General features: G+C 39.5%; 1 protein-coding gene across 2 annotated transcripts; it reads left to right on the top strand.

Annotated features, from left to right (window-relative positions):
- The first annotated feature begins 32277 nt into the window (after window positions 1–32277).
- On the top strand, window positions 32278–108473 carry LOC149255563 (WAT1-related protein At4g19185-like). 2 transcript variants are annotated; one of them, XM_089460523.1, is made up of 7 exons: window positions 32278–32426; window positions 32534–32650; window positions 32754–33039; window positions 33239–33394; window positions 33558–33709; window positions 106247–106462; window positions 107976–108473. In XM_089460523.1, coding segments are annotated over exons 2-7 (900 nt in total). In that variant the 5' UTR covers window positions 32278–32426; window positions 32534–32561; the 3' UTR covers window positions 107977–108473. The 2 variants fall into 2 exon arrangements, with proteins under 2 accessions (XP_089316649.1, XP_089316648.1); XM_089460522.1 differs by lacking the exon at window positions 107976–108473 and having other exon boundaries at window positions 106247–106709.
- The last annotated feature ends 35706 nt before the right edge of the window (window positions 108474–144179 follow it).

The following is a 144179-nucleotide window of genomic DNA, read 5'->3' as shown; positions in this document are numbered from 1 at the left end:
GATGCTCTGAACGTCCATGATTGTCTGTTTCGATCAATGTTATTTAGGATATCTATTCAATCTGTGTGCCTCATGCCTTTTGCCAAAGAAGTACATAGAGAATATAAGTTTTGATTCATCTGCATTGATCTTTAAGCTATGGATATCATGTTTTATAGTGTTGATGAGTATTGATTAGAGATTAAAAAGGCTAGCTTATTGAGAAGCTATAAGAGATTAAAAGTGCATGAGTTCAAATATCTGATATTCTCGTCACCTTAAAGACTAACATAAATAAGTAAACATAATATAGGTTTGATAAATATGCACTACTCTTTATTGCTCTGGATATCATGGTTTATAATTTTGATGAGCATTGATTAGAGATTAAATATGCATCAGTTTAAATGTCAAATATTTTCATTGCTTAGAAGACTGATATAAGTATGTGTATTTGAAACCTTTGGATCATAAAAAGTATTAGCATGAATTGGATGAGCACTTAAATGGTTTACAAAATGCACATATGTTTTTCTGCTTGGACTTGGTTGCCTATTTTTGGTTGCATGTATGATGTAACAGTCCGAAGAGCACCTGGTAGGTGTGTGCAACTGTTTTATTTTGTTTACAGCTTCAGTTTGGACAATGTGGTTGTCAAGTAAGCATATTTTGGCCAAATGAGGCAACTCACACATGTTGTCATCCATGGAAAATTAGCAACTAATTGTGGCATTCTGAGTTTCTAATTCATGGTTATAAATATGCAAAGAATGGCCATGACTGTGAATGAGTGCTATAATTATATATTGGGCCTATTACTAGTTTAGATTCCTTCTGCTACTTATTTCTTTTCTTATAAAGAAATCGGCCTTGCTCTCAACCTGAAGGCAAGAGTGAGGTTGTTGGTACCAGGCCAGCCTACAGAGTCACCGACTGTACATGTCTTGCCAATAACATTAGCATCCAATTTCCCCAAGACCTCTATTCATCACGCTATCATGCATGGATAAAGAAATGGTGCAACAATTTGAATGGTTTAATATTGAAATTTAAAAGCAACACATATCAAGGCCCAAACTAGGATTAAAAAAAAAACAAGTCAGGCGCCTAGGCAGTGATATGACCATATATTCTATTTGGAATACAAACATTGTAAGCATAAAGTGATAGAGCACATAAACAGGTAATAAAATACTTGAAAGATGGATGATGCAAAAGATTCGTTAAATACAAATTTAGGATGACTTGAATTCCATACTGCTCAGAGAGGCTGAAAGAAGTGTCAAACATAAAAGACATCGTAACATAGGGTTTTAGTATTCACAGAATACCTTAGCAAATAGAAAACAAAAGGGAGAGGTCAGATGGAATGTAGGAAAGGAGAAATGAAAGATACACATCTCAAAATACCATACATAGGTAGCAGTTGAATTTATTCTTATCATCTCCAACAACAATTTTATAAATTTTGTCAAAGACTCTATTTTCCTTCAAAGCTCTTGTAAATACTTGATTATGATTGATAAGATATTAATAAATCATGCTTTCAACATTGTTGTGCTTTGATCTAACTTCCTCGAAAACACTTTGATTTTGGAATTCATAAAAAACTGCTTCAAGTGTGGCTTCATTTGGAACCTCTCTACATCATCGCATTTCTTCAGTACCTGATCTAACTATAGTAGTACAAGCCTTTATCTGCATATGGTGGTACGACTCATCAAAGTTTCCTTCCAGCTTGTTTACAACTTGCTATGGTTGAACCCTAGAGTCAACTGGAAATGACATTTTTTTTGCATTCCATTCGATTTGCCATTATTTAGTCCATGCTTATTTGGATTTTATACCAATGCATGCATTATTACTTCGAGGGGTGTTTATGACTTCCTTGAATCCCCTGGTTTCTTTATGCCTATCTTTATATTTTTGGCTCTCAGTTTTAACTTCCCATCACTCTAAGCATGAGATTTTTCTTTCTAATGGGGCACCAAGAGAAATTCCAGTTCTAATAAGTATGGTATCACTATCTACAGACCCAAACCATAACCCAGTGTGCAGTGTGATGTTGTTCACACAATATTTGAGCCCTGTAATAATGGTCCTATTTCAAAAACCATGAATAAAATCATGATCCAAAGAAATAACAAAGACACATTTAAATACACATATAAGGAAAGAATTTTCATGTTGATGTCACATTTGGTCATCAACTTATTTTATTTTAAACTAGTATAACACATTACCTATATTTGGAAATGTCAGGCAAACTTGTGATTGACATTGTCAAACAACATACCTTTGTTGGGAGAGTATCACGAAGACTGTTACAAGTGCTTAAGCCCTCTCCTCCAGAGGAAATACAACTTAAATACTATTACTAAATAAGGATGTGAAGCATTACAACAAATAAAGAGAAACAAAGCTCACTTCGTGAAAAAAAATCTACAGTCATATGGAAAGCTACATGCTAACTTTTGTAGAGGGCAGAAATGGGTACACACTTTAGGTGGAGAGAATAGAAAGCAACACATTAGAAAATGCTCAGAATGTTCGAGAACATTAATTAAAGATAGACGGGAGTTATTATTAGAGAAGGCAAGATAAGAAGTAAACAAAAATGTAAAAGATACAAGTATAGTAACAACACTAGAACAAAGATAAAAATTTTAGGAAAATTTAGGCACATATCCTTTTTAAAATGCATATCATTTACTGAAATTTACAAATTATTTATTAGTTCTCTTCATTCTTTTCTCTGAGTTTGCCTTACACCTGCACGTTGTTTCCCTTCTTGAAAACATACTTCCAACCTTCTTTTTTATCTCCTCCCTTTCTCTAGAGTCTAAACTCTGCTTGCATAATCATGTGTCCACATTATCCCTATCTTATGCCTTTTCAGGTTTACAACCAATCTTTAATTTTTAGCAAGGGTAGAGTGAGAGATCAACAACCTTGTGTTCTTAATAATGTAGCGATTTAGAGAAGGATGGGTGCCCATAGGCTCGACGTTTATCAAGTGCAAACTATAGGCCCAGTAGCCACCAAAAAGAAACAATAATTCAGGTGACAAACACAAAAAAGGGAGATTTGATATTCTTCAAAACCGTTCATTTAGTCATTTCTCACAATACCTACATATAATAGAATCCAACCATTTCACCTTTATTGAAAGTGGCTTATTTCTATGGAAACACGAGAAAGGCCCAAGAATCATACTGTGCACCTTTCTATTAAAATGCCATTATTTTAGTCTTCTAAGTACAACAATTTGCACCAGTTCTGGTGTGTGTGACATATGAATTAAAGCATCTCTAAACATTTCCTAATGCACTGGTATTCCTATTCCTTAATGTTGTTTCTGCATTATGAAATCATCTTCTAGAGTCATTTTCCTAACGAAATGAACAATTTATTTTATTTTCTAAGCTTTTAAGAATCCAACTTAAGTGACTTCAACTTGTTCCCAATCCAAGATTCTTTAGCCCAAAAGTTAAACCTTTTAGAGTTCAATGTTAGAAATGTTGAAATCCTTCTCTCAAATCATTCTCATAACAAAATGAACAACTTAGTACTCTGTTTTGAAGAATAGTGCCACAATAAAGAATAGGTACCCAATACCTAGAATAGATGACCTATTTGATCAAATGAAGGGAGAAATGGTTTTCTCAAAGATCGATCTACGATCTGGATACCACCAATTGAGGATTAAGGAAGGTGACATCTCAAAAACTGCATTTCGAACTCGGTTGGGCACTACGAGTTCGTAGTTGTTCCATTTGGTTTGACCAATGCACCAGCAGTATTCATGAGCCTCATGAATGGTGTGTTCAGGAAGTATTTGGACCAATTTGTGCAAGTCTTTCTAGATGACATTCTTGTGTATTCCAAGAATGAAAAGGAGCATGAAAAGCACTTAAGGGTTGTATTGACTTGCTGAACGGAAATCAATTGTATGGAAAATTGTCAAAATGTTCCTTCTTTTAGAAGAAAGTTCATTACCTTGGGCACATCATTTTAGGAGAAGGGATTTCAGTTGACCTGGAAAAGGTAAAGGCCATAATGGATTGGCCAGTACCGAAAAATGCTCATGAGGTGCGTAGTTTTATGGGGCTAGCGGGTTATTATCACAGGTTTGTGGAAGGGTTTTCGAGGATTGCAAAACCCATCACCACATTACAGCGAAAAGGGGTCAGGTATGAATGGACATATGAATGTGACACTGCATTCACTAAACTAAAGAGGTTATTAACTAGTGCACCGATCCTTATCTATATATATTTTGTTGTTATATATATGCATGAATGAGAACTAACCTATAGATTGGAAAGAACTATATGATAACCAAGATCTACTCTTCCATTGGGGAAGGTTGAGACATCTAACGAGGAAAGGTATGATGTACATTATTCTATTACATTTTGTATCTACTTGATATGCACTCTTATGACATGGGTAAAATGTAAATGGCAGGTGACAAGACTACCTGACTGGATTATTCGATGACAAGTATCCAACCAGCACTGTAGTGTGGTCCATATTAGGGTGTTGACCCTAGTTGTAAGGAGGGGTGGAGGTATTTCCCACCGTGTAACCTCCAAACCTGGAATCGTGGGAGGGCAGTGATGGACACGCTCCCCTAGACGTGTGATGATGATTACTAGTTGCCTGCTGGGGAGTTAGGTCGATATAGTCGACGCTTCCACCATATTGGTTTTATCAGTGGTTAGATTGGTATAGCCGATGCCATAGTATATAACAGCAGAGGATGGATAGGGTGGGAACGGAAGTAGGTTAGGAAGGATAGGAGGATATAGATTAGTTGGAGACTCTTGATGGGAAGTGGTATTATTGCCTGACTTATTAAATTTTACTACTATAACTCTTTCTCTATTTTGCTATGCTTTATTATCAAACTGCTTTCGAACTCCTTGTATCTTTTTCACTCTAACTTCGGGACGAAGTTTTCTGAAAGAGGGGTGTATGTAATGCCCTACTTAATCTTATCATGCAAATTTTATTAATGTTTAAATTATCTATAAATATTGACTTATAATTATCAAGAAATATTGGTATATACCTACATTTGTGAAACTGTAATTTTTATTTACTGATATAAATTTTATTATTGTTATTATTCAATTCTCAACTTGTCTTCTCAAATTTAATTTTGGATAGGATATGGTCTCCTTCCATTTATTCCAAAGTAAATATCCATATCCCAAAGTGTATTCTCAAAATCTACTTGGGAGAAGATATGTTTTTTTCCAATTAATTTCCAAATTAAATATTCATATCTTATCCCCAAAATGTTTTCTCAAATCTACTTGAACAAGATATGGTAAGAAAAGTTAAGAATACTAAATGAAAAGATGAGGGGGTAGTAATGACATTAATGATAGGTGGTTGAGGTGGATGGGAGGAAGAGACATAAAATGGGAAGGAAGATGAGAGGAGAGAGGGGAGATCCTTGGTCTTGATTTTGTTTTGGAGGATTGTGTTTGGGGGAGGAATGTGGAGAAAGAGAAGGGAGAGAATGGAGAGATAAATGAGGGAATATAAACTTCGATCTGGAGAGTGTTTGTTAAACTTGGACACACCACATCTGGTTGGACTTGGGCTCGGAGGGCTAGGGAACCTATGGAGGTTCCTTGTGCTAGGAAATGCTTCCTAGTTGGCTGGGAGGCAAATCTAGTCGGGTAGTGAAAATGAGCATCTCAACAGAGTCAGGAGCTCAGGAGCATCTCAACTAAGCTATTGAAACATGTATTCCTCCGTTTATTGATTACTTATGTAAATGGTTGCAATGAAATTTTTACTTATTTAATTTGTGTTAAATAAATTTTAATGGTATATTATCATCAAATAAATGTTTAGATATAAATAAGTTATTTCCCACCTTATTGTGTTTAAAACTAAAGAAATTTAGTTTTTAGTTAGAGGACCCTAGGACGGAGCCTCACACTTCATCATTATGAGCAACAAATACCGAGGGAAGAGTTGATGACCCAAAGTTGTTAAACTTATACAACCTTGTAGAATCATCAACAATGCCAATAGCTAAAATCTATTTAGGATCTCTTAGGTCCTTAATTACAACATCGTGAGTTGAAAATTCAATGGTTTTACCTTCACCTGAATGAGTTATCTGATATACAGATAGAAGGTTGCAGGATAAGGTTGGAACACATAATACATCATTAAATTGACCATTGTCTAGATGAACAGTTCCAATCCCTACAACACTAAGAGATCTATCATCACCAATATATATATTTTTGGTGTTACAATCATTTAAAGAAGAAAACATGGCTTTATTTTTGGCCATGTGATAAGAAGCTCCAGAATCAATGAGCCACTCATGAGAATGAGAAGAAGAAGACACATTTAGTGCATAACCAGACCGAGATGCTTGACAACCACATGCAGAAAGTGCTATTCCTGAAGATGAAGTTGAAGTTGAAGAGTGCTCCAAATGGATGTTATGCTTCTTCATTGCTGCTTCCAAGGCTTCCATCTTCTTAAAGCATTTGGATTCTAAGTGGCCATCTCGATTACAAAAGTGGCAATGTCTATCAGTCTTCTTCCCTTTGTTTTTATTTGCCTTATCATTTTGTTGAAATGATTTTTCATTTTGAGACTGAAATTGCTTAGGACCCTTGTTTGGTTTAGGACCATTCTTTTTAGGATACTGCTTCTTAGGATTCTTTGAATTTGGTTGTTGCTGGGTGGCTAAGGCTTTCTTAGAAGAGTTTCCAAGATTAAGAAGACCAAGATGTAAGAGTTTTTCTTGTTCTCTTATTAAAGAATCACAAAAGGCATCAAAAGAGGGGGACTTGTAGTCTTGTCCTTGAGAAATAAAGGCTTCTCTAGTAGAATGGAAGGTGGAAACAAACACAGAGTAGGCTGGTCCCAACTTAGTAAGAATGGGGTCAAACATAAGCAACTCATTTTCGAGTTGATGGGCTCTAATTTCTTTTTTAATTCCAAAACTTTAGTGAGTTGTTTCATGGCTTCATTAGGGGTATCAAGTTCTGCGATATGGAATCTAAAGTTGGGGAAATAGACATCCCTATCAACCCACGTGCTTGATCTTGCCTATTTTCCAATTTGGCTGCCTTATCTTTATCTTTAGGTTTAGTTTCTTGGCCTGAGGCTATTCTGTAAAGACCTTTACTTCTAAGTAAATCCAAGATGTAGGACCACCATTGGATGTAGTTGGTGCTGTCAAGAATAACTTGGCATGGAATTTCCATTTTAACAGAAACTGAAGCTGTAGATGTTGAAACTAAGTGTTCCAATGGAAAGATCTCGAAAAATTAGGTTGATTAAAAAAAAACAGCTTTGAAAACGGCTTCCGGATGAAGAAGTTATGGCTTTTTGAAGAAAAGTTGTTGAAGATGCCGACGAAGTGCGTGAATGTGCGGAAGTGAATGATAATGTTACATATTTTAAACTCCCCCCACCCCTTTCAAGCTTAATCTAATTAGCTCACTTTAAAAAAAAATTATGTGACCCACTTTTATAAATAAGTGAAAGTCATTTTTACAATAGTATTTTATGAGCTACCCACTAAATTGTAACTTAAATAAAAAATAAAGAGACTTTAGAATTATAAGTGACTGAGTTTTTATAATGGGTGAGAACATTTTTACATAAAGTAACTTTAAAACATAAGTTACATGTGCTTTTTGAAAAAGTAACTCAACAAAAAGAAAGACTTGAACTCAAGACCTCTATTCTCATAAAGTAACTTTGGACCAAGTGAGCTAGTTTAAAAGGTTAGTAATTTTTGGAAAAGAGGAAGGGTTGGGTCACTGAAGCTTTGGGGTGCGTGCTTACTTGAAAAAGCTCTTTTTGCCTACAAAACAAAAAACCACACAACCCAACACGGACATACAAAAAAAACCAAACCTTATCTCTTGAAGTTAGCTTTCGTCAGAACCTATATATTTTCCTCAATGTTTCTGATTTTCCGAGATCACACTAAGGCGTAGCGGAAAAGAGCATATGCATGAGAAAAATTCTTCCTTTCTGTTTCTGATTTGCCCAGATCGCACAGAGTCGCATGGCAAAGAGCATACGCAGAAATGAAAGGTATAGATAAGGTAATAAAAAACAGAGAGCTAAATAAATTGAAATAAACAGAGAGATGAATAACTAAAACTGCAAATAAACACTGTATACCTCTCGATCTTAAAAATGACGTAGCTAGGGCTACCGAAAACCTTTTCCTGTGAAACGAAAGGGGTTCCTTACTAGAATAGATGCTCCTAACACAATGGAGCAGTTCTCTTGGCCCGAAAGCGGTCAGAAACAGTAGATCTAGGACACGATAGTCAGATGCAGTTGTACCGACTTTAGATTTGGATCACCAACAGATGCAGCTGTCAAATAGCTCTGCTACCATTTAGGAATTTACAGGGTAAGTTCCTCAGATAGAACACTAGAGGACACCGCTCATAAACATATCATAGATCAATACACTAGTATTTTTGACGTGGTTAAAACCCTCAAAGAGGGAAATAGTCCACGACCTGAGCCAACGTGACACTTCAGGCAATGTATTAATAAAAGAATGAAAATTTACATAAGCTTCTCTCATGAACGGTCACCTTACAAATGACCCTCCATGCCCTTTAAATAGAGATCATGGACCAATCGGGTATTAAGCCACGGATCAAGTGTTGGTAATACCGAGGAGAGAATGAATCGTCGGATCACTTCATGTCTAGAACATATCGTGATCGTCGGATTGTAAGTTACAAAAGTACATAGTAAAGAAACACACTTTACCTAATTCTGTACTAGACCAAGTTATACTTAACTATTTCCTATGTGTCGGAATATCCTAACAAAACAATGGTAGCTAAGTGTAACTCCATAATTCCTCATTTTCGGTCCGTTAGAAAGGATCTAGCACCCATGTATGATGTAAACGCCTAAGCATTAAGTGCCTAGTTTGTGCACTTATGAAGCTACCCACTGTCACCACAATAGCTCTTCACACTTTGGTTGGCTTTTCTCTAACTGAAGGGGGGCTTCCCTAAGGATAACATTAAGGCTATGGAATGCAGGTTTAAGGTGAAAAATGAAGAGTAAGCTTTGATAAAACAATGTAGTTGTAGTAATGCTATGTGGCAGTGGAAATGGAAAAGGGGGTGTGGAAGGGAAATGAAAGGGGGATGAAGGAAAAAAACAAGAATGGGATGATGTAAGACTAGTGCCTATCAATCTAAGGGCTAATGGAGTCATGGAACATTTGATAAATGAATGAACTAATATGTTACAATCAACTATATGGCTGAAAAGGGCTAGTTTACCACACTCAACTTCATGGATGAAATAACTTATTTGTTGCATTCATCACTCATTGTGTATATAAGATAAAAGGAATCAATCTAATACAATTTACCCCAATGTGTTTGCTGAAAATAAGCCATAGAATCAACTCTTACAGGGCTAAGTTCGCCACTCATCAATAAAATGTGAAGGAGATGTTTTATGGTTGAAATGTACTTCCAAATCTGCAACATGGATAGAAAAATGGAAAACAAGTGCAGATGTTAAATAACAAATCAGCAAGGGGGGGAACCTCCTCACATTTCACATTCTTAAATGAATATTGAATTCGTTACTAGGCCTTCATATAAGTATAATAACAAGAGAATTTTATAGCATATAAACAACAATTGGAAAACCTAACATAACCATACAACGATGTAGATCAATACCTCAATTCTTCATTAGTCTCCAAAGGCTTTGTTTCTGCCAAATCTAGCAAGCCTTGGAGAGGGGTACCCTACAAGGCTATTACTAGACCAAGAGACAACAACGGGGTAGTGGCCCACTATCACCACAGCCAAAACCCCCTGCTCTTTATGGACTTTAACCAATGGGAGGAGTCTTGGTATGAAGTCACCTATGATGGATATTCTAAGGGGAAGGGTACAAGGTGACTATAAGGCTTTCTAGGAAACGGCACAACTTAAGTACAATGCTCTAATCAATTAAATAAGGTAATTCGTTTTTCCAAAGGAGGTTGAATTTGAGGCACAAGACGTAGGGTTTGATTAGTAAATTGAGTGTTGGAATGGCCAAAGGTCAAGGTAAAGAGAAAGGGTTTCCAACAATTTGTTTTTAGCAAGGACAAAGCACATGAAACTCTCAGAAAAGCCCCCAAGTCGAAGCTAAAACCTAGCTAGGGTTCACCTTATGGAAAAAACTAGGGCAAGGTAATTTATGGATAAAATTGGAATGAATACCTACGAAAGTTGGTGATTTTGTGGCAATCATCCTACCCTTGATATTAGACTTTCCAACAACCAAAATTCCTCCTGCTTAGGAATTCGCACCAAGCCCTAGCTTGGACGCTTGGTGTTATGGGGGATGAATTAGGGTGAGAAGGAGAAAGAGTAAATTTATGGATAAAAAGTTAAATTGATCAGATACAAGGAAGGCAAGTGCCTAGCCCTAAGGTCAATGGAGTCTTTAGGTCCTTAAAATTGATTTTTCTTACAAAGGAGTAAGGATATTTTGATGCCCTAACATCAAAACCCTAACTATCACCTTTGTGTGGGATCAAACTTCACTTGGGAGAGCTAACATGAGTTCACCAAGGGGATTGTCATTCACATATCAATGCATGCAATAATTTGACCCAGGTTTTTTAGTTGTTATTCAACAAATTAGGGCATAAACTTAAACTAGATCAACACTTTATTCCATACATTATAGATGAAAAATCAGAAATTTTCAATAAACATGGCAATTACAAGACAATATGCATGTACAATCCAATTTTGATCCAAAGTGACTTCTCCAAAGACAGAAACAAATGCTCCAAGACAATTTCTCGCTAATAGATCACATATTTCCCATTAGACAAGAGGCCGAAAATCTCAAGAGAGGCCGAAATTCCAAATCCAAGTGATGATGAGAATTCAAGTGTCCTCTCCTCTATTTATATGAGGAGGAATAAATACAATTTAGCCTAAAATCCCCTAATCAACAAGTAAAATCACAATGATAAGGTGGGTTACAAGCCAACCCACTAGCCAAGACATAAAATATAAAGATTTTCCCACATTTGTGAGCTGTATGGTCGATGTCATCCATATGTAGGGCTATATGAGCCATGCGTTGAGGCTTCCTGGTGCCAAGATAGGTGTAGAAGCCCCTAAAATCATCCTTTGAGGGTTGACCCTCAAACCTCTATCACTATCCCTCCATGGACCCCAAATTTCATCTTGGGGCACAAAGGTGGTCTCATGGGAATCCAAATGCCATAGAGTCAATCTCTGCTCCAACGATTAAGGCTTCCAAGGTGGTACTAGCCCTTAAATGTCTCGAGGGGTGAGACCAACATCATCTGGGCCTTGGATCAACTGCCATCCCTCATGAAGTGCTAAGTCGGCTGGGGGCTTGTTGGGCCCAGGTGCATCATTATGAAAATTCATCAAACGTTAGGCAAAGTTCTAGAATGCTATGGGTGCTGGAGGTGCCCAAGGGTGTGTGTGATGCTTTGCTGCTGCTTGGAGTCCCATGGATCTCAATGCTTCACCTGTGGGTGCCAATATGCTTCTCTGGAGACCTGGGCCCCAGTTAAGGTGCTCGGGTCATGGCTGTCGAACCACCTAACAATTACATCACAAAGTCTAGCAAGCAACAAATCGTTAGGTACAATAATCATTTTTGCATCTAAGTGGACCAAGCTTGAATGTAAAGGGCTATTTAATACTTCATACAAGGCTTCCCTTCCAAATTCAGGGTCTTGAACTTGCAAAGGTTTTTCCTCCTTAGATAGGATTGGCTAAAGGACCACCCAATTAGGTATTTCCAACCCCAAAGGGGAAGTAACATTTCCTTAATCCACTCTTCAATCGATAGGTGTTAGTGAATAATAATGATGGAATAGAGGGGAGAAAACTTCATGGCCAAGTGCAATGATCAAAGAGACCAACATGATGGGGGTCCTCATCCTGAGTGTATATATGCAAGGAGAGATCAATCGTGGATGCATGAGTTACCAACTCGACCTTTGTTTTTCTACCACTTTTTTATGATTGTTCTTTGTATTAATGCTCGTAGCTCAAAGGGTTAGAGCTTGCTATGTATGATGTATATCGGTTGTATTACTACTTAATGATGAGGGAGCTCATTTCCCATCAGGGTTGGGACATGGAAGGCTTCCATGGGTGGTGGCCATAATGAGTGATGTAGAGCTCATGCTAGGCTTTTGCTCATGTGCTAATGTGAATGTCCTGGCCATCTTTTGCATTTTGATATTCTTTTTGATTTTTCTTTGTTTGGCCATTGTTTGCTCTTTCCTTTTCTTTTAGTTGCATCAACCTCCCAGAGCCAAGTTCCAGGCCCTACTCAGTTATTTGGATATATGGGTGCCAAATCCCAGAGAACCAATGGTTAGTTGAACCCGAAGAATGGAGGTGGAAAATTGTTCTTGTAATGTAAGATGGAAAGTGGTAGGTATGGAATCGGGATAGATGGAACACATTATCTCAATTGGTGCTTCCCAAGTAGTGCCCCTCTTGTATCCATTGGGCCATTAGGGGAGATCCCATTGTACTAGGGTTGAAGATTTTCCCCGCATTTAAGGTGAGGGAACAATATCATGGTCAAAACTCCTCCTTCTTCTAGGTCATCCCATTATTCATATCAAAATCCTGAAGTACAAACAAGCATAAGCACCTCATTGCAAAATGAATGAAGTACCTTTTGACCGGAAGCCCACCTTCGTTCATGGGCTCTTGTGAGATGGGTGAGAGGCACAATGGCTGATGTAGGTGGCAGAGATGAATAGTGGCACGTCATCGACTAGTGTTGGCTTTCAGGGGCTACTCGCTGGTCGACTGAACATAGAAGAATAGAAGAAAACTTTCTCCTATAGGGCTACCCATTTTCTAGTGGGTAAGAAGCTTGATACACAAGAGAAGCTCAACGTCATCTCCAAACGCATACAATTTCTTTCATTCTTTTCACTTCTTCATAATTCTCTAATTGCCAAATCCTATGTCGCAAGGATTGTCGAACTTCAACCTTGAGGTTCAAATTTTGGCGAACCTTGAAAATATTTTGAGGTTCTGTGAACCTCATCGAACCTCGTGGCCATTAACCAAGTCCATAGATCAAAACTCATAACCTCATGTCACAACTCAAGCTTGTAATTTATCCTTGCAGTTTCTATGTTCGTGATAGCATTTGTTTTATTGATGTTGATTTCTGACATTTTTATCCTATATTTCATTTTCAAGTTAATATGTCTATGCATATAGAAAATGTATATAGACGAACCTAATGGTGAACCTTATTCGAACCCCATCAAAAAAATCAAACTCGAACCAAATCAAATCATTGCCGAACCTGAACCATGTGACATTGGCCAAATCCCACATGAAATGGAGGGAAGATCCTCTTTATATTGAGGGAAATTCATCTATTTTACAATAAAATACAACATTTTCTAGCTCCATTACAAGTCAAACAATAATAAAATAATGGAGTCAAAAAATAGCACAAGAAGGTGGGGTGCCTCCTCTAAATGAGTGGTTGTTGATATCAAGTGTTCCATCAAATGGTAAAATAATGCCTCAATAGTGCACCCTTCAAAATGCATGCATGCAAATATAGTAAAATATTCTTGACATGGGGAGTGCTCCATAACCACCATTCCAAAATAACAAATGGTCCGCACGATGCATGAGCAAGTGTGCAAGATACCAACTAGATGTAGTGATCCACAAGAAAGGCTTTATCAAATAGAAGGATTACCCATGGGTATGTGCAACTACCTGAAATAAATAAATAAATAAATAAATATATAGTACATGAGGAGATGTCTTGAACACATGTGCTAATTAGGGTGAATGCTCCATCATAAATCTTGGTCCACATCATAACTACTCCATGTAGGACAAAAGCCAAATAAGCCAAAGCGCTCGTCGCTCAAGTAATAAGCCTCCAATCAAATCAAAGGTAGGTCAAACTAGCTGTTGAAGGGGCAAGACTCATTGCAATATGTGTGAACAAGAGGAATGCTCCACCAAGGTAGATAATCCATGTCATAATAAAGTGATATATGTATAAAAAACCATCGAATATGCTAGGGCATTCATACTAGGAAGCTCAAACGACGTCAAATATACCATTGAAATGCGTGGAACCATCTGAAAAGGGGCACATATGCCAAGCACTCTCTAGAAGTGTGATGTGAATCATAACAAGGTGTAATCCATATGTGAAATAGGGACTAAACTGTGAAGGTACTCATCACCTAGGGATCACATGTCACCAACAATGTCTAAAGCATGTCCCACCATTGAGGCATGTGATAACCCTTCGAATCTGTCCAATAATTCATCAGTGTCATCTTGCAAGTCTTTGTCATGTGTGGTGAAAATCACAATGTGACACCCCATGCAATTTGAGGTGTAACAAGTAACAACTGAGACCACGTGGTGACATGCTCTTTGGAACAAAGTGCATGAGAACTCCAGAATCTGTCAATACTTTACATAGCTCAACATGAAAGTGATACGATCCTATGTTAGGTTGGGAGTTTCACCCCAATACACCACATAATAAAATTTTAACTCCAATATCTAAGTATAATAAGTTTTAACTCCATAAATGCGGCTGGATTCTACATAATATCTCCATCCTTTTGTTCGATTATTTGATAATACTGAGCCACATTTAGTTTTTATCATTGCTTGCTACCATAGTTGTACAAATCCCTGCTTTAGAAGTAAAAAAGTATATTCTAATGTATTTGCTTGGAGCTGATTATACTCCCAAGAAAATAGTTGCCACTGATGATGAACTTTCTAGATTTTAGCTTGATTTTCCCTATGTTTTGGGTGTTCACTCTCCAATTATGGCATCCAGGCATGTCACATTCATTGAAATTTCTAATTTTTACACTATATTTTAAGCATAAAATCTTGAGGTCTTCCAACTCTATTTGAACCTATGAGATAAGATCATTTTATTAATGACCAAAAATGCACAGGAAATGGTCAATGGTACTAGAGTACAATCAGTGGATAATAGATAATGACGGTGTTTTACTCCTACGTGCTAAAATATTATGAAAAGGAAGATATGTAAGTGACAATTAAATAGAGAGGAGGATCTAGATAAATTAGAGGGGGGAAGCCCTAATAGGATGACTTTGGAAATGTAATCACAAGTCATTTTTGACAATAATGAATTATGGTTGATTATCTTGAATCTTATAGCATATTCCACTTTCCACTTTGGACAACACATTTGATGGAGATATTTATTGCATTGAATTCCTCTTTCACGAGGACCAAAATTGACCTAAAGATCACTAAATTTGGACGAGGAGTGAAGCCCACACATATGCAACAGTGCAAATTATCAAATTCAGCCACATCATCATGTAGGCTCATGAAGCCCAACAGACATGCCTTTTGACCCTCATCGATTCATATAAATAAGAGCCTCATCGATTCATATAAATAAGAGAGATATCCCATCCCATTTGGCACCTCACAAACTCACACATTCTTCTCTCTCCTCATCTGGTTGGTTCAACTGTTTTTCTTCACACATGTGGCAAAAAAGAGGACGAATTTTAGATATGTTGCAGGGTCTGACTAGCGTTGACCAAGGGCTATTTGACCTCCTTTGACTGCGATTTTTGTGGGAGATTTTCTATTTGGGAGAATTTCTGGGCACTTTGACCTAGGTTGACTGTAGGCTTGTTTGACCACAGGGTTGACTTCAGGTTGATAGAGTTTGACTGTTGATCCGTTGACTATTTTGGGCTGACTTTTACCAACAAGAGAGGCCAAGTTCCTCTCTCTTTTGACCGAGCTCTTTTGGAGAAGTTTGACCAGACTTTGACTGTCGCTGACTTTTTGGTTAACGCTGATTTGATTGCTGTTGACTAAGGGTAGAATTGCAGACTTGTCAGGGGGGTTTTGGATAGTGGTATTGAGTCGTCATTTGGCAAGTCAATTTTAACTTTGACTTTGTATTATTGTACTCTCTGTGTGCTGAATATTTGATATTTATAATAAGAAGAATTGATCAAGGATTTTTCCCATCTTGGGGTTTTTCCCTGGCATTAGCTGAATTCTGGTGTTCTCTTGTATTGGTTTGTCTTCTCCATTTATTGTTTATGTTCTATCTACAGTTATTGTCAATGTGATTAATGGTTAATGTGATTTCTACTGGTAATTAAGTGGAAATTTTGATTGGGCTGATAAAATGACATTGAAGTAATTGTTGCAAGCATAGAACATACCATTGTTATCTAAAATTAACATGGTATCAGAGCCCAAGTGAAGACAAATCCCAAGCAAGAGAGAAATGCAATCACTAAGAGCTCTGTTGGACAAAGATCATTGGATAAGTCTCAATGGCTTGTACATCTTACTTAAAGACTGAGGACAAGCTCAATGACAAATATGACTATCATGCATGGAATATGATTTTGGAGGAGCATGAAGTATTGGACTATGTGCAGGGAAAAGTGGTGGAATCTCCTTCAAATGCATCGGTTGTTGCTAAGACGAAGTATAGAAAAGGTGAGGTCAAAGCAAAGAAAATTTTGATTAACTCCTTTCAGAAGCATTTTTTTGCCTATATTTATGATTTGGTAACTTCTAAGGATATATATGATAAGTTGGTTGGATTGTTCAAAGTGAACAATGCAAGTCAAATTCTCTTTCTCAAGAACAAGTTGAAGGATATCAAGATGGATAAAGGGGAGTATATCCAATCCTACTTCATGAGAATAACTCAAATCAAGAATGACCTACTATCTATTGGAGAAGTTATTACTGACGGGAAGCTCACTCTCACTTGGAGGATGATGGAGACAGATAAGTCCTCAAATGGAAATGAACCTATTGCCTTCTCTGTTCATGCGAAAAGGAAGAATAATGTTGGTCCAAGGAGACAAGGTCAAGGATCTAAGAAGGGATTCAAAGAAGGAAGAAAAGGAAGTTGTTATAATTGCAACAGGTTCGGCCACTATGCTAGAAAATGTTCTTATAGGAAGAATCCTCAAGGGATGACGACAACAACAATAATTTCAAAGGAAATGGAAATCAAAGGAACAATAGGTTCAACAACAAAGGAAAGAGGAATGCTCTAGCTGCTTGAAATGGAAATGGTCAACCTCCCAAAAGGACAAGAAATGCCAGGTATGATGAAAGTAATGTTGTAGAAAAACAAGATGAGTTTTATCTTATTTCCGCTCTATCTACTGCCTCTCCTCCGGATACTTTGGATCATTGGTTGATTGATAATGGAGCCTCAAGGCACTTCACTGGATACAAGGAGGCCCTCTCAAATTTGGTTGAAAAGAAAACTAATTTAAAGATCATACTTGGAGATAATGCCACCTACCCCATGAAAGGGATAGGTATTGTCACTCTTCACTTGAATTCAGGTCAAACCATACATCTACAAGAAATGTTGTATGTGACCGATTTAAAGAACTTGGTGTTTATTTTTGCGATGGAAGATAAAGGCTTCAAGGTAACATTCATTGATGGAAAGGTACATATTTGGCATAGAAACCCTAAAGATGCATTTACTCTTGGATTTAGGGTTGATGATCTCTATCAAGTTGGTGGAAGTCCTTTGGGAGCTTTGGTGAGTGATACTTCTCTTCAATGTGAATTATGGCACTAGATATTTGGCCACTTACATTACAATGCCTTACCTGGGGTAAGGAAGATGGTCATAGGTATGCTCGAGTTTAACATAAATCATGAAGGAGTTTGTCAGGGTTGTGTAGCTTGGAAACATACAAAGGGACCATTCCCTTCTAGTGAAAGCAAGACTATCGATATTCTTCAATTGGTCCATTTTGACTTGTTTGGTATCTTGCCTGTAACATCATTAGGAGGATACTCATATTATGCAATTTTTGTGGATGACTACTCACGCAAAACATGGATCTATTTCTTGAGGAGAAAGGATGAAGTGTTCAAATGGTTTCGTTCTTTCAAGGCATTGGTGGAGAATCAATTAAGGAAAAAGATCAAGATGTTCAAGACCGACAATGGAACCAAATATGAATCAAATGAATTTAATGAATTTTGTAGAGGGGCTAGCTTTAAGAGGGAGACAATTGTTCCATACACTCTTGAGCAGAATAGCGTTATTGAAAGGAAGAATCGAACAATTATGGAAGCTACCCATGCCATGATCTATGATCAAGGTCTACTGAAGTTCTTATGGGGAGAAGCTGCCAACACTGCCGTATATGTTCAAAATAGGAGCCCGCATTAAGCTTTGGATTTCAAGACACTCGAGGAATTCTTTACTGATAAGAAACCTGATTTTTCTCATTTTAGAATCTTTGGTTGTCTAGTATATTTTCATGTGTCTAAAGAGAAAAGGAATAAGTTGGAAGCCTCTGGGAAGCAAGGTATATTCGTTGGCTATAGTAAAATTTTAAAGGCATATAGAATCTATGTACCTAGTTAAAGAGATGTGGAAGTAAGTTGAGATGTTATCTTTGATGAAGACACTACCCTTGGGAAAGCCAGAGATCTCCCCATCTCAAGGGACGATGATGATGCTGCGGAAAAACAAGATGAACCTCCGATTGATGAGCCTATGCCCGATGTTGATGTCCAATGGATCCTATTGATCCACCTCTGAGTGATCCCTCTACCTCAAGGAAAAGATCGTTGTGGCTCAAAGATACTCTCGAAGATGCTGAAAGACATACTGCTTCAAGAGGAACATTTCACGAAAGTAAGAAGCCGAATAGGTATCAAGGGTACTTGGCTGCCATGAGTACTATTGTTCAAGCTGAACCATGCACGTTTGAAGAAGCCGTAAAACACAAAGTATGGAAAGATGCGATGAATCATCATGAATGAGGAATACGAATCCATCATGAAGAATGATGTTTGGGACATGGTGCCTGTTACCCACCACTTCGTGGGTGATATTCCCATGAGAAATTTTTCTCCATGACAAGCCTCAGCAGGCAGCCAACAACCCCTTGATGACTCCTACTAGCTCGTTGTGTCATTTGTCTGCCACCTGAGCCAACCATGTGGTACCTCACCCACCTGTATTGATCGTATGTTTGAAGGTGGACCTCTCGAATCTAGAGGTATGTCTTGTCATTTGCTAATTGAGTATTGGGTTTACTTATCAAGGATACTTCTGGGTATGGATTGATGGGGGGATTTGGCGGAAAGAGTGGGCTTAGTTTGTGCTCCTGTCCCCTTGATCTCTTTTGGTTGTTACCCTTGGATCTTAGTCCTGTGGGATCTCCTTTATTGACCATTTGGTTCTAGGGTGCGTGGTCCCGCTCCTTTATCCACACATATCACTTCCTTTCTACTCACTATACCCCCATTCATCTTTTCTCCCACTTGGGTCTACATTCCCATTTTGGGTCCACATAGGGCTAGCCTCCCTATAACCTTGGCCCCACCTTGGGTCAGGCCTAGAATGATGCCCGAGAGGTTGTAACAATTAAAAGAAAAAGTGAAAAGCATAAATGGCCACATTCAACAGGAAATTGTACCACAAAATGCAAAAGATGGCCGAGACAAAAATAATTAGCACATGGGCAAAAGTCGACACATAAGCTCTACCCCATCCATGGCCATCACCCTGGTTCCGTAGGCCTTAGATGAGCCTCCTCTATCATTCAGGAACCCGTGATTGTCCCAACCCCTAGAGGGTAATGAACCGCCTTACTTCAAAAGGGGTAATCACTGTTATATTATACACATCATGTTCTTGTCCTTTGAGCCCCAAGCAGTTAATTAAAGAAAATTCATAAAAGGCAAAAGACATATAAATAAGGGTGGAAAAATCAAGGTCGGGGCACCTCATGTACCACGACGGTTCCCTCCTATACATTATATAACTAGGTGTGGGCTTCCCCTTATCTAGCTACCCCTAAGTTCCATTATGTGGCCCAGGGCTGCCCCCCCCATTCCCTATTCCATATCATCTATTTGTCACTTGCCACTCCCATTAGAAGGGTGTACCTTGGACATACTATCCCCTCTAGGGGATGAAACCACCTAATGAGGTACTTGGCTAACCCCCTTTGGAGTTTGGAGACACTAGCACATGCCAAAGCCCACTACGGAAGGGCATGCCATTATGAAGTGCCCACTTTGTTATCCATGGTTTGTAAGCTCCTTTACTCGATTATTCTAATGATTGATTGTACTGGAAGCCTAGGGGACACATTGGATCTTATGCAGAATTGTAGGTGGTTTCCATTTGGGATTGGCTTCCCTATATGGGATCCTGACCCCTAGAGGTCCACATTGGCACATGTAGGGTGTGCATAGAGAGCCATGTGCCTCCACAACAGTAGACAACACTCCACAGATCTTCATGGATGTTCAGAGACTAATAGCGATCCACTTTTGGGGCGATGGTGACATGATTGGTACATTATGATCAGCAGGCCCCCACAGGAGCCCCACACTCTTGGAAAGCGTCCCAACACTTGTAAGATGTCATGGCAACATTCATTCCACCACCTGGACCATTGCAGAGGATCTACAGACATCTTCGATTCATATGGAGACCCATGGGGTCAATGATGTGCCCTTAGACCCACTGAGAGCACCACATGTTTACCACTTGGAGAACAAGGGGCCACCCCCTTGTCCATCATATTCCGGGGAATTTATTCCTCAACATGACACTTCATGTCATTGAGCCTTTGGAGGGTCCTACAACATGCATACATCATTATTTGGCCCCTTGTGAGGCTTGTTTTTACATTATGAGCTAGTATGGTGGGCTTGTCACCATTAGGAGTTATTATTTGCACATTATTTTATCTTAGGGGCCCATAGGCTAATTCGAACTCCTTAGGAGGCTATATATTGGTCTTAGATACATTCATTTGTATCATCACTTGACTTGAGATCTCTATAGTCTTAGAGAATTTTCGCACTTTTTCCTTTGAGGATATTTTTGGAAATGGATGAATTTTGATGTATGGATTTGGGCTATTTCTCTTATCTTGGAGTTTTGTTATGCAAACGAATTGTTGGTTGGATATACTCTATAACGTTGTAAGTGCTTTGGATCGTTGTTATTCTTGTTGTTGCATACTGCTAAAATTATGTAATATTCCTAATTAGCCATGGCTAATTGGAATATTCGATTTTGCTCAATTTTTGCCTTCTATAGTTAGTTATAAGTAAAAACAAGTGAGGAAAGGGGACATAACTCACTTTTAGAATAAAAGTCACTTCCTAGTAGCACAATGTTGTGACTTAAAGGGGAGCCAAGGGGGCCAAAGGGGGACGCAGAGATGGAGCCCACACAGACACTTGGAGGGACTGCGCAGAAGGGAAGAAACACGTGGCAAAAAAGGAATTACGTTGGAGGAGGTGAGCCTTGGGATTGAGAGAGGCAAAGGCTATAAAAGAGAGAGAAGCCCTCTCATTTTGATCATTCAGTTATGTGCATTTGAGCTAGTCACTTCGACTTAGAGCATGCTGGCTGTTTAGCTAGTCTGCAACAGTGTTTAGTGCATTGAGTGTCTCCGTTCGGAGATCTCACCCTTAGCCCCGGGGGACTTCGAGTGCCTACTCGGGCAAGGTACTTCCATCAGCATTTTGGCAGTAGTTCCATTAGCATTTCTGGCAGGAGGATTGAGCATCTTGGGGGATTGCGCAACACTGGGAGGGATGATGTAGTTCTTTCTGGCAGGAGTTCTGGCTTGAGGGTTTGCAGTAGGATTTGTGCTGGGAGATTGAGCAGGGGATCAACCCTTGCATATTGGAGGGATTTGGTAGAGGTTTCAGGCAGATTTCTGGAGGGTTTCATTTAGTGGCAGTGCAGAGCCTTGAGAGACTGCGCAGAACCCCAAGGGGGTGATTTTCGGGGGTCGGCCATTCTAGGAAAGCTTTCTGGGTTTTTCTGGGTTTCTTGAGTAGAGTCCGATTCCAGAGTTTCAGCCTTTTCTGAGGAGGGGAGCAGCCCCAAATCCTCATTCGATTTCCAGCAGCAGCAGGACAGTTTTCCAGCAGTTGGGACGCAGATCAGTGTGAGGCCATTCCTTTGTTATTCTGAGTGTATTTCTTCACTTGCCTTGTGCAAGTCGAGGTGCCATCTTTCTGATCACCTCCTGTACTCATTCTATTGCTCAGTATAATAAAATGGCTTAGCATTTCTTGCTGCATTTCTTGAGTATTTGTTTACGTTTCATGTATACATTGTTGTTTGCTGCACTATCGTTATTTCATCTCTGTGAGTTTTCCGGCTATTATACCACTTGTACGTTTTTCTGGTTGGGGTTTGCTGGTATTTGAGAAATATTCCAGGAAAGGGATATTACAGTGGTATTAGAGCATAGATCTGGCTCAGCCTATGGAGCTAGCAATCTATGACACCGGGGGAAAAACCCTACATCTGTTTCACAGGGAGGAGATACAGAGACAATGGGCGTAGGTTGGAGAATACCTACAGAGAGGGAGACTATGTTCCGGTGGTGGACGCAGAACAAGAGGAGCCTATGGTGGACGCAAAGCAGAGGGATTTGATGGCAGATGAGGACGTGAAGAGATTTGCGGATATGCTCCTCAAATCAGTGCAAGATCTGTTGAGGCAGATCGAGGTGATGGGGCAGAGATTCATGGCAGTAGAGACCAGACAACGTGAGAGCCCACGGGTATTTCAGATTAGTGAGGGATCGGGTGCATCCCATCATTTACCTGAGTAGCGTGGAACTGCGTAGTAGGTAGCCTCGCATGCCCCTACACGCTCTACCATGCCTACGTTCTTAGGAGCAGACACAGGGATCGGAGCCCAGCAGGAGGCAGAGCCCGGCCATATGGGCGATTATTTTGCAGAATACCAGGTCTATGGGCAGGAGTTCAGGGATGCCCTTTCATTCAGAAACTTTGTTCAACTCCAGCGGGACAGTAGACCCCGTGACCATCACAGAGAGAACCGACATTACCATGATGGTGACATCCACCGTACAACGAGTAGATTCCACTTGCCTACGTTTGATGGTTCATCAAATAGTTCGGCGAAGTCTTTGGTGGAGAAGTTGGACATTTATTTCCAACTTAACCAAATGTCGGAGACCGAGGCCATCAAGGTGGCAACATTGCATTTGGATGGTGAGGCTCAGGATTGGTGGTTTCATGGGATGGTTACACTCGGACACTCCACAGTGACGACATATGCTGAGTTCACCAGGAGATTGATGGAGCGATTTGATCGGAGGGATCCAGAGCAGCATTTTGTCGAGCTAACGAGGCTCAAACAGATAGGGAGCCCAGAGACCTACATTGCAGATTTCTTGAGGGTCTCAGTGATGGTGCCAGATCTATCCACGGCACGGAGGATCTATATGTATGTTGAGGGGTTAGCAGAGCCACTCCGGGGTTTAGTCCGATCCACTAGACCAGCCACACTCTAGGACGCCATTAGCAGGACCTGGGACTTACAGGATGTCTTACCCAGGACCCAGACACCTTACCCCCATAGACAGACTTTCCAGTCTAAGGGGAAGGATGTGAGGATTCCACCTCCAAAGGGGAATCCAGGATGAGCACAGATTGACGATGATGCCAAGAGGGAGCTGAAGAAGAAGTGGTTGTGCTTCACCTGTCAGGAGCTGTGGGCACCAGGACATAGATGTGCTGCTGGTAGAGCACATTTTATTGAGGTCTTCTCTGAGAGCAGTGGGGAAGAGGATGATGAGGATGATGTGGAGGCAGGAGATAGTCAGGCCGTGCAGGGATCTTTGTCACCTCCACCGCCAACAGCAGGTCGTGCATCTTCTACACCTACCGGAGGGGCCCTTGCAGCATTGCGAGGAGTTCCCAAGTATCTGACGCTACGTGTACGGGGGACAGTACGTGGCCAACGAGTATCGGTTTTGGTTGACAGTGGGGCAACCCACAACTTCGTCAATGCACAGATGGTTGATCAGAGAGGTATACAGACAGAGCTTCGGTGGGTTTTCAGTTTTGGTCCCAGGAGATCAGACCATGATGTGTGCTCGTTATGTTCTAGAGCTATCAGTGATGATGGGCACCTATACACTGACTGACCACTTTTTCGTGGTCGATATTCCGGACACCAACATGATACTGGGTGTTCAGTGGCTCATCACTCTAGGGAAGGTCACGACAGATTGGAAGACCCTAGAGATGGAGTGGGATGATGAGAAGACAGGGAGGCATGAGAAGATACGGGGACACACATATCCGCCTCAGACTGTTTTGGCTCATCGGATGGAGGCAGTCTTCCGGAAGGGAGACGTAGAGTGGGCAGTAAAGCTGCGTGCATCAGAGGCAGGGATTATAGGGCGGATGGTACATCTGGAGATACAGTCCATCCTTGACCAGTATGCCATAGTGTTTGGGGAGATTCCGCCAGGACAACCACTGGACCGGGGGTTTGAGCACACCATTGAGCTTGAGCAGGGTATTCAGGCAGTGATTACTACCCCCTATAGGCATCCCAAGGCCTATCGGGATGAGATTGAGCGGGCCATTCAGGAGTTGCTGGCTGTTGGGCACATTCGACTGAGCACAAGTCCTTTTGCTTCTTCCGTGGTGTTGGTGAAGAAGAAGGACGACACATTGAGGATGTGCATTGATTATAGGGCCCTGAACAAGAAGACACTGAAGAACAGGTATCCCATACCTAGGATCGACGAGTTGATGGATGAGTTGAGAGGAGCACGGTTCTTCTCAAAGATTGATTTGAGGTCTGGGTACCATCAGATTCGCGTGAGGGAGCAGGGCATTCCCAAGACCACCTTCAGGTGTCACTATGGGCACTTTGAGTTCTTGGTGATGCCCTTTGGGCTAACCAACACCTCCACTACATTTCAGTCCTGCATGAATCACATCTTCCGTAGTCACTTGAGGAAGTTTGTGTTGGTATTCTTTGATGATATCCTCATTTACAACAGAACTTGGGAGGAACATCTCGAGCATATAGAGACAGTGTTGCGTATCTTGCAGGAGCAGTAGTTCTATGCCAAACTCTCCAAGTGTGAGTTTGGGTTGACGGGGATGTTGTACTTGGGACACATCATAGGAGTGGATGGAGTGAGAGTCCACGAGGAGAAGATCAGGGCCATCAGGGAATTTCCAGAGCCGAGGAACGTGACTGAACTTTGAGGATTCATTGGCATTTGCACCTACTACCGAAAGTTCATCAAGAGTTTCTCACAACTTGTTGCAACCCTGACAGATTTGACGAGGAAGGGGGCATTCAATTGGACAGATACAACGCAGCGAGCCTTTGATAGGCTCAAGGAGGTTATGAGCACTGCCAGATTTTACGCAGCCATTTGTTTTGGAGTGTGATTCATTGGGAGAGGGGATTAGCGCAGTATTGATGCAGGGACGACACCCTATAGCCTTTGAGAGCTGGAAACTCCTTCCGCATGAGAGGTTGTATTCCATATACGACAAGGAGATGCTGGCCATCATGCATGCATTGGCCAAGTACCGACAGTATTTGGTAGGTAACAAGTTCAGGGTAAGGACTGATCACAATAGCCTCAGGTTCTTTTTGGAGCAGAAGTAGCTACAGGAGAGGCAGCAGAAGTGGATCAGTAAGACCCAAGCATATGACTTTGACATTGAGTATGTCAAGGGTAAGAACAACGTGGTAGTAGATGCCCTTTCACGTAGACCAGCCACGTTGTCTCTTATGAGCTTGGATACAGACTGGAGGGCTCGACTCTTAGTAGAGTACTCCAAGGACAGGTTTGCGTGTGAGGTTCTGGATGGGCAGGTGGCAGATGACAGGTATAGGGTGGTCGATGAGATCATCTATTACAGGGATCGGATCTTCTTGACTGAGGGGTCTCAGCTCAAGAAGAAGATACTATAGGCATCACATGATTCACCTTTGGCAGGCCATCAGGGGTTTACCAAAACCTACAGGGCCATTAGAGAGAGGTTCTCATGGAAGGGCCTCAAGGAGGACGTACTCCAGCATATCCGGGAGTGCGATGTTTGCCAGAGGAACAAGGGAGAGATGAGCCATCCCGCGGGATTATTGCAGCCTCTTCCCATTCCGGAGGGGAAATGGGAGAGTATTTCGATGGATTTCATCACAGGGTTGCTTATGGTACAGGGCAAGGATTGTATCTTTGTCGTCGTTGATCGACTGACAAAGTACGCACATTTTTCGCCATATCTGCACACAATACAGCAGAACAGGTGGCCGAGCTGTTTTTCATAGAGATCTTCAGGCTACATGGTCTTCCTAAGACCATCGTCAGTGACAGGGACAGCCGTTTCATGGGCGGGTTTTGGCAGGAGCTCTTCCAGTTGGTGGGGACGGAGTTGACACTGAGTACCAGGTATCACCCATAGACGGACGGGCAGACAGAGATAGTTAACAAGTGGCTGGAGGGCTACTTGCGTAACTATGTCAGTGGGCAGGAGCGAGCGTGGCTGAAGTGGCTACATTTGGGGAGTACTGCTACAACATTATACATCACATGTCCATTGGTATGTCACCATTCTATGCCTTATATGGGTATCATCCTTTATCTTTTGCTGATGTGATGTTTGGTGATAGCAAGGCTCCTAGAGCCAAGATTTGGATCCAAGAGAGTCAGGATATCCTCCGAGCTCTCAAGGATAACATGGCTACAATGCAGAACCAGCAGAAGCTGTATGCCGACAGGGGTCGGGTGGAGAGACAGTTTGAGGTAAGGGACATGGTCTACCTACGATTATAGCCATACGGATAGTCGTCACTGAAGCAGAAGGGGGCTGAGAAGCTCAAGCCCCGCTTTTATGGGCCATACAAGGTGATACGCAGGATTGGACAGGTTGCATATGAGTTGGAGCTGCCCCAAGGCAGCAAGATTCATAATGTTTTTCATGTATCATGCCTGAAGAAGGCATTGGGGCAGCAGGTGACAGTGACAGATGAGCTACCACTTAGGGATGATGAGGGGCATTTGGTGTTGCAGCTGGAGGCTATTATTGATACCAGGGAGAGGCAGCTGCGGAGTAGGACGGTTCGAGAATTCTTGGTGAGGTGGAAGAATTTGATGGATGAGGATGCCACTTGGGAGAGTGAGAAAATCTTGCAGCATCCATCACTTCAGTTGCTTGAGGACAAGCAACATTTTGCCGGGGAGACTGTAATATTCCTAATTAGCCATGGCTAATTGGAATATTCGATTTTGCTCAATTTTTGCCTTCTATAGTTAGTTATAAATTAAAAAAGGTGAGGAAAGGGGACATAACTCACTTTTAGAATAAAAGTCACTTCCTAGTAGCACAACGTTGTGACTTAAAAGGGAGCCAAGGGGGCCAAAGGGATATTACAAATTAGGGCTAGTTGTTGCATTATTGTAATGTGGAATTGAGCAATGTTTTAGTTATTAAATGTATGGGCAAATGTTATATGAATGAAATGTCAGAGAGATTATTTATCTCGAGAAGCTTGCATCATTTGCTTTAAAGTATAAATGCTTGAAAGCCACTTTTCTTTCCTTACTATCTACGTTGGATGAAGTTGACTTTCCAGGCCTCCTTGATCAAGAATCCAAGTTCTTACTCATTACCATCCTTGACTCCATATCCCCAAGTGAATTAGGCACTGGTTCCATAAAAAGGGTGATCACATTAACCTTCTTTTCACCATTTTCCCCCTTTTTCCCGAGTCTAGCCCCAGTGGGTCACCTAGGGCATCAATTTCCCGGCAATTGGCCCAAGGAAAAAATTTGATCTTCTCTAGGCTACTGTACTGGTGGGTCCCCTCCCTCTCCAAATTTGAGGCCATTTTGATGGTGGAATCTTCGGGAATCACAAGCCCTAGCTCTAGGACCAAATTTTGCCTAGGCATCCCCAAGGCTAGACACTAATAGGATCAATTCAACCTTTTGAAGTAAATATTCTTGTTTGGTCCTTTCCCCTCACCTTGTCCAAGATAGGAACATCATTGGTTGCTACATTCCATCCCCGAACCTGGGTTGGGTCCACTTGGCCCCGTGTGGTCTCACTTCTCAATAAAGACTACCTGTCAAGGACCATTTGGGAATCCAAGTTTCCCAAGGATTATAGGGATTGAGAAACTTGTTCTTAAACCTATCCTTTCTCCCTCAACCCTCCAATCCTCACCCCTTACCCCTGGTGGACCAATTCCCTTGCTTAAAAAGCAAGCAAGCTCCATTCTTCACTCCATCCTTGGGAAAGGGTGTTCAAGGTCACTTCTCACCTACCTATCGACATATAGTTTACAAGTGAATCCCTACACTACTGGGACTCCTCCCATCGGTGAAAGTCCGTAAAGAGCAGGGAGACTTAGCTGTGGTGACAGTGGGCTAAGCCTCCACAATTGCCCTTAACCTAGCATTTGCCCTCTTAGGAACCCATTTAGGTCCCCTGCTGGTTTGAGTGGTAATAGTGCCTTGATCTAAGGGCAAGTTTTGGTCACCTCAAAATGGCTTTACAAAACTAAAGGTGGAGTCGATGGAAGTGCTGAGAAATACAAGGCCAGGTTTGTTGCTCGTGGCTTCTTTCAAAAGAAAGGAGTGGACTATGAAGAAATATTTGCACTGGTTGCTCGATATACCACTATCTGATTTATTATTGCTCTTGCTGCCAATCAAGGTTGGAGCCTACATTAGATGGAAGTCAACATTGCCTTCTTGCATGACTTACTTAAGGATGAAGTCTACTTGGAACAACCTCAGGGGTTTGGAGTATAAGATCAAAGGACACATGTATGTAGGTTGAAGAAATCCCTATATGGGTTGAAGCAAGCCCCTAGGGCTTGGTACGAAAGGATTGACACTTATCTTATGAAGTTGGGATTTACAAAGAGCTCTGCTGATCCTAACCTATACTTCGAGGTTGAAAAGGACAATCCTCTTATTTTGGTCCTTTATGTTGATGATCTCTTTCTGATCGATGCAAACCCTCTCATTTATCAATGCAAGAGGGGGTTAACTTCCGAGTTCGAGATGAAGGACCTAGGACTGATGCATTACATCGTAGACTTGAAGGTCTTGCAAAAGCCAAGCGAGATTTTCCCTTTTTAAGGAAAATACATTGTGAAGCTACTAGAGAGATGTGGGATGGTGGAATGCAAGTCCCTGTCTACCCCGATGGAACTCAACCTCAAAAAGCTATGTGGAAGTGTCATTGGGTCCGAATTGGCAAACCCTTATGAATATAGAAAACTTGTGGGGGCCTTGATGTTCTTGGTAAACTGCAGACCAGACATATGCTTCATTGTAAATAGTTTGAGTCAATTTATGTTTGAGCCTCATCACATACATTGGATTGGTGCTAAGAATTTCTTGAAATATCTCCGTGGCACAATCAACTGTGGGCTGAGATACACTGGTAGTAATATGAAGCTACATGGATATTTTGATGCTGATTGGGCTGGTAGTGTGGTGGATAGAAAGAGCCCGTTATGATGGTTCTTCTCATTGGGATCTACTTCGATTTCTTGGATGAGCAGGAAGCAGAAATCGGCTGCTCTAGGCATCGCCGAGGCCAAATATATTGCTACTAGTATGGCCTATTGTGAAGCTCTTTGATTGAGGAAGCTTTTCATTGAGCTATTTGAGCACGTGCTAGATATCACCATTATCTATTGCGATAACTAGAGTGGAATTCGCCTTTTAGAGAATCCTCTGTGTTCCATGACCGCTCCAAGCATATTGATATCAAGTAGCACTTTATTCGGGATATGGTACAATAGGGAGCAATAAGGCTCCAACACATCAAGATTGATAAGAAGGTTGCTAAAATTGTCACAAAGCCCTTAGGGAAGGTCAAGTTCTTAACCTTTTGAGAGAGACTTGGAGTCGTGGAAGGACCCTCCCATGAGGGCCCTGCTTGAGTTGGACATTGAGCTCTGGGAGCTCCTGGGGGCTTGGGGTACTTCTTGGAGTTATGTGCAACCATAGAGTGAGTGGTTCACCTTCCCCTATAGGTACACTGTGTACAAGGTGAGTGGTTCACCTTTTCCTGTGATACCCCATGTTGATATATGAGAGCATAGGGTGAGTGGTTCACCTTCCCCTATAGCTGATGATATATGCATAGGATGAGTGGTTCACCTTCTCCTATGGCATATGAGCAAGATGAGTGGTTCACCTTCTCCTGCAGATGCCCCAACATACATCCTACCCATGTAGTCCGAGACTCTTGGGAAGTACCTCTCATTTGGCCAATGAGTTGGGACAAGAGGATAGGGACCACAACACTATAGATGGACGCATCGTGTATTGCAGTACTCCCTATGTCTAGGATGCATGATGTTCAACCACTTGATCTGGGATCAAGTCTGATTGGGGTTCTACCCTTGGTTATGTGAACTAACTTTTGTCAGTGGAGAGTGGCAAGGTCTTGTGACTCACTTTCGATTGATTCTTCTTCATTATCTATATTTGTGTTCAGCAAAGTTGAGACGAGATGCATAGATGGTACATGATGACAAGATGGCATGATGATCGATGGTCTAATATTGGCAGGTGGAATTCTCCCTAGTTGAAAGTGAGTGTTAAAGTTGGCAACTAGGGCCAAATTCCACGTTGGACAGTGCATTTGATGGAGATATTTATTGCATTGAATTTTTCTTTTCGAGAGGACCAAAATCAACCTAAAGATCACTAAATTTGGACAAGGAGAAATATGTTTTTGAAGTGAAGCCCACACATGTGCAAATTATCAAGGTCGGGCCACATCATCATGTAGGCTTATGAAGCCCAACGAACATGTCTTTTGACCCTCATCGATTCATATAAATAAGAGAGACCTCCCACCTCATTTGGCACCTCATCAACTGACACATTCTTCTCTCTCCTCATCTGATTGGTTCAGCTGTTTTTCTTGACATATGTGGCAGAAAAGAGGGCGAATTTTAGTAGGCTGAATTTCAGATCTGTTGCAGGGTTTGACCAGCATTGACCAAGGGTTATCTGACCTCCTTTGACTACGATTTTTGTGGGAGATTTTCTGTTTGGGCAGGCCGTACTATTTGGCATAAAAACCGAGAATTTCTGGCACTTTGACCTGCATTGACTGCAGGGTTGACTTCAGGTTGACCGAGTTTGACTGTTGATCTGTTGACTGTTTTGGGCTGACTTTGACCAGCAAGGAGGCCACATTCCTCTCTCTTTTGTACGAACTCTTTTGGAGAAGTTTGACCAGACTTTGACTGCCGTTGACTTTCTGGTTAGGGCTGATTTGACTGCTGTTGACTAAGGGCAGAATTGCAGATTTGTCAGGGCTGTTTTGGATAGTGGTATTGAATCATCATTTGGCAAGTCAATTTTGACTTTGACTTTGTATTATTGTACTCTCTCTCTCTGCTGAACATTTGATATTTATAATAAGAAGAATTGATCAAGGATTTTTCCAATCTTGGGGTCTTTCGCTGGCATTAGCCGAATTCTGGCGTTCTCTTGTCTTGGTTTGTTTTCTCCATTTATTGTCTATGTTCTATCTACAGTTACTCTCAATGTGATTAATGGTTAATGTGATTTCTATTGGTAATTAAGTGGAAATTGTTGTTGGGCTAAAAAAATGACATTGAAGTAATTGTTGCAAGCATTGAACATACCATTGTTATCTAAAATTAGCAGTAGTTACAGGTTTCTTGAGATGTTGGAAATTTAAATTATGGGTCAATGCGAACATTTTTTGAAGGACAATTAAATACATTTATGTTAAGATCTTATGTCATAGAATTTAGCAAATGCATATATTCTATGGCTGCTAAACCTTGTATGTAATTTATTTAAATATTTTATCAACCACCTATTTTGTGACCTAGTTTTTGTCTACATGGCTTTTAAAAGAAACCATTGCTAGCAGTTATGCTGCTGGCCAATAGAGATTGAAGGTAATTGCATTGTTATTGAATTTTCTTCCGTTTTCATTTCTCAACCTGCAGAATTATTAAAAGAATGTTTGCAATCTACATTTAGAATTGTTAGGTCTCTTAAAACCTTCTTCCGTGCCTGTGTTTTCCTGCTGCGGAATTATAATTGTTAGTAAGGAAAGTGGATAAAAACTTTTTGAGCAATGCCTTTTGGTTCTTGACCAAACTTAAGTGGAGGCAGTCGAAGGGCAAAGATTTTTCATGAACTTCCCAAAACTGCATCTTGATCTTATATTTATATCATATCTACTGTGCAATAACAATTGTTAGGTTTCTAAATCATGCATCCATTCTTGCTGACATTCAGTGAATTTATATAACTTTTTTCAGTGCATATTGTTGCACTCCTCTCTGATCCCCAGATGTGTATTGAGTTTGTCATAACAAGAAAGAGTATATTCTCACTATAACACTGTTTTTGGAACCAAGAATTAACGACTGATCGATGTCTAACTGAAAGGATATTACCATTTCTACAGAAGAATACGCCCGCCTATTACTCGTCGTCTGCTTCAATCCTTCTTCTTTCTTGGTTTAACTGGGTAAGGTTAACGGCCAAAATATTCTCATTAGGTATACCTTCATAGTAGTATTTTGATTTTGCATTGGAGAGGTTCATAAAGCTTCTAATGGCTATTTGCTTGAGCAGGATATTTGGAAATCAGCTTCTATTTATTATGGGACTTGATTACACTAGTCCAACATATGCAGCAGCTATACAGCCTGCAATTCCTGTTTTTACGTTTATGTTAGCTGCCATAATGGGGTAAGAATGTCTGACCTTGTAACACTTGTGCAGTAATACGATTGAACTTCTTTTGGGATTGTATCACATTCCAATAACTGATATTGTTAATTGTTTTGAGCAGCACAGAGTCTGTGAACTTGAATACACTTGACGGCAAGGTAAAGGTTGGAGGCACACTGCTTTGCATATTTGGAGCTTTATTTATGGCCATTTTCAGAGGCCCAGCTGTATTTGGGCATGCATACATGGATCTCCTAGCACAAGGTGAAACAACTGCCAAGCCTCAGCCAGAGCCTGTTGGTTGGTTGGCAACAGGGTTAATGGAGATGGGCCTTGAGACATGGCACGTTGGTATTATTTGTTTGATAGGGAATTGTATGTGCATGGCAACTTACCTAGCATTACAGGTTGGTAGGTATATATATTACCTTTCAGTGTCATGTCTATTGAGCATTGCTTTACTGGAGTCTGGAAAAAATTCTTCATGATTAGTATGACAACAGATGGATTCAGCATTTCTTTATCGGAAGAATAATATGAAAATGTATGTTTAGCAATAAAAATTTGTGTTTGCAAGGAGAACCTTTTTATTCTCTGCTTTTGCAGGCACCAGTTCTAGTCCGCTATCCGGCCAGCTTGTCACTAACTGCATATTCATACCTGTTTGGCACTTGCTTGATGGTCCTGACTGGAGTTGTTGCAGCTAATGATTATTCAGACTGGGTTTTGGCTCGTTCAGAAATAACCTCTGTTGTATATGCTGTAAGCATGGATATGCTTTTCTTTATGTCTTTTATTTCATGTCTTCTTCCATTCTTACTTAATGAAAGAGAGTTGTCACTTAGGTTGATGGTCTTTATTGTGACTATAATTGCATTAGTAAAGTAGCCCTTTTTTGTTAACTGAATTCCGTTGTTGGTTGCAGGGTGTTGTGGCATCAGCGATAAATTATGGCCTACTAACTTGGTCTAACAAAGTTTTGGGACCTGCATTGGTTGCTCTTTACAATCCACTTCAACCTCTTGCATCAGCTATTCTCTCACGTATTTTTCTTGGCAGTCCAATATACCTTGGAAGGTTGCACTCAGAGCCCTTGGCATCCTTGACTTTTCTTGAATTAAAGCAAAAAATTAAATGTCTATTATTTGCACTATGAAGCTATTGGACTATAAAAATGTGTTTCAAATAAAATCCTAACAAAAATGTCTACAATTAATTATCAGGGTTAAGATGAGAATTTTGAAAGCTTGATTCATGACCAAGTTGCATGAACTGACATGGATTTCTATGGGAAGAATATCGTTGTGTCAAATCTAGTGCTGCTGGGGAGCGCCCTCCCCCGCTCTCACTCCCGAAGGGCACTCTGGATGGAAGCACTCAGGGAACGACCCTGGGAGCACGCTTCTACAAAAAAAATTCGTTCCCTAGCATTTCTTCGCAATTTTTTTCGTAAAGACGTTCCAAACACAAACTTTTTTCAAAGAAACAAGAAGCTTTGAGTGGGGCAGCCTAATATTCAAGCATATGACCCTAGTATTGATATGCAATTCATGGTAATGTTTAAGAATTCCCTTTATCTTTTGTTTTCATCCTTTTACTTAAATTTTTAACATTACCATGAAATGACTCTGGATGTTTGAGAGTGGTTCTGAGCTCATTGGATTTCATATGGAGAACGTATAATTTTAGATCTCACTCAAAATCCAATAGCCCTTAGTTTTCAGGATTTTAGGATTGGGGGGATTGCAATGATTCGATTTTGTCATGTACTAGGGTATGGAACTCATATTTAATCAAGAGTACCAAGCCCTCAATGTACCTTGATGTTAGTGACCTTGGTTGTCAAACACCTCTATCATGACCCTATTAAAAATGTGTCCATCACTAAAACAAAATCTTGACTTGACTTGCTATGCTTTTTCTATCTTATGTTAACGCGTAGTGGGTGATATTAATGACAAAGATCCCAAGATAGGCAATGATTATGATGATATGTAGGTATTTGTTGTAGCATGATTTTTTTAGATGCTAGAGGCCATCTAGACCCTGTTTCTTGATGTATTTTCGGTTCAGAGATGGTTTGCACTCGATGCTATTTTGGTTATGTGCACCCTTGCTTGCTATATAAATGGTAACTTGTAATTGTTGACGAAGGTTGTAACTACTAGATGGTTGATATTATATGGTTTAATCCATGTTTTTATACATTTTATAACTGATTCATCATTCTACATGCTTTTGTTGACAAATATGCATCAAAATATATAAAAATCTATGTTGCATGAGTTTCTAGAATGTGGGAATGTTGGGAACTTGGGTACAGGTTTCCGGAACAGCTAGAGGTTTCCCCAAAATTTATAGGAAACGGCTAATCGGGAGCGGTAATTTAATTCTAATAAAAAAATGAAAAATATAAAAATAATTATTTATTTATTATATAATTTAAATAATAATTAAAATTATATTGAATCAAAATACTCAAATACTCAAATCAATTTAAATATATAAATAATAAATATATAATCTCTCTTATATATAAATATATTCTCCGGGTGTCTCTCTCCCTTATATATATATAAAATGTCAAGTTTATTATCAGTTCTTTGACACATGACCAAACTTTCAAATAGTCTGGCTTAAAAATACAAAGGAACAATTTAACATATGTTTCTCTAGTTATTCTTAAGAAAAAATGCAACTCTAATGTTTAAGAATTGACTGCCAGATACAATATGCACACAATCTTCTATGATATATATATACATAAACAAAAAAAGAAATACTCATCAACATGACATCCCAGATATCGCCCTTACATTGAGGTGTCACACGCTTCCTTAACCCTTCAAGAGATTGCTCCAGTTTCTCAATTAAGGATATCAGTGTTAAAGATGTCTTTGGGCCTTCTTCCTACGAAGGTTTCAACATAGGCTCATGTTTTGTGGGCAGTTCAACATATTTCTCTACAGGCTTTGTATTCCCCAACCCCAGGGAATGCTGAAACTCCAAGAAAAACAATCTTCAAAGCTCTCGGAACTATCCTCAACTCCCATTACAGCTCCCGCTAAAAAGGTAATGTTCCCATACAGTTCCAAAGCTCTCGGGAGTGCGAGAACCATTGGAATGAGTTTCCCACCTCTCGGGAGCGGTTCCAGTGTAACAAAGATAAAAATATATATTATATAAAATTCGCTCCTGATTCACTCTTGAGACGAGCTTTTGAAAATGTAGCTCCCCGCTCCCAAGTAACCTTGGTACTTGCTGTTGCAGATTTGCAGGTATATAATCTTCAAGATGTTGAAAATGTTCATAATTGAAGGTGACTTGATAATAATGATGAGCATCATGGATAAAGGGAGTTGTAAGAATGATGGTGATGAATAGATGACCTCGTTGAAAGAATGATGTTCCTGAAGAAATGAAGCTTCTGAAAACTGTCAACTAAAGCATGTAGAATGAAATCTTTTGAAAATTGTCGCTCCTCGCTCTTGCTTTTGCTTCCGCTCTCTCTTCCGAGCAGTCTTGGTCAAATCTCTGTTATTAATATGATTTAGTCATTGATGGTTTACTAGGTCAGTGAAAGTGGGGCATTGTTAAATACCCCACCAAGGTTCAATTCTCACCTAGGAGATGCTCATTCTTGTGTTTGTTGTGCACTAGTGCTTGCAACAATGGTTGGGGCTAGGTGTAAGTTTATGGTGAATTTGGAATTATAAAGAGAACGTAAAGGAGAGGATGTAGAGACATTATTTTAATGAGGAAGTGATTTTCTCATGAGTGAGGCTCAAGTGACTTAGGAGGAGGAAAACTGTGTAGCTAATTTTCGGAAGGAGAATTTCTTTGATGGCCAAGATTTTTGAAGCGGCCTGAGAATGTGGGGGGGTATGATGGTGCAAGTGATGGTGGGGATAGGGCAATGGGAGGAGGCAGGGAGGGGGGGTCGCTGGTATATGCATTGAAGTAAACATAACATCTGAAATAAACACAGAGGTTATGGGAATAGATTCATTACCTAGAGGGGGAGTGTTGGCATTATGTCACAGGATTGGAACAGGTTTGGCTCTATGACATAAGTGTTGTCCTTGATGGCAACTTACTCAAATGGCAGATCACAGTTCAAGCTCTCAGAATGAAAGAAAATGAGGTATACGCAGGTTCCTCGTAACAAAGTCGCGTATGCACGCGGGTGTACTGGTCAGAAGGCGCGTATACATATGCACACACTTTCATGCAAATAAAGCGCATACATGTGGGAAATCTTATGGTTTGTCCATGGTATTTAGTCCGACATAATTAAACCTATGGTTTTGGTCCTTGGTATTGCATTCCAAGTATTGAAACTAGGTATTGGGTCCCTAATATTGGATCTCTATGGTTTTGGACCATGGTTTGAGTAAGGCCTAGACTATAAAAAGGGGAGGAGATCTTTTGGAAAAGGTATCGACTAATATATTGAATATCTTAAGAGGAGCAAGATCTGGAATACTGGTGATTGGTTGGGGCAATACAGTGGGATTTGGATCTGAATGAAGGAGGAGCCTGAGCATTACACGATGGTTAAGATCTATTGATGGGTCGAGATTTCAAGGCTTGAATAATAGTATCATTGTGTGATTTTGATCTATTATATTTGGCGTATGATTAGATCTATAAATCTGATAATCTGGGTATAACTAATGTCTGATTAAGTAAAAGAATAAATTATCTTTTATAGATCTGTACGCAGGTTCGACACAGCAGAGGCGCGTATACACGCAGGTTAAGAAAGTGAAGACTGCGTATACGCTGGTTGGTTTTGGCATATCTACGTATGTCCGCAGGTTTATATTAGTGCAATAGCGTACGTCTCTTGAAATATGTTTTAGTTGCCTCTGTTTATTGCTGTAGTGTTCTGGGTTTAGAATTGGTGTTTGGTTACTGGTACTGTTTTCTGGTTACAGTGTTTTGAGAAGTTATTAGTTGATTCAGTATTTGTGCAAAGGAGATTGGTTGTTGCAGATCTATTTGATGTTTGATTGATATTTATGGATCCAGTCTGAAAATTTATGAAACGTGATCCCTGGAAGAAAAGAAAGACGGTTGAAGCCTTTTGTAGGTCAACACCTACGTACTAGTACCTCAGCTAGTATAAGAGCTAAGGGGGTTGTAACTCCCTTCCAGGAGAAGCTGGAGAACGAGAGAAGGTTGTAGCCTTCTGTAGGTTGAAGCCTGCGTGTTGGTATAAGACTGCACCAGTACAGAATCATTGTAAAAAGAAGTTTCTAATTGAAAGAAAGTTAGAGACATATTGCAGCAGGTGGTTTTCACCCACATTGGGTTTCCACCTTATATCTTGTGTTCCTTTGTGTGACTGTCTGCTCTAATTTTCTATTCCTACTTATTGTTATATGGTTCTGACACACAGATTAATGATCAACATCTGAAGAATAAATTAAATTGCAAGTCTGGAAGTTATACGTGAGTTTCATTAGTCAGAGTTGCGTATACACGCTGTTTTCATTAACTGAAGTAGCGTATACAAATCTTTGTATAAATTGAAAAAAGAATTTAACTTAATAATACTGATTCACCCCCCCTCTCAGTATTATTTTCAACAATTGGTATCAGAGCAGGTCCTTCAGGAGAAGCTTGATCGCTTGAAGGAAGATCTATCATCATGAGCAACTACGAAAAGGAAGCATCAATCAGGCCACCAATTTTTGATGGGAGCAATTTCGTCTATTGGAAGGTAAGAATCACTGCCTATCTCCAATCCCTTGGTACAAAATTCTGGGATATTGTGGAAACAGGATAAACATTTCCTTCAGCAACTCCTACAGATACGGCTGGTAAGAAGCAGTATGAAACAAATGCAAAGGCTGTCAATACCCTTTTAGGGAGTCTACCTCAATCGGAATTCGTCAAGGTTATGCAGCTCAAAACCACAAAAGAAATATGGGACAAGATCGTTCTGAGCTATGAAGGAGACGATCAGGTAAAACGAGCAAAACTTCAAACTCTCAGAATTCAGTATGAAAATCTCAGAATGTACAATGATGAAAGCGTGGCTAACTATTTCCTTCGTATAGATGAGATTGTCAATTGTATGAAAAACTTGGGTGAAGAAATAAAAGAAGTTGTTCTGGTTGAAAAGGTTCTAAGATCTTTATCTCCTAAGTTTGATTCAAAAGTTTCTGCCATAGAAGAGAAGCAAAATCTACTGAGCCTTACCATGTCACAGCTGCACGGAATCCTAACTGCTTACGAAATGAGAAAAGGTGGACCATTAGAGAGGAGAGAAGCTGCATTCAAGGCCTCAGGAAAAGGAGATTACTATGACTCAGGACATATGTCGGAATAAGAGGAAGAGTCAAACTTTGTTAAGAATCTTCAACGAGGTTCTGGAAGATTCAGAGGTAAGCTCCCTTTCAAATGTTTTGCTTGTGGAAGAGTCGGCCACTATGCTGCCAAGTGTCCTCATAAAGATAAGCTTGACAAAGGTAAGGAACCAGTTAGATGGAATAGAAGACAAAATGTAAGTAAGAAGAGCTATTACACACATGAAGACAGTGATGGACTTTCAAATAGCGATGAAGATGAACAAGGTAATGATTATAGGCTTTTGATGGCTTTTGAAGATGATGATTTCTTGGATGCTATAGATGAAGAAAGTCTTTATGAAGAAATTTCTAAACTCAAAATTTGCTTAGAAAAGAAAAATATGATTATAGATACTCTAACATCCCAACTTGCTGAAATGGAGAAACACAATGAAAAGTTAGAATGTGAAATTGTGGGACTTAGAAAAGACATTGAGGAAACGAAAGCTCTTAATCTTAGATTTGCTAAAGGATCTGAAACTATAGATGAGATTATCAAAGTGCAGCATTCTCCTCTAATCAAGACAGGTCTTGGGTATACCAAAGAAACATCTCAAGCACAGATGCCATCTACCTCTAAAAGTTATCTTGAAGCTGCAAGGAGAAGTGAGCAGGCTGACAATCAACAACAAAAGCCCAATGAAGATCACCAGGTAAATCAGAGACAATTTACCTCAAGAATGAACAAATACTACCGGGTAAATCGGGGGCAATTTATTTCAAGGATGAACAGAAGCTACAACCAACCACAGGTAAATCATTCTCAATTTGCCTCAAGAATGGATATCAATAGAAACTACAATCATTTGGTTGGTAGATTTGATAATCGCAATAGCTTCTTCAATGGCCAATGTTTCTCTTGTCATAACTTTGGTCACAAAGCAGCTCAATGTGTTGCCTACAAGAAAATCATGACTAGAGAAGCTCAAAAACAAAGGAATATGACTGGGATCATGAAAAAAACCTACAATAACTTTTCTGCTCTTGAGAATGAAGTAGAATGTTCTATTTGTAACAACTTCGGTCATGAAGATTTTGAATGTAGGAGCAGGTTTCGGCAAACAACTCAGAAGGAGCAAGTTTCATTAAGTCCCAAAACATAGAAAAAGAAAGAATCACAACCAGAAAGATGTGGGATAGCCTTATATGCAGAAGGACAGGAAAATCAGTGGTACATCGATAGTGGATGCTCAAAACATATGATAGGTGATAAAGATAAACTTCAGTCATATAGTGCCTTAGAAAAGGAAAAGAAAGTTTCATTTGGAAATGACACCCCTGCACTTATTAAAGGTAAATGTTCTGTTCTTTTGAAAGAAAAGGTCAAGGCTGGAAATGTTATGTATGTTGATGGCTTAAAGCATAATTTATTAAGTGTCAGTCAAATGTGTGATCAAGGAAATGAAGTAATATTTCGATCAAATGGATGCATTGTTCGTGAGCTTGATACAGGAGAAACAGTGATCAAAGGCATAAGAACTCCAAATAATTTATATATACTCAAAGGAGGACAACAACAATGCTATCTAAGCAAAAATGATGAACACTGGCTATGGCACAGAAGATTGGGGCCTCTAAGCTTCTCACAGATAAGGAAATCATGCAAATATCAGGCGGTTCGTGATCTACCCGACCTCAGAATTCCAGACAATACAATATGCAAATCATGTCAATTTGGTAAGCAAACTAGAACTAATTTCCCTGAGAAGGAAGGATCAACTAGCAGGCCACTTGAACTTGTTCATATTGATGTATGTGGTCCATCTAGGAAAAGGTCACCTCGAGGAGAAGAATACTTTCTATTGTTCATTGACGACTTTTCCAGGATGTGTTGGATAGGACTTATGAAGCATAAAGATGAAGCTTTCGAAAAATTCAAATCATTCAAAGCCTTGGTGGAAAATGAATCAGATCGCAGAATCAAATGCCTCAGGTCTGATCGAGGAGGGGAGTTTACCTCGAATGAGTTTTTCGTTTTTGTGAAGAACATGGAATAAGAAGGAAATTCTCTACCGCAAGGACTCCTTAGCAAAATGTAGTGGAAAGGATGAACAGAACGATTCAACAAATGGCTCGTGCTATGCTTGATGAGTATGGAATTCCCGCAACTTTCTGGGGTGAAGCCACATTTGCTGTAGTTACTATTCTCAACAAGACAAACGTCCGGGTAAACAACACTCAGACTCCTCACGAACTATGGTATGGTAAGACTCCCACGGTAAAATACTTCAAAATTTTTGGGAGCAAATGCTACATCAAGAAGACTGATGAAAATCTTGGCAAGTTTGAACCTAGAGCAGATGAAGGCATTCTCCTTGGTTACTCTCCCCACAGCAAAGCATACAAGTGTTACAATAAAAGACTTGGAAAAATTGTTGAAAGTATTGATGTAGTGGTTGATGAAGAAGGAAACACTCCTAGACAGGTAAAATCTGAAGATTTAGAAGATGATGAAGACTATCCATCAACATCTAATCAAATTCTTGATGAAGAAGAAACCCATGAGGCACCAGAAGAACAGCCAAGGATAGAAGAAAAGACTCCATCCAAGTACGTTCAGAAGAATCATCCAGAATCTCAAATTTTGGGGCAGAAAGAGGCAGGTGTACAGACAAGAAGAACCATTTCAGAAGCTTCAAGCTATCTAGCATTGCTCTCCTTCGCTGAACCACAAAATGTAAGAGAGGCATACAAAGATGAATGCTGGGTCAAGGCCATGGAGGAAGAACTTGAGTAGATTGAAAAGAATAACACTTGGGAATTGGTTCCTAGACCAAAAGATAAGAATGTCATAGGAACAAAATGGACATTTAAAAATAAGCTGAATGAAAATGGAGATGTGATTAGAAACAAGGCCAGACTTGTTTGCAAAGGGTATGCTCAAGAAGAAGGGATAGACTTTGAAGAAACTTTTGCACCAGTTGCTAGACTTGAGGCCATAAGAATGTTCCTTGCTCTTTCTATCTTTCAGAAGTTCAAAGTATTTCAAATGGACGTAAAGTCTGCCTTCCTGAATGGAGACTTGGATGAAGAAGTATATATTGAACAACCAGATGAGTTTATTCTTGGAAATGATCCAAAACTTGTATGCAGACTCAAAAAGGCTCTCTATGGCCTTAAACAGGCTCCAAGGGCGTGGTATTATCGGTTGGATAAGTATCTCCATCAGCAAGGTTTTATAAAAGGATCAACTGATAGCAATCTATATATAAAAAATGACAATGATAAGTTGCTAATACATGTTGTGTATGTTGATGATATCATCTTTGGAAGCAACGAAGAAGACATGAGTCAAAATTTTGCCTTGGTGATGCAGAAAGAGTTTGAAATGTCCATGCTTGGTGAGCTCACATATTTTCTTGGTTTACAAATCCAACAAAACAAAGACGACATTTTTCTATCACAAACCAAGTATCTCAAGCAGATCTTGAAGAAATATGGGATGGAGGATTTGAAACCAGTATGTACCCCTATGGTGACAGGATGCAGCCTTAGTGAAAATGATGAATCGGCAGCAGTGCATCAACCAACCTATAGATCCATGATTGGTAGTCTGCTCTATCTAACAGGTACCCGACCAGACATTATGCATGTAGGAGGAATAGTTCGAAGGTTTCAGGCAAATCCAAAGGAAACTCATCTTCAGTGAGTTAAGAGAATTTTCAAGTATCTTCAAGGAATTCAAAACTTTGGCTTATGGTATCCTAGAGGTACAGATCTCACGCTTCATGCATATACAGATGCAGATTGGGCAGGAAGTGTGGATGACAGAAAAGGCACTAGTGGTGGTGCATTCTTCATGGGTCTTAGATTAGTATCTTGGTTCAGCAAGAAACAAAGTTCTATTGCATTATCTACAGCGGAAGCAGAATATGTAGCTGCTGCAAATTGCTGCACTCAACTCCTTTGGATGATGCAAACAATGCATGATATGCAAATCACTTGTACTCCACCTATCTCCATTTTCTGTGATAATACAAGTGCAATCAATATTTCAAAGAATCCTGTCATGCATTCAAAGACTAAGCACATACCGATCAAGTATCATTTTCTCTGGGAACAAGTGCTTGAACAAAAGGTCAAATTGGAGTATGTTCCCTCTAAGGAACAAGTTGCTAATATCCTCACCAAACCACTGCCCAGGGAGACATTTGAATACCTCAGACAGAAGCTGGGGGTAGTTGATGCATCATCTTGCTGTTGAATCTTGTCTGTTTCAGAGAAAAGTGGTTGTATGCGAGTTGAATAAGGAGGATCCGCGTACATACGCCAGTTTATTAAGGTATAGTCGCGTATGTGTTGGTTTGAAGAAAAACAGTGGGGCTAGGCTCAGGATGAAAAAAGTCTGATATGGGTCTGATAGAGACCATATGGCACAGGTTCAGGGGGAGCATATATTCTTCTAATAATGCATTGTTGGCATTATCTTAGAAGATCTTGGTTCAAATTCACTGTTGGTTTGATTTCAGGTGGAACAGGTGCAGAAGGAGAACATAGGCGCTCGTCTGAATAATGATTAACTAATGCTGTTGATGTTTGTTGTTGATGACTGTCAGAGTCTTGCTGTAAATATTGTGTCTCTATGTCTTATATTTCTTTTATCAAGGTCATGTAACGGCCTATTTTGGTTTCCCCACTATGCCTGGGATGAATGATGTAATGTACTTATTTGTCACGTGTAAACTTCTGATGAATCCCCACTTGGTTGGGTGGATGAGTCATTCCTGGTATATCCCCACTTGGTTGGGAGATGGATGTATGTATGAGTCTTTGGTGATAGGAAGGTCTTTTATAATGTATAAAGTCATGTTTCTTGTGTAGATCATATTCTTGCAGACCTTGCCGACAGTCAGGGGGAGCTTGGAGAGCACAACAGAGCAGAGAATTCAGCATATATTCAGGGGGAGCATAACCCTTTGCCCTTGATGTCAAAGGGGGAGAATGTTTTTGAGTAACTTGGGGTTGCCATCAAGTCCAAAGGGGGATATTGTTGGCATTATGTCACAGGATTGGAACAGGTTTGGCTCTATGACATAAGTGTTGTCCTTGATGGCAACTCACTCAAATGATAGATCATAGTTCAGGCTCTTAGAATGAAAGAAAATGAGGTATATGCAGGTTCCTCGTAACGAAGTCGCGTATGCACGCGAGTGTACCGATTAGAAGGCACGTATATGTATGCACACACTTTCATGCAAATAAAAGCGCGTACATGTGGGAAATCTTATGGTTGGTCCATGGTATTTAGTCCGACATAATTAAACCTATGGTTTTGGTCCTTGGTATTGCATTCCAAGTATTGAAGGCAGGGATTGGATTCCTAGTATTGGATCTCTATGGTTTTGGACCATGGTTTGAGTAAGGCCTAGACTATAAAAAGGGGAGGAGATCTTTTGGCAAAGTTATCGACTGATGTATTGAATATCTTAAGAGGAGCAAGATCTGGAATATTGGTGATTGGTTGGGGCAATACAGCTGGATCTGGATCTGAATCAAGGAGGAACCTGAGCATTACACGGTGGTTAAGATCTATTGATGGGTCGAGATCTCAAGGCTTGAATAATAGTATCATTGTGTGATTTTGATTTATTATATTTGGCGTATGATTAGATCTATAAATCTGATAATCTGGGTATAACTGATGTCTGATTAAGTAAAAGAATAAATTATCTTTTATAGATCTGTACGCAGGTTCGACACAGCAGAGGCGCGTATACACGCAGGTTAAGCAAGTGAAGACTGCGTATACACTGGTTGGTTTTGACATATCTGCATATGTCTGCAGGTTTATATTAGTGAAGTAGCGTGCATCTCTTGAAATATGTTTTAGCTGCCTCTGTTTATTGCTGTAGTGTTCTGGGTTTAGAATTGGTGTCTGGTTACTGGTACTGTTTTCTGGTTACAACATTATGAGAAGTTATTGGTTGATTCAGTATTTGTGCAAAGGAGATTGGTTGTTGCATATCTATTTGATGTTTGATTGATATTCATGGATCCAGTCTGAAAATTTATGAAACGTGATCCCTGGAAGAAAAGAAAGAAGGTTGAAGCCTTTTGTAGGTCAGCACCTACGTACTAGTACCTCAGCTAGTACAAGAGCTAAGGGGGTTGTAACTCCCTTCCAGGAGAAGCTGGAGAACGAAAGAAGGTTGTAGCCTTCTTCAGGTTGAAGCCTGCATGCTGGTATAAGACTGCACTAGTACAAAATCATTGTAAAAAGTAGTTTCTAATTGAAAGAAGATAGAGACATTGCAGTAGGTGGTTTTCACCCACATTGGGTTTCCACCTTCTATCTTGTGTTCCTTTGTGTGACTGTCTACTCTACTTTTCTGTTCCTGCTTACTATTATATGGTTCTGACACACAGATTAATGATCAACATCTGAAGAATAAATTAAATTATAAGTCTGGAAGTTATACGCGAGTTTCATTAGTCAGAGTTGCGTATACACCCTGTTTTCATTAACTGAAGTAGCGTATACACATCTTTGTATAAATTGAAAAAAGAATTTAACTTAATAATACTGATTCACCCCCCCTCTCAGTATTATTTTCAACAGGGAGCCGATCCCGTAGCTGATTTGGAGCGCGTACAAGGTGGTGAGGGAGGAGTCTTCCGCAGATTCTTTGCCTTCTGTGTCACCCCTTCCGCAACCTCTGGTGGGGCAAGTCCTTGTTGCTGGTCACTCGTGTTCCGCTCCTTCGAGAGATGATGTTTTACCCCTCGAGAGGTCTCCGATGCCGACGATGAAAGTAGCGGACAATCCTTGTACAGGTGACCCACTTTGTGGCACCTTCTACAACGGAAAGGGACTCCTTCATAGTCAAGGAGCTGTCTACGAGAGAAATGCCGCCTGTGTAATGTGATTTTCTCTTCAAGTCCCTCCCTGGTATCAAGGTGGACCAGAATCCTTGCCATGGTCATGATTCCGGTTTTCTCATAGGACTGGTCGTGCTCAAGGTAAGTCCCCAGTGCATCGCTGATACGTTTGAATACCTGGGGGGTCCAGAACTGCTTGGGTAACCCAGGTAGTCTGAACCAAATTGGTCCTGTTCCTAACAATTCGTGTTCCGGGTCAAATAGGGGATCCCATCTCTTGAGTAGCACAGGAGCTAACTCAACATGCCAGTAGCGGGAAAGAATCCAGTCCGTGTACTCCTCCCTATGAAAATGGAGGGCAAACCAACCTTGGGCCAAAACCCTAATAACAGGGTGTTCCTTCAACAGAGAGCCCCAAACTTCCATGGTCCATTGTCGGAGCCGCTCTACTGAATAGTTCCTGCTGCGTACTCGCCCAACAAGAACCTTCCTCGCTGTGTCCACTGCATCGCCCATAAGAACGTCTTCACCGAAGGTCAGGTTTATGTCTGAGTCCACTACTTTGAGGCACCTACCCTTTTTGGGCTTGTCCGTGCGTCGACCTGTGGGGTGCTCCCTTAGTAAACTTCTGCATGCTTCCGAGGAACTGTGAGGAGTAGACAATGCGGGTCTAGGGTTTGGGATGGGCGAGCTAAAACATCCAGATCGAATCGGTGAGTTAGGGTTTACACTGCTGGATCCAGGATGAGCAAAAGATTGTGTGGGGTGTGTAGGGTTTGAAGGGCCAGCCGGAGCGAAAGAGTAAGAAGGTGCGTTCAATGGCATGGAAGGATGCAGAGACGGGGCCAGGGGAGAGTCGAAGGTGGGAGAGGCCTGTAAGCTGGTGCTGAGCAGGTTTAGGGTAGCCGGAGAGAGTGGAGGGCATTCCAAGCCAGGGAGGTCTTCAATGTTGATAGTAGTCGGGAGCCGTTTTCTGGTGGAGGGCGTGTGTTGCGGTGTCGGTTGTGCATTTGTCACCTGATGTGCTTTTGTATGCTTGGGACCAGTGTCGGGTCCAACTTGATGAGCCCAGATCTCTTGTTCGGGCATCGGGTCCTCCTCGTAGTCCACGAGGTCCTCTTCAACCATCGCTGACCGACAGTAAACAAACCTCTGTGATACCAGGGGAGGGTAAAAACAAAAATATAGAAATGGAGTTCGCAAAAATCGGGCAGAAACCGAACTGCAGCAGATAGCCCAGTATGGGTCATGAGGTCAAAACAAATTTTTTAGTCAGTAACGCCTGGGGTGAATGCATATGTAAATGATGAAAAGTATAAAAGTGCAATTATCAATAGCAAAGAACAATATAGCCCTAAGAAAATTTACATGGTATCAGAGCTGGGCTAAAGAAAAGTCATTGAGATCATCCCTGTGAAGAGACCGATGATGAAAGCAAGTGAAGATGGCGGAGACCTAAAAGGATGCTAGGGTTTGTAGGAAACCCTTGGGAAGCTTTGCTCTGACAAGAGAGGGTTAGGGTTTGGGAGAAACCCTTGAAGTAGCTTTAGATTTGTCCTGGACATTGGAACACTAGTATGATTCATATATCATCAGTGAGAAGCCCACAAAGAAACCCTAGGAGGAAGGTATGTTGCAATTGTAATGGTCATCGTACACATTGATGGTTGATCATCACTGCTGATGAAAGACGATAAGGGATTTAGGTGGTGCTCCAAAAGATGCATCCCTTGTCCCGATAGCATATGATTGATGGACAGTGGAGACTCTTAGAGGTTAGATCCAGAGGGAGCAATTAGCTTCCTACACACCTTGTTAAAGTAACTTCTTGAATGAGGAAGTTGATCCTTCTTAAAGATCATCATGATGTGGAGCATTGTAGGAAGAATTAGCTCTCAGAGAAGATAAGAACTTTCAAGTCATATGTGATTTCCTTGTGTATTTATTCCTTTCGATTAGTGGTGATTCTTCCTGCATGAACATTTAATCTGTTTCACTAATTTCTTGGATGAAGATGTGATCCATCTTGAGGATCATCAAGATCAAGACTAGTGCAGGAAGAGCAAGCTCCAAAAAGAGCTGGTGCGAGAAACATTAAGAGGGAGTTGGAGCAAGATAATGCAGGAGCCACTTTTGCATCTAAAGAAGAATGATAAGTACACTTTTATTATGTTATTAATTCTGTTTCTCTTGTCTTGGGATCAACAAGTACTTCAACAGGAAGTAAGGACCAAGTCCTCTATGTCAAGATTGATAAGGACGCAGAGCCATGACCATCCCATGACTTGGATAACACATGAAATGGACAAGAGCCCTAGACCTTAGATAAACGATTACAATCCCCTTGGTCGATATCTATTCAGAGGGAGTAGATTAATTGAAACAATCTGATATGATATGTCTTTCATGAAAGGACTATTCTTGATATCTGATATATAGCAGTGTCTAATGCTTCTGCAGTATGGTTCAAATTGTGATATGCTTTCAAAGAAAGAAGGCTATCCTAGGTCCTGTTTCCTGATGACTTAGATATATGTGAAGAGAACTTCCCCTTTATGATGTACTTGCAGAACCTTATAAAAGATTGATGATTGTGGATTGAAGAAGGCTCCATATTAATTCTAGCAAGTCCCTCGAGCTTGGCATGTATGAAATGATGGATATCTGATGCGACCTCTGATCTCTTTTCATGATTAAAGGTATGCTTTTGATATTTGGTTTTATAAACTAACACAATACTTCTGATAGGATTAAGAGCATTTCGACATTGTTTCAGAGGGAGTTAATCCTTGATGATCCACTACTTGAGATTAGAAATGTAACAAAGGAAGATAAGGATTTGTTTGTGTTAAAATTGGCAACTAGGGCCAAGCTCCATGTGGGTCATCTTATTTATGGCAGCTGATATTTTTCTTGGATCCCTCTTATCGAGAGGTGTAGGATTGATCTAAAGATCATCTGATTCCGATAAGTGTTTATGAAGATATGAATTTATTTTGATTATGGACAAATTGTCAAGTCGGCCAGCAACTTATGTAGGCTCAAAAGCCCAACAGTCATGTCTATTCAACCTCTACGTTTTAGTATAAATAGAAGAGGACTTGAGTCATTTATCACACACACACTCACTCATGTGATCTCACTTCATCTTGTTTTGGGTTTGATGAAGATGAGAGCTAGAGGGAGTGCCCTAGGGTATATGCTGCCCTAGATCTAAATGCAGTCATGGGAGAATAAGCTCTACGTTGCTCAAAAAGCTGGAACTACTAGAAAAGCCGGAACTGCTGGAAAATCCGGAAAAGCTAGAACTGTCGGAACTACCGGAAAAACTGGAGTTGTCGGAATTGCTGGAAAAGCTAGAAAAGCCGGAACTCCTGGAAAAGTCGGAATTGCCGGAAAAGCCGAAACTGTTGGAAAAGCAAGAACTACCGGAAGCTGGAACTGTCGGAAAAGCCAGAATTGCCAGAAAGCCGGAACTGTCAGAAACGCCGAAACTACCTAAAAAGTTGGAAAAGCCGGAACTGCCAGAAAAGTCGGAACTACCGGAACTGCCGGAACTACCGAGACAGTTGGAGCATCTGTCTTCGAAGGAGGGCAGCATGCAAGGGATATCTAACTAACATTGGGGCAGTTGTATCGTACTTAGCCGCAAATACACTAAGCATGCAATGTTACAGCTAGCATGCAAGGTACAACTAGCATGCAACAACAAGCATGCTAAGGACAACAAGCAAGAAAGGGACAACAAGCAAACAAGGTGCAACCAACACATAGGTCAGGATGGAAACATGGTGCAGCAATGGAACATAATGCAGTACAGTGATGGGTACAGTCATGATTAATGAAGCGTGATGAGATGCAACATAGTGATGATGGGTGCAACACGGTGAGGTGCAACATGATGACGAAATGCAGCACAACGATAGGTGAAGGAGTCACCTTGGAGATTTAGTTGAAGCAGCATGTCTTCAATTGGTTGTTGGCATTATGACTCAGGTTTGGCACAGGTTTGGCTCGATGACATAAGTGTTGTCCTTGATGGCAACTCACTCAAATAGCAGATCACAGTTCAGGCTCTCAGAAAGGTAGAAAATGAGATACCCGCAGGTTCCCTTTCACAAAGCCGCGTACATATGCAGGTGCATTGAACAAAAGGTGCGAACATATACGCAGGCGTGCAAAACAAAAGGTGCATACGTACAATACACTCACTTTCATGCAGAGAAAAGCACGCACACGTGGGAAATCTTATGGTTGGTCCATGGTATTTAGTCCAACATTTTTGAACCTATGGTTTTGGTCCGTGGTTTTGCATCTAAAGTATTGAACCCAGGTATTGGGTCCCTAGTATTGGATCTCTATGGTTTTGGACCATGGTTTGAGTAAGGCCTAGACTATAAAAAGGAAAGGAGATCATTTAGCTGGGGTAGACTGTTGTGTTGAATATCTTGAGAAGAGCAATATCTGAAATACTGGTGATCGGTTGGGAGTTATAGCTGGACCTGAATCAAGGAGGAACCTGAGCACTACAAGATGGATCTACTGATGGGTTGAGATCTCTTTGGCGCATGATCAGATCTGTAAATATGATAATTTGGGGTATAATTGAAGTCTGATTAAAAAAAGGGATAAATTATCTATACCCGCAGGTCCGACACAGTGGAGGCGCATATACCCGCAGGATCGACACAACGGAGGCGCGTATTTCGCAGGTTCGATACAGCGCAGGCGCGTATTCCGCAGGTTCGACACAGCAGAGGCGCGAATACCCGCAGGTTCGACACAACGGAGGCGCGGATACCCGCAGGTTAAGCAAGTGAATACTGCGTATACACGTAGGTTCGCTTTGACATATCTGCGTATGTACGCAGGTTTCTATTGGTGAAGTAGCGGACTTTTCTTGAAATATGTTTTAGCTGCTTTTGTTTATTACTGCAGTGTTTCGGGTTCTGAATTGGTGTCTGGTTACTGGTACTGTGTTCTGAGAAGTTATTGATTCAGTATTTGTACAAGGAAGTTGGTTGATTGCAGATCTATTTGATGTTTGATTGATATTCATGGATCCAGTCTGAAAATTTATGAAACGTGGTCCCTAGAAGAAAAGAGAAGTCTTCTGTAGGTCAGCACCTACGTACTAGTACCTCAGCTAGTACAAGAGCTAAGGGGGTTGTAGCTCCCTTCCAGGAGAGTCTGGAGAATGAGAGAAGGTTGTAGCCTTCTGCAGGTTGAAGCCTGCGTGCTGGTATAAAACTGCACCAGTACAGAATCATTGTAAAAAAAGTTTCTAATTGAAAGAAGATAGAGACATATTGCAGCAGGTGGTTTTCACCCACATTGGGTTTCCACGTTATATCTTGTGTTCTTTTGTTCCTGCTTACTATTATATGGTTCTGACACACAGATTAATGATCAACCTCTGAAGAATAAATTAAATTATAAGTCTGGAAGGTATACACAAGTTTCATTAGTCACATCTGCAAATCTTTGTATAAATTGAAAAAGAATTTGATAATACTAATTCACCCCCCCCTCTCAGTATTATTTTCAACAATTGGTATCAGAGCAGGTCCTTCAGGAGAAGCTTGATCGCTTGAAGGAAGATGTATCATCATGAGCAACTACGAAAAGGAAGCATCAATCAGGCGACCAATTTTCGATGGGAGCAACTTTGTCTATTGGAAGGTAAGAATCACTGCCTATCTTCAATCTCTGGGTACAGAAGTTTGGGATATTGTGGAAACAAGATACACATTTCCTTCAGCAACTCCTACAGATACGGCTGGTAAAAGGCAGTATGAAACAAATGCAAAGGCTGTCAATACCCTATTAGGGAGTCTATCTCAATCAGAATTCGTCAAGGTTATGCAGCTCAAAACCGCAAAAGAAATATGGGACAAGATCATTCTGAGCTATGAAGGAGATGATCAGGTAAAACGAGCAAAACTTCAAACTCTTAGAATTCAATATGAAAATCTCAGAATGTACGATGATGAAAGCGTGGCTAACTATTTCCTTCGCATAGATGAGATTGTTAATTGTATGAAAAACTTGGGTGAAGAAATAAAAGTTGTTTTGGTTGAAAAAGTTCTAAGATCTTTGTCTCCTAAGTTTGATTCAAAAGTTTCTGCGATAGAAGAAAAGTAGAATCTACAGAGCCTTACCATGTCACAGCTGCACGGAATCCTAACTGCTTACGAAATGAGAAAAGGTGGACCATCAGACAGGAGAGAAGCTGCATTCAAAGCCTCAGGAAAAGGAGATTACAATGACTCAGGACAGATGTTGGAAGAAGAGGAAGAGCCAAATTTTGTCAAGAACCTTCAACGGGGTTCTGGAAGATTCAGAGGTAAGCTCCCTTTCAAATGTTTTGCTTGTGGAAGAGTCGGTCACTATGCTGCCAAGTGTCCTCATAAAGATAAGCTTGACAAAGGTAAGGAACCAGTTAGATGGAACAGAAAACAGAATGTAAGTAAGAAAAGTTATTACACACATGAAGACAGTGATGGTCTTTCAAATAGCGATGAAGATGAACAAGGTAATGATTATAGACTTTTGATGGCTTTTGAAGATGATGATTTCTTGGATGCTATAAATGAAGAAAGTCTTTATGAAGAAATTTCTAAACTCAAAATTTTCTTAGAAGAGAAAAATATGATTATAGATACTCTGACTTCCCAACTTGTTGAAATGGAGAAACACAATGAAAAGTTAGAATGTGAAATTGTGGGGCTTAGAAAGGACATTGAGAAAACAAAAGCTCTTAATCTTAGATTTGCTAAAGGATCTGAAACTTTAGATGAGATTATCAAAGTGCAGCATTCTCCTCTAATCAAGACAGGTCTTGGGTATACCAAAGAAACATCTCAAGCACAGAAGCCATCTACTTCCAAAAGTTATCTTGAAGCTGCAAGGAGAAGTGAACAGGTTAACAATCCTCAGCGAAAGCATAATGCTGATCACCACGTAAGTCAAGGACAATTTACCGCAAGAATGAACAAAGACTACGAGGTAAATCGGGGGCAATCTACTTCAAGGATGAACATAAGCTACAACCAACCATAGGTAAATCATTCTCAATTTGCCTCAAGAATGGATAGAAACTACAATCATTTGGTTGGTAGATTTGATAATCGTAGGAGGTTCTTCAATGGCCAATGTTTCTCTTGTCATAACTTTGGTCACAAAGCAGCTCAATGTGTTGCCTACAAGACAATCATGACTAGAGAAGCTCAAAAACAAAGGAGTATGACTGGGACCATGAACAGGACCTACAATAACTTTGCTGCTCTTGAGAATGAAGTAGAATGTTCTATTTGTAACAATTTTGGTCATGAAGATTCTGAATGCAGGAGCAGGTTTCGGCAAACAACTCAGAAGGAGCAAGTTTCATTGGTTCCCAAAACATGGAAAAAGAAAGAATTGCAACCAGAAAGATGTGGGATAGCCTTATATGCAGAAGGACAGGAAAATCAGTGGTACATCGATAGTGGATGCTCAAAATATATGACAGGTGACAAAGATAAACTTCAATCATATAGTGCCTTAGAAAAGGAAAAGAAAGTCTCATTTGGAAATGACACCCCTGCACTCATAAAAGGGAAAGGTTCTGTTCTTTTGAAAGAAAAGGTCAAGGCTGGAAATGTTATGTATGTTGATGGCTCGAAGCATAATTTATTAAGTGTCAGTCAAATGTGTGATCAAGGAAATGAAGTAATATTTCGATCAAATGGATGCATTGTTCGTGAGCTTGATACAGGAGAAATAGTGATCAAAGGCATAAGAACTCCAAATAATTTATATATACTCAAGGGAGGACAACAACAATGCTATCTAAGCAAGAATGATGAAAACTGGCTATGGCACAGAAGATTGGGGCATCTAATCTTCTCACAGATAAGGAAAGCATGCAAATATTAGGCGGTTCGTGATCTACCTGACATCAGAATTCCAGACAATACAATATGCAAATCATGTCAATTTGGTAAGCAAACCAGAACTAATTTCCCTGAGAAGGAAGGATCAGCTAGCAGGCCACTTGAACTTGTCCATACTGATGTATGTGGTCCATCTAGGAAAAGATCACCTCGAGGAGAAGAATATTTTATATTATTCATTGACGACTTTTCCAGGATGTGTTGGATAGGACTTATGAAGCATAAAGATGAGGCTTTCGAAAAATTCAAATCATTCAAAGCCTTGGTGGAGAACGAATCAAATCGCAGAATCAAATGCCTCAGGTCTGATCGAGGAGGAGAATTTACCTCAAATGAATTTTTCGATTTTTGTGAAGAACATGGAATAAGAAGGGAATTCTCTACTGCTAGGACTCCTCAGCAAAATGGAGTAGTGGAAAGGATGAACAAAACGGTTCAACAAATGGCTCGTGCTATGCTTGATGAGTTTAGAACTCCCGCAACCTTCTGGGGTGAAGCCGCATTTGCTGCAGTCACTATTCTCAACAAGACAAATGTCCGGGTAAATAGCACTCAGACTCTTCATGAACTTTGGTATGGTAAGACTCCCACGGTAAACTACTTCAGATTTTTGGAAGCAAATGCTACATCAAGAACACTGATGAAAATCTTGGCAAGTTTGAACCTAGAGCAGATGAAGGCATTCTCCTTGGTTACTCTCCCCACATCAAAGCATACAAGTGTTACAATAAAAGACTTGGAAAAATTGTTGAAAGTATTGATGTAGTGGTTGATGAAGAAGGAAACACTCCTAGGCAAGTAAAATTTGAAGATTTCGAAGATGATGAGGACTATCCATCAACATCAAATCAGATTGATGATGAAGAAGAAACCCATGAGGCACCAGAAGAACAGATAATGATAGAAGAAAAGACTCCATCCAGGTACGTTCAAAAGAATCATCCAGAATCTCAAATTTTGGGGCAAAAAGAGGCAGGTGTACAAACAAGAAGAACCATTTCAGAAGCTTCAAGCTATCTAGCATTGCTCTCCTCCACTGAACCACAAAATGTAAGAGAGGCATGCAAAGATGAATGTTGGGTAAAAGCCATGGAGGAAGAACTTGAGTAGATCGAAAAGAATAACACTTGGGAGTTGGTTCCTAGACCAAAAGATAAGAATGTCATAGGAACAAAATGGATATTCAAAAATAAGCTAAATGAAAATGGAGATGTGATTAGAAACAAGGCCAGACTTGTTTGCAAAGGGTATGCTCAACAGGAAGGCATAGACTTTGAAGAAACTTTTGCACTAGTTTCCAGACTAGAGGCCATAAAGATGTTCCTTGCCCTTTCTAGCTTTCAGAAGTTCAAAGTATTTCAAATGGACGTGAAGTCTGCTTTCCTGAATGGAGACTTGGATGAAGAAGTATATATTGAACAACCAGATGGGTTTATTCTTGGAAATGATCCAAAACTTGTATGCAGACTCAAAAAGGCTCTCTATGGCCTTAAACAGGCTCCAAGGGCGTGGTATTATCGGTTGGATAAGTATCTCCATCAGCAAGGTTTTATAAAAGGATCAACTGATAGCAATCTATATATAAAAATTGACAATGATAAGTTGCTAATACATGTTGTGTATGTTGATGATATCATCTTTGGTAGCAATGAAGAAGACATGAGTCAAAATTTTGCCTTGGTGATGCAGAAAGAGTTTGAAATGTCCATGCTTGGTGAGCTCACATATTTGCTTGGTTTACAAATCCAACAAAACAAAGACGACATTTTTCTATCACAAACCAAGTATCTCAAGCAGATCTTGAAGAAATATGGGATGGAGGATTTGAAACCAATATGTACCCCTATGGTGACAGGATGCAGCCTTAGTGCAAATGATGAATCGACAGCAGTACATCAACCAACCTATAGATACATGATTGGTAGTCTGCTCTATCTAACAGGTACCCGACCAGACATTATGCATTTAGTAGGAACAGTTGGAAGGTTTCAGGCAAATCCAAAGGAAACTCATCTTCAGTGAGTTAAGAGAATTTTCAAGTATCTTCAAGGAATTCAAAACTTTGGCTTATGGTATCCTAGAGGTACAGATCTCACACTTGATGCATATATAGATGCAGATTGGGCAGGAAGTGTGGATGATAGAAAAAGCACTCTTGGTGGTGCATTATTCATGGGTCTTAGATTAGTATCTTGGTTCAGCAAGAAACAAAGTTCTATTGCATTATCTACAGCGGAAGCAGAATATGTAGCTGTTGCAAATTGCTGCACTCAACTCCTTTGGATGATGCAAACAATGCATGATATGCAAATCACTTGTACTCCACCTATCTCCATTTTCTGTGATAATACAAGTGCAATCAATATTTCAAAGAATCCTGTCATGCATTCAAAAACTAAGCACATAGCGATCAAGTATCATTTTCTCTGAGAACAAGTACTTGAACAAAAGGTCAAATTGGAGTATGTTCCCTCTAAGGAACAAGTTGCTGATATTCTCACCAAACCATTGCCCAGGGAGACCTTTAAATACCTCAGACAAAAGGTGGGGGTAGTTGATGCATCATCTTGCTGTTGAATCTTGTCTGTTTCAGAGATTGTTGGTTGTACGCGAGTTTCATATGGGGTATACACGTACTTACGCTGGTTTATGTGGGCACAGTCGAGTATATGTTGACTTGAAGAAAAGTAAGGATGATAAGAGTCTGATATGGGTCTGCCAGAGACCATCTGGCACAGGTTCAGGGGGAGCATATATTCTTCTAATAATGCATTGTTGGCATTATCGTAGAAGATCTTGGTTCAATTCTTCAGTTGTTTTGGTTTCAGGAGGAGCAAGTGCAGAAGGAGAACATGGATACTCATCTGAATAATGATTGACAGATGCTGCTGATATTTTGTCTCTATATTTCTTTTGTCAAGGTCATGTAACGACCTATCTTGGTTGCCCCACTATGCCTGGGATGGATAATGTAATGTGCTTATTATATCATGGATCGCCACTTGGTTGGGAGTCGTATGTATGAGTCTTTGGTGATAGGAAGGTCAGTTATGATTTCTTTTGTAGAACATCTTCTTGCAGATCTTGCCTATATGTCAGGGGGAGCTTGGACAACACAACAGAGCAGAGATTTCAGCATGTACTCAGGGGGAGCATAACCCTTTGCCCTTGATGTCAAAGGGGGAGAAAAGACTTTGAGTGACTTTGGGTTGCCATCAAGTTCAAAGGGGGAGATTGTTGGCATTATGACTCAGGCTTGGCACAGGTTTGGCTCGATGACATAAGTATGGTCCTTGATGGCAACTCACTCAAATAACAGATCACAGTTCAGGCTCTTAGAATGGTAGAAAATGAGATACCCGCAGGTTCCCTTTCACAAAGCCGCGTACATACGCAGGTGCGCCGAACAAAAGGTGTGAACATATACACAGGTGTGCCGAACAAAAGCTGCGTACGTACAGTACACGCACTTTCATGCAAAGAAAAGCGCACACGTGGGAAATCTTATGGTTGGTCCATGGTATTTAGTCCGACATTTTTGAACCTATGGTTTTAGTCTATGGTTTTGCATCTAAAGTATTGAACCCAGGTATTGGGTCCCTAGTATTGGATCTCTATGGTTTTGGACCATGGTTTGAGTAAGGCCTAGACTATAAGAAGGAAAAGAGATCATTTAGGTGGGGTAGAGTGTTGTGTTGAACATCTTGAGAAGAGCAAGATCTGAAATACTGGTGATCGGTTGGGAGTTATAGCTGGACCTGAACCAAGGAGGAACTTGAGCACTACAAGATGGATCTACTGATGGGTCGAGATCTCTTTGGCGCATGATCAGATTTGTAAATCTGATAATCTGGGGTATAATTGAAGTCTGATTAAGAAAAGGGGTAAATTATCTATACCCGCAGGTCAGACACAGTGGAGGCGCGTATGCCCGCAGGATCGACACAGCGGAAGCGCGGATATACGCAGGTTTGACACAACGCAGGCGCGCATTCCGCAGGTTTGACATAGCGGAAGCGTGGATACCCGCAGGTTCGACACAGCGGAGGCACGGATAGCCGCAGGTTAAGCAAGTGAATACTGCGTATATACTATACACGCAGGTTCGCTTTGACATATCTGCGTATGTACGCAGGTTTCTATTGGTGAAGTGGCGAACTTTTCTTGAAATATGTTTTAGCTGCTTTTGTTTATTACTGCAGTTTTCCGGGTTCTGAATTGGTGTCTGGTTACTGGTACTGTGTTCTGAGAAGTTATTGATTCAGTATTTGTACAACGAAGTTGGTTGATTGCAGATCTATTTGATGTTTGATTGATATTCATGGATCCAGTCTGAAAATTTATGAAACGTGGTCCCTGGAAGAAAAGAGAAGTCTTCTGTAGGTCAGCACCTACGTGCTAGTACCTCACCTAGTACAAGAGCTAAGGGGGTTGTAGCTCCCTTCCAGGAGAGTCTGGAGAACGAGAGAAGGTTGTAGCCTTTTGCAGGTTGAAGCCTAGGTGCTGGTATAAGACTGCACCAATACATAATCATTGTAAAAAAAAGTTTCTAATTGAAAGAAGATAGAGACATATTGCAGCAGGTGGTTTTCACGCACATTGGGTTTCTACCTTATATCTTGTGTTCTTTTGTTCCTGCTAACTGTTATATGGTTCTGACACACAGATTAATGATCAACATCTGAAGAATAAATTAAATTATAAGTTTGGAAGGTATACGCAAGTTTCATTAGTCAGATCTGCAAATCTTTATATAAATTGAAAAAGAATTTGATAATACTGATTCACCCCCCCCTCTCAGTTTTATTTTCAACATTGGTCTCATGTATCATCTTCTTAGAGATGATCTATGCTCTTATCTAGATAAGTCAAAGTGTTGACTTCTGTTGTAAACGTACTATCTCTCTCTCTCTCTCTATTGAACTATTGAAGAACATATAAGAAGAATTGATCAAGGGTTTCTCCACATTGGGGTTAGTCCCTAGCTAGCGCCACATCTTGTGTCCTCTTGTCTTGGCTTGTCTTCTGCGATTTATGTTTATGTTCTATCTACAGTTTACTTTAATGCTGATGTGATTGCTATTCTGAAAAAGATATGGAGCTAACTGTGAAAATTGAAATAAATTGCTCTTAGCATAGAACATACCTAAAATTAACATGGTATCAGAGCTGAGGTGAAGACAATGCCCAAGCAAGAGTGAAAGAACAATCACCGAAGATGGTTGGGAAAGGACAAAAGGATCAGTGGATTCTTCATCCCTCTTCAAATTCACCAAGGGTGAAGTTGAAGGAGAGAATATTATCAGAATGGCATAGCGGAATATGGCCTACCTAAAGATGACTTCATTGGAAGACCAGATCTCAAGGTGGAAGGAAAGGCAGATAACTACTTCAGCCATTATGCGAAGGAGTGTCCGAATGGAAAAGACACATCACTTGATGATGATAACAATCATTCCAGGGACATCTTCAATGATCAAAGGAATGACAGGTAATGCAGGTCATCAAGGAAATGGCCAACTCTTCATAGAAAGCAAGGAACCCCTGGTATGAAGAATCAAATGTTGTTTCTGATAAGATAAAGAAGCATTATCTTGTATTGGCCCTCTCCTTCAGATTCTTTGGGAATCTGTCTTATAGATTGTAGTGCTTCAAGGAACTTCATCGGATCGCTGGGTACACTCTCTAATTTGGTAGAGATGGAAACAATCGTGGGATTATACTTGGAGCCGATGCCACCTATCCCGGATAGGGAGTAGGGAATGTTAACTCTCAATTGAATAAGGGTAACTTGATTCATTTACAAAATCTCTTTTATGTACCTGATCATAAGAAGAACCTGGTGTCCATCTCGGAAATGGAAGTCAAAGGTTTCAGGGTGGCATTCATCGATGGAAAGGTACGTGTTAAAAATATAATTTTCAAAGATGCTTTTTCTCATGGGTTCAGGGTTGGCAATTTGTATCAAGTTGCAGGATGGTCCATTGGGGATCATGTCAATTGACATATCACATTTATAGCATTGGAGGTCTACCTATCGGGCCCTACCTAATGTGAGTCAAATGGTGATAGGGATGCCTGATTTCAAGTAGAGCATGAAGGTACATGTCTGAGATGTACCGAAGGAAAATCTTACAAGGGGACCATTCCCCTCATGTAGCAAGTCCATAGGTTTGGAACAACTCGAGGAGTTTGAGATTCATGATCGGGAATCTCATGTATATAGGTGGAAAAAAGCCCTCTATGGCTTGAAGCAAAACTCCCCGGGCATGGTATGAGAGGATTGATAGCTGTCAGATGAAGCTGAGATTCACTAGGAGTGAAACCGATCCAAACCATTACCGGATGGTTGTGGATGATAGACCTCTCATACCGGCACCTTATCAGGACGACCTATTTCTGACAAGTGCAGACCTTCTCATTTGCAGAAGTAAGAGGGAGTTGGATTCGGGATGTGGAATGATAAACTGCAAGCCTGTGACTACCTCGAGGATCTTAATTTTCATAAGTTATATGGTAGTGATGTCGGACCAGATTTGGGAAATGCCTCTGAGTTTCATAAGCTCATTCGCATTGATGTTCTTGGTGAACTTCTGTCTGGACAAATGTTTTGCAGTTAGCATGGTGAGCTCATATTTGGTTGAGCCTCATTCGATTGGTGCCAAGAATCTTCTGAGATATCTTCGGGGCACAATCTCTCATGGATTGAGATACATTGTCGGAAATATGAAACTGCATGATTATTCGAATGCTGAGTGGGCAGGCAATGTGGAGGATTACTAGAGCACTTTTCAGTGTTGGTTCTCTTTGGATTCCGCTTCGATATCATGGATGAGCAGGAAGCAGAAGTCAGTTGCTATAAGGACTGCCGAGACCGAATACATAGCTATGAGTATGATCTCGTGTGAAGCTGCATGGTTGCAAAAACTCTTAAGTGAGTTGTTTGTACACATGATGAATACCACTGTGATTCTCTGTGACAACCAGAGGGGGGATTCGATTATTGAGGAATCCTATATTCGATGATTGCTCCAGCAGATAGACATCAAATACTGCCTTATCTGCGATATGGTAAGTCGATGAGCGAGGAGGCTCCATCGCATTGAGACTAATGTACAGGTCGCAGATATTTTGTCAAAGCCCCAAGGATAGGTCAAATCTGTGACTTTCCTGAACGACTTGGAGTAGTTGAGAGACCTTCTTATAAGGGTCCTGCATGTTGCATGCATTGAGCTCTGGGAGCTTTGGGGGGCTTGGGGTGTTTACTGGAGCAACATACGACCACAAGGCGACTCACCCTCCCCTAGTGGTGCGCTATGACCAGGATGATTCATTCTCCGTGGCGATTGTGGAACAGGATGATTCGTTCTCCTGTGGGCCAACATGATTTGTTCTCCGTGGCGACTGTGGAACAGGATGATTCATTCTCCTGTGGGCCAGGATGATTCGTTCTCTGTGGCGACTGTGGAACAATATGATTCATTCTCTTGTGGGCCAAGATGATTTGTTCTCCGTGGCGACTGTGGAACAGGATGATTCGTTCTCCCTGGCGACTGTGGAATAGGATGATTCGTTCTCCTATGGGCCAGGATGATTCGTTCTCCTATGGGCCAGGATGATTTGTTCTTCGTGGCATCCATTGACAAGATGATTCGTTCTCCTGTGGACAGGATGATTCGTTCCCCTGTCGAGGCATCCTACCCATGCAGTCTGACTTATGGGAAGTACCTCTCATTTGATCAATGAGTAGGGAAATGAGGATAAGGACCAAAGTAGTTCTATTGATGGACGCATCGTTGTATCTACTGTACTCCCTATGCTAGGATGACCTCCATTGATCTGGGATCAATGACACTGTTCTGAGATCAGTATGAGTGGTTTGAGACACTCTCTTGTGACATTGATCTGGGATCAATGAAACTGATTTGGGATCAGTATGAGTGGTTTGAAACACTCTCTTGTGATATTGATCGAGGATCAATAAAACTGACTTCAGGTCAGTAAGAGTGATGTGACACATTTTCTAAAGATGAAACTGACTTCGGGTCAGTAGAGAATGGTATGAGACATTCTTGATCAATTCTTCTTCTTCACGGTTCAACAGAGCAGAGCAAAGCAGAGTAGAGCAGAGCAGAGCTTAGCAGAGCAGAGCCCAACAGATCATAGCAGAGCAGAGCAGTGCAAGGCGTTGATGGTAGAGATAGTACAGTCGGACATATGAATCAGCGGATGGAGTTCTCCCTAGTTGAGAGGTGTTAAAATTGGCAACTAGGGCCAAACTCCATGTGGGTCATCTTATTTATTGCAGCTGATATTTTTTGGATCCCTCTCATCGAGAGGTGTAGGATTGATCTAAAGATCATCCGATTCCGATAATTATTTATGAATATATGAATTTATTTTGATTATGGACAAATTGTCAAGTCGGCCAGCAACTTATGTAGGCTCAGAAGCCCAATAGTCATGTCTATTCAACCTCTACGTTTTAGTATAAATAGAAGAGGACTTGGAGTCATTTGTCACGCACACACTCACTCTTGTGATCTCACTTCATCCTGTTTTGGGTTTGATGAAGATGAGAGCTAGAGGGAGTGCCCTAGGGTATACGATGCCCTAGATAACGTGCCCTAGATCTAAATGCAGTCATGGGAGAATAAGCTCTATGTTGCTCAAAACTCTGGAAAAGCTGGAACTGCTAGAAAAGCCGAAATTGCCGGAAAAGCTGGAAAAGCCGGAAAAGCTGGAAAAACCTGAAAAGCTGGGAAAGCCGGAACTGCCAGAAAAGCCGGAACTACAGGAAAAGCCAGAACTACCGGAAGCTGGAATTGCCGGAAAGCTGGATCTGCCAGAAAGCCAGAACTATCGGAAAAGTCGAAACTACTTGAAACGCCGAAACTGCCAAGAACTATCGGAACAACGGGAGCATTTGTCTCCGAAGGAGGGCAGCATGCAAGGGATAGCTAACTAACATTGGGACAGTTGTATGGTAGTTAGCAGCAAATACACCAAGCATGCAATGTTACAACTAGCATGCAAGGGACAACTAGCTTGCAACAACAAGCATGCTAAGGACAAGAAGCAAAAAAGGGACAATAAGCAAGCAAGGTGCAACCAACACATGGGTCAGGATGGCAACATGGTGCAGCAATGGCACATAATGCAGTATAGTGATGGGTACAATCATGATTAATGAAGCATGATGAGATGCAGCATAGTGATGATGGGTGCAACATGGTGCAGCGCGGTGAGGTGCAACATGATGACGAAATGCAACACAACGATAGGTGAAGGAGTCACCTTGGAGAATTAGTTGAAGCAACATGTCTTCAACTGATCTCATGTATCATCTTCTTAGAGATGATCTATGCTCTTATCTAGATAAGTCAAAGTGTTGACTTCTGTTGTAAACGTACTATCTCTCTCTCTCTCTCTTTGTTGAACTATTGAAGAACCTATAAGAAGAATTGATCTAGGGTTTCCCCACATTGGGGTTTGTCCTAGGCTAGTGCCACATCTTGTGTCCTCTTGTCTTGGCTTGTCTTCTGTGATTTATGTTTATGTTCTATCTGCAGTTCACTTTAATGCTGATGTGATTGCTAATATAGAAAAGATAAGGAGTTAACTGTGAAAATTGAAATAAATTGCTCTTAGCATAGAACATACCTAAAATTTACAGTTTGTCAAAGGAAGCTTCTTCATAGAGACTTGGCATAATAGGTTTCCACTGAAGCAGTTGAGAGAGCCTCCTCTTCAAATTCAATTTTGATGGATTCCCACGATGAGAGGACAATTAGATGAATTCTTGATTTACATTATGTGTTTTGAAGTTTGGATTTGTATTTTGCATGCATTGATGCTAGCATGACTGGATGCAAGTCAATATGATGGAGAAAGCTCTTTGAAGCTGTGTGAGCATATGATGGGCATGAATATGGTATACTATGACATATTGTGGGATCCGACATCTAGAAAATCCTATGTTCCATGACAGGTCCAGGCACATTGAGGTCAGATATCGTTATATATGAGACATGATGCAAAGAGGAGCATTGACGTTCCATTACATTTCGACTAATGAGCAAGGAAGTTCTTGGTCTTTAGAGAGCAGCTTGGATTGATGGCTGTGATTCTCCTGGGTAAGGGTCCCGACTGATTGAGAACACTTATCGTGCTCTTCCCCCTTGTTGAGCTCGCAGGGTGAGGAATGGAGCTGTAAAGGCTCTTGGGGTTGAGGGAACTCGTGGACAATAGGTGTGTCTGATCCTTACCCCACGGTAAGTGTGTATCTCCCCTATTGTCATCTCAGGGTTGTTTGATCTTTACCTCACGGTAACTATGTATCTCCCCCTGCCGAGTATATGCCAGTATGCATCCTACCCACAAGTTGGGCTTGTTGGGATTGTTCCTCCCCATCTGGCCAATGGGTTGAGAGGTGACTTGGGCATGTCTGATCCTTACCTTGCAGGGTAAGTGTGTATCTCCCCCAAGTGCCTTGGGTTGTGTCTGATCCTTACCATTCATGGTAAGTGTGTATCTCCTCCCAAGGTAGTGGATGTAGGTGTTCTACCACTTGACTCTTTAGGGTCTTGATGGGAAGATCAACAGACAATAGGATAGCTGAGATCCTTACCTTCCATGGTAAGTCGTATCCTGCCTATTATCCTTGGATAGAAGGTGGTAGCTTGAGCTCCCCTATAATGTTCGATACTTACTCTTTAGATTTGAGATTGTTCAATAGATGAAGATGGGTAGATTTGACTTGATGACAATGATGATTCTACTTCAAAATGACCGAATTGATCATTGGATATATGGTGGAAGCAGGATGCTCCCCTATAATAATGATTGAGTTGTTCTAAGGTGGTAGCCATAACTCCCCTATGATGATTTGTCTTCTTCTGTTGGATCGAGATTGTTCAATTGATGATTAAAGGAAATTGAGATGGGATGTGATAAGACGGATGTTTCGTTGATATAACTGAGATGGAAGTCATGTGATTTGACCTAGAGATTAGTAGGGTTTGAGGATTGATCTCCCCTACCTTTGATTGTGCATTCTTCTTCTTCTATGAGATGAGATGTATTGATGACACAACTACCTGCCTTCTCATATCTATCTATCTATATATATATTGAGACATGTCATCCAAGATGAGATTGTTTCAAGAGGGAGTAGAGCAAAGATGAGATGAAACTTATGATGTAAATGGAAATATCTCGTTAGCTGAGAGGGAGTGTTGAGAATTGGGCAGCTTCAGGATGAATTTCCCTATAGGGAAACCCTAAGCCCCATAGAAGCCCATCTCACCCCAAAGTCAAATTCAACAGTTAAAGGAAATCATTGTTAATATGAATCCTAATGTTATTATTATTGTGGCAAATCATTTTGCGTTTAAGTTCTCATCAAGAAAATAAAATATAATTAAGAATAAAAAAGGGGGCAAATTTGAATTAGGATGTTTCCCTCCAAACGGCACCTAAGTTGGCCTCAGCATGGGTTTCATTGATGTCAAATGCCCCCATCCAATTGTATAAAAGAGACCCTTGAATCTCATGGAGGGGCATCGAAAAGCATCATTCTCTTTGTTCCGAAAAGGACTCGCATCCCTTATATCTTCTGAGGTTCATAATTGCAATTTGTTTTTATGAGACGCATAGGCTCACATCTACATGTCTCAGAGGATCTCACATATACTCATCTCTGATCACAGTGAGGATCTTGCATATACATGCCTCTCGCGTTACAATGATGACTTGCGGTGATATGCCTCTCGCATTACAGTGATGTGACTTACGATCCATCTATGACTTGCACGATGATGATTCCAATGGCTTGTTCTTATCGACTGTAGCATTGCTAGATTTCAGCTCACTTCAACACAACTCACATTTGTATGTTACAATAGCACGCTATCCACTCCTTGTAGCTCACACTCTCCATGTGCAGTGGCACGCTCTATTCATCACAGTGGCTCGCAATATAATCTGTGATTTGATTGTCCATGTGACATTATTGTAACTCGCACATGTCTCTTTGAGGTTTGCACTAATATTTGGGACTCGATTTATAGTTTGTAATTATGTTTTTAAGGTTTGTAATTGTATACACTATGGCTCATGCTATATATGGCCGCTTTATGTATCATTGTTCGAATTGCATCATTTGAGGCTTTTTGAAGCTATGACACACATTATCCACTGTGATTCATATTTCATAAGATATATGTCAGTATTAACTTCGATTATAACAATAGGACTGCAATCATGATTTATATGGAAATACAAGCTACAATGTATTTATGACAACATACGCACGGTTTGGATGACAGTTTCACATGGCTTTCACTTTAGATATGTCATGGCAAACACTTCAGACATGATATGCGAAGCATGATTTATATGATATGGCAGACACTTCAGATATGGCATGGAAGACACTTTAGACATGATATGGCATACATGATTTATATGATATGGCAGACACTTCAGATATGATATACATGATCTATATGGCATGGCAGACACATCGGATATGACATGGTAGACACTTTAGACATGATATGGCAAACACTTCAGGCATAATATGATTCGCATGGCATGGTGCATGGTTCCCTTGGCCCAAGATGGCTCGCACAGGATGCCCTACATAGTATGGTCAGCATGGCCTAGCATGGCCCACATACCCCACGATGGCCCGCACAGGATGTCCCACATAGTATGGTCAACATGGCCTAGCATGGCCCACATACCTTAGGATGGCCCGCACAGGATGTCCCACATAGTATGGTCAACATGGCCCGCATAGCTGAGGATGGCCCGCATTTTATGGTCAACATAGCCCAGGATGGCCGGCATTGTATGGTCAACATGGCCTGTGGTGGTTTGGTTTGTATGGCTTAGGGTAGCCCGCACTGTTTGCATGGCCTAGGGTGGCTCGCACGGTGGTTTGGTTTGTATGGCCCAAGTGGCCCGTACGGTGGTCTGGTTCGTATGGCTCGGTGGGTTGGATCACATGGCTCGGTGGTTGGCTTGAATTGCCCAGTGATATGGATTGCATGGCTTGTTGGTTACATGATAGCTTATGCATCAGTGATATGGCAGAGGCCTTCTTGGACTCATTTGATTAGCGAAATTTAGTTCACAATTGAAGTTGTGAATTGACTTGGTGTGGCCCTAGGAGGTTTGATGTCATGATATATCTCACTATGGATGTACTTTGTATCTCAGCTTAACAATTGATGAATATATAATAGAAGAAGAAGAATTGAATTCCGAGTTTCCCCCCTCGCGTGGTTTTGCCTTGGTCTTCGACCAAATCCAGGTGTCTCTATTTGTGCATGCTTTTCTTCTGATGTTCCTTTTATTGTTATGTTGGATTGTTGATGATATTGTTCTTTCTGCAAAATTGCTAATGATGTGATGATGCTATGGGGTGAATGCATATGTAGATGATGAAAAGTATGAAAGTGCAATTATCAACAACAAAGAACAATATAGCCCTAAGAAAATAAATAGTAAAGGTAGACTAGAGGGGTAGAAAAAAAAACATGAGGACGGGGGCAACCTAGGCCTCCATAATTGCTACCTCTTATCATCATTAAACTCAAGATGTTAGACCTACCTCAACTAGTATCGTGGCCATGGCATCTTCCTTGAAGCCTTTCTCACTCCACAAGCACATTTGTCACATGTACCTATGGATTGATAGGTGTTTTAAGAATTGTCTTTGCCCTTTTGGGTTGGAAACACATTATATGACTGTTACCCACCAAAAGTGGGTGACCCTTAGGAGAAAATTTTCTCCTATTCATCTCTTCCAGTCGACAACCAACAACCCATGAGAGCCCCAGTAGACGATGTGACATGCCACTCATATCTCCACTACTTGCATCAATCACATGTTTCCTTGCCCATTTGCTAAGAGTACATGTTGGAAGATGGGCTTTTGATTAAAAGGTACTTTATTCATTTTGCTATTGAGTGCTTGTGCTTGTTTGTATTTGGGCATTTTGACATGGTTTATGGGGTAGCTTGTAAAAAGAAGGGTCTTGGCCATGATATTGTTCCCTCACCTTAAATGGGGGGTTAATTTTCAATCTTAGTCCAGTGGGACCTCCCCTAATGGCCCAATGGGTATATGAGGGGCACTACTTGGGAAGCTAGGATTGAGATAGCATAGCCCCATCTTTTCCTATTCCATACTTACCACTTTCCATCTTACACTACAAGCCCCTAGTCCATCTCCATTCTTCGGGTTCAACTAACCATTGGTTCATTGGGATTTGGCACCGACACATCCTCATCCCTGGGTAGGGCTCGTAAATGTACCCTAGGAGGTTGTTGTAGCTAAAAGAAACAGAAAGAGCATATGATGGCCACAAGAAAAACAAAAGAAAATCAAAATGCAAAAGATGGTCGAGACTAATAAATTAGCATGTGGGCTAAAGCCAAGCATGAGCTCTACCTTTCTCATACAGTCATCACCCAATTCTCGGGCCAATGTTGCCCTATCTCATGTTAAATTTTTAGATTGTTCTATGCTGTATCAATTACTTTAGCCCAATTCAATACTTCAATTAGCAACCTTTTCAATTACAATTAGTCTTTCCATTCATCAACAATGATTGAATATAGAACAATAAATGCAATGACAAAGGAGAAAATCAACAAGAGATGCCAGATTTGGTCGAAGACCAGGGAAAAACCCCACTAGGGGGAAAGCCTTTGAAATTCTTCTTCTATTAGATTGTCATAAAATGTTCAGCGGAGAGTACAATGAGCCCAACACAATATCATTCAACAATACAACCCAATAACATTCAAAAACAAATTTTCCTGTCTTTGGCCAGCTGTAGTCAACTTCGGTCAATGGTCAATTTCAGTGAAACTCCCCAGTTGTATACATGAGGAGTTGTGTGAGCGACTATATGATCCCAGTCACTCCTTTGATGCATGTGTGCCAACAACTATGGTCAAAATTGCTCGGTGACAAGCCTGCGACTATAGCCTAGAAACCATAGATTAGATGCGAGCTTCAAACCCCGTAATTTCAGACCTTTGCGAACTTATTTTGTCGTCCTTGCCTCAAACCTCTGCGAACCAATCAATGAGAAGAGAAGAAGATGATGCTTGGTGATGTCCAAATGAGCTTGAGGTCACTTGTATTTATAGGCTTCCATGAGTGACCAATTTGCTTTAGGGCAGACTTTGCCCAAATGTGCATATGTGGGCTTTCCTTCATAGATACACTTTCCCTTATCTGATTTGAGTGATATTTAGGTCAATTTTGGTCCTCTCGAAAAGAGGAATTCAATGCAATCATCATCTCCATCAAGTAAGTTGTCTAAAGTGGAATATGACCATAGTTGCATAATTTTAACATCTCACAAAAGATACGAAACCCTTGCATGTCCCAACAACTGATGGGCGACGAATTGCCCCATCCTAAAGGGGGTAATAACGGCTATAGTTCCTACAAAGCAAGCTCTCATTCCTTGAGCTACGAGTAGTAATACAAAGAAGAATCAAGAAAAAGTATAAGGCATTTAGAGGGGTGGAAAAACAAAGACCAGGGTAACTCACGCATCCATGATTGCTTCCTCCTCACATCTATACACTTAGGATGAGGTATTCCATCATAGTTGATGCCTTGGACCATGGCACTTGGCCATGAAGTATTTTCCCCTCGGTTCCATCATTATTCACATGGCGCCTATTGATTGAAGGGTGGACCAAGGACATATCACTTCCCCTTGGGGAATGAGAACACCTAATAGGATTGTCTATTAACCACTCCTAACTAGGGAGGTAACACCATTGCATGACTAAGGCCCCAATTTTGGAAGAGATGCTTTCTATGAAGTGTTAATTTTCCCATTCCTTTCAAGCTTGTTTCACTTAGATGTAATAATGATTAATGTACCTAAGGTGAAAGTTGCAGCACTAGACATGTTGAAGAATGTAACTAGAGTCGGTTTTTATAATTGTATTTGAGTCATAATGTAATATATTTGTCAAAAGAAAGGTTTTTTTTTTTTTTTTTATAAAGAAATTGACTTATTAAAACATGGCTTTCATGCTTGGGTCAACTGTTCCTAGGTCAAATCCTCCATTATAGGATTCTAGGGTTTATGTCAAGTGTCCTTGTCCATGTCATATTGTAAAAGACCCTTATGGGGATTTATTTGTCAAAAGAGAAATTTATTTCTTTGTAAAATAGGTCAATTAGGCCTCCTCCACCAAGTCGACCTCATACAGGATAAGTCGACCTAAACAAAGGGGCAAAAAAACCTATATAAAGGCAACAATTCGACCTCATTTGATACACTCACTCAACAAGTTCAAGGGAATTTCAAGGGAAGAAGCGGAAAAGTCTAGTAATGAAGAAGGAGACCAACATCTTGCTAAAGAAGCCGAAATTTCTCTCTCTTATCTCACATGTGCGGAGTTCTGGATTGTTGCTAGGGGCCAAAATTCTGTAGTTGTTGGGAAGCCAAAATTTTGAAGTTGCTGGTGAACTGGGGCCAAAATTTTTGGGATGATGTTGGGCTATAGCTACTGGATAGGAAGAGACTATTGAAGGTTGTTGTATCTCAATGGAAGGCTGACTTGGTGGAGGAGGAAGGTCTGTAGGTCTAAGGTCTTGGTCTATCTCATTTTGAATTACTGAAGGAAGAGTTCTTCACTGGGTTTTCCCCTACATAGGGATTTTAGCCCTAGTTGAGTGCCTACATCTAGTGTCTTTGATCTTTGTGTTTTGATTTTTGTAATTGCCTGATGAACTCAGATAAAAGAAGAACATAAGAAAGATAATAAGAACTCAAAGAAATCACAAGTAATTATCAATAAGAGAAAATCTTTCTACCTTTCCGATTTTCTAATAAGACATTGTGTGTAATTTGCCAGGCGGTTCCATTTATAGGTTTGGGCAACTTAATTGGGGTCCATGTCCTCCAGGGCAACATATTAAGACCTATAGGTGATGCATTGAGAGCCTTGGGACTCCAGACAATTGTAGAGCATCACTTGTAGCCATGGGCACCTTCAGCATGCACAATGTTCCTGCACTTTTCCCTATATCATTTATGGGATGATGCACCTAGACTAGCATGCTCCCAGTTGGGTTAGCAGTACTACAAGGTTAGGCAGTTGATCCAGGGCCTGAATGAGGTTTGTCTCATGCCTTGAGACATGGGAGGGCTAGCACCATCTTTAGTGCCCTTAATGTTGGAGCGGAGTTAGGCATATTCACCACTTGGAGACCCATGAGACCCATTTTGTGCCCCATACCCAAAACTGAGGTCTATAGGACGATTTGACGAAGATCTAGGGGCCAACCCCTAGAAGATAAATTTAGAGGGTCTCGATTTATGATTTGAGTGGCTAATAAGCTAATTAGGCATTCATATGCCTCATATAATAAAATAAACATGTCATTGTAACTTCTCACCATTACGCATTCAGATTTTCGGCCTCATTATAAGAATACAAACTTCTTCTCTTGTGGATGTATTGGAGATTTTTGATGCATTTTGATATCTGGAGTTGATCTTGGATGTTCTCGGGAGCTCTTCTTTGGTCTAATGGATGGAAATCTTACATGTTATCTTCTAAGTGTACTTAATTGTTGAATATCTATTTCTTGATGTCTAATGTATAGAATTATTGATTCTAGGTTATGCTAAATTGTGCCCTAATTTGTTGAAGATCAATAAAATTGCTATCTAGATGAATGTTGCATGCATTACTCATGCATAACATGTAATGAATTGTCCTAGTGGTGAATGTTGCGAAATCTAGGGCTTCATAAATTTGATTCTTTAATTTGATTTCTCTTCTATTATGACATTATCTTATTAGATCTTCTTTCAATTTGTTATATTCTTATCATTAAGACTAATGCCAATCCATGAAGATCACAAGAAGAGAACACATGATATAGGCACACAACCAGGGCAAAAACCTTATGGAGGGGAAAACCCAGTCAAGAACTCTTCCTTTAGTAGATTCAAATGCAGTTGAGATAGACCAAGACCCTTATTACCTAGACCAAGAACACCTTCCATCCATCAAGTCAACCTTGTTCGGAAACAAAATATTCTTGTTCTGTAATGACATGGTGTCATGGTTCTATAAACAGTCCATACTTTGGTCCTACAATATGATGCCCTAGTCTTATACCTCATACTTGTAGTCACCTTCTCTGAAGCCACGATTCTACAATCATACTTGTGTTCTGGGGTTACCTTTCCGTCAGTTAATCACCTCTTGAAACTCAGACTTGTAGTCACATTTCAATCCTTGAAACTTGGACTTGTAGTCATACTCTCGGACCTGTAGTTACACTTTTGAAACTTCAGACCTGTAATACTTTGATTATGTAATCCTTATCCAAACTTCTTCAACTTCCCTCACTTGATCGAGTTCACTAGGGTATATATAGTAGTTTTTGCCTGTAATTTGAGCCGACATGAATAATTGTAGGAGCCGACTTGTAGAAGATGAAGTTGGAGCCAATTTCGAAGAGTTTTAGGTTGACTTGCAAGGTGACTTGATGGAGGAGGTTTTGACAAGACAAAATAATTTCTTTCTTTGACACTTATGAACCCAAGAAGGGTTTCTTACATAATGAATTTGACTTTGACTCAACAGAGATCCTAAAGGCCTTCAATGGAGGCTTGACCTATTGACCATTGACCCAAGCATGAAATCCATGCTTTAATAAGTCAATACAAATTTTATTTTATAAATAATTTTCTTTTTCTTAACTCATATAGAAATAATGAAGACTCACACTAGTTACATTCTTCAACAATGAACTCCTTGAAGCTCTCCCATGAAAATCCTTTTTTCCATTGCATAGGTAAATGCTTAAAATCTTGTTTCCAGGGCATCAAATTTTGGCCCCTTTAGGAACATTTGGGGCTAATCTATCTCATCCTAGACTCCATATTCCCAAAGGATAAGGGACTGGTCTAGTTGGGTTGTGATCATACTCTATTCTTATCCATATTTTCTCTCTCCTAATTCGGCCCTTTAAAGGCCAAGCTAGGAAATTATGGCTTGGTTCGAATCCCTAGGCAAGTAGGGCTTTGGTGGTTGGAGAGCCTAAACATCAAGAGGATAGTATTTTCCACAAAATCTATCATTTTCGTGGGCATCCACTTCGATTTCATTCATAAACTTTCTTTCCCTAGTTGTTTGCCTAAGAGGGAAACCCTATTTTTCTTTGTTTCAACTTAAGACATTGCAAGAAACCTTTTGTCTTTGCCTTGACTATTGGATACTCCAACACTCTTCAAATTTATCAAACCCTAGGTCTTATGCCTTCTTTCCTAGGTCTCTTCATAGAAAGTGAATTGTCTCCCTGCAGAGCCTTGAACATAAATTGTCTTTCTTGAAGAGCCCCTAGTGAGATCATTCCATACATTAACCTTAGAATACCTATCCTAAATGATCGCTCTCCTATTAGGACTCCTCCCTGTTGAAAAATGTGTAACTAGGTTCGGTCTTCATAAATATGAAATGTACTTTTGCTTCTTGTATATTGTAAAATAAAAGAAAAAAAATATTATTATTTTTGGAGCATGGGTTTCATGCTCAAGGTCTTTTATTTTAAAGGTTAAGCACCCATTGAGTGCTTTTAGGGTTTGTCCTAGGTCAAGAAGTCAAAAGAGTAATTGTCATAAGTTGAAGACTGCATCGGGCACGTTGTAACTTGTTAAGAAAATAATTTTTGTCATTAAAAGTGAAAAATACCCTCCAAGACCAAGTCGGCTTGGCAGCTGGAAAGTCTGTGTATTTTGAGGAGCCATGTCCACCTTAAGAAGCCTATATAAAGGAGGGAACATGACCTCCTTGGAATACATTCATCTCTTACTCATTCAAGCGAAGAAGGAAGGCAAAGAGGGCAGCAAAGAAGGAAGAGGACAAAGAAGATTTGATTTTGGGCTAATTCTCTCTCACACATGAGAAGAAGGAAGTGAGGGTTTGCTGCTTCAAGGTAAAAATTCTCTATCTACTGGAAGAGGATCAAAATTGTTGGAAGGACTCAATAGGTCACCTTCTAGCCCTAGACAAGGAAGCAAGGCAAGCCAAGTCGCTGGGAGGCCTTAGAAGACTAATTTCGCTCACACGTGTGTAAGCAGTAGTAGTGGCTGGGGGCCGAAAATTTCAAATCTGCAGTAGAGGCCAAAATTCGGAAGCAGGAGGTCGAAGTTGTGCTATTGGAAGAGATTTAACTGGGTTTGACTTGGACAAAGGAAGCACATCATCCAGAAGGGTTGGACTTGGTCTTTGGAGGGTATTGGTCTTGGTCTAGAGGTCCTGGAATTCATCAATTGAAAAATCTATAAAAAGAGAAGAGATTTGTGGGTTTTCCTCTCAAGTGAAGAGGTTTTGGCCCTGGCATGCAGGCTTCCATTCTATGTTATTGTGTACTATTGTTCTTCTTGCTTTTGGTAGCTGTTTGACGATATACAAACATAATAATAAGTGAGAAAAAGTAAAGACATCACAAGTAGTTATCATAGAAGAGAAATCATCCTAACTATTACCCTATAGATTTCTCAACGCTCCCATCGGTGAAAGTTCGTAAAGGGCAGCGGGTTTTGGCTGTGGTGATAGTGGGCCGCTACGCCATTGTTGTCGCTTGGTCTAGTTTATGCCTTGTAGGGCTTCCCTCTCCAAGGCCTGATAGATTTTGTGACAATAAAGGCTATTTGCAAAATCATTCATAACATAAATATGTTAACTTGCTTACAAATCATCAACTAGAAATACTTTTGAAAGCAAGGTGTGTATGAAGTATTTTTGTGCCCTTAGCATTGGATATGGTACACCATGATACTTGAATGGTTTCTTTACCTAATGATGCTGTTCTCACTTGATCTTGGGGCTATGCTTTAGGTGGTCTCTTGCATATAGATTGGATGTCCCCTGAGGGATGGCTTGACGCCTTTCCAACACCTAAAAGAGGATCTCTAGCTTAGCTATGAGAACATTTATGACATCACAACCCCAATGTTTCTCCTCCAGAGATCAATGTTGGAACTTAAGGAGCCTCTGCATGGATGTATAGCCCCTTCTACACCTCGAAACCCTGAAACACTAAGCTAAGAAGGCAGGGTGTTAACTTGATTGATGATGTGCCCTACAGGACACAAGATGGCCCTAGGAAGGAGTTATACCTACTTGATAGACATTGCCTTGTTCCTGAGCCCAAGTGACGATGGAGAACACTTCAGACATCTTGGGAGGGTTGTCATACTACCTTTTGATGCTAATGCCATGTTCTAGGGTTTCCATGTCACCCATGCAAACCATAGAAAGGTAACACAAAGCTTGTTGATGATGATGTCATTGATGGGGAGATGTACTTGAAGATGCACCCATTCACTCTAGTGAGATGTCTTGGAGTGAGGAGCACTCTTGGAACTATTTTGTCACCTTAATGGGGATGCTCATTTATGGAGGATGACATCATGTTGGAGAGATAATTCTCCGACATGTGGGGAATTATGGCATTTTATTATGAGATCATTCTGTAATGTTATCGTTGTTGGAAAATCGATTAAGGCAACTTAAGGGTAACTTTTAATTTGAATTTTCCTTGACAGTTGTTTGTGATATTATGATCTTCTTGATTACGCTTATGTTCTTATCATCAAATAAATGCCAAAACAATGAAGATCACAACCATACAAAGATGAAACAAGATATAAACTCCAAGCCAGGGAAAAACCCCTCCAAGGGGAAAACCCAGAAATAACTTCTCTTCTTATAGAATCAATTGAAAAGAGACTTCCAAGACCAAAACCAAGACCAGGGCTACCACCAAGTACCAAGTCAGCTAACCATAACCTTCTTTTGCAATGTAAGACAAGGTCTCCAAGTGCAGCGAAGCAAGCTCTCTTCCCAACAAGGTTCTTCTAGCCTTTAGGTTTAACACATGAAATCTGCAACACCTTCGTGCAATATCTGACCCATGGAAAACTTAGAAACCCTAGTTCTCTTGCACGAGAGAGCTGCTACAAAGATATTACAAATTTCCAAACATATTAGGGCTTATTTCTTTCTTCGCTAGGCTCTTCTAGTCTTCCAGGACCTTCACATGCCTATTCCAATTGTAGGCGGAATCCAAAAGATGTGTGCTTGATGTGTGTTAAAAGAGGTTGAAGTTCTTCCTTCATATAGCCTCTCTAAGAGGTTCGAATAGCCTTCTTAGGCCGACTTCATGTAGGTTGGTCAACTTGGTCTTGGGAGCCTTCTAGACATGTCTATCTTAAAAATAAATGTTCTTTTCTAGATGCAAATGCTCGAATGGGTCGTTTACAATATGCCAACGACTCTTTAACTCATGTAACCCATAGGAGCATTAAATGAATGCTTGACCTAATGACAAAAGACTTGAGCATGAAACCCATGCTTTACATAAATAATTTTCTTTTGATCTTTACATATTTTTATTTCTTCATTTGATAGATACAAAAGAATTGCATCACGACATGAGTCAAGTGACAATTATGAAGACCGAAACTAGTTACATTCTCCGACAATCATTAGGTCGGCTTGTAACCTATTAGCCTTGTTGAATGCCTTGAGCAAACATGTAGGGCTTTTAATTGTAAATTAAGGAATGTTTACTTGGTTACCTTCATATAAATAGAGTGGATTCACTTTCCTTTGGATCATTGTCATAGACACTCATAATTCTTCTCTTAAAAGAGTACTCACTAATGTTTCTCTTCTTTATCCTAGACAATGGCTAAGTAGAGTGCGAATTATCTTGGGGAGGATATGTTCTGCATGAAGGATCTTTATTGTGGATTGATGTAGGAGCTAGTTTTTTTTGCAACCTTTGACCTTTAATCTCTCAAGAAGAAAGTGGCTAGGGTTATTAAAGTGAAACAAAATTTCTTCCACGCTCTCTATCCAAGGTCCTTCTATCTTGACCTCGCCCTAATTGAATACATTGTGTGAAATTCTGGTTACTCAGAAGATGTTATTAACCAGTTAATTATTTCCTGACCCTTATTTACAACAAATTAATTGATTTATTGGAAGTAATGAATAACAACATAAATAACACCAATCACAAACTAAAAATGTAGGAAAATATGCAAAAAACCAATCACACTATTTACACCAGTATTTTTTGGACAAAACATCCCTAGAAAAACCCTAACGTGGGGAGAATCAATTTTTAGATCTGAGGGCTTTTATTATTATCTTCAACAAATAAACTCCTATTGAAAAATACAGTTGCATACCTTTCACTGGAAAAGCTCTGACAAAATATTTCTTTACTTTTGCTAATCTGGAAAACCCCACGACTTCCCTTTTCTGCAATTTGCATTGCCTCTGGCAACATGCACTAGCCTCTGGCAATTCACACTGGCACTGGAAAACTCAATCTAACCTCTAGTATGAAAATTTCATCTATTACAACAATTGAAAATATTTTCCTAATTGTTAATTTATTTCACAATTTATCTACTATGACAAATATCAAATAATTCACATTGTGATCTTAACAAATAAAATGCAGAAAAAAATAGCGTTGGAAACTATAAGAAAATCTAGCACAAACACATGAAAATATGACAATTATTTTTGGGCAAAAGTTCTCGGAAAAACCCAACTTGGGAAAACCGATGTAGCAACCGAGGGTTTTTATTATTATGCAGTAGTGAGAAATTATGAGTACAATAATCTAGACCCCAAATGCTGGCTATCTTGCAGAGAGAATACTGGCAAAAATATCTAGAGGGAAATTACCCTCACTCCGAGCAATCCTGATACTCAACTTGTTAATTTTAGGCAACAATGGTATGTTCTATGCTTTAAAGCAATTTTACTTCAATTTCTTTATGATTCAATATCAATTTTAGTTTAGCAATCACATAAACATGTAAGTAAAACGCTGATGGAACATAAACATAAACAGTAGAAGACAAGCCAAGACAAGAGGACACAAGATGTGGCACTAGCTAGGGACAAACCCCAATGTTGGGAAACCCTTGATCAAATCTTCTTTTAGTCTTCAATAGTTCAACAGAGAGAGTGTTAAAATTGGCAACCAGGGAAAAACTTCATGTGGGTCATCTTATTCATGGCTAATAATATTTTTATTAGATTCCTCTCGTCGAGAGGTGTAGGATTGATATAAAGATCATCCAATTCCGATAAGTATTCATGGAGATATGAATTTATTTTGATTATGGAATTATTATCAAGCCGACTTACAACTCATGTAGGCTCGGAACCCAACAATCGCATTTATTCACCCACCAACGTTGTGTATAAATATAAGAGGACTTTTCCTCATTTGGACTCACTCATCTCATCACATCTCTCTCTCTCTACTGCGCAGATATGAGTCTCTTCTCTACTGCGCTGAAATGGGTCTCTCTCTCTCACCTAGTTTGAAGCCGGAAACTGCTGAAACTGAAGCTGCAACTGCAAAAGTAAAGATTGACTTGCGTGGCCTAGAAGATCTCCTCTTTGGAACTGCGCTGTAGGTTCATCTGAACCTCCTTTGAAAGCCGCAACTTTTGGTGGTGGAATGAAGTCAATCCGACGAACGGTTTACAAGATATCGACTGCCCTAGTTTGAAGCCGGAAACTGCTGAAACTGAAGCTGCAACTGCAGAATTAAAGATTGACTTGCGTGGCCTAGAAGATCTCCTCTTTGGAACTGCGCTGTAGGTTCATCTGAACCTCCTTTGAAAGCCACAACTTTTGGTGGTGGAATGAAGTCAATCCGACGAATGGTTTGCAAGATATCGACTGCCCTAGTTTGAAGCCGGAAATTGCTGAAACTGAAGCTGCAACTGCAGAAGTAAAGATTGACTTGCGTGGCCTAGAAGATCTACTCATCTGAACTGCGCTGTAGGTTCATCTGAACCTCCTCTGGAAGTCGAAATTTTTGGTGGTGGAATGAAGTCAATCCGACTGTCGGTTTGTGAGATATGGTCTGCCCTAGTTTGATAATGAAGCTGCTAATGCTGATGCTACTGATCTAGGGTTTGCTACTGCTGATATGAATCAGATTTATTGTACTATTTCTCTTTGCTAAATTATTGAAGATAAAAGAAGATTTGATTAAAGGGTTTCCCCACACATTGTGGGGTTTGTCCCTGGTTAGCCGCCACATCTTGTGTCTCTTGTCTTGGCTTGTTTTCTGTCGATCGTTTAATGTTCTATCTGCACTTTACTTTATGTACATGTGATTGCTAATCGGTGGAATATAATAAGAAAAAGAAGTAAACTGTTATAGGCATAGAACATACCATAACTTAACAGAGAGAGATAGTACAATTTACAGATTCTGATAATTTATAACAACAAAAGAGCCCTAACCAGAAAAGTCAACGTTGGTCAACAATGCAAATTTCTACTTGAATTTAGCTTGGTCAAACCGAGTCAACTTCGCCCTCCAACAAGTCTAATAAGCCCAAAACAATCCGAAAAAGTCCAGTCAAAACTGGTCAACAAAAGTCAACCCTGCGGCCAGCCCTTGTACAGTCAATGTTGGTCAAATAAAAGGTTAGATTGCCTCGGTTCTTGTGCCCAGATCTACGGCTTGCTAAGATAGAATTCCTCCACCCAAAATTGCACCAAAACAGGGCAACGCTTGGTCAACGCTAAAACAGAAATGATTGTCCTTTCCTTCGGATGTGTGGAGAGAGAAGCTGCCCAGAAATCCGTACCCAATCAGATGAGGAGAGAGAGATGTGTGAAGAAGAGTGATATCCAAATGAGGATGAGGCATCATGTATTTATAGGCAAGTGTTGAGGATGAATAGACGTGACTGTTAGGCTTCTGAGCCTACATGAGTTCGCTGGCCGACCTTGACAATTTTTTCATAATATAAATAAATTCATATCTTCATTTGTACATGTCAGAATAAGATGATCTTTAAATCAATCCTACACCTCTCTGAGAGAGGAATCCAAGAAAAATATCAGTTGTCATAAATGAGATGACCCATGTGGAGTTTGGCCCTAGTTGAAAATTTTAACACTCCCTCTCAACTAGGGAGAACTCCACCTACTAATCCATCTGCCAATCTGTACTATCTTTGCCATCAATGCACCGTTCTGCACTGCTTTGCTAAACTATGAAGAAGAAGAAGTGATCGAGAATGTATCATACCATTCTCTATTGACTCGAAGTCAGTCCCAATCAAAAGAGAGTGTCTCATACCACTCTTACTGACCCGAAGTCAGTTCCAATCAAAAGAGATTGTCTCATACCACTCTTACTGACCCGGAGTTAGTTTCAATTGATCCCAGATCAATATTGGACATCCTAGCATATGGAGTACGGTAGTACACGATGCGTCCATCGATAGGACTTTGGTCCCTATCCTCATTTCCCTACTCATTGGCCAGATGAGAGTTACTTCCCATGAGTCCCAGACTGCATGGGTAGGATGTCTCAGCAGGAGAAGGATGAACCACTCATTCTGCTCACATGTCGCCAAGGGGTATCATAGGGGAAGGATGAACGACTCACCTTGTACACAACAAACCACTAGGGGAAGACTGAACCACTCACCCTATGGTTGCTCACCGCTCCAACTACCCCAAGCCCCCAGAGCTCCTAGAGCCCAATGTCCATCTCATACAGGACCCTCATAAGAGGTCTCTCCATGACTCCAAGTCGTTTTCGGAAGGCCAAGAATTTGAGCTTCCCCAGGGCTTTGTCAAAATATCGACGACCTGCTCATCAGTCCCAATGTGATGGACCTTATTGCTCCTCATTGTACCATATCGCGGATAAAGTGGTACCTGATATCTATATGCTTGGAGCGATCATGAAACATAGGATTCTCTGATAATCGGATCCCACTTTGGTTGTCACAGAGGATCACAGTGGTATCCAGGACATGTCCAAACAACTCACTGAAGAGCTTCCTCAACCAGACAGCTTCATAGGAGGCCATACTAACAACTATGTATTCGGCCTCGACGGTGCTCAAGGCAATCGATTTCTGCTTCCTGCTCATCCAGGATATTGAAGCATAACCCAAAGAAAAATTGCATCCAGAAGTGCTCTTGCGATCCACCACACTGTTAGCCCAATCAACATCACAATAACCATGCAACCTCACATTTCCTGCAGTGTATCTCAGTCCCTGAGTGATTGTGCCTCGAAGATATCTCAGAAGATTCTTGGCGGCAATCCAATGTATATGATGAGGCTCAACCATGTATTGGCTCAACGTGTTAACTGCAAAACATATGTTTGGACGAGAGTTCACCAAGAACATCAGTGCTCCTGTGAGTCGACGATACTCAGAAGTATTTCCCAATTCAGGTCCAACAACACTACCACATAACTTCTTAAAGTTAAGTTCCATTGGAGTAGTCACAAGCTTGCAATCCACCATCCCAAATCTTTCCAATATCTTCACAACATATTTTCCTTGAGAGAGGAAAATTTCACTTCGCTTTTGCCAGACCTCCAACCCTAGGAAATAGTGCATCGGTCCTAGATCCTTCATCACAAATTCAGAAGGCAACTCCCTCTTACATTTGTGAATGAGAGGCTCTGCACCTGCCAGAAAAGGGTCGTCCACATAAAGTGCTAGAGTGAGAGGTTTATCATTTTCAACCTTAACGTAAAGTTTTGGATTGGTTTCACTTCTAGTGAATCCCAACTCTATCAAATAGCTATCGATTCTCTCATACCAAGCCTGGGGTGCTTGCTTCAATCCATAGAGAGCTTTCTTCAACCTGCATACATGAGATTCTCGATCATGAACTTCAAACCCCTTGGGTTGTTCCACATAGACTTTCTCTTTGATTGAACCATGCAAGAAGGCGGTCTTGACATCCATCTGATGTAGGTTCCATCCTTGCGAGGCAGCAAGGGCTATGATCGAGCAGATGGTGGTGTATCGGGCAATAGGTGCAAATATCTCATCGTAATCTACACCTTCCTTTTGAGAGAAGCCTCAAGCAACAAAGCAAGCCTTGAACTTTTCTGCACTTCCATCAACTCCATGCTTGATTTTGTAGAGCCACTTAGAAGTGACAACTGATTTGTCCTGGGGTCTAGGGACCACATCCCAAACATCATTCTTCATAATTGACTCGTATTCTTCATTCATAGCATCCTTCCATACTTGTTGCTTCACGACTTCTTTGAATGATGAAGGCTCATTTTGAATGATAGTGCTCATGGCGGTCAAATATCCTTGGTACTTGTTTGGCTTCTTGCTTTCACGGAAAGTCCCCCTTGGTGCAATGTGCCTCTCAGCATCTTTGAGAGTCTCCCTAAGCCATGAGGGTCTCCTCTTGGAGGAGGAAGGCTCGTGACGGAGTGGATCAATAGGATCCATAGGTTCATCAACATCAGACATTGTTTCGTCCTCTTTTTCACCCTGATTTCCTGTGACAACTTCTTTGCCCTTCCTTAGGAGAGGAAGGTTGTTGATCTTCCTGAGGGCCATATCTTCGTCAAAGGTGACATCATGACTTATCTCAACTTCCTTTTGACCAGCCACATAAATTCTATATCCCTTAGAATTTTCACTATAGCCCACAAAGATTCCTTTCTTCCTAGATGCACCCAATTTGCTTCTTTTCTCTTTTGGCACATGAAAATATACAGGGTTTTCAAAAATTCTAAAATGAGAGACATCAGGTTTTTTACCACTGACATTTCTTCGGGAGTCTTGGAGTTCAATGCTTAATGAGGGCATCGGTTTTGAACATAGACAACGTATTTGCAGCTTTACCCCATAGAAACTTCGGAAGGTCTTGATCATGAAGCATGGCACGAACAACTTCTATAATAGATCGATTCTTCCTTTCAACCACACCATTCTGCTCAAGAGTGTATGGCATTGTAGTGTCCCTCTTAATGCTAGCTTCTTTGCAATAATCTCGAAATTCATTGTATTCTAACTGGTGCATACTTGTTAGGGCGAACCTTCGGTGCCATAGTTCAAATTGTAGAGATGTGTCGCAAGACATGGCTCCCAATGGACTTCCTCCAACTTGATACAAACTGTCAAACCCTGAACCCAAGAGTAAAAGCATCCTTGAAATTTCTTTTCTAAACACGTACCTCTCCATTGATAAAAGCCACCTTGAATCCTTTATCTTTGGTAAAATTGGTGGAGGCTCCCTCTTAATCCAATTTTGAAGGAAACCTACAACTTTATCAAAACAATTCAAAAATGTTCTAACAAGGCATGTTAGATCTACAAGTTCTAGAAATCAAAACATAAAGGAAAAGAATTCAAAACTTAGAATAGAGGACTAAGAGAGATAAGAGAGAGAGAGGACTTAGTAGCGTAAGTCCTTGATTTTCTATTCATCAGTCTTGTTCTTCTTGGGTGGTTCTTCTTTGACAATATTTGCTTGATCCTTGTCTCTCCTTTTATTTCTTGGATTCTCAGGACAATGGCTTTTATAATGACCCATTTTGTGACAATTGTAACATTCAATCTTGGATAGGCATATTTTCTTCCTTAGCCCTTTGAACTTTTTGAAGGTTCCTTTATTCTTGTGATGAGCGGAATAGGCATTTGAGATGTTCTCCTCCTCATTCTCCTTGTTGCTTACTAACGATATTCTGACTTCTTCTTGACTACATGCATTCCATAATTGTTCGAATGTAGGAGTATCCTACCTGTTGAAGAATGTGTAACTAGGTTTGGTCTTCATTATTATGAAATGTACTCTTGTATATATAAAATGAAAAAGAAATTATTTTTTATTATAATCAAGCTTGGGTTTCTTGCCCAAGGAATTTATTTTATAGGTTAAGCACTCATTAAAGTGCTTCTAGGGTTTGTCCTAGGCATAGGAGTCATTTTCATATATGAAAGACCCTATGAGCACATTGTAAATTGTAAACGGAAATTTATTTTTTCTTGAAAATGTCAAAATACCTCCAAGATCAAGTTGGCCTAAGAGCTGCCAAGTCGGCCTGCATGAAGAGCAACGTCCACCCTTGAAGAAAACTATATATAAGAGGAACTCATCCTCCATTTGGATCATTCACTCACTCGTCTCTCATGCGAAGATGGAAGCAGCAGAAGGACGAAGAAGGAAGTGTGAAGAAGAGCAGGACAAAGAAAGTCAAAGTGTTTGGGTCTCTCTTTATTCTTCTAGGAATGCGAAGTTAGGGTTTTTGCGTTGGGGAAGTCTGAAGTTCGATTTTGGAAGTAAGAAGATCAAGAAGGCAAGCAAAGGTCTCTTAGGGTTTCCTACTAGCCCTAGAATCCATATCAAGGCAAACAAAGTTAAGGGAAGAGCAATTAAAGGGAGATTGAAGTCTCCTAGTGAAGAAGCAGCAGTTGCTGGGCAACAAAATTTCAGATTTACTGGGAGGTCGAAGATCTTGCAACTGGAGGCAGAGAAATACTTGATCTTGGAGGGTATTTGTCTGATTCTAGGTCATGGTATTCGTCAATTGAAAGATCTGAAAGATAAGAAGATATTTTCGGGTTTTCCCCTCAAGAGGAGGGGTTTTGGCCCTGGCTTGTAGCCTATATACTGTGTCACTGTTCTTACTGTTTTGGTAGCTGTTTGATGTATTGATATTGGAATAATAAAGATCAAAGCTAATAAGTAAAAATGTAACACAAACAGTTATCAAGTTAAGAGAATTAACATATACATTGCCCTATTGAATTCTCAACATGATATCGGAGCTTAGGTTCTCTAAGGGCATCATGAAGTTCTCCTCTACTATGAAGAATGTCATCAAAAGGATTGCAAGCCATCTCAAGAAAGGTATCAAAGAAGTATGGAGTCTCATATTCTCTTCAAAGAAGGTATCACTCAAAGAAAAGGATGAAGGACTCTTCTCAACTCTCTCTGGGACATTCCAAGACGAAGATATCTGGGTGATTGATAGCGGTGCATCAAGACACATGACAGGTCATTCCCACCACTTGAAGACCTTGTCAAAAGGAAAATCCGCATACTCTGTGGAACTTGGAGACAACAAAAGCTATCTAGTGAAAGCCATTGGATCATCATCTATAAAGCTTGAAGATGGAAGCAACATCCACCTCAACAACATTCTATTCGTTCAAGTTTGCACAAAAATATACTTTCTATTTCAAGCTTAGAAGATAAAGGAGATAGAGTAGCTTTCATTGGTGAAAAAGTAGTTGTATGGGCTAAAGGCACAAGCTTAAAACCAACAAAAGTAATTGGCATTTGTGAAGGAAGGCTCTACAGATTAATATCTCCTGTAAATCATGCCCTAGTCCACACTGAGATTAGTCCGTGTGAACTTTGGCACCGAAGGTTCGGTCATTTACATTTCAAAATTCTACCGACTCTAAATTCCATAGTAGATGGAATACCAAATCTAAAGGAGGATCATGAAGGTGTCTTCAAAGGATGTGCATTAGACAAGAATACCAAGATACCATTTGGAAGCAGTGCTTCACAGTCGAAAGAAATCTTGGATCTTATTCACTTTGATGTATGTGGCCCTATGTCCCAAATTACTTGGAGGTCATCTTTATTATGTCACATCATAGATGATCATTCAAGAAAGACATGGGTTTACTTAATGAAAACCAAGGATGAACTATTTACTAAATTTCAAGAATTCAAAGAAGAAGTGGAGAACCTTACAGAAAGAAGAATCAAGATACTAAGATTTGATAATGGAGGAGAATATACATCCAAAGAGATTGTAGCATTTTGTAAGGAATCTCGGATTAAGAGGGAGCTGATAGTTCGATATAATCCCGAACAAAATGGAGTTTTAGAAAGAAAGAACCGATCCATTGAAGAAAGTGTAAAAGCAATGTTACACGATCAAGATCTACCGCAGTTTCTGTGGAGTGAGGCAACGAAGACAACAGTCTTCAAACAAAATATATGTCCTCACAGATCTCTAGACAACAAGACTTCGAAAGAAGTGTTCATTGGGAAGAAGCGATCTGTAGATCATCTCCGAATCTTTGGGTGCCCTGTGTATATACATATACCTAAAGACAAAGGAAAGAAGCTGGACCCTTTCGGTGTGAAAGGTACATTTGTCGGATACAGTAACTCATCTAAAGCCTATAGAATCTACATGAAAGATGGACATCACATTGAAGCTAGTCGTGATGTCATATTTGACCAAAGCATAGCATTCAAGAAATCAAAAGAACTTTGTATATATTTTGATGACGAAGAACTTCCTATATTTGAGGAAGAAGCTGACAAGGAAGAAGAAGGATCTCACCATGAGGAATAAGGACCTAGTGAACCTGTTCAACCTACAATCATTCAAGAAACAAGGAAAATACCTAACTGGTTGAAGTCTACACTAATTGATGTAGAAGGTCATTCAACAACTCAAGGATCATTTAGAGAAATTAAAAGACCCAAGAGATATTTTGGGTATGTTGCATACATGACGAAGTTAATAGAAGCAAAACCATCAACATTTGAGGAGGCTATAAAACATCGAGAATGGAAAGATGCCATGAATGAAGAATATCAATCTATAACGAACAAAGGGGTCTGGGAGATCGTACCTAGGCCTAAAGATGTTAAAATTGAAAACTAGGGCCAAACTCCATGTGTGTCTTCTTATTTATGGCAGTTAATATTTTTCTTGGATTCCCCTTGTCAAGAGGTGTAGGATTGATCTAAAGATCATCCGATTCCGACATGTATTCATGGAGATATGAATTTATTTGTGTTATGTGACAATTCGTTAAGGTCGACCAACAACCAAATTACCCCAACCCATCCTCAACGTTTCATCATAAATAGAAGAGGTCTTCAAGTCATTTTGCACACTCACTTCACTCTTGATCTCTCTCCACTCATTTTGGGTTTTGGTGGCAAGAGAGGTCTAGATGATGAAGCTCTAGATGCAGGAGGAAAGGAGATAGTTTGGCCATAGTCAAGAAGGGTTCCATACGCTATCTTAATGGAGATATAATGCCCTAGCCACAGTCCAAACTAGGAGTTGAAGCTGTTGTTCAGTTGTGCCCTAATCCGCTATCAAGGAAGGGCTAATGTTGCCCTAAACACAATCTTTAAGGAAAAGACATAGCCGCAACCTTGGAGGAGCCCTACCTGCTATAAAACGTGCCCTAGCTGCTGGTTTTATATGTTGAGAAATTAAGGGTATCATAATTATTTGATTTCTCTTTACAATGATAACTGCTTGTGATATTATTTCCTTCAGATTAGATTGATATTGTTAACATGTATTGTTATCATCAACCAGCTATCAAAACAAGAAGATCAATCATGCACAAGTACACAAGATATTGGCACCAAGCCAGGGCAAAAACCTCTCCAAATCTTGAGAGGAAAAACCCTTGAACTCTTTCTTATAGAATCTTTATTGATGAATTCCAAGACCCAAACAAATGACACAAGATTGCCTTCAACATCAAAATGACAAACCTTCCGAAATGTACCCAAACAAAGAATCTCTTTCTGCAACTTCGCACTGTATATTAGGTCTGTAACAATGTGATGACAGTCAACAAATGATGTCGAGAGCAACCTCCTCTAGCCTTCTTGCACCTTCACTTTCCATGTAAACTGGTCACACATGATGTAGCTCTTTGACTTGAGCTTGATCTACAAGTTTAGATGCTGAAACAGTGACTGTTCTAGGGCAGCGAAATCATGACTGTCTATTCCAGATTGTGGACACACGTGCGAGGAGAATTAGGGCTCTTCTAGCCCTTCTACAATTTCGATCTCCTTGACAATGGATCTTCCCTTCAGTTTGCAGCTAGATCGAATCTCTAACCCAATAAAACATCAAGATACATGGATGCCCTAGCTCGGATCAAACTTCCGCACGTGTGAACAGACTTGATGAGGGTTTCGGATGAGGGAACAGACTTCCTCATTAACTGCGGTTGCCTCTCCTTCGTCTCCTTCTCTTCGTCTTCGATACATGAATGCATGAGAGTGAATGTGATTTATGGAGGTGCCATTGATGCCTATATATAGGCTTGTTCATCCATCTCTAAGCCGACTTGATCCCCTTTACTAAGCTGACATCATGGGAGGCTTCTCGAATACAAGCGGATTCCTTTCTTTAATTCGGTGGGTACATTTCGGTGGTTTTCATTGATGGTCTAGAAGGACACTTTGACTAATATTGAATATATTTACAAGTGTAACAACTCATGGTTGTTTTCTCTTTCATGACTCAATCTTAAGACTCTTAAATGTGAGTCATTACTAAATAAACATTCCTTGAGCATGTAACCCATGCTCAAGTAATAATACAAAATTATTTCTTGATACAAAATTACATTATTACAAGATGAAGATCGAACCTAGTTACACTATTTTCAACATTATACATTGTCCTAAAGGGATTAAATCACAGTGAAGAGAGGCTCCTATGCTGTCCTAAAGGAGACTCTTCTACGCAGCAAGGAGAGGCTTCAATACGTTGTCTAAGGGAGCCTCTATACGCTGTCAAAGGAAGCTCCAAAAGAGCCCTAGTCGCAGTCTTCTAGACACAGCTAGTTGCAGTCCTAGAAGGGAGCTCTAGCCCTAGACACAGTCAAAGGGAGCCTCAATACACAGCGTAAATGAAACCCTAATCCACAGTCAGAAAGAGGCTCAATACACAGTCCTAAAGGATGTGATTTAGCTGCTGTTCAAGCAAGGAGACTTAGCCACATCTTAGTCGCAGTTATGAAGCCTAGCCGCAGTTGAAGGGAGAAGCCTTTACAACTATCTTATGGGGAGGACCTATTCGCTGTCAAAAGAGGTTCTAAATAGCAGTTAAGGAGGGCTCTGCTCCACTGGCTAGAGGAACTATAAACCACAGTAAAGGAAGGCTTCACAGTTATGAAGAGGTCCTAAGCTACAACAAAGAGAGACCCCAATTAGCAGATGGGAAGAAGCCTTAACAACATATCGAGACCTGAAGGGTCAACTTAGTATTTCAGTGGCAGCATGATGATGACATCGTTGTGGTTGAGACTTTTCCTGAGGACTATTTATAAGGTTGGTAAACGACAGTCATATTGCATTAATGAAATTTGTCTTGGACCAAAGTTCAGATCAACATATTCAGATTGAGTCAAGTCCTTGTAGGACTTTTACTGTTGCATTGATATTTTTTGCTGATTGAAGATCAAAGACCATCTTGCTGCTGGGCTAGGCCACAAGCCATAGCCAACAACAAATATTGTTCTTAGTATTGACTTAAACGCGTGACAGTGGTGGAGCTGCACCTTGAAGCCCTGCATTGGTAATTGTGTGAAGGAAGAGCACTGAATATTGATACCCTATCCCATAATGCAGTGATAGTCAGTGCAACAAGAAGACATCATCATTCTGAAAGATGCCTTGGGTTAATATTTCTATGTTTTGAGGAATCTTAGGTTTGTATATTTGTACTATCTCTCCCTATGCTGAACTATTGAAGAATATAGAAGATTTGATCAAGGGTTTCCCCATGTTGTCACACAGAATGTCTAGGCATTGTGACAATGACTCAGATTGGGGGCTGTCTCCCTGATCCCCAATCTCTCCATTTAAGTTGTCTCCCTGCAACAGGCTAAGGGGGGTAGACCCTACGAAAATGGAATGACGGAGAACTAGATGGAAACTAACCAGTTCGGGAGACACAGTGAAGCGACCAAGTATTTGATTTAGATTTTCCTAGCAAGATCGTTGACTCCATAAGGCACTGGTATCAATCATTTAAAATCTAATCAAATCCTATAAGTCTTGCTAAATCTTAATCAAGTACTGGATCACTTCACTGTGTCTCCCAAACTGGTTGGTTCCCAACTAGTTCTTCTTCATTTCATTTTTCCATAGGGTCTACCCCCCTTAGCCTGCTGTAGGGAGACAACTTAAACGGAGAGATTGGGGATCAGGGTGACAACCCCGATCTGAGCCGTTGTCGTGGTGCCTAGACATTCTGTACGACAACATTTTTTGGCGCCGTTGCTGGGGTCATTTTATTCTCGGTGCTTCAACGACATTTCATTTTCATTCTCCTCATATCATCTTTATCATTTTTAACGACAATGCCAACATTTTTTGGCGCTGTTGCTAGGGACCGATTTATTGGGCCTTGGCTTTGCGACATTCATCTTTCATCTTTCCATCATTCATTTTAGCTGGCAACGCCAACATTTTTTGGCGCCGTTGCAGAGGATATTTTATTCTTGGCGCTTCAACGACATTTTATCTTCATTCTCCTCATATCATCTTTATCATTTTTACCAGCAACGCCAACATTTTTTGGCACCGTTGCCGGGGACATTTTATTCTTGGCGTTTCAACGACATTTCCTCATCATTCTTCTCATTTCTCATCTTTTCATTTGAGTCGGCAACAACAACATTTTTTGGCATCATTTGATCTTTTCATCGCTTCATCTTTCGTCATCTCATTAATCGTTTCATCTACACTTTTAGCGCTAGACACATCGGTTCATTTCTTGTTTGGGTGGGGACTCCACGTATTCATCCATTATTTCTCAGACAAGAAACCCTCCCTTATATCCAGTTGTTTTCCTTTTGGATCTTAGAGCTAGATTCATGTTCAAGTGGGGACTCCACTTCTTTCATTTCTTATGAGAATTTCTACTAGAAGCTCGCTTCTTGTGGATCTCTTGATTTTCTTGAGTAAGGGTCTCTTTCTAGCATCCATTTGGTCCCTCCTTATCCCTTCGAGCAAGTCATCATGGATGATTCGTTTACCCCGTGTCATTTTCCTGATTTTCTCCATGATATGCCAGAAGAGGCCATTCATAAATTGCCTCTGTCTTGAGTGGTGATTCAGTCGCTGTTAGAAAGCATCTATGCAGGTTTACTCATAGGAGAACTACAATATTTGATTATTGTATGAGTAAACCTGCATAGATGTCAAAATGCGTCTATTTGCCTTTTCTTTGGAGGGTGATGCTTTGAATTGGTTTCATAATTTTCCTGAAGATTCTTTCGCTTCTTTACAAGACATCATCGATGCTTTTACAGATAGATATGGTGATCAAGGTAGCTTGCCTTGTGCCCCTAACATTATGCAACAGAATGAGAGTGATCTTGTAAAGGATACAACTGTCAATGAAAGATTTCAAGACAATTCTCCATATCAAAATGTGCCATCCACTTGTACCATTGCAAGACGAATCCATGATAGTGGAAATTAGGAACAAGTTATCAAATCAGTGTCAACAATGAAAGGGAGAATGATAAGCATCTTATAGAAGAACTAAAGTAGTTGGTTAAAGACCTGCAGTTCAGTCAAACACAACTGGTAAAAAATATGGAGCTTAATCAAGAAAAATCTATAACTGATTACGTCAAGGATATGAGAACTTTGTACACTTAACTGGAGAAACATGATGAGGAGATGGAAATCATGAAAATTAAACACTTCGATCACGTAGCCACCGTAGTAGAAAAGTGTGCTCAAAATATGGAGGATATGAGGACCGACATGCAGAGTCAACATGCTAAGGAAATGGAAACCATGAAAGCTAATCATGACAGGGAAATTAATTTTATGCAAAGCAAGTTATTAGCCCTAGAGGAAAATATGATGATCATGGAATTTAATCATTCAAATCATGTGACTGCCATGGAAACAAGTTATCAAGAAGAAATAGGTTCGATTCGGAACAGATTGTCAACTATGGATGAAGAAATGACCATCATGAGATTCAATTATAATAATCAGTTAGAAAATCATGAGAAAGAGATAAACTCTATGCAACATTGCTTGATGACCATAAAAGCAAATAATGACAAAGTAATAAAAAATATGGAAGTTGGTCAGATATGTCTTCAGAATAAGTTATTGACCATGGAGGAAAACCATGCCAAGGAAGTCAGTGCTATGAAGGATGAACACTCTAACCAGATGGAGGCCATAACAGTACAGGTACAGAAATTTCAGCATCAGTCAGAAGATGAAAGAAACAAGGAAACATCAACAGATCATAAGCCTCCTTGTCTGCTGCAGCAAGCTCCATCTTATTATGAGGAGGTCATTTGTTCCATTGAAAAGTGGCTAATTGAAGGTGACCCGGATAAAACAGAAATTGATAAGAATCAGATGCAGAATGAAGAAAGACATGTCATGCATATCCTACATACTTCATCTAAGAGTTTTGAAGCAGAATGTTCCACATCATCAGTGATACAGCCTGCCACAAAGAAAAAACGCAAGAGAAAGAGAATGAGAAAGCGATTTGATGCATCAGATGGCCGTGAGCAGCTTGATTTTCGGATAGGAAAAAATCCTACCGTGTGTAGGATTGGACATGGCACATCTGAGAAACAACAGACAGATTTGCCTGAAAGCAGGCAAATGCTCAGTATGCACTATATTGAACACATCTGATGCCATGGGGCATCTTTGTATTGCATTTCTAACCTTATGCCCTGTTATTTCAGTATTTCATTTTGTAGTTAGATTTATGTTTTTCATGTTGTTAGACTAGTTAATAAATGAAGACCTTATATCTTTCATGTGCTTAATGTTATATGATGATTTTTGGATGGACGCTACTTATGTTATATTGTGTGTTGCGTGGATGCAGATTTTGTATTCTCACATTCCTCTGTTGCAGCAACGTGTCCCTAAGTAGAGCTAGATGTTGACCACTACGTGTCAACGACCCATAGCAGTACACCCCATTTTTTCACAAAAGGGATAGCGCTTGATCGATGTGTCGGTGCCATCCAGCTATCATCATTAGTCTGATCTTCATGTTATAATGTAAACCCATTATGCATATATATGATGTAAATAATCTCAGTAGATCTGTGTCATGTGTGTAATTTCCTCGGTAAACCTAATTTTTTGGTGACGACCTACATTCTGGGAGGTTTTTTTGTCTCACCGATCCATTCTCGGATGGTCGGCAGAGTTTTCCTTCAGTCTTACCCCAAAGCCGGAATGTACTGTCACTGGGATCTTAGGCGAGTCCTAGTGTTATAGACCGAGTTTATGTAAAAGTGATTTGGGAATAATCCTAACTATTTGATTAGGTTATTTAATTACAAATTGCTTGTTATGCTGGATTATATTTGTGTCGCAGAAATGGGTAGTCTGTGAGGGTCTATTACAGATGGGTTTTCCCCCTTGAGATGTAAAAAATATGAAAATTATGATGTAAAGTGTATTAAGGGTTGGAAAAATAATTTATCCCCTCATAGGTTAATTAATTAATTTTTCTGCCAAAAAATTAATTAAAATCCTAAGCCATAAATTTAATTAATTCTAGGTCCTAGGTAAATTTAAATTTTCCAAAGGCAAAATTCGTCGGTGATCTGAGTTAACTCAACTCCCAGATTTAACCAAGATCTTTTTCTTTCGTGATGTGATTAGAATTGTATTTAAAAGAGCATAAAGGAACATATATGCACGCTATAAAGAAGAGGGAACATGACAAGAATCAACAACATAAAACACAAGATGTTGATGATGGAGTTCGTCCAGGAGGGACTACGTCTCCGGGCCCGTTGTCAAGATGGTGTAGGCCACTGCATTACGTGTTGGAAAGAGTGATGATGTACATGCATGTGTTTTCTCTATCATACAAGGAATATGCCCTCACGCAGGAGTGGCTCCAAGAGACGTTCCGCTGCAGGAACTCTCATTCAAAAAAGGACTCCTGTCAGCATGAAAAAATTTCACGTATGTTAACAATGATCATCCCGCCAACATGGTATCAAAGGGATCTCAATTCCAACATACATGGCGGCAACATGAGTATCCCGTCAACATGACAAAGGGATCTAAATCAAACACGACAATAAGTACATCTCACATCAAGAACAAAACAAGATCTCACATCAAGACCAAACAAGGATCTATACATCACAATGCATCTCAAGCAAAGAGACAAAGAAGTACATGATCACACTGCATATACCTCACATCAAGGAGTTATCTGAAGAAGAGGATTATAAACCGCTGGATCTGGCTGTACCATCAATCTCGTGGCATCGTGAATGCTGACACCTACACTCCACTCTTAAAAGTGGCCGAAAATAATGATCAAATGGAAAATCTGATTACACCATCAGATTCGTGACATCGAATAGTGTAAAATTGATTGTCAAATTTCTGAATTATGATAAAGTGAAAATCTGGGGCTACAAGAATCTTTTACATTCCCCCTAGATTCCTTAAAGATTCCCTCCTCCGGGTCATCTGAAGATCTGCTGCTTAGATCAAAATTCTGTATGTGCCATCGGGTTCCTTGCAAAATTCTGAGAAAAATGAGTATGAAGTTGGCTGCATTCTGACACTGGCGAATTTCAACCTCCAAGGAATTTGGAAGATTCCATCAAGATTCTTGAAGATTCTCCTTTGCTGGGAATTTGCAAATTTGCTGCTCAAAAGGTGAATCCGACCTCGCCATAGCGTTCCCTGTGAAAATCTGAGAAATTTGACTGTAAACTTGATTACATTCTGATAACATGAATTTTTACCTCATGGAATCTTTAAGATTCTCTGTAAAAATTTTGTCTCGAAAAACGTGCCATTATTTTACCTCCTGGAACTGTTTCATGGTTCCACCTCTGGCCTGGCTCACGGTTCCACCATTCTGTGCAGTTCCATTCAGCCTTTGTTCCGTTCTGTTCCATGCGTTCTCCACACCTCCCGTGCACATGAATTCAAGGGATTATATGGTGGTGGGGTGGCGGACTTTACAAAGACGCCACCCATGGCATGGCGGTTAGGTGGAAAACTTGAGGCATGGAGCTCAGGGGATCAAATCCCAACCCCTCCAAATATACGCGTTAACCTTTTTATGCATGTGATTTGTAATGGTGTGTTGTTGGTGTTTTGTCTTACGTGGAGGTGTGACTGTTACATATATTACCATGCGGTGTTTTTGTTGTATTGATGTTTTGGGTTGGGCAGCCCATGGAGCGGGCCGGCCACGTGGCCGGGCGGGTTCGATTCCCGCCGACCCATATTTATATACCTTGTGTTTTGGTGGGGGTGTGGGCCGGGTCCACCAGAGGTGGCTCGCCCACCCCATTTGATTTTAATGCAACAAACAATATACTGTTACGGTGGTTGGGGGCCCGACGGGGTCATGGCCGCCGACCCATATTAAAATAAAAATTTGTTTTTATAAATATATTTGTCGTTTGGGTCTGATGGAGGTGGTGGGGGTCATGGCTTACCACCTAATTATATATATTTTTTGATTTTTTTATAACCATAATGAATATTTTTGAATTTTCCGAATTTAAGGGTCAATGGGCGTTTTAAAGAGGCAACAATTTCGCCCGCCCAGTGGCCGCATTCTATGCACCGAGTCTCAATCAATTTGTAGGACCATTAAACTTGGCCCACATGGCAACTTTGACCAAAATTTTGACTGGCTCTTTCTCCCTCATATGAGCTCGGATTTGAGTGCCATTCGCACCGTTGGAATTAGGGTGACGAGCACTTCGATTTGGCGCCAGTTTGTGAGCAATCTGACCACTTTGAATTTTGATCCTTTTTGAGTCCTCGGGACTTCTGCCTGTGTCTGGAGCCACCTGGATCAATCCTCCCCACTGAGGAGCTTTTGGTTCTCCAAAATCATGAAAAATAATCTGCAACTTCTCTGTACCTTGTCTACACTGACAAGTATCTGATATGTCACCCTTCCTTGTCCTTCACCTTTGTCCTTCGGAGCCACATAAGCGATGAGCGGACACCTGCCACCTTTGCAAACCTGTAGTACATTGTTTTGAAAATTACATGTTTGACTTACATGAACAACTAATGACCCAAGCATCCCATACTTGCCACGAGTTTATAACACATTCTTGGTGGTCAAGTTTACATTACGATGGAAACAATACTCCAGCTACCAAAAACAAGGCCAACATATCATTGTTGCTTCAACAAGTGATGGAAAACACAACTCATGATTTACAACACATGATTTACAAAAATAAGGCCAAACACTATTTTTGTTTTGACAAGTGATGGAAACACAACATCACTTTCAGAGTGTAAAATGCAACACAAAATAAGACTAGACATCATTGTTGCTTAACAAGTGATGGAAAACACATCATCACTTTTACATTTTAAAATGCAAGAAATGATTTACAAAAGCACGGCCACGACAAGCTAACATATCTAGTAACCATTTTTCACTTACTGATGTGAATGGGTCATTCCCCTGTGGTGGCTTTTTTTGTCGAACAATTGTTTCACCTAGTTCATGCATTGCCGCTTTGTCTTTAAGGCACTGCTCTGGATGGAGCTTCCAACATGTGGCTCTTTGATGGCCACCTCTGTCACAATGATTACGATACGTCTTCTTCCTCCAGATCTGCTTTACCTTCTTCTTTGCTTGTTGTTGAGAGGGTATTTCATGCCTAATCCTTTTTTGTGCTGCTATTCTTTTTCAACACTTAGAAAATGTATGGTTATGTAATCCACAAAAGGTACATGTCTTTCGATGCCATGTTTTACATTCATCATTAACAATGTTTATGCTGAATTGATGATGATAATCAATGATAATTGATTATGTATTTTTAGATATAATCTAGATTCTAAAAGATGAATGGTAGTATGAAATTCTCATTTTGTTATATATATGTGTGTGTGCCGTTTCCTGCCATATTGTATCCAAATTTTTGAAAATTTGTCGTATCTGTTTCAACCCTGTATCTGTATCTGTTCCTGTACCTGTTTCAAACCCCATATCCTTATTTGTTCCCGTATCCGTTTCAGTGCAACTTAGTCTGAAATAGTCATGTGAAATTCAGAGCCCTGGTGTAGTCACGAGTAACCAAGGAGCAGGCCGTTTTTGGAGACAGTTCTAGGCACTTCAATTTTTTTTCTTTTTGGGTTCTTTGCTGGGATGCATCACATTCTCTGAGGTATTTTTGATTGGTCTGAGGCAAATGCAGGCTAATCCTAAGGCAGGAAATTTCAGACCTTCTGAGGCCGATCTATTGTGTCTTATTCAGAGATTGAACGATCAAATGCACAGCTATGCTTGAGAGAAGGATATTCTTCCTAGAACGCTTCTATATGACCATGCAATTTTGAGCCCGTAAACAAGCTTGTGCAAGCAATTGAGAATCATAAAGTTCTATTTCTGGTTCAAGGCTCAATCACCATGAAGTCAAAGGTCTAAGACTTGCCTACAGTAATGAAGGTGGAGTTGCCTTGTTTACAGTGAAGGCTGAGCATTGTTCCCTAAGAATCGAACTCAGATTCATTTTCATAATTCGATCTTCAATGATCTGGAGTGAAGCATGTGCAATCACATCTTATCGAAAAGCATATGGGTCAAGATTGATGAAGTTCTGAACCTGGTTGGTACACAGTCATTTTGATAAGAGTGTTACCTGTAGAGTGTGCAGGAGCAGATGTGGTGTATTATTTTAATATATTACAGAATGCGTAATTGTGGTGACAAAGGTTCATCTGTGTAGCGTGCAATGAAATGGCTTAATATACCAATGTGTTGAGCGAGCATTTTGTTGTTGAAGGTTGACAATATGGTAAGTCTGCACTATGTAAAATTAATCAAACATCATATGTGCGCATGGAAGAATACGAGCATAGTATCTATATATAGCAGAGTATCTTGAGTGCATTATGTGAATGTATGGAGCATAGACCAGAGTTTGTGCACATATAGTGACAAGTGAAGGTCCTGTGCATTTGGTTGGAGTGATTTGAGACAGGAGAAACCAGTGCATACATCCAGAAAATCTAGCTATGATGAACCTGTGCATATTGCTGCAGGTAATATTGTTTGTCATATGCTGAGGATGTGTGTTGCAGAGAACTATTGGTGATTGAAGGTGTTAAGTTTTGCTATGGCAAAGTGCTGGCTACTTGCTGAGCCATTTATTATTCAAAGTGAATTGTAAACTGGCTTCTATGTGGTGTGAGAGATTCTTGTGCTTACCAAATGTGCGTTACAATATCAAGGGCTTGTAATGATGAATAAGTATGTTGATTATTCCAGTGGAGCTGCAAGAATATCTTGGTTAACCTAATGAAGCTTCCTTTGTAGTTGCATACCAATTAGGGTTTAGCAGTTTTTTGATATACATGTGAAGGCATTATTGTAAGGGTACTTGTTTTTAAGAATATTATTGCTATTGGTAAGTCAGTAATCAGTACAGCTAGGGTTTGATCTTTGTGCAGAAAGAATATGAAAGTTGGTCGCTAGAGCTAGGGTTTGGCTTGATACCATGTGTGTGAGTAAGTTGTTGAGAATTGAGTATTGCCTGAGCAGTAGATTCAGATCAGATTGGTTGGTTGATCGATATATGTTGCAATTACAATTGACCAGATTTGTATTATATTGCTGCTAGGGTTTCTGTTTGAGTTGTTGTACAGGTTTGTTGCTAATTAGGAGTAGAAACTTCAGGGTTGCCTTATAGGTTGCTGATCTGAGTTTATAAAAGAATACATTGTTAAGAACAAATTGATGCTGCCAGGGTATGACAGTGAAAGTGTAGCATTGAACTACTTAGCACAACAACCTCATCATTATCAAAAGCAACGAAAGGATTTACAGCATAGTTTGCTGCCCAAGGTTTACAATGCTGCTATCCAAAGAATGTCTTGTTGAGAGCATTTTTTTGCTGGCCAGGGTTTGATATATTTGCATAAGGCTTGTTGTTATGAACAGAATATTACTGCTAGGAGGCTTGGCTACAAAGTGCAGTGCAGTAGCTATTGATGTCAGTATGGGAAGTTAGGGTTTGATGGCTTATTGAGCAGAGATCCTGTGACTTTCATGTATACGTTGATTTGTGAGCAGAGGTTTACATTGCAGAAAAAATACCAGGGTCTGAAAGAGAATATCCTAAGAAAAGTTATTGGGACAAGGGTTGTATATAGCAGGGTTATTTATACTGAGCAGAGATTGTGTTATTTGATGCCAGTATTTGTATGAGCCTAGATTTGACATTGATGGTTGTATTCAGCTGCTAAAGGTTTGTTAGTTGTGTATGATGCTGCTTTTTGACAGAGACATGTATATGTTGAGACAATTAGTTATGGAGCATTTGCCTAACAGATTATGTTGCTGAGCTAGAATTTATTCCTTTGAGCAAGAAGAGTTGGCATTGTTGTTGATGATCTTGTATTACTGGTCAACAACAATGCCAATGATTCTTATTAGCTGCTTCTTCTGTGATGCGATTTGCAATCAATTTTTTTTTTTTTTTTTGTTTATTTATTTATACGCATTATGGAGCAATTGCGACATGGAGGAGTTGTACACTTCCAACTGTTGATTTTGGGTAGCATCGGATGTGATCTAGTTCTGAAATTTTGTGCAGGGGCTAGAATACATGAGATATCCAAGTCCCAGAATTGTTTGGAGAAATTCCACCCGAATGATGAGTTATTAAAATAATTAATATTTTTAATGGGTTCCTAAGTCTAAACTTAGGAAAATAAAAATATTAATGGGTATTAATAAAGATATGGGTGAAAAGCTTCTAAGAGACAAGGATTAGGTCTGTTTTAATCTTTTAGCCGTTGATTGGGGACTTAATCTCGGCCGTTGATTCATCAACAAAAATGTATAAGAGAAGACTTGAGAGTCATTTGGAGACACACCGGGCAAATACTCAGTAACCCGAGGGAAATCGATTCTCAAGGAGAAGAAGTTCGATTTCAGAGGGAGAGTAGCAGGGTGAAGGAAGAGGAGGGTATCAGCATCAATTAGAGATTGAGGAAGAGGTGACACAGAGCATCTGAGAGACATCGCAGAGGGAAGATCAGTGAGACAATGCAGCTAGGAGACACAGTCCTCATGTAGGCTGACGCAGAAGTGACGCAGAGGAGGGTAGAGGGTCTCTAGGGTGTCAGAACTTCTCCAAGAGCAGGAGAAAAATTGTCTCAGGTGTTTTTCTCAGAAGTGTCTTAGTATTATGTAGAATCTTTCTTTGTAAAGAGATTGTTGCTGAAGAATAATAAATAAACCCTCATCTGTTGCACCAGTTTTCCTGCATTGGGTTTTTCCGGGGACAGTTGTCCAAAAATAACTGTGTTGATGTATATCACTGTTATTTTTCTCTATGCTATTATGTGATAAATGCAGTAGAATTTATTTTAATATTTACTAAAGGGTTTTGCAAATAACTTATTGTGGAAAATAAGTAGGAGAAATAATCAGTTATTGCAATAGAATTTCATGTTAGAATTTTTCACATGGTTTCAGAGCAGAGATCGGGCAACAGGATTAAAGAATCTGCTATGAGTTAGGAGCATGATGCCGGGGCATCAACTCAGAAGGACTCACGCAGATCTCCAGAGAAAGAAGAGAGCACAAAGAACATGGATCATGATTATTCTATGTTAGCTTCCAGACTGGAAGAAGAAGTCGCTTGCTTAGCGAGTTCTACCTCCTCTGAGGTTTGGTATATAGATAATGGAGCTTCCTGGCACATGACAAGAATACGAGAATGTTTTTCAAATTATCAAGAAGAAAGGATGAACTTCCAAATCACCATGGGAAATAAGTCAAAATGTACCCTCGTAGGAAGAGGTACTGTAGTCTTTCAAACAGAAGTAGGGGATCGACTTCGAGCAACCAATGTGCTGCATGTGCCAGTATTGGGGATGAACTTTCTCTCTGTATCTCAACTTCAAAACAAGGGTTATGATGTTTTCTTCATGAAGGAGAAAGTATATGTCAAACAATAAAGTTGGAAAAAGAAGGCCCAGATTGGAGTCAGAAATAACAAGCTGCATAAATTACAACTAGAATCTCCAATGGCACTGATAGGCAGCAGTGGGGAAAAAGATTTGAATGAACTATGACACAGGAGGATGTGACACTTACACCATGGGGCTCTAAGAATTCTCGGAAGAACAGTAATAGGAGTTCTAGAGTTGAGTACCAAATGAGATGATGTATGCAGAGGGTGTAGAATACTTCGTTGCCTTCATTGATGGCCATCCCAGAAAGACTTGGATCTACTTTCCAAAAACCAAGGATGAGGTTTTTGGTCGATTCAAAGAGTTCAAGGCTCTAGTTGAGAATCTGACAGGAAAGAGGATAAATATATTGTCATCAAATAATGGTGGAGAATACATCGACAAGGACTTTACTGATTTTTGCGCAAGCGAAGGCATCAAAAGGGAGTGGACAACTCCCTATAATCCAGATCAGAATGGATTAGCAGAAAGGAAGAACAATACTATTGTTGAAGCAGCCAAAGCGATGTTATATGATTAGGATATTCCCAAGCTTCTATGGGCAGAAGCATGCAACATGACTATTTATGTCCATAACAGGACTCCTCACAGGGCATTAGGTAAGATTACTCCGGAGAGTGTCTTCACCAGTAAGATGCCAGAGGTGAGTCATTTTAGGGTATTTGGGAGTTTGGCATACTGCCATATACCTGAAGAAAAGAGGAAGAAATTGGATCAGATTACGGAGAAAGGATATCTTGTAGGATATAGCGAGAATGCTAAGGCATATAGAGTCTATCTTCCGGGGAATATGAAGATCGTAATTCGATGGGATGTAAAGTTCATGGAGGAGAAATCGTTCAGGAAATCCCGAGAAATGCCTTCTGAAGAGCAGTCAAAGGATGATCTATTGGTCCAACCACTTCGACCAGCAGAAACTAGCACCAATGTTTCTCCTAAAAGCAAAACTCCAGAGGTATCACAACAAGTGGAGTCTCAGGAAGAGAAGCAGATAGATATACCCACTACCAGTGGAAGAACGAGCCGGGAACTTCGACAAATACTACGAGATGCAAAGGATTTCGTCGGTGTGCCCACGAACGAGAAAAGGGAGCATAGATAACCAGACAGATACCAAGCCTTGGTAGCTCAGGTTGGAGAACCCTCTAGTTTTCAAGAGGCCGTTCAACGTCAAGTATGGGTAGATGCTATGGTGGAGGAATACAGTTCTATAATGGTCAAAGATGTCTGGGAAGTGGTACCTAGGCCTCAGGACAGGTTAGTTGTAGGTTTGAGATGGATCTACGAAGTCAAATACGCTGGAGATGGCGGTGTGGAAAAATACGAAGATAGGCTTGTGGCTAAGGGGTATGCTTAGAAGGAAGGGATAAACTATGAAGAAACCTTCGCCCCAGTAACCAGGTATACTTCTATTAGATCCATGATATCCCTTGCAGCACATATGGGGTGGGAGATTCACCAGATGGATGTCAAGACGACGTTCTTGAACGGGGTGATAGAAGAAGAAGTATACATTGAACAACTAGAGGGTTTTGAGACACATGAGAAGAAATCTCATGTATGCAAGTTGAAGAAAGCCTTGTATGGGCTTAAATAGGCACCTAGAGCATGGTATGGTCGAATTGATGGTTACTTGTAAAAGATGGGATTCGTTAAGAGTGACACAGATCCTAACCTCTACTATCTAGTTGTAGAGAATGAGCCTCTAATCCTGCTATTATATGTGGATGATATTTTTCATCTAGGCTCATGTAGGCTCATCAAAGATTGCAAGGAAAATCTAGCTACAGAATTTGACATGAAGGATTTGGGACGAATGCATTATTTCTTGGGGTTGGAAGTTTGGCAGCGGAAGGGTGGGATTTTCCTTGGACAAGGGAGATACGCTACAAATATTTTGAAAAGGTTCAGAATGCAGGACTGTAGACCTGTGGCTACTCCAATGATTACCAACTGGAAGAAGATTGATGCATCCAAAGATAAAGAAGTCAATCCCACCTTGTACAAGCAGCGCATAGGGTCCTTGATGTTACTAGGCCAGACATTTGTTATGCTGTCAACACCCTCAGTCAGTTCATGGTGGAACCAAAGAGGGCGCACTGGGCAGCAGCCAAGCATGTTCTTAGATATATACAAGGAATAGTCGAGCATGGACTAATGTACACCCAAGGCAATGACATCAGGCTGAGTGGGTTCACTGACGCAGATTGGGCTGGAAGTTCAGTAGATCGGAAAAGTACCACTGGGTATTGTTTCAACATTGGATCGGGAATGACCTCCTGGTGTAGTAGGAAATAGAAATCCGTAGCTCTGAGCTCAGTTGAAGCTGAATATATGGCAGCTAGCACAACTTCGTGTGAAGCCATATGGCTTAGGAAATTGCTTGTGAATCTATTCAAGAGAAGGATGGAAGCGACCAATATTTTGTGTGATAATCAGAGTTGCATCAAGCTCTCTAAGAATCCAGTTTTTCATGATTGGTCGAAGCACATTGACATCAGGTGTCACTTTATTAGAGACTGTGTCCAACGAGGGGCTGTACAATTGAGGTACACCCCGACAGGAGAACAGGTGGCAGACATTCTCACTAAGGCTTTAAGAAGAACAAAGTTTATTTATTTCAGGGAGAAGATGGGGATGATTAAGAATCCGTTTCAGTAGCAGAAGCAGATAGTATAGGGAGTTGCAGTGCAATAGTTAGCAGTGGTAGTGCTATGGGCAACATGATGTAGCATATTCAGAGGGAGCTGCAGTACAGATGTTGCAGTGACAGTTGCAGTGTCATGGGTAGCAGTACAGGGTGCAACAACGCAATAGATGAGGGGCAACAAACTGAGCATCAACAATGCAGAGGACCGATGTCATGGATCAATGTGATGCCTCTATTGGGAAGCATTGCTAGAGTACATTCCTCGCTAAGAGGGAGTGTTGATTTTGGGTAGCATCGAATGTGATCTAGCTCTAAAATTTTGTGGAGGGGCTAGAATACATGAGATCTTCAAGACCCAGAAATTGTTTGGAGAAATTCCACCCGGATGATAAGTTATTAAAATAATTAATATTTTTAATGGGGTTCCTAAGTCTAAACTTAGGAAAATAATAATATTAATGGGTATTAATAAAGATATGGGTGAGAAGCTTCTAACAGACGAGGATCAAGTCTATTTTAATCTTAGCCGTTGATTAGGGATTTAATCTGGAGTCTCGACCGTTGATTCATCAACAGGAAAAGTATAAGATTCTTGAGAGTTTTTTTGGAGACACACTGGGCAAATACTCAGTAACCCGAGGAAAATTGATTCTCAAGGAGAAGAAGTTCGATTTAAGAGGAAGAGTAGTAGGGTGAAGGAAGAGGAGGGTATCAACATCAGTTAAAGATTGAGGAAGAGGTGAGAGACAACACAGAGGGAAGATCAGTGAGACAACGCAGCTAGGAGACGCAGTGCTCATGTAGGCTGATGCAAAAGTGGTGCAGAAGTGACACAGAGGAGGGTAGAGGGTCTCCAGGGTGTCAGAACTTCTCTAGGAGGAGGAGAAAAATTGTCTCAGGTGTTTTTCTTAGAAGTGTCTCAGTATTCTGTAGAATCTTTCTTTGTAAAGAGATTGTTGCTGAAGATTAATAAATAAACCCTCATCTGTTGCACCGGTTTTCCTGCATTGGGTTTTTCCAGGGACAATTGTCCAAAAATAATTGTGTTGATGTGATTGATTCTTGTGCTTGTATATCACTATTATTTTTCTCTATGCTATTATGTGATAACTACAATAGAATTTATTTTAATATTTACTGAAGGGTTTTGTAAATAACTTATTGTGGAAAATAAGTAGGAGAAATAAATCAGTCACTGTAGTAGAATTTCGTGTTAGAAATTCTCACACCAACACTTTTTAGAATAATGGAAATATTATTATTATTATTATTATTATTTATGGTAAGAGGTTGAGCTAGAGGCACTATTTAAATAACAGCTCCCTCTCTTACTTGGACATTGTTGGATTTGAGAGGGTTCTCTCCCCTGATGCTTAGTGACACATCTTTTGGATGTCCTTGGACAACCAACTATTTTTTGTGGGTGAGGATTTTTGTATATTTTTAATTGTTTTTCCCTTTGTTGAAACTGCTAGACATATATTTCAGGAGTTAGAAGGTGGTGTACTTTTCTCATATTTCATGTTATCATTAAAAATTTGCTTATGAATACATTTTCTTTTATGAACTTTGCTTATGAATACATTTTTTTTATCTATTCATGGATTGGTGTTTCTCATACATGGTTTTTGATAGCTGTAATATTGTCAAATATTGGGTGTTTTCTACACATGCAACACTCTAGCATAATTTTTGCAATACAGGCCAGCAAGGAGAGGAGCACAATGGACTTGTATTTTCAGCTATTGTGCCTTTTTACCATCTTTCAAGCAGCTTACCATTTGAGATTTGTTATGACCCCATTCACCCAAGGGACGAGGCACTAAGCTCCAGTCTTACCCTCCAATTTTATTTATGCAACTTTAACAAACCTGTTTTGCTGGAATTTACCTTTTAAATCACCTTTGCACTTCATTGCCCATGTAAAAGTAATAAAAATAATAAAATTCAATTTGTTATATTGTGATTTTTTTACGAATAAAATTAGGAACAATTTTTCCCATGGGATATAGCTCAATTGGCGATTGCCTTGTTATGAAGTAATATGTTAAAGAATGAGATTCGAAGTTCAAATCCTTGTGGGTTAGACCAAAAAAAAATGAGGAACCATTTTTTAGATAAAAGAAAATCCTAATATACATTTCACATTACAATATATAATATATAAATAGCAGCTATAATTTTTTATTTTGTAAGCTTGGCAGGACTACATCTTCAACATGTCCAATATATCACCCCGATCGGGGCAGAGAATTGAACTAGTGACTTCACATTAAGAAGTGCCTTAACAGAGCCTCTGATCACCATCTATCCAAGACCCTGTGGACAATAGTAGCTCTATTTTATCATATAAATTAAAATAATGATTCCATAACCATATGTCAATCTAATTAATAACCACATAAAAACTTAATACTTACAATATAACAAGATTCTTAACCATGGATATTCACCCCCACTTTACCATGGATATTATTAACTTGTAAATAGGTTTTGTTACAATACCATGGTTTATCAATACCATATCCTCAAAAATCATAACTCATTTCCCAATCAAAATATTTTATAAATATTTTATTTTAATTTAATTTTTAATTAAATTTAAAAATGGAAACGTTATAATTAATTTTGAACCCTCTATCCTCTCTACTCCTATAAATATTTTGTGGATATTCGATAGAGATTAAATGAAAGTTTTAATAAAATAAAAAATGAGAATACTTTTATATATAGAGATGTGAAATTTATAAACTATAAATCATGTTATTAAGAACTAACATAGATCCATCTTGACTAAAAATCTATCAAGCAATGATAGGAATCAAATATGTCGAGGTGCAAACCTTTTCTTAATTTTTGTATTAAAAAAGAAAGAAGTTTGCATCTTGAGATATTTGATCGCTCTTGGTGCTTGGTAGATCCAGAGTTCAGATTGATCTATGCTGGTTACTTTATTGCATCTTGCCCTTGTAACTTGAGTAAATTTATGATTTATACGGACTTATCCTGCTGAAAAATATTGTTGAGATGTTATCTGCATATAATGAATTTTATCTATTTGTGTCTCCCATGCTTGCATATTTTTTAATGATATAATGAATATGTCAGCTCAAGTAATTTATAGTGAAATGTGTTCTGGTTGCCTAGACAATGAGGTTGACTGTTTACACCATGCTGTGTTTTGTGCATCTTGCAGTATCATTGGAGGAACTTGTATTATTGGGGGCTTGTATCTTGTAACCTGGGCACGCAAAAAAGGGGAAAGACATACAGCAGCTTCTCGTCGCACATCTGCCACGCCTGGTCACTATGATGAAGACCTACATCATTCTGGAGTTGATCCTCTACTGAAGTCATCTTACCAGAGAAATCAAATTTATTCAGGGCCTAGTCTGCCAGTCTCACGATCTTGGTCAGAGCCATACAGACCCTAAGCATCCAGATATCTTTGTTGTCATGTCTGAAATAGTATTTTGATTCACGGCTACCTTTTTTCTCGGGTTTTGATGAGATTTAATGAAAATTCTTTTTTTCCCTTTGGTTGGTTGTATCATTAATATGCCATTATTTCTCTATTGTTGTGTTGTGAATGCTGCTAATAAAATTGGAAAATGTCAAATGCAACACAACGTTTTTAAATAATCAGATTTTTCTTTTAATTGTTTTTCTGTCTCTTAAATTTTTCAGTTTAAGATGTTTGGACACAAAACTACTTTGATTTGATCTGAACATAACTTGATATATCTAACTTGATATATCTAGGACCTAATTTTATCATGCATATAGACATTTGTTAAGTGTGTTTTAGAGCATGGTTGAAGACTTCGAATTTTGGTGGTAATTATTTTATAGTTGTGTTTCTCGGAAGTCGTTTTGAAGAGAACGTGAATTAGCGTATGGACACTCAAATGGAGAATTTGTACGCGATTCATTAAAGCTTTTGTTACCAGAAGTGAACTTTTGTTTGAACTTATCTTGATTCCTTTGTTATTCTACTATATAGATGATTAGTTTGTACTAGGTGGGTCAATTTCCTTGTCACGACTATATTGGAGTACATGATAGTCCAAAAACCTAACTTATTTCTGGCTTGTATTAAATTTACCGTTTCAATACTTTTCAAAACATCGTTTTTAATATCTAACTGGTCAAAATACTTCCTTTTACATACCACACAGCGAACCTGGAACAGATCTTTGGTTTTGAAACGATGTTATATATTTGTATGAATGTATGATTCATACCCAACTTTTGTGTTCTGCTTGACTACCTCTCGCATGCCTTTCATTTTGAAAATTTCCATTGCTTTCTTATATTTCTGTTGAATTAGTTCTTCTTTTGAACTGTCGACTGCTTTTTGTCCTTATTCTGTTGGTGGCATTGTCATTCCTCTATCCTGCATGTGCTATTTTCAAGCTAGAACCTTTCCATTGTTGTCTTAAATTTTCGTAACCTATAGCCTTGCTTTGGTGAACATGCATGCTAAGTTCTATTTACTTTTTCTTTTCGCTTAATTTGACATGAGCTTATTTTCTCAAACAAATCCATTACGAAGGGCAGGTCCTATTCCTTGCCAATGGCCATCAACCGCCGTTATATCTATTATCTACATACACAAACATTAATTATATTAGTATATACCCCCATCTTGAACAATTTAGAAAGAATGACGTAATAATTTCACATTGCTTTTCTGGCTTTTCCACCATTATCTCTGCATTCTGAACAAGGGGCCATGTTTAAAGGGTTTTAACAGTTTTAGGAATCAAGCGGCTATGTTTAAAGGGTTTTAACAGTTTAGGAAACATGTCATAACTTGAGTACTTTTTGATGTTTTTTTTCATGAGATAATGTTTTTGAAGTGTCATCATATACTTTTCCAGAAGGCATTTGGTCTAACCTTGTGCTATTTTGGGCCTTCGCAGAGGACTAAGAATTTGCCTAGATTTAATTTATGACGCATATCCAAAGGCTTTAGTCACAAGGGGATCTTTACAAATTGGCAAAGTGCAGATGGGGCTGGAAGGAAGCTTGTGAGAGGCAATTTGAGGCAGTTTCACCCAAGTGACAAGTTTTATGTTGCAATAATATGGAGGCTGAAACACTACATACTTTGCCATGCTATGCTAAATGACTGACATCTCTCCAATCACGAATTTCTCTGAAATTGATCTGAGGCTTTCAGCACCCTTGCGATTTTTTATTATTAATTAATAATTTTTGTATTTTCTTAACTAATAATATTTGTATTTTCTTTTCACGGATGTTACATTCTATACTCATCAATTTACAAGCATATATATACACTAATGATACTCTAGCTTAACCTAACCTCCAACATTCATGACACACCCAGGAAATGTACAAGTTTAGTGGTTGACACACTTGAGAAATGGAGGGGCCTGTTAATATCTGCTGATTTATTGAAGGCAAGATGTACCATTACGTTTTCATAGTTTCTATGGTTTCACGAATTAGCTTGGCATGCTATATATAAAAATGCTTAGGTATAAAGCTTAGGTAATTAGTGATAGTGCTGGTCTATTTTTCTAGACTAATAACTTGGGCGAGATACTTTATTTTCATTGACATCATTGACTAAAGTTCCAATTTGTGATTCATCTTCTGTCATTAGTGTGTTTATTTTGTTTGTAGTTGTATCTCTTACAATAGTGTATTCTATTGTACACATCGTGCATTGTCATTCAATGCATTTTTGCTTATTTTCGTATTTTGTTGGACTTTATTGTTTGTGGATATTCCATTGGACAGTTCGTCACAATAGATCTCATAATATTATATTAAAAATATGAGATTCTACATTATTACAATTTTATTAAACTTTAAGATTTGTATATTTAATTGTAATTAGTGCATGTATGCGAATGAAAAATATGTAGAAAAAATAGAGAACGACAAAATAAATTCACACACACACATAAGAGACAAAATATGCTCTGGGAAACCCTTTCGGGGGAAACCCTAGTTGGAATATAAGGCCGTTTCCCTCTCTTTCTTTGTCTAGAAATATAGCTGCAGGTACAAAGAAGTAAGGCTTGTGGCCCGTGCGCTGCTACAATGAACAAATTCTCTCTGTGTGCTTTACCTCCTATCCCTTTTGGCTATCTTTGCTCAGCTATGGAACAAAATATTCTCGGAAGAATGGAATGCCTCTTCCTTCTAGTGATCCAGTTATAACACAACTCGATAGCCTACTAGTGGTTACGTTTGACTACATCAAATCTTAATTAGAGTTACAATATAGGCTCTTCTAGTCTTACATCACAAACACGTGGCTAGCCCCTTTTCTATGACTAATGAGCGCTGGCGTGACATCCTCTCGAACCATGGTGGTGAAAACATGAAGGTCAACTTTTGAGTTCATAACTTTTGCATATGAACTTCGATTGACATGCTTCTTACGTTGTTGGAAAGAACTTTGTGTGTAGAACGACATGAAAAGGTGATGCACTAAAGCGACAAAGTTTTAACCCCAAAAAATATTGTTCGGTGTTTCAAAACACTCATGGAAGGTTTCAGACCCCGTTTTGCCAAACCGGGTCCCGTCAGTAAAAACGGTCCCATGAGCTAATTCCTCTTCTCTTTCCATTGAATGCATCGAGATGGATGACAAACAATATAATGATCCAATCCAGGTAAAAAACAATCCTCTCATTTTTGAGCTTTGCATTGTCTAGTGTTGACATTTGTAACTAGGTTTAGTCTTTATAAATGTATTTGATATGTACTTATCAAAATAATGCAGAAAATATTTTTATTATTATTTCTATGACTTATTAAAGGACGAGTTTCATGCTCGGGTCATCATGTTTTAGGTCAGAGTCTCGATTGAGGACTTTTAGGATTTATTCCGAGTCATTAAAGTCATTGTACATTTAAAGAAACTCTTCTTGGGATTTCGGATCATGTAAAAAGAATTATTTTTGAGTCAAAAATGAATTGATTCTCCTCCACACCAAGTCAACCTCAAGAAGATCAAGTCGACCTCAAGTCAAGTAATTCGACCTCACTAAAGGGCTATAAATACAAGGAGTTTGAGTTGTTGGAAAATGTAACTAGGTTCGGTCTTCATTAATGTCTTTGAGTAACCATGTAATATACTTGTCAAAAGAATAAAAAAAGAATTATTATTATTATTATTATTATGATTTATTAAAGCATAGGTTTCATGCCTGGGTCATCATGTTTTAGGTCAAAGTCGCCGTTGAGGACTTCTAGGATTTATTCTGAGTTAATATAGTTATTGTAATTTTAAAGAGATCCTTCTTGGGCTTCTGAATCATGTAAAAATGTTTAGTATTGAGTAAAAAATGAATTATGTTACCTCCACACCAAGTCGGCCTCAAGGAAGGTTATTTGACCTCACCTAAAGGCTATAAATGAAGCAGTTCAAATTCCATTTTGAGGACAATCAACTCAAGCAAGTTCAATATCTCTTTGAAGCTAGGAAAAAGAGCAATGTCAAGGAAGAAGGCAAAAGGAGTGCGAGTTTGGTCTAGGAGAAGGAAGGAAGGAAAAACAAAGTTTTTGTGCATCTCTCTCTCTCTCTCTCTCTTGTGCCCTAGATTGGAAGATCGAAGTTCACTTGTTGATGTTGTAGCTAGTTGCTGTTGCTAGATCAAGTATAGGTCGAAGTTACTATTGTTGGGTGTTGCTGCTTTAGGAAGTTGTATTGGGCCAAGATCAAAGTTTCTAAGTGAAGATCAAAGTCTTTCAATAAAGATCGAAGTCTCCAAAGAAAGGTCGAAGTTGCTGGGTCTAAGAAGGTGTTGCTACTGCTAGATCAAGTTGGATCATTTGTAAAGGAAGAAGGCTGACTTGGTGTGGAGGAAAGTTTGTGTCAAGGTTTAGAGTCTTGGAATATCTCAAGAAAACTATTAAAGGAAGAATTATTGACTGGGTTTTCCCCTAAAGAGGGGTTTTTCCTTGGCTGTGTGCATATATTTGGTGTCCATTGATGCATGTGCTATTGATTTGGTAATTGCTTGATGAACTAAAAGAAAGAAGATATAAAGAAACCTAATAAGAAATCAAGAACATCACAAGTAATTATTAAGCATAAAAAAATCTCTCTGCCTTTTTGATTTTCTAACATGGTATCAGAGCTTTGGTGAAGAAAGAAGCAATAGGCAGTGTCAGGTACTTGATTAAGAAATCATTCAAAAGGATTATTTCAGGGAAGAAGTCTACTATATTCAAGAAATATGTCTAACACAATCAAGGGAGAGAACAAATTTGAAGGAGCCTCAAACTATAGGTCTTGGAAGAAAAGGATTGATCTTATTCTTGAAAAGAACAAGGTACTAGACTTGGTAAAAGTAAAGAAGCCTTCATAAGCCTCCAATGATATTGATAAAGTGAAGTTCAAAGATTTGGAATTAGTGTTCATGAATCTAATGGTAGAAGGAATAAATGACAACCTTGTCCCATTCATAGCCAACATAAACCATGCTCAAGAAATGTATGAGGCCTTGTCTAAATTATTCACTATTAAGAACATTGGTCAAGTTGCAAGCCTGAAGAATGAACTAAGGACCACAAAGATGAGTAAAGAAGGCACAATGGCCTCCTTTGTGATGATAGAAATAATCATAGATGATCTTTTGGTCATTGATGAAATTGTTCCAGACAAAGAACTTGTGATCACTGCTACATTAGGATTGCCATTAACTTGGGGTGCATTTGCTGCAGGACTTAACAGTTGGAAGGAAGCTCCCACTTTTGAAGAACTATGGACTACTTGTAGTAATATTTTTTTAAGGATCTCATTAGTTTCCAATACCGAAGGAGTTTCAAATGCCTACATTGCTCATCACAAAGGAAACTTCAAGAAATCAAAAGGACTGGAGAGGAAGGTAGACATGTCCAAAATAAAATGCTATCAATGTCATAAGAAGGGTCACTATAAGAGTGATTGCCCGACAATCCAAGAAATAAGAATAGAGAAGGAGATTAAGCCAATGTTGCTGAAGAAGAAGACCTAAAGAAAACCAAACCTAAAGAATCTGATATAAGGGACTTACACTACTAAGTCCTTTGCTTCTAGTCTTAGATACTCTATTTTGTATTTTTGATGTTTAGTATTTATAGGCTTTAACATGTTTTTGGAAAAAACATTTTTATTGTTTTTATAAGTTGATAGGTATCTCTCAAGCTTTGGAGGGAGCCCCCGTTATCTCCCAAAAATAAGTATCTCATTTCCTTTCAATTTCTGGTTTCATGTACTTATTTAAGTTTTATTTATATTATATACTAATCACCATTCTCCCTCTATTGTCTTGATTAGGAAAACATCTGCTATATCCTCAAGGAGTATGGAAGAGGGCCTCCCAAGGTAAGGTTTGACAAGGAACAAAGGTATTCTTTAAACTACAAAACATTGATTTATTTATAATAAATGTTTGATCATTTAATAATTTATTACTAACATCATTATGTCTAGCTGCAATAAATCATAATGATTCTTGTTTTGGGTGATTCATCACTTGATAAATCTACCCTTATATTCTTAATTGATTTTATAGAACCCTAGATAGGTTCTCTGGAAAATCCTAACCTAAGGGTATGATAATGTTAATGTTTGAAACCCTAAAAATTCTTAGGGTTATTGGGAAATGCTATTTGAAGTTTTTGTTGATGATGTCATGTCTAGGGTCCTGGTATGATCATGAAAACCCTAAATATTAGGGTTAAAATGATGTTGTCTGAAATCCTGAACCTTTAAAGTTTTGATATAATAAGGTTTGCTTTGCTATTTTATGAAATCCTAGATCTTTAGGGTTTGAATGGGCCTAAAAGAAAAACCCTTGTTATAAAGTCCTAGGAATGAAACCTTAGGTTTATATATGTGTCCATGTGGTTGAAACCCTAGCTTGGTCTAGGTCGATATATGTCTAGTATGTTGCCTGACATATGTTATGCTTATGATTGATGATGAATTCTAGATATGTGTGTTAACCTAATTATTATTGGTCGTAAGTCTTAAAGGTTTAATTTAAGCCTTTGTCTAAGTTTGATATTCTAGGATGATGTTGTGTGGGAATTCTAGGGTTTTGCAGCGAAACCCTAGTAATAGTTAAATTTTCTATTATGTGTTATATGATAATCTAGAATCAATGAATCTATATAATGATTATTGAAATAAGAAAATCTAGGGTCTGTAGCAAACCCTAGTGGATGCTAGTCATATTGTTGATTGACATGTGATTGGTTTTTGATTGTTAAAAGCTTATATATGAAATCTAGGGTTTGTATGAAACCCTAGTAGGAAGTCTAATATACAAATTCTAAAAGTTGTTAGATACCTTGTAGATCTATTTTTGTTTGAATTGTTTCTAGGGTTTTCTATATGTTGTAGTAGGGTATGTCATACTATTGGTAGAAACATTGAAACCCTAGATATGATGAAAGTTGTGTAGGGTTTATGACAAAGTTCCTAGCAAAATGTTGAAGAGTATGTGTCTTTTGTGTGGGTATCTGACATATAAAGCTGAAATGCTTCTGTGACTCCAATATGACTAACTTTATGCTTCTATAGATTTGGTTGTACTTTCTATCTAAGTTGTGAGGGTACATAATCTTCAAGATGGTGAAGATGATTGCAGATAAAGTTGATATGATGATGATAATAATGATAACTCTGATGAGATGGATGGAATCCACGAAAGATTCTCCGTTGTTGAAAAGAAGTTGATTTCCCTGAGTTAAGAGGGAGCCTGGATAGAAGAAATCTCCTTGAGATTAAGAGGGAGCCTCGATAGAGAAAATCTCCCTGGTTGGGAGGGAGAGCACATTTTTGATTGGAGAATGAATTTTGAAGGATATGTTGTTGCATGTGAAGTTGAAAAGGAAAGTATCTTCTATCAAATATTTGATTTATAGTCCTATCGTGTTAAGAAGCAACATTAGAAAGACCCTGAAGGTTTGTGCTTATTTATGAATATGTGAAAGTATATTATTGATTGAGGTTGTGTTTGTACAGGTAACTATCTCGAAGGTTTTGATAGCAAGTTGGTTACTGATCAGTTTAATCGGGAGAGATTTTTTGTCGTAGATCTGTTGGATCAAGGAATGTTGAGGCTTTGTGAGTGAAGCATTGCCTAGGAGGTCATCTGGTTGGCACTTTGTGTTGATGTCTAGGTCCCGAAATTGGGAGGGTGGTTTTGGTCATAAAGCTCTGACTTCAGATTCACACCCAGATCCCTAGGTTGATGGTTAGTAAGTAAGCCTGATGGTACCTAGAGAGGCTGAAAGCTTGACTCCATCTTAGTTCCACTTGGATAGATTGCCCTGGTTAGGAATCTAATCCATGGCGTTGCAGTGCCTAAAATTCTTCATGGTTCATATAGTTGAGATCTTCCTTGTACTTGTATATGAAGAATACCTCCTTAGTTAAGAGGGAGTGTTGGAAAATGTAACTAGGTTCGGTCTTCATTAATGTATTTGAGTCATCATGTACGATACTTGTCAAAAGAATACATAAAAGAATTATTATTAATATTATTATGACTTATTAAAGCATGGGTTTCATGCTTGGGTTATCATGTTTTAGGTCAAGGTCCCCATTGAGGACTTCTATGATTTATTCTGAGTTAATAGAGTCATTGCACTTTTAAAGAGATCCTTCTTAGGATTTTGAATAATGTAAAAAGGTTTAGTATTTAGTCAAAAATGAATTATGTTACCTCAAAACGAAGTCGACTTTAAGATGATTAAGTCTGCTGCAAGGAGGGCTATTCGACCTCGCCTAAAGGCTATAAATGAAGCAGTTCGAATTCCATTTGGAGGACAATCAACTCAAGCAAGTTCGATATATCTTTGACGATGGGAAAAAGTGCGAAGTCAAGAAAGAAGGCAAAAGGAGTGTGAGTTTGATCTAGATGAAGGAAGGAAGGAAAAAGAAAGTTTTGGTGCATCTATCGCTCTCTCTCGTGCCCTAGATTAGAAGATCGAAGCTCTCTTGGTGATGCCATAGCCAGTTGCTGCATGTTGATACTACCAGATCAAGTATAGGTCGAAGTTGCTATTGTTGGGTGTTGATGTTTTAGGTAGTTGTATTGGGCCAAGATCAAATTTTCTAAGCAAAGATCGAAGTCTCCAAAGCAAGGTCAAAGTTGTTGGGTCCAAGAAGGTGCTGCTACTGCCAGGTCAAGTAGGATCATTTGCAAAGGAAGAAGAACGATGACTTGGTGTGGAGGAAAGCTTATGTTAAGGTCTAGAGTCCTGGAATATCTCAAGAAAACTATTAAAGGAAGAATTACTGACTGGGTTTTCCCTTAGAGAGGGGTTTTTCCCTGGCTGTGTACCTATATCTAATGCCCATTGATGTATGTGCTATTGCTTTAGTAATTTCTTGATGAACTAAAAGAAAGAAGATATAAAGAAACCTAATAAGAAATCATGAACATCACAAGTAATTATCAAGTATAAGAAAATATTTCCGCCTTTCTGATTTTCTAACACTAATTCATTTGGAGTATCTCATTCTCTCTCACATAGTTCGATCTCTGAAGCTGGAAGCTGGAAAAGTGTGAAATTGTTTAAGGGCTAGAAAAGGAGTTGGAAAGAAGTGCGAGTTTCTGGAGGAAGATAGAAGGCCTCAAAATTGAAATTTTGGGACAAATCTCACTCAATTCTGAGGTGTATCAAGGGAGATTGAAGTTCTCCAAGTTTGGTCGAAGCTGTTGCTGCTACTGCTGCTGGGTCGAAGCTGCTATTGGATCGAAGCTGTTGCTGATGTTTCCAGGTCAAAGTTTCTTGTGAAGGGTTTTCATCTGCAAGAAGGATTGAGGGCTGACTTGGTGTGGAGGGAATATCTGTTTGGGTCTAGAGTCTTGGATTATCTCGAGAAACTATTGAAGGAAGAATTGTTGACTGGGTTTTCCCCTAGATAGGGGTTTTTCCCTGGCTGTCCGCCTACATCTGTTTTCCTTGTGTTATTGTTTTGGTAATTGTTTGATGAACTAAAAGATAAAAGAAGAACATAAAGATAAAAGAATCACAAGTAATTATCTATATAAGAAAATATTTTTGCCTTTTTAATTTTCTAACATGGTATCAGAGCTAAGGTGAAGGAGAAAAAAGGTAGTCTTGAGTATCTACTAGAAGGAATCTGTTATGCTCTTAACCTGCAAAATGATACCCAAATACAGAATATGTGAAGAAAAGATACCCAGAACACAGAATAGCAATGATTTTATTATTCAGAGAGTAATGTTCACTTGCCTCTTCGAGGGGGCAACCTCCAATAGAGCAGAGCTCGATTACAAAATAAGACACAATGCTCCTCGTAGGGAGTCTCTATCCTTTATATATGACTCATACATGCAATACCACGGGCCAATACCGTGGGTTTTATTAATACCATCTATCTAATACTACGACCCATTTGCAACTAACTGTGGTTCCGTCATTAATTGCGTATTAACCACTTACAATTATTAATATGGGCTTTATTGACTCTTGACTATGACGTGATCCCATTACATAAATAAGGGGGTTAGGGTGGGACCCTAACATGCCCCCCCCCTTAAGACTAGCCTTGTCCTCAAGGCTGAAGCTGCGGAAACTGCTGAAGAATAGTGGCTGGTTCCCAAGTTGCATCTTCCGGAGAGGTGTCTTTCCATTTGACGAGGACTTCCTTAATCATGCGGCCGCGCAGTTGCTTGTCTCGTGTGTCTAGGACCTGTTCGGGTTGAAGCCAAATGGACCCTTCTTCGTCCAATTCAGGTAGACTGGTCTGAATTCTGCAATTGTTCCCAATCACTTTCTTGAGGCATGAGACATGGAAAACTGGATGGATTTTTGCAGTAGGTGGCAAGGCCAACTTGTAGGCCACTTCTCCAATGCGCTGAAGTACTTTCCTCCTCAAATTGGCGAGATAATGCATCTGCTACACTATTGTCTTTCCCTTTCTTGTAAATGATCTCATAATCATATCCCAGCATTTTGGCTAGCCATTTATTTTGTTGTGGGGAGGATAGCCGGTTCTCCAAAAAATATTTAAGACTGTGATGATCTGTGCGGATTTGGAAACGTCACCCCAATAAGTAAGGTCGCCAGGTCTCGACTGCATGTAAGATGGCCATCATTTCCTTCTCGTAGGTAGATTGGCCCAGATTCCTCCCACGAAGTTGTTGGCTTGTGAAGGCCATCGGTCGCCCTTCCTGCATTAAGACCACCCCAATACCTGTACCCGAAGCATCACATTCAATGACAAAAGATTTGGTGAAGTCAGGTAGTGCTAAGCCTGGAGTGGAACACATGGCATTTTTAAGAGCTTTAAAGCCCTGTTGTGCTTCCTCATTCCAGAAGAATGAATTTTTCTTTAGGAGTTGGGTGAGGGGCTTCGCTATTCGACCATAGTTGCGGACAAATTTATGATAATAGCCTGTGAGACCCAAAAATCCTCTCAAGCTCTTCAAGGTCTTAGGTTGAGGCCATTCCTGCATTGCCTGGATCTTTTTGGGGTCCACCTTGACACCTTCACGCCCCACAATGTGGCCCAAATACTCTACTTCTGCCATGCCAAACGAACACTTGGACATCTTGACAAATAATTTATGCTTGCGGAGCAGTTGCAAGAGTAGATCTACATGGTGAAGATGTGCGGCCCAAGTGCAACTATAGATGAGGATGTCATCGAAGAAGACAAGGACAAATTTCCTGAGATATGGTTTGAAAATGTGGTTCATAAGGCTTTGAAAAGTAGAGGGGGCATTACAAAGACCAAATGGCATGACCAGGAATTCATAATGGCCTTCATGAGTTCGGAAAGTAGTCTTGGGGATGTCGACTTCCTTCATGCGAATTTGGTGGTAGCCTGAGCGAAGATCCAGCTTAGTGAAGAATTGACCACCATTGAGTTCATCCAGCAAATCATCAACCACCGGGATGGGAAATTTATCTTTGACTGTCAACTTATTGAGGGCCCTGAAGTCGGGACACATCCGCCACTCCCCATCTTTCTTGAGCACCATGACCACTGGGGATGAATAAGGACTAATGCTGGGACGAATGACACCTGCTTCCAAAAGTTGATGATTTTTTCTATTTCATTCTTTTGGGTGAACGGATATCTGTAGGGGCGCACATTTGGGGGTTGGGCCCCTGGAACCAAGGTGATGCTATGATCATGTTCCCCTCGCGAGGGTGGAAGCTCATGAGGCTTGTCAAAGACCGGCAGATGGTTATTTAAAATCTGTTGCATCTCAGGATGAATTGGCAGAGGCTTGGTTTCGACTGCCTGGATGGCATTAAATTGAGCTACAACTCCATGATTGCCCTTTTTTAACAATTTTTCCATCCTATGCGAGCTAATGATAGAGGGGGCTCCTGCCTGGAGTCCACGGAGGGTATGTGTGTAGTTGTTCTGCTTAAAACTCATATATAACTCCTGGAAATCCATTGTGATTGGCCCAAGAGTGCGGAGCCATTCAGCGCCGAGGACAATGTCGCAACCCCCCATGTGTATGGCAAACATGTGAGTTTTCAAGTGATAATCCCCCATTTGAAGTTTGACATTTTCACAGCGGCCTTCACATTTCATTGTGCCTCCATCCACAATTTGAACTTGGAAGTTAGAAACTGCTCGTACAAAACAATGCAGTGCTTCTGCGACTTTTTGATGGATGAAATTATGTGTACTTCCACTATCAATCAAGACTACTACTGGGTGATGTTTAATAAAACCTCTGATTTTGAGAGTTTGAGGGGAAGAAATCCCTGCCAAAGCATGCAACGAAATAACTGGTTCGTCAGAGACATTGTCCTTTTGGTTGTCTTCTTCTAGCGACTCATGTTCCTCCAGTGGTGGATCTTCCTCTGTTGAGCTGTAGTCAGCGCCATCAATTTCAAAAAATTTGGGCTCCTTGCATTTATGACTTGCGGAGTATTTTTCATCACAGTAGTAACATAGGCCTTGCTTTCTTCTTTCGGCCATTTTCGCAGGTGACACCTTTTGGACCTTAAGTGTTTGAGTCGTGTTGTGAGCTTGTGGGGGGCGACCTTTAGCGGAGAAATTTGGGCGACTGTATTGGGTTGCTAATGCACGTTCCACGTTACGAGCTACCTTGCAAGCCTCTGTCCATGTGGGAGGGTGGTGCAGTAGGACTTGGGCTTTGATAGCTTCTTTAAGGCCGCTGATAAAAAATTCCGTGTAGAACACATATGAGAGACCCCAAGTGTGGAAGCCTAAGGCTTCAAAAGCTGTAATATATTCATCGACTGTACCAGTCTATCGGAGCTTAGTAAGACGACCCAAAAAAGATGATTCCTGGTCAAAGCGGTCTTGAAGAGCTTTGGTGAATTTGGTCCAAGTCTTAAAAGGTCCAGTGCAACGCTGATGCCATTCCCACCATTGCCACCTTTCATTGTCCAAGTACATGCTCCCCAACATAAGCTGAGTCTCATCATCGAAGATGCGATTCAGTTTGAAATACTGCTCCATTTGTGCTATCCATGCCGACGGGTGAGAACCGTCAAATTTATGCATATCCAACTTGGGAGGTCGCTGACTGGGTTGTGGGTGGGTGTGCCAGACATGAGGAGAGTGGCTAGACTCACCCTCATTGTGTTCATTGCCATTATACGCCTCCTCGTGGGCTTGCTCCTTGCCCTTCAGGCCTATTTTCTCGACCATGCTACATAGTCCGGTAAGCTGAATGTGGAGGTTTTGCAATGATTCTTCAAGTTTGTCCATCCTTTCATTGGCCATCGCTTGAGCTCTAGTTTCTACCATACACCAACCAGATTTTTTGAAAATTGGGACCGCCTAAAATTTTTTTTCACTAAGAAGTGAATGGTACCACCGTGCTCAGCTCGTCGTCCTGATTCTGATGGGCTAGATCACCAATAAGCGCCCCGAAAGATCTTTCTGAAAACTCCTAACGGGGTTTTACTCCCTTATCAATACTGCAGTGGCCAAATCCTCAAAATGTCAATGCGGCCAAAAGTCCTGCGACAATTATACCCTGGTATAGGAATCCTTCACAACGACTCCGATCTGGTGGATCTGAGAGATCTGAATGGCGGATCTGATAGCTCGGGGCGGAGGAACAAACTGGTTTTGCGGATCTGATGGATCTAATAGATCGGAATGACTGATCTGCGAACTCGAGACTGCGGGACTGATGTCTGCTGCTGCTGCACCCCTTTGCACAAGCGGATCTGGAAGAGATGATGTGTGATCCCCCGATAGAAAAGGGAACTATGGTCTTGAGGAGTGTCAGGTGCTACAGATCGCAATATACATAAGGGTCTGGCAGTAGTACTCGGCCAAATGTTTCAGGGCTCTAACTAAGGAGGATCGACCGTACCCTTAGCCGTATAACCCGACTACCCTATCGTACTGGCGAGTAATCTCTCAGAGTGCTGTTCTCGGTGTACTGTAGCCGCGAGACGACCAACGGTTTATCTATGGCGAGGTTTCAAGGGAGCCTAGGGGGCTTCCGATATACCCAGAGGGTACGTGGAAGACAGTCCGTGCGCGGTTCTGTCTAATGCGCTACTACTCGAAGGGGTACCCACAGGGGTTACAAGGGAGTCCAACAGACGTGACCACCTCTTGTATTTCCTGCGTGCATGCCTCCCCAAATCCGCAGGTTTATGCGCTCAACGACAGATCCCGTGGTTTAAAGACGTCGGAACACGTCTCTAGCCAATTTTTTTTTTTTTGCCAAGAAATGGAGATCCCACCGGCCCTGGAAAGTGCTCTGATACCACTTGTTATGCTCTTAACCTGCAAAATGATACTCAAATACAGAATATGCGAAGAAAAGATACCCAGAACACAGAATAACAATGATTTTATTATTCAGAGTAATGTTCACTTGCCTCTTCGAGGGGGAAACCTCCAATAGAGTAGAGCTCGATTACAAAATAAGACACGATGCTCCTTGTAGGGAGTCTCTATCCTTTATATATGACTCATACATGCAATACCATGGGCCAATACCGTGCGTTTTATTAATACCATCTATCTAATACTACGACCCATTTGCAACTAATTGTGGTTCCGTCATTAATTGCGGATTAACCACTTACAATTATTAATATGGGCTTTATTGACTCTTGACTATGATGTGATCCCATTACATAAATAAGGGGGTTAGGGTGGGACCCTAACAGAATCTAAAGAATTGATCTAGGGATCATGAAAGAAGCTCTTAGAAGTGAATAAGCTCACTATCTTCAGGGACAATGTCTAACACGTTAAAGAGTGAGAACAAGTTGGAAGGAGCCTCAAACTACAAATATTGGAAGAAGAGAATTGACCTCATTTTTGAAAAGAACAAGGTCTTGGATGTGGTCAGTGGGAAGGTGAAGAAAGCTACTGAAGAATCCAGTGATGCATACAATGTGTAGTATAGCGAATTCGAAATATTGACTACGACTATGATGGTAGAAAGCATTAAGGAAAATCTTGTCCCATATATTTCCAATATAGGCCATGCTTAAGAAATGTATGAAGCATTGACAAAATTATTCACTATAAAATATATTGGTCGAGTAATAAGCTTGAAGAATGAGTTAAGAACTACCAAATGACAAAGAAAGATACTGTGGCTTCCTTCTTTGTAAGGATATCAAGGATTAGAGATGAACTTCAAGCCATAGATGTAATAGTAACAGAGAAGGAGATAGTAATCACTGCACTATTGGGACTACCACCTACTTGGAGTTCTTTTGCTTCATGTCTCAATAGTTGGAAAGAAGCTCCCACCTTTGAACAATTATGGAATGCTCACACCCAAGAAGAAATGATAATTTCATTAGTATCCAACAACGAAGAAGAAAATGTGTCAAATGCATACTCTGCTTCCCACAAGAAAGGACACTCTAAGAAGTCAAGAGGGCCAAGAAACAAGATTGATATGTCCAAGATATAATGCTACCAATGCCACAAGATGGGTCACTATAGAAGTGACTGCCCGGACAATCTGAAGAACAAGGAAATAAGCAGGGATCAAGGCAATGTAGCCGAAGAAGGATCTCCAAAGAAGACTAAGCCCAAAGAATTAGACATAAGGGACTTAAACTACTGAAGTCCTTTGATCTAAGATTTAGTTATTTTACTTTTTGATGTTTGGTTTTCAGGTTTAACATATTTTGGAAAAACATTTTATTTGTTCTTAAGGTTATAGGTATCCCTCAAGCTTGGAGGGAGCCCTCGTCAATCTCCAAAGATAAGTATCTCATTACCAGTTTCATTTTTATGTTTCCTTACTTATCTATTTTTATTTGCATCAAATACTAATCACATTTCTTTTATTTTCCTTGTTAAGGAATTTTTTTTGAAGATTCAAGGAAGAAGCCCTCACAAAATAAAGCATTGGAATTACAAGGTCTGTTAAGGAACAAGAGGTATGTTTTGAATTACAAGTTCCATTCTCTCCATATTCATTATTGATAAACTATTACTAACACCTTTTTGTCTAGCTCTCTTGAATCTTAAAGATTCTTGATTGGGTGATTCATCATTAGATAAATCTACCCTCCCCCTATCTTTGATTGCTCTTGTGGAACCCTAGAAAGGTTCATTGTGAAATACCCTAACATAAGGGTATGTCGATTATTATGTATGAAACCCTAACCTACTTAGTGTTATAGTTGGAAGAAAAAAAGTCTAATGTTTTGATGAAGTCATGTTTGGGATTTTGGTATGGTCATGGAAACCCTAACTTGTTAGGATTGAATGGTAATGTTTGAAATCCCAAACCCTTGAAGTATTGGTAATTTAGGGTTCTCTTTGTTTTGTATTGAAACCCTAGATCATTAGGGTTTGGTAAGGTGTGTGAGCAAGACCCTTATAATGTCCTAGAAATGTTTTCCTTGGCATGTGTGTGTTTGTTTGATCAAACCCTAGCCTAATCAAGTTTGTTATATGTATAACTCTTATTGATATTTGTGTGGTTGGGTTTGACTAACACATGTTATATAGTATGCTTGTGCATGATGATGGAATCTTAGATATATGAGTTGACCTAATTGTTGATGGTCATGAGTCCTAGGGTTTGGAAATAAGCCTTAGTCGAAGTTTGATTCTCTAGGATGATAATATTTGTGAATTCTAGGGTTTTGTAAATTAAACTTTATTAGAAGTCCAAATCTCTGATAATTATGATGCCTATTTGACAATTTGAGATTTATGTAAGATTGTTGAAATCTGAGTTTTAGTTATGATTAATGTTTGATTGTTTGAGAAAATCTAGGGTCTGCAATAAACCCTAGTGGAAGCTAGTCATGTTGTTAATTGAGCTATGATTGGTTTTTGGTTGTTGAATCTCGTGTATGAAATCTAGGGTTTGTATGAAACCCTAATGGGAAGTCTAACATATGAATTCTGAAAGTCGTTATATACGTTGTAGATCTATATTTGTTTGAAATGTATTTAAGGGTTTGCATTATGTTGTAATAGGGTATGTCATACCTCTAGAAGAAATATTGAAACCCTAGGTGTAATGAAAATTGTTATGAAATGCTCAAAGTCTTGATGAAGTAGTCTAGGGTTTATGACAAAAACCTAGTAAGAAGTTGAAGTGTACGTGTCTCCTGTGTGCAACTAAATTTGAGTATTTTTGTATCTAAAGTTGAGTGATTTCATGATTTTGATATGGTTGACATCATGCTTCTATAGATTTGGTTGTACTTGGTATCTAAGTTGTGCAGGTACACATTCTTCAAAGATGGTGAAGATGTTCGTAAAATAAAGTTGATGTGATAAGCATGATGTGAATGATGGTGTTCATGATAACTCTGATAAGGAGGATGGAAGCCATGAAAGATTCTATTATGTCGTAGAAAAGAAGTAAAACTCCCTAAGTTAAGAGGGGGCCTAGATGAAATCTCCCTAATGGATCTTGAATGAAATAAATCTCCCTAGATTGAGAGGGAGCACAGATGGAAGGAATCTCCCTAGTTGAAAGGGAGGTCATGTCATAGTCATGATGGATACCTAGATAGAAGAAATTGGAAAATGTATTTTGAAGGGTTGCTGAGATAAGAAAAGTTGGATCAATTTATGAAATATGTTGCTGCATGGGAAGTAAGAAAGGAAGTTGCATGGTTGAGGAATCTCCTATCAAGATTCATTTGGAAAACTCTAGTCCTAATGTGGAAAGTTGAGAAGCAACATCAAGTTGTTTGGAAAACCCCAGAGGTTTATCTCTGTTTGTGTACATTTGAAAGTTACTGATTGGGGTTGTGTTTGTATAGATAAATCTCTCAGAAGTTTGATAACATGTCTTTACATGTTGACGATCAATTTGATTGGAGATATTTGTTTGATCAAGAAGGATTTGTTACCGATTAGGAAGTTGGGGCTTTGTGAGTAAGACATTGCCTGGGAGGACATTTAGACGAAACTTTGTGTTGATGTCTAGTGCCCAAAGTAGGGAGGGTGGCATTGGTCATGGAGCTCTGACCTCAGATACAAACCTAGATACCTGGGTTGATGGTTAGTAAGTAACCCTGATAGTACCTAGAAAGGTTGAAAGCTTTAGTCCATCTTAGTCCCACCTGGATAAATTTCCCTAGTAGAAATTTCCCTAGTCAGGAATTTAGTCCATGGCATTGCAGTGCCTAAAATTCTTCATGGTTCATGTGTTCTGAGATATTTCTTATATTGATAAATACCTCCCTAGTTAAGAGGGAGTGTTGAAATTTGTAACTAGGTTCGGCCTTTATAAATGTATTTGAGATGTACTTATCAAAATAATGAAGAAAAAATTATTGTTATTATTTCTATGACTTATTAAAGCATGGGTTTCATGGTTGGGTCATCATGTTTTAGGTCAAAGTCCCCATTGAGGACTTCTAGAATTTATTTCGAGTCATTAAAGTCATTGCACATTTAAAGAGACCCTTCTTGCGCTTTCATATCATGTAAAAATAATTATTTTTGAGTCAAAAATGAAAATTTTCTCCTCCACACCAAGTCGGCCTTAAGAAGATCAAGTCAGCCTCAAGTCTAGTAATTTGACCTCACTAAAGGGCTATAAATACAACGATTTCGAATTCATTTGGAGTATCTCATTCTCTCTCACATAGTTCGACCTATGAAGTTGGAAATTGGAAAAGTGTGAAATTGTTTAAGGGATAGAAAAAGAGATGGAAAGAACTGCGAGTTTATGGAAGATAGAAGGCCTCAAAATTGAAAATTTGGGACAAATCTCACTCAATTCCGAGGTGTATCAAGGGCGATCGAAGATATCCAAGTTTGGTCAAAGCTGTTGCTGCTGGATCGAAGCTGCTACTGATCAAAGATGCTACTGATGTTGCTAGGTCGAAGTTGCTTGTGAAGGGTTGTCGTCTGCAAGAAGGATTGAGGGCTGACTTGGTGTGGAGGGAATTTTTGTTTGGGTCTAGAGTCTTGGATCATCTTGAGAAACTATTGAAGGAAGAATTGTTGACTGGGTTTTCCCCTAGATAGGTGTTTTCCCCTGGCTGTCTACCTACGTCTGTGTCCTTGTGTTATTGTTTTGGTAATTGCTTGATGAACTAAAATATAAAAGGAGAACATAAAGATAAAAGAATCACAAGTAATTATCTATATAAGAATTTTTTTTTGCCTTTTTGATTTTCTAACATCTAGAACATTTTCTTTAATTTGATTGAACACACTTCTAAATTGGTTTTTCTTTCTATCATGTTCCAAATTCTTTTGTTGGGCTTGCTAACTTATTTATTTGAGATTTATCAGTGATTCTTCACGTCCTTTTTTTTTGAACTGATTAGTTTAGATGTATATAAATACAATTGCTTTAGGTACCTTGCAGATTTTTCTTAATGCAAACGCAGATGTTGAGAACCTACATGCACCACTTTAAGCTCTCAAACTAGAAATGGCATCACGACACATAAGCAATATAACACACAATAATCCATAGCACAAGAATGGTACTTCTTTTGGAAGTCCTAGAGGGAGTGCACTCTAAGGAGCGACTGCCACTTTCAAAATATTCAACATGCACCCAATTAATAGATTGAGGTTTATAGATTAAGTGAGTGGAGAAAGAAGAGAGAATTATGAATAGAAGAATGAAAAATGCTAATAAATGTACAAATCTTATTAGAAGAAATGTGACTTTTTGATACAAAATGTTGCTAATAATAATTATGAATAGAAGAATGAAAAATGCTAATAAATTTACAAATCTTATTAGAAGAAATGTGACTTTTTGATACAAAATGTTGCTAATAATAGAGATGGTTTCTATTTCATAGATGTGTTTGGATAATATTTTCCCCACTTTCATTTACTTTAGGAAATACATAAATAAAAACTAACATATTTTAAGAACATATAAAAAAAACGTTTACGAGATCATACAATGAAAGCAGTTTCTTATCACCCATGAGAGGTATTGCATTCACTGAGTGAATTATAATTCAAGTGAATTACAATATAGAGTGATTGAATATACGCAAATTTCATATGGCTTGGTTTTGTTTTATGTGGAGTTTTATATAATGAAATGTTATATGTTTACCCTTAATGATAAAATTGTTTATTAGTTTTAAATTTAATTATCATATTAAAATGAATTTAGAAGTTTTAATGATCATATTAAAGTGATTTTAGAAGTTTTATATTATTGTAATTAATATCATGAATATATATGATAAAATATAGCTAGGTACATACACACTTTCAAACTTATGGGTCCAAGTATATATGACAAGTGAATAAGCGACATTATAATATCAATATAGGAAAGCAATTTTAAAATATAAAAATTAATTATAATAACTTATTTCAACACTCTCTTTGTTAAGTCAATTTTAAAACATAAAAATTAATTATAATAACTTATTTCAACACTCTCTTTGTTAAGTCCTACATAAAGTCTTATGTTGAGTCCTAAGAAGAATTTTAGGTAAAGTGCTAGATATTGAGTTATTATATTTCTATTGTTATATTAGTGTTGTTAGTTAGATTTTTTAATTGTTATTGTACCATTTGTCTCCTATATATGCCAAGGAGATATAGTTTTAGAAATATTCTAGCTTTTGTACATTTGTTCTAATGTAAAATGGGGGGACAATAGTTTTAGAAATCATCTAGTTTTTGTATATTTGTTCTATTGTAAAATGCAGTTTCTCCCTCAAAAAGACTGCATTTATTTTTCTCTTTTATTCTCAAGGTTTGGAGATACTTGTGTTTTTTAATGTTATTTGGTCATTTAATGCATAACTTGGTTTCAAAGCATAAACCCATTGGATTTGACCCTCTCAAGTGAGTCATCTTGATATTTTTGCTTTAACTTTCTTTTGGGACAACTTCAACACATGTAACTTTTGGAACCTGAGGAGACATACTTTTTTTGCTAAAAAAAATTAGGTTTTCGTTTGCCATACTTTTAGAGATATAGCTTGTAGAAATTAAAGGTTTTGACTAATCCATAAATTAATTTGCGAGTTATCTTAGTTAGCATTTTCACTATAATTTTTCTCTTAGATGTTTGAATTTTTTTTTAAGAGATCGAGGAGATATATCAAAGTATCTATGATAAAAAATTCAGAGTTTTGTTTGTTATACTTTTAGAAATATAGGCCATGGAAATTAGCATTTTAGACTAGTGTTGAAACTGATGCCATGGATGCTTTTGGCAAAATTGTCATAAATGAAGCTATACAAGTCCAAATGAAGTGCCACTAGTTCCACTGGAAAAAATAAAAACCCTATTGTTTTACTTCCAATTCTCAAAAGTAGATCTGAAAAATTAGTTATTTGGTGGGATGTACATTTTAGACTAGTATTGACAAAACTAACAAATTTTGGCAAAGGTATCATAATTTTACCGTGACACAATAAAATTTTGTCAAATTTGTGGCATTTTGGAGAAGGCATATCAAGATACTACAAATAGAAGTTTCAAACTCGAGATTAAATTTTAGGAACATATATAGAGAAAGATTTTCCAACAAGACAATCTACAAATCAAGGGTTTTAAAGGCATGTTAACTTGAAATTAGCTTAACTTTTGATTGGAAGATTTATTTTTGGCAATTAAAAAATTGTGATAAAGAGAAAAAAATGAGCTTTACTATTTTGTCACATGTAAAGGGTTTTGCAACAATTTCTACTCCCACGAAATCTGCATATAACTTACACATGATGCTTGAAGGAAGTAAAGACTTAAAAAATAGAGTATTGAAGCAACAAGTTAATGAAACGAGCAGTAGTATGTCAAAACTGATGGATTTTTCATATTTTCAGGATATCCTTAAAATGGGATATGGAAGATAAAATGAAAAAGTTGATGGGCCAAAAGGCAAAACAATTACAAAATTCCATGGAAACCATGCTTTTACAAAGGCTCCCTAAAGGGGATATTGTGATGAAAAAAATTATGAAAATAAGGAGAACAAAATTGTTGAATTTTAATCATATATTGTTGTAGCTCTGATACAATTGTTATGGATCTAACCCGGAAATACTATAGATCAGATATGAAAATATAAGATAATGGTAATAAACCCAAAAATAATATGAAATAAATAGATAGAAATGCTTCTTTATTGATATCAAACCCTTATGGTAGGGCAACACCATACATTTACTCCTTAAGGAAGGAGAACACTCCACAAGCCATATGCTTGTTCATACAATAATACTTCACTATCTCTCCATGTGGAGTCTCTAGCCTCTATATAGGCCTCATACATACAATACCATGGATCATTACCATGGTTCCCTCATACCATCGACTAATACTATGGGCCCATTACATTATTATTAACTGCTTGTGGTCCCTTACATGACATGGGTTAACCACCTTATTTATTACTATGGCCCATCCCATTATTACATTATTACCTTGGGTACCTCCCTTGGTACCCCATATTATCCCCCCTAGGTATATAACATTCCACCCCCTTAAGCATGTTTCATCCCCGAAACATGGGAAGAACACAAATAATAAGATCTACTCAAAAGTGTAGTGCACTGATACCATACACGTGCATCTAGCCATCCAAGAGAAAGGTGAACCCTCGATCTTGTTGGTGCCTCGCTCGCTTGAGATGGAAGTTGACCATGGCAGCTCTTCTGTGTTGATGTGTAGTAGGTGGATCTTCTCTCCTCGCTATCCGTCATGTGACTACTTGGTTTCCATCTTGATGGTTGTCTTGCTGGGTGATGTGGGTGATGATATTTTGAAGTTGTAACCCACGATAGCTTTTTCTTTACTTCACCCTGCTGTGGTGCCTGTTGTGGTGTCTTCTTTTTCAATATGACTTCAACCACTGAGCCCTCCTCTGATGTATCATCACCTGTAACCTTTTTTTCTTCACAGTTGTGCCCAAGAAAGTGCTCCGATACCACTTGTTATAGCTCTGATACCAATTGTTGTAGCTCTGATACCACTTGTTATGGATCTAACCCGGAAATATTATAGATCTGATATGAAAATATAAGATAATGCAAATAAACCCAGAAATAATATGAAATGATTCTTTATTGATATCAAACCCTTAAGGTAGGGCAACACCATACATTTACTCCTTAAGGAAGGAGAATACTCCACAAGCCATATGCCTGTTCATACAATAATCCTTCACTATTCCTTCACTCTCTCCCAAGTGGAGTCTCTAGCCTCTATATAGGCATCATACATATAATACCATGGGTCATTACCATGGTTCCCTCATACCATCAACTAATACCATGGGCCCATTACATTATTATTAACTACTTGTGGTCCCTTACATGACATGGGTTAACCACCTTATTTATTACTATGGCCCATCCCATTATTACATTATTACCTTGGGTATCTCCCTTGGTACCCCATATTATCCCCCTAGGTATATAACATTCCACCCCGCTAAGCATGTTTCGTCCGCGAAACATGGGAAGAACACAAATAATAAGATCTACTAAAAAAAGTAGTCCACTGATACCATGCACGTGCATCTAGCCATCCAAGAGAAAGGTGAACCCTCGATCTCGCTGGTGCCTCGCTCGCTTGAGATGGAAGTTGACCGTGGCAACTCTTCTGTGTTGATGTGTAGTGGGTGGATCTTCTCTCCTCGCTATCCGTCATGTGACTACTTGGTTTCCATCTTGATGGTTGTCTTGTGGGGTGATGTGGGTGATGATATGTTGAAGTTTTAACCCACGATGGCTTTTTCTTTACTTCACCCTGCTGTGGTGCCTGTTGTGGTGTCTTCTTTTTCAATATGACTTCAACCACTGAGCCCTCCTCAGATGTGTCAGCACCTGTTACCTTTTCGTCTTCAACTTCTGTTTGTGTTTGATTGTCGACCATCAACTGCTCATCATCTGATATGTCATTCCCTGGAACATCTTCTGCTTCAGCCTCCTTGGACTCTGCCTGTTTATTAATGGAAATATCCTGTAATGTAATTTTTTTCTTTTTATACCATAGCTTCAGGAATTTCTTCTGTACATTAATATTGATAGTACCCACTGATTCCATCCAAGGGTATCTCAAAACAACATCCATGTTATCCTTATCTGAAGCATAAAAATCCCCATGCAACACATACTTATCCATAGAAAGCTTCAAACCCTTATAAATTTGAATAGCCTCATCATCAACCTGTGTATTTTCAATTTGTTTTGCTGGAACTTGCAATTTTTTTGCCAAATTAACACTAATGAAATTATGCTTGCAACTAGGATTTATAGAAACAATGATCTTCTCTTTCTGAATCAATCCATGAACCTGCAATAAGGAGACACCTGTAGCAAATAATCCCTTATGTGTCGCATTCTCCTTTTTTCTAGCCCTAGACCATTTGTCCAAAAAGACTTTTTCAAATTCTGCATCTGAAAGTTTGGTCAACTGCTTGTGGTCAAGTGATGACCACCAATTTTCAGCCTCATCTCTCAGATTAAGCGTCATTGAAACCTTCCAATATGTCCCATGTATGGACTTGTGTCTCTGTATGAATTCTTCAATAGTAGGACCATCATCTTTCCTTGTAAAATATAGCATCTCCATGAAGAGGGTTTGAGAAAAATTCCTCACTTGGCGAAAATTTAAAGTGGCCACAGTTTAGTCAATATTGCTCAGAATCTTTATTATGACCTGTTTTCGGAAATGGAATGACCATTCTGCATCTGCCCATGTGATAGAAATCTTGATCCAGGCACTAGAATTCCAGATATGCGCTGCAACTCTCCCACCGTCACCAAAATTTCTGCAAAAAAGAACTGATTTTAAATCAACGATATCTCCCTCATCCGGACTCTGATTCGACTGATTTTTTTTTTGAAATTGGGTAATTTTTCTCAAACAATTTAGATCTACAATTAGATTTTGCACCAGGACGTCTAGATCTGCGCCGCAAACTCGCTGCCCTGAAAATTGTCTGCAACCCCACAGATTTTTAAATCAGCGATATCTCCTTCATCTGGACTCTGATTCAATTGTTTTTTTTTTGAAATTGGGTAATTTTTCTTAAAAAATTCAGATCTACAATTATATTTTGTAGATCTTGCATCAAAACGTACATATCTGAGCTGCAAATTCGCCACCCAAAATCCCTGCAAAAAATATAAAAAAAAAATTTCTCCACAGTTGTGCCCAAGAAAGTGCTCCGATACCACTTGTTATAGCTCTGATACCAATTGTTGTAGCTCTAATACCAATTGTTGTAGCTCTGATACCACTTGTTATGGATCTAACCCGAAAATATTATAGATCTGATATGAAAATATAAGATAATGCAAATAAACCCAGAAATAATATGAAATGATTCTTTATTGATATCAAACCCTTAAGGTAGGGCAACACCATACATTCACTCCTTAAGGAAGGAGAACACTCCACAAGCCATGTGCCTGTTCATACAATAATCCTTCACTATTCCTTCACTCTCTCCCAAGTGGAGTCTCTAGCCTCTATATAGGCCTCATACATATAATACCATGGGTCATTACCATGGTTCCTTCATACCATCAACTAATACCATGGGTGCATTACATTATTATTAACTATTTGTGGTCCCTTACATGACATGGGTTAACCACCTTATTTATTACTATGGCCCATCCCATTATTACATTATTACCTTGGGTACCTCCCTTGGTACCCCATATTATCCCCCCTAGGTATATAACATATATAGGGAATATTTGAACACGTTTGGAGAGGACATGTATTGAATCTTAAGATCTTAATCATACATCAATTCAAGATCTACATCATTGGGAGTTTAACTTAGACCAAGGAACTACTTAATTCACAAGATTGATATGGTGACATTTGATGGTAAAGATCCTATTGTTGGACATAGATTGTCATTGATGTCAATATGGAAATATTCGAGGAGAAAACAGACCCAAGAGGAGCCAAGAGGAGCAGCCAAGAGGAGCCAAGAGGAGCAGACGGTGTCAAGAGGAGTAGACGGAGCCAGGAGGAGCAGAGAGAGCTACATATATATAATATAACAAAGAAGAAGAGCACACAAGAGCAGATGGAGGAAACAGAGAAACATAGCCAATGGAGGCATGAAAATGAGTTATCGGGAGCCATCAGGAGCGGAACTCATAAAACCCATGTATGCATGTAAAACCCATGTATGCATGTTTTAACATTATCGGCGGGTGAAAACCATATAAATATGTAATTAACGCAAACAAAGGCGGAAGGCTTATACATCTATGCATTTACTCATCGGTGGCAAAGACATAGTTATATGGAAAACACACTATCGATGGAGAAGTTTATATATATATATATATATATATATATATATATATATATATTGGCGACAATACTAATCGGCGGGTCGGCTATGTGCCACCACCGAAACCTCCGATTGCGATAATGTATGTGGACCCGCTGCGGCATTGTGTTATGGTTGAATGCAATATCGCATCCACCCTATCAGGACTCTCACATCGCAATACCCAAAGGGTTGTCCTCCTGTTATGCGCCGATTGCGATAACGCATGTGGACCCGATTAAACATTATAACTTGGCTTAATATAATATCGCATCCTGTGGTGGATCGGCCGTTGGCCATCGGTAGAGTCATGGGTCCGATATATAAAGGATCCCCAGCAGTCACGAATCGCTGATTGCGATTTAAGTGCGAACCCGATGCAATAATAAATACGGGTGTAATGCACCCTGAAGTCTGCCCTTCAGTATTTTTGACTGTTTTTCTCATATTCTCTATGTAATGGAATTTTGGCGTGCGCGGGGTGTTTTAAGCTGAAAGGCTTACGATGGCCGTTCCGATGGTTTAGAAGGCTGAGCATCAGTTAAAAGGGGTGAATCATGATGATTATGATTGCAATCGGGACAAGACATCTCCGTTTAACTGAAAGAACTCTATGTATGCCCGCAATCATTGCCAAAATGAGCACTGTTACGGTAAACTAGGAAGATGTGTTCTCTATGGATCATTTGGACCTGTCTAATGAATGTACGTGTCCCCAGAGAGTCAGTGAACTTGCATAGCGCAGAGGAAGCTGCAGTGATTGAGGAGGAAGCCTAAGAGGCGGTGTAAGCGGAAATGAATGGATGGAGGCATGGGAATGAATAAAATAGTAAAAACAGAGAACTGCGGGTGCTGTTGTGGTGGTGAAGAACTAGAGTGTGAGGTAGCAGAAGAAACAGAGGTAAGAGAGGTAGGAGAGTAGGAGTGAAGGAGAACCTCAACTGAACAGAGATTGGCAACATACCAGTTTATACCAAGGTTGGGTTGGAGCTCAAGAGGTTGAAGCCTCAGAACTAAACAAGATTGAAGTCCTTAGGGGTAGGTGCTCCTAAGTGCAGAACCACTGCAAAACAGAGTTGGTGCTCTAGAGGTTGGAGTCTCACTGAAGTCCAATTTGGAGCTTGGAAACTAATCACAATAAGATATATACTTATATTGTATTTATTTCATTGCACTCTGTTGCATTCAATAAAAGCATTAATTCCAGCTGTTGATTTTTGTGTTCTATATATATATATATATACATATCTATATATGCTTTTGGTAATCATTATAACAATTAAAAAGAAATACTGATTCACCCCCTCTCAGTATTTCCAACAATTGGTATCAGAGCAGGCTTCTTCATACTAGCCTAACAGCTTGAAGAAGGATCCGCAACCATGATGAGAAATCACGAAGCATCAGGAAGACCTCCTTTGTTCGATGGCACTAACTTTGGCTTCTGGAAAAAAAGAATGACCTACTACTTAATGTCCCTTGGACCTGAAGTTTGGCATTTTGTTCAAAATGAATACCAAATGACTACCACTCTTCCAACAGATCCAGACGAGAGGAAAGCCTACATCGCAAATGCAAAGGCCTTGAACTCCATCACTAGTGGAATCACTGATTCCGAGTTTACAAAAGTCATGCACTGTACCTCTGCCAAAGAAATGTGGGAGAAGCTAGTTGGCTTATACGATGGAGACTCAAAAGCCAAGAAGGAAAAGCTTCAAACTTAAAGAAGACAATTTGAAAGTCTAAGGATGGAAGATGAAGAAGGTATTGCAACATACCTCCTCCGAGTAGCTGAAGTGGTAAACTCCCTGAAAGGATTGGACGAAAAAATTGAAGAAAGTACCATTGTTCAAAAGGTATTAAGGTCTCTTCCAGACAGATTTAACTCTAAAATAAGTGCTATAGAAGAAGCAAAGGATCTAGATACCCTCAAAATGGATGAACTCCATGGAATTATCATTGCCTATGAAATGAGGAAAGGTGGCCCAAGCTCGAAAGATGCAACATTCAAGGCCTCAAAGTCAAAGAAGGGGAAAGAAAGGAATGATCGTAGTGATGAGTCAGATGTGGAATCGGAATTGGCTCAATTTGTACGAAAGCTGAAGAAAGGATCTAAACTTAAAGGCAAGTATCCCCTTATTTGTTTTAAATGTGGAAAAAGAGGTCATTATGTAGCGAAATGTCCTCATAAACATGACAGTGATGATGAAGGAAATTCTAAAAGAATGGAACACAAAAAGAAACGGTTCAATAAGAAGAACTTCTCCAAGCAAGATGAGTCTGATGAGGATGAGTTTATGGTCATGAAAAAGAAATCAGATGAGGAAAGTGATCATGATGAAAGCTAAGAAACATTATTCATGGCACTTGCAGATGATGATGACTCAGGGCTGGAAGGAAATGCAGATGAACTATTAATAAGTGCCATTGAAGAAAATGCGAAACTATGGAACAAAATCATCTCTCTCAAAGTGGAAAATGAGGAAACAAGAAGGAGAGAAGATCTCTTGGAAGCAAAGCTTAAAGAAAAAGAAGAGACTTGTGAAGAACATGAGGTTGAAATAGTGTCTTTAAGAAAGGAGTTGGAGCAAATGAAAAAGGGTTGTAAAAGCTCTCAAATACTTGAGACTATTGTGAAAAATCAAAAACCTCAACATGACAAGTTTGGAATAGGTTTCAAAGGAGAATCCTCAAGCACTAAGAATAGTGCAAAATGCTATGTTGATGCACTTTCCTGCAATCCAAAAGAAGAAAAAGTATGCTATCAAAAGTTCATCCCAGATCCAAAGAATGAAGAGAGAATTATTCCAAAGAAGAATGTGGAGTCGAGTCATGGACACTATAGCAAATACAAACTTGTACTCTACCAAGGCCCATTGCAAATCCAAAGAATGAGGGAGGAGTAATTCCCAAGAAGGAAATTGACTCAAACCGTGGTTGCTTCAATAGGTACAAAACCATCTTTCTTGGACACTGTTTTCATTGTAAAAACTTCGGTCATCAAGCCAGACATTGCATGGCTCGCAGAAGTGAAAATCCAAGGCTAAAGGACTAAATAATCAATTCACATGCCCCCCAAAGGTAGGGACAAATCAAAACCTTCAATTCATTTGATCCCTTGACCAAATTTGATCTGATTTTCTCTTTCTGCTACAATAATGGACACTATGAACAAGACTGCCCACTCAAAGGAAGAAAGACGAGTAGTAAGAACTCCAGCATGGATAAATGTGGCCTGGCTCTATATGCTCAAAATAATGGAAACCATTGGTTTGTGGATAGTGGGTGCTCCAGACACATGACAAGAGACAAAAGGAAGTTTGTCTCATTGAGCAAAAAGGAAGGGAATGTGTCCTTTGGAAGCGGATCTAGTAGAATTGCAGGAAAAGGAACTGTTACTCTGATCAATGGAAAAGGAAAAGCTCAAGATGCTCTGCTAGTTGACGGACTCAAACACAACCTCCTGAGTGTCAGCGAAATCTGTGATCAAGGACATAAGGTTGTCTTCAGCACCAAAGACTGTGAAATAAGGAACTCTTCCTCGGGGGAACTTGTGGCAAAATGGGTGAGAACACCAGACAACATTTACATTCTGAACAAGATTCAAGAAAATAAATGCTATCTGAGTCAAACAGATGAAAGTTGGCTATGGCACAAGCGACTTGGACATACAAGCTTCAAAAAAATCTGATCAATATCGGCAAGATCAAAGCCGTACGAGACATCCCAAGCCTGTTCAAACCAAATCAAGGAGTATGTGGTCCATGTAAACATGGAAAGCAAACCAGAACCAACCACAAGACAAAGGAGCTCTCTACATTGAAGCCCTTGGAGATCATCCATGTTGATGTGTGTGGACTAACTAGAAATCAGGCACTCCAAGGAGAATGGTACTTTGTGTTATTTGTTGATGAATATACTAGAATGATGTGGATATATTTTATAAAGTATAAATATGAAACTCTTGAGTGTTTTAAGAATCTAAAATCCCTTGTAGAAAATGAAAAAGATTCAAAAATTAAGTGCCTTAGAACAGACAGAGGGGGAGAATTCACATCAAACGATTTTAGTGAGTTCTATAATATTCATGGAATTAAAAGGGAATTCTCTGCTGCCAGAACGCCTTAGCAAAATGGGGTAGTTGAAAGAAGAAACCGAACAGTCCAAGAAATGGCAAGAACAATGTTATTAGCAGCCAACTTGCATCCTAAATTCTGGAGAGAAGCAGTAGGGACAACTGTCTATGCATTGAATCAAACTCAATTAAGACCAAATTGTGAAAAAACTCCTTATGAGTTATGGAAAGGAAGCCCTGCTTCAGTGAAGTACTTCAAGATATTTGAAAGCAAGTGCTTCATAAAAATCAATGATGGCTCACTAGGAAAGTTTGATTTTTGGGTTGATGAAGGGATATTTCTTGGATAGTCTACAAGGAGCAAGGCTTATAAGTGCTACAAGTATCGACTGAAGAAAATAGTGGAAAGCATTGATGTAAAGGTTGATGAAGGACTTCCAGAAAAATAAATTGAAGAATATGAAGATGATCTTTTCATTAAAGAAGAAGAAGGACCTAAAGAAGAAGAACCTGAAGAAGAAGAAATAGATGAGGAAGAAGAAGAGGAGAAAGAATCACCTCATACCCCTTCAAAGATGAAGTTTATCCAGAAATATCACCCAGAAGAGCAGATTATTGGCAATAGAGATGAAGGGATGCAAACCTGAAGAAGGGTGACCATTACACCAAAGAGAAATGCTATTTCTCTTCTATCTATGACAGAACCAGAAACATTTGTAGAAGTAAGGATCCTCATTGGGTAAAAGCCATGGAAGAAGAAATGTCCCAAATTGAGAAGAACAAGACATGGCAGTTGGTACCTCGTCCAAAGGATAAAAACATAATAGGAACCAAATGGGTGTTCAAAAATAAAATGAATGAAGAAGGACAGGTTATCAGAAACAAGACAAGGCTTGTCTGCAAAGGCTATTCACAAATTGAAGGAATTTACTTTGAAGAGACGTTTGCACCAGTAGCCCATATGGAAGCTATTAGGATGTTCTTGGCATTTGCTTGCCCAAAAGGATTCAAAATCTATCAAATGGTTGTGAAATCAGCATTTCTAAATGGGGAACTCAAGGAGGAAGTCTACATGGAGCAGCAAGAAGGGTTTGATCTAACAGCAGGAAAGGACTTAGTCTGCAAGTTGAAAAAGGATTTATATGGGTTGAAACAAGCTCCTAGAGCTTGGTATGCAAGATTGGACCACTATTTACAACAAGAAGGCTTCAAAAAGGGAGTGGCTGGAAGTAATCTATACATAAAGGCAGATGGAGGTAAGTTACTAGTTACTCTTGTTTATGTTGATGATTTGATTTTTGCTAGTAATAATGATGAAATGAGCCATGAATTTTCTCAAAACATGTCAAAAGAGTTTGAGATGTCAAAGATAAGAGAGTTGTCTCACTTCCTTAGACTTCAAGTATCTCAAACCAGAGCAGGATTGTGTATATCTCAAACCAAATACCTAAAAGAAATTCTCAAAAAATATGGAATGGAGGACTGTGCACGCATGAGCACACCTATGACAACAAACTGAAACTTGAGAAAAGATGATGACTCCCCTCTAGTAGATGCAACTCATTACAGGTCAATGAGTGGAGCCCTTCTATACTTAACAACTACAAGACCAGACATAATGCAGGCAATAGGAATGGTGGGAAGATTTCAATCTGTTCCCAAACAATCCCATTTATTAGCTATAAAAAGAATTCTCAGATACTTGAAAGGAACTTCTGATTTCGGTCTTTGGTACCCAAAAAGCTCAACACTGGCTGTAACTACATACACCGATGTTGATTGGGCTAGAAGTATAGATGATCGGAAAATTACAAGTGGAAGTGCGTTCTTCCTAGGAGACTATTTAGTATCCTGGCTCAGCAAAAAAAGTCATCCATATCATTATCCATAGCCGAAGCCGAGTATATTTCTATAGCAAATTGTTGTACTCAGATGCTATGGATGAAGGAAGCTCTAAAAGATGTCGACATATGTACAGGTCAACCAATTACCATCTATTGTGACAACACAAGTGCTATCAGTCTCAACAAAAATCCAGTGATGCACTCAAGAACCAAACATATACCAATCAAGTATCATTTCCTCTGAGATCAAGTAGCTAAAAAAATATTGTCCTGGAATATATCAGTACTAAGGAGTAGATAGCTGATATTTTCACAAAACCTCTTCCTTGAGAGCATTCAAACATCTGCATCAAAATATCGAGTTATTTCTTTATCATCACTCAAATTCATTCATAAGGATGCAACAGAATAGGGGGAGCAGTTTGATAGGGGGCAGTCTGTATGCATTCCTTTGCCATTGATGTGAAAGGGGGAGAGCAGAAGAATATTGCCAACAATAACAAAGGGGGAGATTTTTGGACACAGATTGTCATTGATGTCAATATGGCAATATTCTAGGAGCAAACGGAGCCAAGAGGAGACAAGAGGAGCCAAGAGGAGCAGGTTGAGTCAAGAGGAGTAGACAGAGCCAAGAGGAGCAGCCAAGAGGTGCCAAGAGGAGCCAAGAGGAGCAGATGGAGTCAAGAGGAGCAGACGAAGCCAAGAGGAGAAGACAGAGCCACATATATATAATATACCAAAGAAGAGGAGCACACAGAGCAGATGGAGGAAACATAGAAACAGAGCCAATGGAGGCATGCAAATGAGTTATCGGGAGCCATTGGGAGCCATCGGGAGTGGAACTCATATATATATATATATATATATATATATATATATATATATATATATATCCATTTACGTTATCGGGCCTGTAAAACCCATGTATGCATGTTTTAACATTATCGGCAGGTAAAAACCATATAAATATGTATTTAACGCAAACAGAGGCGGAAGGCTTATACATCTATGCATTTACTCATGGGTGGAAAAAACATAGTTATATGGCAAACACATTATCGGTGAAGAAGTTTATATATATAAATATATATATCAATATATATATGTATATCGGCGACAACGCTAATCGGCGAGTCGGCTATGTGCCACCACCGAAACCTCTGATTGCGATAATGTACACGGACCCACTGCGACATTATGTTATGGTTGAATGCAATATCGCATCCGCCCTATCGGGATTCTCACATCGCAATACCCAAAGGATCGTTCTCCTGTTATGCGCAGATTGCGATAACGCATGTGGACCCTATTAAACATTATAACTTGGCTTAATATAATATCACATCGCGTATTGGATTGGCCGTCGGGCATCAGCGGAGTCATGGGTCCGATATATAAAGGATCCCCGACAGTCACGAATCACTGATTGCGATTTAAGCGCGGACCCAATGCAGAAATAAATACGAGTGTAATGCACCCTGAAGTCCTCCCTTCAGTCTTTTTGACTGTTTTTCTCATATTCTCTGTGTAATGGAATTTTGGCGTGCGCGGGGTGTTTTAAGCCGAAAGGCTTATGATGGCTGTTTCGATGGTTCAGAAGGCTGAACATCAATTAAAAGGGGTGAATCATGGCGATTATGATTGTGATCGGGACAAGACATCTCTGTTTAACTGAAAGAACTTTGTGTATGCCCGCAATCATTGCCAAAAGGAGCACTGTTACGGTAAACTAGGAAGATGTGTTCTCTGTGGATCGTTTGGACCTGTCTAATGAATCTACGTGTCCCCAGAGAGTCAATGAACTTGCACAATGTAGAGGAAGCCGCAGCGACCGAGGAGGAAGTGTAAGAGGCGGTGTAAGTGGAAACAAATGGACAGAGGCATGGGAATGAATAAAACTGTAAAAACAGAGGACAGGGGGTGCTGTTGTGGTGGTGAAGAACCAAAGTGTGAGGTAGCAGAAGCAGTAGAGGTAGTAGAGGCAGCAAAAGTAGCAGAGGCAGCAGAGGCAGGAGAGTAGGAGTGAAGGAGAACCTCAGCTGAACAAAGATTGGCATCATACCAGTTTATACCAAGGTTGGGTTGGAGCTCAAGAGGTTGGAGCCTCAGAACTGAACAAGATTGAAGTCCTTAGGGGTAGGTGCTCCTAAGTGCAGAACCATTGCAAAAAAGAGTTGGTTCTCTGGAGGTTGGAGCCTCACTGAAGTCCAAGTTGGAGCTTGGAAACTAATCACAATCAAATATATACTTATATTGTATTTATTTCATTGCACTGTGTTGTGTTCAATAAAAGCATCAATTCTAGCTATTGATTTCTATGTTACACACACAGACACACATACACACATATATGCTTTTGGCAATCACTATAACAATTTAAAAGAAATACTGATTCAAACCCCCCCCGAACCACCACACCGCCCCCTCCTCCCCCACCCCTCAGTATTTCCAACACCTATAACTTGGATATTCTAGATGGAACAATTCTTTGATCTACACAAGGTGCACACTTTACAAAATGTAACGTTTGCATCCTTGTATTTATAACCTCATCAATTTATTTGGTACCAATAGCTTTTCAAAGAAAAAAATGATTCTATTGTCTCATGGTCCATTTTTATAGATGAATTAATATCACATTATGATGATATTAAGAGTAACACATTTTTTAGTAAATTGATAAATCTTTAGCAAAGAGGTCTAATGATAGAACCCATTTAGAAATTTCAAAAATTGTTTAAGAGTAAAGAACATTCTAGAGGATAATTTGTTAGATCCTTTTTGTAGGAATTTACAGGGTAAGTTCCTCAGATAGCACACCAAAGGACACCGCTCACAAACAGATCACAGATCAATACACTAGTATTGTTGATGTGGTTAAAACCCTCAAAGAGGGAAACAGTCCATGGCCTGAGCCAACACGGCCACTTTAGACAATTTATTAATAAAAGAATGAAAATTTACATAAGCTTCTCTCATGAACGGTTACCCTACAAATGACCCTCCATGCTCTTTAAATAGAGATCATGGACCAATCGGGTGTTAAGCCATGGATCAAGTGTCGGTAATACCGAGGAGAGAATGAACTATCGAATCACTACATATCGTGACCATCGGATTGTAAGTTACAAAAGTACATAGTAAAGAAACACACATTACCTAACTCTACACTAGACCAAGTTATACTTAACTATTTCCTATGTGTCGGAATATCCTAACATCCCCCTTAAGAAAAACTTGGGATAGGATTGAAGGATTTACAAATATGACACAATAGGAAAAGGAAGGAGGCACTAGAGCCTATCGCCCCTTAGTGATAACTTCCTGAACTCCAACCATAAATCGAAGTTTAGTAAACTTCGCCTCTGTGAGAGCCTTGTAAAGATGTCTGCAACTTGATCATTTGTTGAACAATATTGCACTTCAAGGACATGGTCGTGAATGAGCTTTCTGATGAAGTGCATGTGTAGTTCAATGTGTTTCCTATGCTGATGTTGGACTGGATCTTTGCATAGTTGAATGACACTTTGATTATCACACCAAAGTGTAGTCGGATGCTGCTGTTGAAAGCCAAAATCTGATAGGATTTGACGAAGCCACAGGGCTTCCTTAGTAGCTTCTATGACACCACGATACTCTGCTTCTACTGAAGAAAGGGAAATGACACTTTGTTTCTTGCAAGCCTATGCAATAGGTCCTAAACCAAGAGTTAACACATAACCTGCAGTAGACTTCCGATCATCAGGGTTACCAGCCCAATCAGAATCAGTGAAACCAACCAATAGAGGAGATGCTTCTGCACTGCAATGAATCCCAAACTGGATTGTACCTCGAACATAACGAAGTATTCTTTTAGCTGCTTTCCAATGAATTTCATGTGGGTTTTGAATAAACCGAGCAATAAGGCCAACAACAAAGGAAAGGTCAAGACGAGTATGGGTCAGATACAAAAAATTTCCTACAAGTTGATGGTATAAGGTAGCATCAACTTTAGGGGAAGTACAAGTGACTGAATGTTTGGCTCTAGACTGAAAGGGAGAAGGGGATAACTTACAGTCTTCCATCTGAAAATGGCGTAGAAGATCACATGCATACTTGGACTGGGAAAGGGAAATAACTTCCTTGGATTGCAAGACTTGAAGACCAAGAAAATGCAAGTGTCCTAAGTCTATCATTTCAAACTTCTTTTCAAGGCTGGACTTCACATGGCTTATAAGGTTGGGATCACTACCAGTGAGGATAAGATCATCAACATAAAGAACAAGAATAATAAGAGACTTGCCCACTTTCTTGTCGTAGACAGTATTGTCAGAATGACACCTAGAAAAGCCAGTTTCTAAAAGAAAGCTATCCATTTTGGCATACTAAGCCTGAGGAGCTTGGTTGAGACCATAAAGGGATTTCTTAAGCCGACATACAAGGCTGGAGTTTGTTTGTATAAAGCCAGTAGGTTGTTCCATATAGATTTCTTCATGCAAGTCCCCATGCAAGAAGGCAGATTTAACATCCATCTGATGGACTTCCCATTTGAAAGAGGCAACAAGGGAAAGAACAAGGCAGATAGAGTTCATTTTGGCAAAAAGGGAGAAGGTTTCAGTATAGTCAATGCCTTAAACTTGTGAAAAACCCTTAGCAACAAGACGAGCTTTATGTTTATCAACTTTCCCGTCTAGTCCATACTTGGTTCTGTAAACCCATTTGCATCTAACAAGTTTTCATCCCTTTGGTAGAGGAACAAGATCCCATGTATCATTTGCCAAAAATGAATGATATTCTTCATTCATAGCTATCGCCGAGTCTGGACGGCCTGAAGCTTCTGCAAAGGTGTCAGGATCATAATTCGCTGAAGCTTAAGAAAATAAAGAAGAGGCTCTATCAAACTGAGAACGTGTATGTCGCTGATCTGTAGGATCACCGACAAGAGCACCTGCTACATCACGAGTAGCACAGACCCTTTTTGGAAGCTGAAGAGCTGAAGAAGGATCCTGAGAAGTTGGGGGAGGATTTTTGGACTTAAGTGGAATAAGTCTATATCCTTTGACATCTTCAGAATATCCAACAAAAATACATTTTGCACTCTTAGGTTCTAAAGCTTTATGTTTCTCATCTGGAATATGTGCCCATGCTTCACTTCAAAAAACACGAAAGTGACTTACATATGGTTTAATTGAGCTCCATGCTTCTTCTGAAGTGATATTCTTTAAAACCTTAGTAGGAGTGCGATTTATTATGTAATTTGCACAGTTAATTGCTTCTGCCCAAAAATTAAGACTAAGTCCTTTAGATTGAAGCATACAATTAGCCATTTCCTTTAAGGTGCGATTCTTCCTTTCAACTACACCATTTTGTTGTGGAGTATATGGAACAATATATTGCATTTGAATTCCATTCTCAGTGCAAAAGTTGATGAATTTGTTGTTAACATATTCTCCGCCATTATCAGATCTTAGCTTAAGAATTTGATGTCCAGATTATTTCTCAACAAAGGC

The sequence above is a fragment of the Pinus tabuliformis genome, chromosome 7, assembly GCF_031772625.1.
Source record: "Pinus tabuliformis cultivar Carrire ecotype Pingquan chromosome 7, CPIR1, whole genome shotgun sequence".
Taxonomy (NCBI): domain Eukaryota; kingdom Viridiplantae; phylum Streptophyta; class Pinopsida; order Pinales; family Pinaceae; genus Pinus; species Pinus tabuliformis.
This window is presented reverse-complemented; position numbering and strand designations above follow the sequence as displayed.

Coding starts and splice junctions, on each gene's coding strand:
- LOC149255563 (XM_089460522.1), top strand. CDS start 32,562: ATGGGACTTGATTACACTAGTCCAACATATGCAGCAGCTATACAGCCT. Junction 32,651..32,753: donor ATGTTAGCTGCCATAATGGG/GTAAGAATGTCT, acceptor TGTTTTGAGCAG/CACAGAGTCTGTGAACTTGA. Junction 33,710..106,246: donor AGTCCAATATACCTTGGAAG/GTTGCACTCAGA, acceptor TGCATCTTGCAG/TATCATTGGAGGAACTTGTA.